This window comes from Peromyscus californicus, unplaced genomic scaffold, assembly GCF_007827085.1.
Source record: "Peromyscus californicus insignis strain IS unplaced genomic scaffold, ASM782708v3 Scaffold_22__1_contigs__length_63687245, whole genome shotgun sequence".
Classification (NCBI taxonomy): Eukaryota; Metazoa; Chordata; class Mammalia; order Rodentia; family Cricetidae; genus Peromyscus; species Peromyscus californicus.
In genome coordinates, this window is record NW_026294525.1 from 36,538,184 (window position 1) to 36,682,362 (window position 144,179).

Consider the following 144,179-nt stretch of genomic DNA (forward strand, 5'->3'; position numbering starts at 1 on the left):
GAAATGCTATATAGGGTACCCGAGATGAGTTTCATTTGAATTCCTTTGAATTATCCATTAGTGATAAGGATATAGGGAAGAGTAGGGTTAGAAATTTAAATGTTAGAGAATCTTTATTAAATGTGGTTAATATCTTACAGATGGACAAGAGTTTTTCCTATGGCAGATAAAGGAGGAGAATCAAGACTGAGTGATACCATGGAAACCATGCAAGAAAAGGCCATTAAGAAAGGGAAGGCAAGCATCTCAAGCAATCAGAGGGCACGTAAGGTAAGGACTGAAATATGCCTGTTGATTTCAGTAACCAGAAACATCTGCAAGGTGGGACTTGTTGTGACAGAGATAATGAAACACAGATTGGGGATTGGGGAGTCTCAGGAAATGGGGAGGTAGATGTGAGTGCATAGTACTCTAAGGAAACAACAATAACAAAAGTGGGATATGGTAAATGAGAAATTAAAAAAAAACTTGAAATATACCTGATTTAACTATGGTGCCTAAAGAAATAGAAGGATGTGGTCCAAACAGCACATAGACACCTGATACACGGGGCAGATATTTTGCAGTGTGTATTGTGGGGAGGATCTGGAAGTGGAAAATGTTCTTACAAAAGTGTCTGCATTTTCTCTCTGATGTAGAGTTCATTTGCTAAGAATGATGGAGAACATCAAAGTGGTAAAGGTTCAAAATATTATTGTGGGCTATGAAAGAGGAAACGGACAATGAGTAGTTAGAAATTCTACTGTGTAGTGCTAATAGCTCCACTGATGTGGGAGACTGTGTTTGCGGTGGCATCAGTCCATGCCACCACGGAATTTTTTTTTCTCAGTGGGGTTTGGAAGCCACATATGTAATGGGAAAGGGAGGGACTGGTTGATGTGGGTTTAGATCTGGGGTTTAAGGAAGGACAGAGGAGGACAACTTAAGTCTCAGAAAGAGTTTTAAAAGCAACAAATCACAAGATTTATATGTATGGCATGGATAATATGGATCATTCAATGTCCCCTCTTAGCAAGAAGCAATGATGATTTGCATGACTGATCTCTGTTTGTATCATCAGATATATGAGGCGGATATTACTATGCCTGTTTATAAGTGAGGAAAGTGACCTCAGATGACTAATTGAATGAACCAAGTATGCAGATGAGAAATTATGATAAATTTGACACAGAGAATATTACTAGATGACCAAAAGGTAGAGACAGCAGAACATTGAGGAGATTTTTGAGAAAATAGGATATTCTAGAAATGATAATCACAGAGCTGGTCACAGTCCGAGTTGGTATCCTCTGGGGTATTCATGAACGTACCAAGGTGGGAGTGTGGGGTGACTATCCATACAAAAGTGCAAACATCAAGATAGAAAGTAGAAGAGGTTAAAAGATGATAATGGGATTGGCATTGTGTTTCGGAGGAGCACATGGGAAGTTGGGGGTGGGGAGACAGAAGTAGAAGTGGTATGGAAGAGAAAGGTGTGAGTTTGCCAAATGTGAAGGCTTAAAAAAAAGCAGCAGCCACCTCATCCCTCAGATTTGCTCCTTCTCCAAATCTGTGCAGCTTCCTGTCTGATTTGTCGACACTTCGCTTCTGTTTCCCTCGCAGTTTCCCACTTGGACTGCAGCATGTGTCTTCTAGGTTGAGAAGCCCATGACCCTCCCAAGGATGCACCAAACTCACTGGAATCCTGGTTCTTGATAAAGCTCAGATGTGACCTTGAGGTGTCAGGTAGTGGTTTGAGGACACAACTGAGCCATTGCTTTTAAAAATGCCCAGTGAATTCATAAGGACACTTTTATGGTGTCTCCGAAGAAATTCTAGCTCAGGAATGCTGTTTAGGTTAGATAGTTCCCAGGACCTGATGTTGAGATAGAAATATCAGTGCCCATACCCAAGATAGCAAGCGACCCACTGCCCAAGGCTTTGTCAGCTCCTTTAGATATCATGTCAGCTTTTTTCTCTTCTTTTAAACTTGGGCTCAGTTAAAACCTCCACAGAAAATCTTTGTCCATGACAATTACTCTTAATCCCTTTTTTATGTGTAGTTTTTTTCTTAATGGAGGGCCACAATTTTCTTATTTATCCCCAATCTATCATTCTAGTCCCTGTGATTCTTTTATTATTTTGCTTTTTCTCATCCCATATATTAATTCCTTTTGCATTGCCTTATTGTTTCAAATTGAAGGAACTGTCCATTATTTTGGCTCTATCTAGGTTACTGAGATGAAAGGAATGGGCAGGTTGAAGGACACAGACGACTCTTGCATACAGTTATGCAGCTTGCAATTGACAGTGATGATTTTTTACTAGCGTCCCTTACAATGCCAGCTCTTCAGAGCTGATTCTCTCAGTATTATTAATAAAGATATCTTGAAGAACTCTGCCAGGCCTTTTGATAAATATAACTCCATGAAGATTTCTTAATATATGATTGTAACAGCCTTAAGCAGCAACAAGAGCCACACAGCAGGAAAGTACCACGAGAAAGCAGAGCCCGAGGTGTGGACACTGCTGTGAGTCAGGCATCCTGTGCTACCCCCACTCGTGGCTAAGTCTGGGTTTCCTGCTTCTATATCCAATGCTTCACATTATTTTTAGAATGTTGTCATATATCCACAGGCAACTTCTCAGTTGAAGAATTTCCACTTGTTCTGCAGGGGATGGCTCCTTACTTAGGATAAAGAGAATATGTTTGGAAAACAAAGCAATTTTAAAGACAGTTTCTTTTGAGTATGTGTGTGTGTGTGTGTGTGTGTGTGTGTGTGTGTGTGTGTGTGTGTGCTGAAATGTATTCAAGTTTCTTTTTTTTTTTCTCAAAGGTTGCACAGGCACAGGAAAATGACTTTTCTGACCTTGTGTCTGATTTCACACATTAGTATCTAACTAGAAAGAAACCATTTTTTCTACCACTAACTCAGAAGAAACTTGAAGATGTGCGTTTTAATCCAGCTTGAATTTCCATTGGGCAGAAAACTAGAATTCTATATTTATCACTGGATCTGTACTATAAACATTACATTAGGCTTCTATTTTTAGCTGTTAAATAAGAAGTTAATGGAGAAAGAGTTTAGCTGCATTTCTGCTGAATATGAAAAGCACAAGATGCTTTGTGTCAGCAGCTGAGCACATTAATAAAACATCCCGTTTTTAATTGAATAGCTGAAATCACGCCAATGTATAAAAGAGTTGTAAGCTGCTACAAAATATAACAAGGTGAATTAAACAGGATTGCATACAGTGGGCTGCTACTGGATGTATTTGAAAAAGCAGAAAATATAGAGCAGAGATTTATAATTAAAGTGTTTAAAGTTTTAGTAAAATATTTTACTGGGCAATGACTTCAACGCAAAGTTTTCCTTCTTGTTGATGATTTGAACTCCTAATGCAAATTCTAGTTTGTAACTTGATGGAGTGAGAAATGGCATCCTTAGATTGATATTAATGTCATCATAATATTACATTTTATAGCATATCATATTTAAAATACTCTCTTTTAACTTTATTTACAATTCATTTATAAGGTAACATGCAATGAGTAGAAATTGATATGGTTATATAAGTTTTTTTAATTAATTTTGTTGTAGGATAATTTCATACATGTATACAATTCACACTGGTTACTCCCACCCTTGATTGATCTTAACTCCCACCCACCCATCAATCATCCACTCCTCTCTACAAGTCATTTTCCCATGTTCATGTCTTTTTGGTTTGTTTTGTGATTCACTGAGTTTAAACAGAGTCATCAGAGTGACCATGGGAATGGAACTGTAATATGGAACCTTCTACTCGACAGTGGGTACACTGAAGATAATGACTCCCCCTCTCCCAGAATCCATCAGTCAATAGTTCAGCAGATAAGAGTACAGTCCCATGACCTTCTCCACCATCCATGGCTAGCTATTTGACAGGTCAAGTCTTGGGCAAACAGTGCAGGTAACCATAGCAGCTGTGAGTTCATGATGGCAGTGGATATTAAGGCTAACAGCATTTGCTTATGGGTACAATCATAGATGTTTAGAAGGCAGTTTGATGCCATGACCACATACCTAAGCAACAATAGGAGTTCTCCTCTCCTCAAATATTTCTACCTTCTGCTTTTTCCCCTATTTTAATGTTACTTATGTTCTACTAACTCTTGTTTCTTAAGGCATCCTCCATCCCAAATACCAAATTACCTTTTTCTGTTTCCTGGCTTTTACAGGCACTCCAAGTTAAACACTGGATATAAAGAATCCCAGATAGGGACTGTAGTATTTCTAAGTTTCTGGCTATGAGTTGAGTATGAGGTATTGCCTAAAAGTTGAAAATTTTGGCCTAAGTGCTAAGGAGCGTGATATTGTACTTGGAAAACAGTTAAAGTGAAATAGCATTTTCAGTTGCATGTTTAGAAAATGAGACAGTCAAGTAAAAGAAAGAACAGGAGTCTTCTTACTGGAATTGTTAAGTGTTACAGAGAATGTAAACAGAGGGTTGGAAAGATGTGTTGGAGCAAGTCAGATGGAAATACTGTTGAAACTGATATTTGTCCATCACAATTCATAGCTTTAGTTGTACTTTTAGTCTTGTCACAGGTTAGGGTAGTTCTAACAATTGTCTACTTACTTAAACATACTAAAAGAAAAGGAGGCTATTGACTTCAGAAGGAGGGGGCATGGGAGGAGTTCAAGGCAGGAAAACTAGAAGGGACTGGAGGAAGGAAAAAGGAGGGAGAAGTGATGTAATTCTACTTCAATTAAAGCAACTTTAAAAAGAAAGAAAGTTACTCCTTTCTTCCCTTTGCCTAATAGGCTAACATGTTCTGGTCAAGTTTCTTTCTTTATAATGCAGGCCCATTTGAAAACATTGAGAAAGGTTTTTTTTCCCACTTGTTGTGAGATGTCTGTACACTGTGAAAATGTATTGCTGTGATTGGTGTAATAAAAGGCTGAACAGTCAATAGCTAGGCAGGAGACATTGGATTATGGAAACTGCTAAATTAAACCAACCTATATATTTTAAGAATGTCTTAACTTCAAAATGAAAATGAAAAAATATATTGCATTGGGGGAGAGGTTATGCCTTTGTTTCCACAGGAAACAAAATTTATGGTTCTCTTCAAAATAATGAAGATCAGATTTGATTGGGGGGAGACCTCCTGAAAATCTTGGCTACAGACATAAAGATGGAAACCAAGAAAGACTACAGAACAGGTGATGCATATGGTGATCCCTCTACTGTGGGAACAGCTCTGAGACTTGATGAGATTTGATAAATCTTGTTGGTTACAAAGTCCTCATGACTTATTATTACATGTCAAACTTTCATGTGGTATGGATAGAGGTTTGGTTATACAGTCCAAACAAACTTATAAAGTTAACAGATGCCTTTTACCTGCTCAAACATAAAACAAAAAATCATCTTTAGCTGATTTGTGCATATAACACATTCCATACTTGTGTTAATGCACATACACACACACACACACACACACACACACACACACACACACACACACACACATGTTACCTTTAAAAGTTTATGTGTTTTCAGAACAAAAGAACCAGGCACCAATGAAGACAAGTAGCTTAGGTGATCCAGTCTTTCAGAATGCCTCTGCTCAGTTTCCTCAATATTCTGCATCTAAAATTCTTTCAAAGCTTCTAGCTGAGATGGCCCAGCCTTATAGACTACTCCAGCTAAGACTTCAAATAAACTCTGAATTTTCCCATCACACAGAGACTAAACAAAGAAAGTTAATACAACCAACTCTCTTAGGACTTGACCATTACCCCAATTTTCTCAGGGTTCCCCAAAGATGCTGTCATCCCCAGATAATAGGAAGCAGTCTAGAGAATATGATACCCACATTCCTAAGAGATGGAGTGGGGGTGGTTTGGGGTCATTCAATGAGTTATGGATGCTTGTCATCATTTAGGCGTTTTGATTATATTACAAGCTGTTATTGATCATGGTCAGGGAACAAGTTGAGCAAAGGAGATTAGATTCAGAGATCTCTTTCTAAAGAGAAAAGGGGGGACATAGTATAGAAATGATTGGATATAAGGGTAGATTGTTGAGTCCTCTTTTGAACTAAAAAACAACTACTGGTCTCAATTATTTTATATTGGTATAGATTTTTTATATATTGATACAAATTTAAGGTTACTTTTGTTATACTGCATATAGGTTTCTACTCTTGTCTATGGTATTGTACCTACATAGCTCATTTAACAATGTAATCTAAATTCCTAGTCCTAGAAAGCTATTTAGGATAATCAAGAAATATAGATTAGTAGTTAGCCATCTATAACAATCAAACTTATAGTCATGTTAGGGATGTTTTCAAAGTCAAACAGATATATTTTAAATAGATAGATGGTCTTCAAACACTTCAGAGACCTAAAGAATGTGGCATTTAAAATGTGTTAATAACATTAAGCTTTTTTTGTGACAGTGAGACATGTCTGCTCCTGGCAGCACCAATTCATTTTAAAAGAGGATGATGGCAGTGAAGAACCTCCATATGGAGTTTGCTTTCATTTCTGGCAAAGTTACCACTGGACAAAGAAATTTCCCTTGCCTTGACTGCTGACAGAATGTTGTACAAATTGGACAAGCATGACAAAAAAGAAGGAGATTGCCAAACTTTGCCAAGACAAGGTAGGGCAGTCCTTCAAAATTCCTGCTTCACAGAGAAGTCTTCAGATATTATAGTCCCATAGGCCAAAGATGGATGTCCCAACATTGCAGGGGAACCTTATGTTGACTCTCCAGGCAGCCAAATGTCTCTGTTATTTCTTATTTTTGGAAGTTGCTTGTTCTGCACTTCCTGTGTAATCAGATATTATTATATCCTTCTCACGTCTCTGATGGGCTTGAAGATTAGACAGTTATAGTTACAATTTTCTGTAGTTTTGATAGAAAGTAAATCAGGTACAAAACTTTGGACTCACTAAGCTAAGATAGATAATGGAGTATTTTCTCTGAATTTGCCAAATACTAATGGACTGTACATTGTGAATGTATTTCTTACTTGATAATTGTTCTTATTATGTACAGTTTTACTGTGTTAGAGTTAAAACCTTCCCTTTTTATTTAGACAAAAGGGGGAAATGTTGTGGGATATTTGTACACTGTGAAGATCTATTGCTGTGATTGGTATAATAAAAAACTGAACAGCCAATAGCTAGACAGGAGAGATAGGTGGGACTTCCAAGCAGAGAGAACACTGGGAAGAAAAAGGCAGGTCACCAACCAGACATTGAGGAAGCAGGATGGACAATTCAGAATAAAGGTAACTGAGCCATGTAAAAGAACATAGATTAAAAAGATATGGGTTAATTTAAGTTTTAAGAGCTAGTTAAGAACAAGCCTAAGCTATAGGCCAAGCTTTCATAATTAATAAGAAGTCTCTGTATCATTATTTGTAAGCTGGTGGCCCAAAGAAAAATCTGATTACACCCACTGTGTGTTGTAATTCTAAATGTATCATTTGTTGCTGAATAAATGTACTTGTAACACCCCCCAAAATAACTATCAACACCACAACCACCATCAAAAGTAGAGCAGATCTAAGTAAATCATACCGGAATGCAGCCTTGCTTTGAGTCTCCTTTCTTACCCACTAACTGCAGAGCTTCTCTCTGGAGTTGCCTTCATTCCACATCTGCAATTTCTTATGTTTGATTCCTTTCTCAGCATAAAATGACCCTGATTCTAGCCTTCTGATTTCACTGAAACAATTCATGAAAGTTTATCATCTTGACAAATCCAGGTAGACATTTAAATCTTAAATAGATTGATTTTATTGTGATATTTGATTTACTGATATTCTTAATGTTTCTGTATCATCATTTGCTTGGTTTTTGACCTATTTACTTTTAATAGTTAATTTTACTTGGCCTTTGTTTTTTCTTTTTCAAACACAGGATTCATTTTGCTTGCCTGCTTCCTCTTACTGGATGTCATGTGTCATGGCCAGTACGTTTCACTGGTTCCTAATGTCTATCCCTTCCTTCATGTTTTTCTATATTGACTCAATCTCCATTTATTGTGGATTTGACTATTATTTTATACTTCACTGTCTAAAACTGTGGCTCATCAGTCTTGACTCATTCTTAGCAAAATCCACTTGTTCATCTCCACTAAACAATACTTTGAAAAAGAAAAGAAACCATGCCATTGTCTTTTCATAAATGTTTAAAAAAAATCCCTCATCACTGTTTTCAAGAACTTTCTCATATATATAAGGCTGTTTGTCATTGGTTTCCTGCCTACACACCTCCTAAATTTCTTACCAGAGTCTTTAATTCTTCCAAGAGCAAATTCCCTTTTTTAAAATGTCTTCTCATGGCCTGTGCCACCCAGTCCATTGTTTCTCTACTTTGCTTCACTATCAAAGAAAATTCAGTCAAATTTGAGGAGCAGGTTCAGGGCCCATACAGTCATCCTTGACTTCTCTTTCATCCACAGCTGGGTGAAGGTCTCTTTCTTCTTGACCACCACACCATTTTGCACATCAGTAAAAACACATTAATAGCACATGGATATAAATGTGTGCTCCTTCATCTAGGAAGATGACAAATGGTCTTATGCGCTTACATCAGGAATATCATCAAGCATGTTGCCTGGCAATCAGTAGATGTGAAAGGAATACAGATGTGTGTTTGTAATGTATGTATGTGTCCATATGTATATATTTGTGTAAGTGTTTCTATTTTAGATTGACTTGAAAATTCTGTTTTAAACAATGTTCATAGCAAACCTAACACGCAGCAGTTCACTGAGGACCTATCTTGTGTTTCACATGCCACATACTTTATTTTGTTATCCCATGCAGTAACTCTATGCTGTCTGTAGTAACTTGTTCCTTTTGTGTGCAGAGATACCGAGAATCAGAGCTTAAACCATTTCTCCAATGTTGCGGGGTCAACCGTAGAGAGATTTAAATTGCATGTCTCCTTGTTCTCAAAGCCTGTGCTTTTCCCACTAACTAACCCAACAGCCCCTCACCCCAACTAGTGTTCTGTATTCTCCAACGATTCCATCTGACAGTTCATCTTGGCAGCTTCTCTAGAAGTGCATCTGGCTGTCCCTGGAGGCAGTCAGATGAGGCAGGCCAACTGGGAGAGAAAGAGGAACAGATGAGCAAATTCTCTGCAGGGGGTGGATGGAGGACCCTGTGAAGAGACACACACAAAGGACTGGTGGTGTCCCCACTCGCTACTCTCCGTCCTCTCTGCCCCTCTGTCCTTTCCCTTCCTTTCTGTTGAATTATGGAATATTTATTTTTGGCTGGTTATGTTTTTCTGTGTTACCCTGAGAAGCATGTGCAAAATGAAAACACTCCTCTCAAAATTCACAGTATGAATCCATCTTTGCTTTTGTTTAAATGATTAATCATGAAAATTCAGGATGATCCTTTTAAATTTATTGCAACTAATTAATTACTTGGGTACATCTGTGGAAGGGGAATCTGGAATTTAGGACAGCCTGTATGCAGTCCACCTACAAATAGTAATTAGGTCAATTTCATCAAAGGTAGGGAGTGCTGGATGAAGTGATTGTTATCTTTAAAAGAAAAAAATGTTAAAGTAAAACTCATTGTGCTGATTTGGTTTGGAACATCTGAGAAATACATAACTATATGTCACTAGGAACAGACTGTGAGCAAATGAGCAGATGAAAGCACATCTCAGGCTCAGCTAAATGATCTTTCTCTGCCAAATGCTACTCTGTGGAAAGAGAGACACATGCACTTTAAAAACACTTCTACAAAAATCAAATATTGCTATGTATTTATTGAATACTTCAGAAACATTTACCTTTTCCTTGGTAACAAGTTTATGTATATATATATGTATATATAATATATATATATTAATATTGAGATTTGTGAGTGGGAATGAGAAATAAATGAGGTAATATAAATTGGGAGTGGTTACACTTTTATTTATTTTCTTTCAGATTGGAGTTTTTTATGTATATGAGTGTTTTGCTTGCATGAGTATCAGGATATGCCTGGTGCCCATGGAGGTCAGAACAGGGTGTCAGAACCCCAGAAACTGTACTTGATGGACAGTTAGTGGTGAGTTGCTGTTTGGTGTTTGGAATTGAACACAGGAGGTCCTCTGCCAAAACAAGAAGTGCTCTTATCCACTGAGCCATCACTCTAGATGTTCATTTTAATTTTTATTGGTTGTTATAAATAAGATGTAATGATTTTTGAGGAGGTATTATAATTTACTCACTCATTATATCAATTTCTAGTGCTTTTGCTTCTTTGATAGCAGAGATATAATGCCTAATGGACCATGTACAAAGATCTTATTTAGAGCATTACATAAAGTAAATGAAATGGTTTGAGGTACAAGGGTCTATATATTTATTAAACTTACCTGGAGTGATTGGAGTCGTCTATGTAGTTATTTTGCCTAGGAAAGGAGGTTGGTTATCTATCATGTCTCTTTATAAACATGAGTTGAATGGGGGAACTACACACAGGTGAATGCGTGCAGGAAGTCCATGAAGCTTGCTCCTTTTGCTTACTGTGATGAGAAGGGGTAAATGCCATAATCACAATAATATCCTCTTACAATGAACGTGCTGTGCCTTGATAACACATTATACTTGAGACTTTGTGATTTTTTTTTACCAAAAAAGAAAAAGAAGACATAGTTTTCCTTTATGCTAAGTACAGGAATAAGTAAAACTAAATACAAACCATTTTCCTATCTAAATGAACGGACTTAGTAAAGGGATGCCTGTTATACTGGTTACAAATAATAGAAAACAAGAGAATTAACATGTATTACCATATTAATCTAACTTGTGAGAAGATAGTTTAAGATTTTAAAGTAAAACCAATTCACTCTTTGGTTGGCTTTGGTTAATAGTGGAAAACATTCCTCAAATTAAAAAAAAAGAAAGAAATCCATTCTCTATTAGCAGTACTAAGAAACGTCAGCTCCTCTCTCACCCCACTGCGTGCAAAGCCTTTCTTCCAGATGTTATTTCGTATTTATTTTGCAATGTTTATTATGACAGTCCAAGATGTTCATGTTTTAGAGATACATCGGGGAGTTTATTTATAGAGAGACAGCTTCGTGAAGTGAAGACAATTTACTTTGGGTGTGGGCTAAGCTACACAGAACCAGAGAAACGGCATGTCTGGCTTCCTCCAGCGTGTTCCTCTTACCCCTCATTTCCTTTCGTTATGAGAAGTCTGTTTGGTCCGTTTTTGGTTTGTGTTTTTCACAGTGGAAGTTTTGTACAGTTCACCCTGTGAGAAATGAGCTCAAGGAGCTGTTACCTGGCATGGGAAATGGGAGAAATCCGTGGTGGGGTGGATGATAGATTAGACACATTTGCTTATGAGTCTGGCTGCCCTCAGAGGTGAGACTGGAGTAGATGGAGTTTCTCAAGGCATATGGATAGAGAGCAGTTGACTGTATGTCGCCCGGAACACTGATGTTTCTCAAAGGACACTTAGGTCAAGAGATCATAGAAGCAACAAATGTCTCTAGTTGTCAATCAAATTGGGTGGAGACACCGGTAGAGGGAAGACTCTCCCTTCTGTGTGGGGCAAACTAGAAGAGTGTTAAACTATGATGGCAGAAGACGAAGGTCAGCCAAGTTTTCATTTCTCTCCTTTGACTACCTCAGGGCCACTTTGGCAGTTCATGTTGAATAGCATTTATTTCAACAATTCTTTTATACTATAAAGCAACGCTAATTCGTTTTTCCTCACTCACCTTGTTCTGTCCCTCACAGTGTGCTTGGTTTTCCTCCAAAGAAACCCAGCTAAGGGGCCCAGGGCACCAGGAATCTGAGATCCAGGGAAGGCTGAGGAAGTGCTGGGGACTTTCCCTAGGGTTTCATTGATGTCTGTAGACATCAATGGGGGAACTACACACAGGTGAATGCGTGCAGGAAGTCCATGAAGCTTGCTCCTTTTGCTTACTGTGATGAGAAGGGGTAAATGCCATAATCACAATGATATCCTCTTACAATGGACGTGCTGTGCCTTGATAACACATTATACTTGAGACTTTGTGATTTTTTTTTACCAAAAAAGAATAGAGACCTTTGGCCAATAGAGACCTTTGCAGGAGGCTGAATCTGTGGGGAGCTCCACTTCTCACAACCCTCTTCAGCACACTACTTCCTCCCTTCAAGAGGAAGCTGGGGAAGAGAAGTTTTCTGAAGTATTCTTATATTTAACATATTTTTTTGTTGCTTGTATTTCTAGCTGACAAAAGAAAAAGCATATCTACCTGGTACCTTTTCTCTGAGGAACTGAAATGGTCTCACTCCCAGAATGAGTCCCCTTGACCCACACACAGCCTGTGGCTAGCCATTATAACTGGGGACTTTATGGCTGAATGCTCCTCAAGATGGAGTTTAGTTTAGTTTCTGGTCATTTGAAACACTGCTGCATGGTGACCTGGATTTTTCCGCCCAGTCCAGGAACTTATTCCTGACGGTTACAGACAAAAGCTTTCTTTCAAGTTGATCATTAAATCACTCTTAATTTATGTGAATTTGTACTTAGTTAACTGTGTATATTTTCCTTTTCTGGTATTTTTTGGGGGAGGGGAGTTAGGTACTAATACTTTATTTTTTAGAAAAAGAAAAGAAATAATCAACCTGAAAAATAGCAGTATATTTTCATTTTATTTGTACTAAATAGAAAGCATTAGTATTTATTATGAATGTGATATATGAGGTATTACAAAATAATACAAGCCTTTAAGCCCCACTGAGAGACTTGATAATACTTTTAGAATATTCAAATCTAGTCTGATAGCTTTACTGGGATGTCACAACACTGTCGGTAATTTGCTATACATTCAGGATGACAGAATCTATCTAGCCACCAGCTTGGCTTACTTATTTACATGGTGCCTTTCTGATGAATGGAAAGTGCATCTATTCGCTTGTTTTATATTCATGTCTCAAAGTAACTACTCTAAACATGGAATAAATGATTCCTGTTACAGCAATTTTACTTTATAACTTATTGATTCCTAATTATACCTTGTTAGTTTAGTCTTTATCTGTTTTCCACTTGGCTGATTTCTTGGGGAGCGATGTTGGGAAAGGTATAGGCATGGAAGCAAATTTTCAAGGCTTTCAAGAATGCTTGTGAGTAAATGATCTGTTCTAATGATCATGGATCTGATTACATAAATTTGGACTATCTACAGATCCTAGACAAGCATGCTCTAAAAAGATTTCTTCCTTTCTCTAAATAACACCATTTTGGAGTCTATTAGACGTTCTGTATACACAGCTTAGAAGTGTTTTCTTAACTCTTTTATGTGGCCATAGCAGGCTGTTCTCTCAACATTCCACAGTCAACAAGTGCAACTGTTACTTTGCTGTTGTAGTTTGCTGTCCTATCCTCAGAGTAAAACTCCAGCATTGAAAGGAAACCGGCAATCAAGAACACAGAGTTCCCAGCTTGAAACTGACTCACTTCCCTAAAGTGACCCTACCTGTTTGTATCTCCTTTAGGATCATACGCTACACCCATTGCTGCTTTGGATAAACCTAAAACATGCTTTGCTGAAGCATTTGAAATCTGTCTTCTTTAGAGACTTTCTTCCTCAGAGGTCAGATGGTGGGCAGCTTGGGGGCCAAGCAGGTCTGGGAAGACCACATCTGGTAGTACTCACTGACTCAGAAATGACTCCGGTTCAAGATGCAAGATTTAGTGGAGTTTGTTTTATTATTTTTGGGTGTCACAATATTTGCAGTTGTTCTTCTTGTGACACTCTTAATGCAACTCCAATGCCAGTAGCTTCAGAAAGCAAACTGAAGGATTGGCTGAGTTCTCAAAGGAGTGCTCACCTCAGGCACTAGCACTTCCATTAACTCCTTTTGGGGAAGGATCTGAGTAATTTCCTCCAAGAATAAAATCCCCAGTGTGGTAGCAGTGTGAGGAATGGAGTAGGAAAGCAATCTGCTCAACATTGAAAGTTAAAACCTTTCCTGATATTTGCCAGTTCTCCATCTTTACAAATAAAAGTTTATTATGTGTCTTGGGTGTATTTTTTGGGGGGTGGGAGGCACAGAGTTGGGAGGGTGGACCTGAGAGGAAAGAGAGTCTGGTGTGATCAGGATGCATTGTTTAAAATTCCCAAATAATCAGTAAAATTACTATGTTGAAAAAAAAAAAAGAAAACGAAATAAAGAATAAAAACGTTTAATCTCTTTTCATTGATTGATTGATTGATTTTTGTGTGTGTGCGTGTGCGCGTGTGCGCGTTGGGAGTAGAGATGCCATTAAGCACACATGGGAGTTGGAGAACAACTTTCAAGGTCCGTCCTGTCCTTGCACTCTGCGGGTTCAGGGTGGGTCAAGCTTAGGTTGTCAGGCCTGAGGCTAAGCACCTTTATCTGCCAAGCCGTCTTACTTTCTCTCATTTTGAGTAATTTTCACTTCTTACAACTACAAATACTGAAGTTGGTTATATGCTAGATTATTTTATGGTCCTGTAATTCTGACTGCTGAAATGCTGATGCCATTGATTTCCTAGAGAATGGGATCATTGCACTACTTAAGGATCTCTTATCCCTGTGTCTTCATGGCTAGGAATAAAAGTCATTGCTGTCGTGGAGTTCCTCTTTCACTCCTTTCTGACTTTCCTCCCTGTCTTCACTGACCCTCATTTCTTTCTTTGTTACATGTAATAGATGAACTGGCAAGGATTCGTGAACATTAGAACATGTGTATTTGGTGTCTGAAAGACAACCAGGAATCCTTTGCGTTTGCTTCGCTGTTTCAACAGTGAAGACCCATTTCTGCGTTTCTACATATCTGCGTAAGAACTAAGAGAAAGGTGACAGTGATGGTTAGCACTGTATGAACAAACAGAGAACAACTGAGTTGAGATCTGCTCCAGAGGCATAAAGGGCTGCAAAAGCTGGAGGCCTTCCAAGGATTCCAATCTGCTCATCTCCTTTGGCCTGATCTTTGTTTTTCCCCTGATGGCACATGATGTTCATTTCTCCTTTTTAGTCTTCTTGCCTCTCATTGCATTCACTTATTACCCCACCACATGGGGAACCATATATTGGGGTCTGGTTCAGGGGTAAGTTTTATCCTGGGTCATTCCTGTAATAGAATTTCTCAGTCTTCTTCATGAGGTAGATTCTAGATCATGACATATTATAGTCAATCTTGGAACTAAAACTAAATGACTTCAAAGACTATAATGAATGGAGGTTAGAGTTGGCCTGAGATGGGAATGACTTCCAGACTTATCATCATGTGATTTTGACATAGTTCTCTGTGCCTCAAGTCTCTTGTTTGTGAAATGTGGACACTACTGACTTCTTTAGAGGCATTTGGGCATAATTGCATAATATATCTTACTGAGAACATTATTGGCTACCATAGAGGAGATCTGGCTGTTTCTTTTTTCTAAAAAACAAACAAAACAACAATAAAAACATTGGAATATATAACTACTCTCTTAAGTTAGTGAGATAGGTTATAATTGATTAAAATGGAAAAATATTCTGAGTGACTATTGAAGGCTCAGTGATACATGGGGCATTTATATCATCCCCTTTGAAGCTCATGGCATATCATGGAAGAAAGGTGGACAGAATATAAGAGTGGAAGGAAGGGGTGGAGTTGTGGAGCACCAGCTTCTAGGCACTCCAAAACTCCCAGCAGTTGTGATTTTCTGTGCCCATCTGCATGCGATTGGGTTCATTGACAGCATGTCACTGGGGAAGGAGAGATCATGGGGTCCCACCCTTATCTTTGGATTTATAACCTGTTAAAGGAGGCAGAACGAGGCATTTTTCTTTAGTGCTACAGCTACTGGCAAGGTGCCTATGTACCCCACAAAATAAAACAAACCAACCGGAAGGACATAAAAGTAGAAGTGGACTTACTTATGAAGATGAAAGGTCCAGCCAGAGTAGGAGGTGGACAAGAGCAGGTGATGGAGGGTGAATGTGATCACAATACATTATGCAGGCTTGTGAAAAATGTATGGGCATGCAATGAAACCCATTATGATGTACAGTGAATATATGCCAGGAAAATTAACATGGGAATTCTCAATTGATCTGACCAACAAATTTAATTAGCCTTTGTGTGGAAGATGAATTCCACACATACTCCCGTAGCATGTGAGAAGTTATACCCCAAAATGAATTTGCCTGAGAATGAATTCTTTCCTCCTTAATTTGTCTAAAGGCAGTTGCAATACTACTGAGAAAGAATTTAGCCAATCATTTTGCTATTGAAATACAACTATAGGAGAGATGGACTGTCTCTACTTATGCCTACTTATAAAATGTGCACGTTCTTTAGAATAATCATTTTTTGCTTTAAAGATTGAAGGCAAATTGTAAATTTGTATTCATTCTTGAGTTACTACTGCTGTTTCCACAACTCTTGTACTTATATTTATTTCTGGAAATCATTACACATGTATACTTTCTGGAATTCCATATATTAATCAAGCAATAAAATTTATTTACCTGTTTGACTTGTAGACATTAGTTTTTTTGTGTGTATTGAAATTTACTTGTCTACAAAATATTTATTGTTCTATTGAGTCATGAGTCTTTTTATTCTCATTATATTCTTGCCAGAAAGAATGGAGACTGTCATAGGCTGCACAGCTGGTCCAGGGTTACAGAATTATAACCCAATAAACAGCAGAATTCAGGCATTAACATTGGCTATCTACATGCAAATATGACACACACTCTCCACTTTTTTTCCCCTTCATTTTGTGAGGACCAGCCTCTATTCTTGGCAGTAGCCATTTAATACACCTTTTCTTTCCTCTGTTATTTATTTTAGTATTTGAACAATACTAGCATTAGTCAGTTATATTTCCATAACACTGGAGCAGTGAAGTTCAGTCTACCCCATAGTATATATTTCCACTTTTGTGAAAAGCAGAGTTAGGTTCATTTCCAAAGAACATTCTTACTAGTGAAGATTCACTAGGAGCGTTGTCATGAAGTGGAAGAAATGTTAAATGTTCCCTGGCCCAGATCCCCCTCTCTCGTTGCAATAAAAAATGGAGACCCCAAGTGTTAATACCAATGGCTGTAGACCTAGGATTATAACCTAAATCTTCTGGCAATAGAATAGTTATAAAGCTAGACTTTGGAATTTGATGGGTAGACTTTGGAAACAAGGGCAAGGGTATGAGCAGGGTATTGACAGATTTGTGATGTTCTACTCTTTGAATTCTATTTCTAGATCAAGAATTTCCTGGATATTTGTTACTATCAACAATGCTTTTTAAGGTGCAAGAAGTTTTCCATCAGTCAGTGGGGAGACTTTGCTCAAAGAGAGCTGCTTATTTGAGTATTACATGATTTCTTATGCTTAAGGATCTACCAGAGTAGATTGAAATATTAATAGAAGTTATCATATATCTTCATGTATATTCTATGCAATGTATGATTAATATTAATTATAACTTGTTTTCTCTTGTACTTTTATTTAAGTGTTGCATCAAAGATATAAATGTTTTGTGGTATAAAGGGCCATATGGGAAGACATGACAATAATTTGCCTCTGTTTGCTCCATCTTTGATGGATTGTATCCTTTTCCTAGACCTTGGGAAGTGTTGTTGGAAGAGCAAAGATATTGATAAAGAGAAATATATGTAAAAATATTGAGTGTGACTCACAATCAATAAGATAACACCGAAACATTTTACGATGTTTGATACATCCAAAAGTTCTTAACTGGGGACATAGTTCCACTTCACATAATTCTGGAGCATGGCGTCCCTTGAGTAACATGAATTTTATATGAAGACTGAATGCAAACTCTCCTAAATAGAGGGTATAGATCCAGTTGCTTGGTAAGTGTATGCCATGCAAACGAGAAAAGAAACACCCAAGTAAGAAACAGTAATAAACTATTTAAAACTTTTATATCTTACAGGAGGAAAAGAGAAGTGGGAAACCATTGATGCCAAGCAGCCAACACGAGCAACAGAGTTGGTGAAGAAAGGGTGCACGGAGACAGACAGGAAGGAGGCCGACTCATTGCGGTTTCTTCAGAAGGAAGTGACCTTGAGAGGGCTGGAAGCATAGTACACAGAGCGGGGCTGCACATCCTCCTGTTGCCGCAGAAGGCTAAAGTGGGTCATGAGAGTCTGTGCTGCACACTCAGAGATCCCTCCTTCTGTTCCAGACTGGCTGGGTCCTCTGGGCAAACATGGCTGAGACCTTCTGCTAGGGTGACTCCAGTTCCCCAAAGAGATCCACAGACTGAGAAAATATGGAGAAGAAAAGCTAAATGTTGAAGATGTAGGAGGGATCAACACACAAGGTGCTCATCTCTAAGAAATGAAGGAGAGGGGGCAGTGGGATCATTTATGTAGGCTCATGTGCCCATAATACACTTTTTTTTATTAAAGTAAGAAAAAAATTAATAAATATCTGCTAGCATCCCATAAGTAAGTTTCCATTGGCTCAGGTAATGGTGTATTCAAAGAGGAAACACTGAGAATCTCATTTTCTCAATTATTTCAGACACAGGTCATCCATAGAGCAAAATTCTTCTTGAGTCTCTAACTCTTACCCAATAAAACAAAGTGAACCAAGCTTTAAAAACTATTAACAAATATATTTATTGTGGTGGCTTTCTCCCCTACTAGATACACCTTGTTAGAAAGTAGTAACCCTTTAGTTTCAGGTGGACCCTTAAGCAGGTAATAAAATTGTTTTTCCTTCCTTAAGAAAGAAAATACACACTTTTGCAAACATGTCACATTCTCCTCACTCTAGTTTTGTTTTCTATAAAGTCAGAATTTTCTTCTAATACGTATGGTTTTGCTTTTGGAAGAAAGTTACAGGTACATGTTTACAGACTTATAGAAACCGAGGTGTAGCAGATGATCAACCACACAGTGCTAACATAGATTGGAGACCTGTTCCAGGTGATCACAACCCTTCACAGTTCTGGAAAGCACAGATAATCTCCACCTCTATGATTTCTTCCACAGTTTGCCTTACTCCCATCCCACACAGTCTATTTAACTCTGTTATGCACACTTAGTTTTTTGCAAAAGTACAGGACGAGGGCAACAGAAATAATCTTAAAAACACTTGCTTCTTGGATGATAAACTCTAGGATTCCAAATGCCAGGCCTTAATTCTGAGCATTCACTAGATCTGGACAAATCCACCCTGTGCTTGGAGTGATGTTTCTCTCCCCTGACCTTTGTTTGGAGGGACACTGCCTCTCTGAAGTTGCAGAATCATCTTTTGCTTCTTAAAGACAATTACTTGAAGAATAATTCTTACAGGGAAAAGATGTTTCTTCTCTGGGTATCATCATTACATTGAGGATAGCTTATTGCTTATTGATAATTATGTACAAATTTTCTCATCTTTGAAAAATACACAGAAGCATGTAAGATAACCATCTGAGAGTATCCCTTCTTTGAACGCTTGGCTCTTTGCCGTTAACTACGCTTGCATGAAGAATATAGCAACTATTCGGAATGTTGTTTAGACAGAGCGGTAGCTGATGTGTTGTCCATTTGTGGTCCTAATGGCTAGAACACCTGTCCTGGGCATCTGGTTGAGATAGCAGCATCATGAGTCTACAGTAACCTCACGGGACCCTCTAGTGTACAGTGCTGACTGATACCGATTTCTGTGGTTTCTCTTGGGCTTTTCTCTTCGGCTGCTGTCTGTCTCTGTTTTCCCGCGGCTCGGGGCTCTCTCTGCTGGACTCCAAGCCTTTGCTGTCAGAGCTTGTATCCTTTCTCTCTTCTTTGTTGAGTTTTTTCCGTTTTCTCTCCCTTCCTTTTTTTCCTGAAATAAAAGGACATTCATTCACTTAATAAATTTTATTCAGTTACATTCTCTTTGGTTATTCTAACTTATTAAAAGTATCAGTTTTTTCTCAAGTATATTATACTCATAGATAACAAATATATACTCTTTAAGCCCGCTTTTGTCAAACCAATAGAATTTTTATGTCTAATAGAATTAAGGGATTTATTTTATATGATAGTCACTTTTGCATATTGAATGAAAACTTACATTATTTTTACCACCTGAAAGCTCTATTAATATGTACATTTATCTGGTTTATATTTAAGGCACTATTTTATATTCACATTTACAAATAGCAGTTATGTATTTGCAAGCTGTGGTGTCAATCGCATGCTACCTAAGAGAAGGGAATTGATTTGTATAACAAATATGGAAATAAAAGTTCATAATGCATACCAAGATAATTATGTTTTATTTTAGTACAAACTGAAATTCATTTGTATCACAATTTCTCTGTGTGCAGGGTGTGGTGAATACAATTTATCAATACTGCTATGGTGTAAGTTACATTTTGGACAGGAACATTTTGTTTTTAATCAGTCAAGCAGTTATTTCTCAGATGTATGCTGAATTCCACGGAGGCTCTTGACCTTGAAGTGGGTTTGTAGTATAGATTTAGTTCACACTCATATCATGAGGTAGTTTTTCAAGTGAAATCAACATGCTTGTAAAGGTGTTGGTATGAGTAGGCATATTGTACCCTGTGTGGAGCCAGCATAAACAGTAAATTTTATTCAACTGTATTTGATAACCACAAAAAGTTTTGGTGAATATTTTGCCAAGACACCAAATTGGATACAATTTTTTCCTATTTCCTTAAGAATAGGGGATTAACTTTTGTCAGGTGAATTTTTTTACATAAAATTTGTAATTTTTAAGGGCATGGTTTTGGTAAGATGCATTAACACATATGTACCAGTAAGAAGTTATGTATACCCAAATGAATTCATAGTAAATGAAAACTTGGAAACAATTAATCTTTGATGTGAGACAGATCTTGAACATTTACTCCACATTCAGAGCCATGCAAACTTGAAATCAGTCTGCCTACAATGAGGCACTATGGATGAAAGTATTTTGGAAAAATTATTTGTGTGAGAGAACCAAAATATTTTCACGTCCTGAAACAGGCTGCAAATATTGAATTCAGTGGTTTGGCTCCTTTTTTCTCATGCTCAGGTTACAGAATTCCAGGGAGTGGTGTTATTAATACTTCCTATGTATACTAGGCCACTGTAGTGCCTTTGGATGAATAATTTTATACCGTAAATAGCTTTGTCACGAGACCATATCTACAAAACCTTCCAATCACTTCATGAAGACTTGCCCTGTTGATTTTGACAAAATACATGTCCAATTTTCAAATGCTAGTAGAACTTTTAATGAAAATGAGAGTCCAGAGGAGAGTAAAGTAACTATCAAGTTATTTGAGGCATATAGAATGGAACAAAACCAGTCAACTATTACTTCTAAGCCAAACTCCTTATCCACTGATATGCCAGCTTCATTTTTCTTTTCACTTTAAGGAATACTGTGGTATTGGTAAGATCTCTACAGACAGAGCCCAGGCCTTTTTGTTGGTTTCAATGGCCACACTACGTATTTGCAGAGCTGACTTAAGTGAGGTAACTAAACAACAACAACAAAAACTGAATAGAAAACTTCCCTGACTATGTAGCCTAATTTAAGTTCCATAAAGCTTCCCAGGCAGAGAGAATGCCAGTTTTCACGAACTGGAGTTTCTCCTCAGGAGGTGCTTGCTAGCAAGCGTTGAATGAAATAGTATTTTTAGATTGAGGGGTACCTCGAGGGTGTTAGAGTTCAATTCTTAAAAAAAAATAGTCAACAAAAATCATTCCCAAGTTCCACAGGAATTACTGACCTTAAACAAAATGTTATTTTTGTGGAAATTACCCAGAAGTCCAGTGTTTGACATTGTTCTCTTGATGATGGTCCAACATAGTACAGCTGTGATCCCAGTCATAATGTTTTAGAAACATAAGAAATGTATTGTTTCTTCCTCTGTCATGGCTTGATTTATATGTTTCTTTGGCTACTTATGACAACAAATTCAACTTCCAAAGTATTTCTGCTTATTAGCAAACTGATTAGGATCATTTCTTAAGACAGGCAGAAACATTTTTGGAAGCATCTTGAAGCTCAGTATTATGGCTTTATTATCCAAGAAATAGCTATTTGCTCTGGGCAGTGAGTGAAAAAGGGAGACTCTGCTACAGAGACAGGAAACTAGCACATCGTACATGGTTGCTGCCCAATGGAGGCTTATTGCGCAAGAGGAAACAAAATGGCATTATTCTTTTCTTCATAGGCCATGTGTTAGTAGTTGGAAATATTCACTATTTTTCTGCATAAATAATATATTTTACTCTTGTCCAAGAAATAAAATAGAAATACCCAGAGTGGCTGCAGTCCATTAAAAATCACGTGCAATTTGGGATAATTTTGTAAGGTTTTCATTAAAGGGACTTCTCTTTCTATTGTAGTGACTTGCTGAGTTTTCATTGATGTGGTTAATAGTTATTTTGTGACTCTTTGCAGTTTTGCAAACTAAGCATTCCAATTAAAACAATCTGGGGTGTGTGTGTGTGTGTGTGTGTGTGTGTGTGTTGCCCTTCACTGGATATGTGTGTGTATGGTACTCATGGCCACGTGTAGGTATGCCTGAACTGTATCGTGAAGTAGTCTAATGATGAAAAAAACATTCATTTCCCCACAGTGTTTTAGCTATAAGGAGGAGGTTGTGGTAGAAATCATCAAAGAGAAATTGCTATTAGTAGTTGAGTACAATCAGCCTGCTAGGGTTTGAATGCCCTCCCTTTAAAACTCATGGTAAAATTTAATTGCCATGGTAACCATAGTTTTAAAGGGACCTTGAAAGGGTGGCTGCATTGTGAGAACTCTGCCCTCATAAATAGATGAGTGTTGCTCTCATGGCAATGGGTTATTGTGGGAATGTGGGATTACTGATAACAAGAATGAGTTTAGTCCCATTTCCTCTCCCTGCCTCACATAAACCGACTGGCCTTTCTGTCATTTCCTATGCAACCACAGATTCCTCATGAGACACCAGTGCAGCATTCTTAGACTTCTGGCCTCCAGATCCATGTGATAAGTGAGCTTCTATTGTTTAAAACATAACCTGTGAGAGTCTTTTAGAAAAACAGAAAATAGGCCAAGATGTTCCTTGTAGAGAGGCACTGGCTGTGAAGTTTTAGAATACCATCCTTAGGGGTGGAAATCCCTGCTCAGATTCTAAGTCTACTTCAAGTAGTTGCATAACCTCTTGCAAGTTTCCGGTAAGCCTTGGGATTAACTGATACTTCAAATAGAAACAACCCTTTTTCTTTGCTAAACATTTCAAGGTTAAATAAGATGCTTGTAGAGCACTTACCATGGTACCTGACATGTTAGTCATGTGACAAACAAAAGCTAATAATGGTAATTGTATAGCATGGACATGATGTAAGTCTCCATTCCATGTCAAAGGTATGCCTTTGCCTGAGCATATGGAGAATGGCATGATAACTGTGGCCACACGCCTATACTGAGATGGAGGCAACCACAAGATCTTATAGGAAACACACAGGAAGCGTTGGACTCAGCTAATAGAGACTTAATGCCATTCTTCAGATGATGTTCAAGTTAAACCTAAAAGAATGACAGAGTTTGTCAGGCTGATGAGGAAGAGGGCAGGGTAGGTAGTGATATGTCAACATGTGATGGCATGCAAGGACACGGTGACCCGAGACATTGAAAGTGTACTTCCTTAGTTCGGTCAGAGTCTATATATAGGAAGTTACTGAGAAGCACTGGATTCAATTGCCATGTTCAGAATTTGTCCTGAAGCATCAGTGGTAATGCAAACTCTGGAACGGCTACTATCAGAATCCTAGAACATAGCAGAGCTTTGCTGTTTGGGTAACAAGTTAAAAAAAAAACCTATATGTTTTAATATGTGACATTTCATTTTCCAGAAACTTGTTATACATAATAAATTCCATAAAGGGAGTGCAGCTGGTATTTATAATTCAGTTTACAGTTTTATACTCTTAATTTAATTTTTGACAGCTTCATACACCTATACAAACGTATTTTAGACATACTCATCTCCTGATGTCCTCCTTAGGAGATTAGCTTTTCAAAAGAGTAACTAAAATCTCTACGCAGATAATGAAGCTACACATGATTTAAGGACTTCATACAAATTAGTATCACACGTGTGAATATATAATAGATAGTGTTGAGATTGTGAAATTATTTTCTACTGATGAAAAAACATAATCCTTTGCATAAGCACTGTCCAGAACCTTCTGTAGACAAGGTTTCAAACACAGAAGACTTTTGAAAATGCAAGACCCTACACCCTATGTTGGAGACTATGACACAGTAGTTTTTATGAAGATTCTAAGTACCTGTAGCTAGCAAAATTCAGCTTTACTTTATTTTTTTCTTTTCCTTTCCTTGTCTTTTTTTAGTATTTTCTTTTATTCCCAGTGATTTAACCTGAAACAAAATTACATCTCTTCCCCACTTCCTCTGCTCCCTCCAGCCCCTCCCAGCTACCACACCTCAAATCCCTTCCATGTCCTTCTACCACTCAAGTTGATAGCATCTTTCCTTTATTATTTCCTTTATACATATATATAAAATTATGTGTGTATGCACAAATACATATAAATGCAACCTCCTGAGTATATCTTGATATCTGACACATCTAAGAACTCTATTTGTAGAGAAATAGAGTGCCCGATTTCCTTAAATATATACAATCAACATTTAGTTCAAAATCACATGGTTACTAGTGATTAATTTTTCATAACGGATGTAAAATTGGTGTCGACTTACTAATCCTAGTAATTTGTGAGGACATTTTTTAAAATTTGGTATATTTAGAAGAGGAACTGAGGTGGGAAATAAAAGTTATTTGCAAATAATCTTTGAAAAACATGTAAAAATACAACTATGACTAATAAAGGATAAACTTTTAAGACTGAGACAGAAAATATCTTGAATTATTTTCTTTTTTTACATTCTATATTATACGTTATATATTAGACATTGCATTTCCATGTGGAAACATAAGCCTTAGAGAACATTCAATATTCTTTTAAAACACAGTGGGAATATGATTGAGAGGTATTTTTTTCTGGAATCATGAGTGACAATTACTTAGATTATAAATAATGTGTGTTTTTTTTTCTTTTTTTTGTACACAGAAATGTTTAAGGGGTTTGTTTGTGAAGTTCTCAAAATTGCCAGTAGGGGGAGCAAAGGAGCTTTAAGTAGTTTCTTGTTTTAAGAAAAACTAGACTTAAAAATTTAACAAAAATCTAAAAGTGTACTCCCCGTTCTAGACTGAGAAATAAACATCACCAATTCTATGACCCAACCACCTAGTGAAATATCCCTCCAAAAGGATAAGATTTACCCGTAGGCCTTGCGTTATAAAATGAACTTCAATCCGAAGTGTGTTAAAAGGAGTCCATCTGATTTGTAAATCTAAAGTTGGTCGTGGTTTTATGTACAAAGGATAAAAATGACAACTTTTGTTGGTTTTAGCTAATAAGTCAGTGGAGAACAGTTGCACGGGAGGGGGCTGCTGCAGTACAAGTATTTTTATGCAGCAATTATGATCTGTTGTGTAGATACATACTTAAAAGGCCTTTGACCTGTGGGCTGTATAAACACAGGACAGCTTGACCCGGTGGTGAAGTACACAGCTGAAAACCATCAAGGCCAAATGTCCTTCTCGGCTATATTATTACCCAGTAGAGCCGACTTGAGAAACATATTCAAACCTTTTGCCCCCTTTTCTCTTGTTTGTTTTTACTAAAATAGATACACTTACTGCCTCTGCTGTAATTTCAAGAAATACAGTAAAAACAGTCGGAGACTAGACATCTTTTATAGACACCCAGGCAGACATCCGATGGCTTCAACTTGAAACTTAAAGCTGTCCAAGTTACGGGTTTTGTCAGTTCACAGACAAATCGGTCCTGTGGCTTGTCTGCTTGACTCCGAGGGCACTTTTGATGAATTAGCCACAGAGAGTTAATGTGACGTATCATGACGTGCTCTACCGCATACCGTTAACTAGGGATAGTCTCCTGCAGCCACTTTGGCAGTGACAGCTCTAATCCCGGGGGCCTGTGAGCACTCAGACTGCGCTTTTGTTCACACCTGGAAAAGCTAATTTCAAGAGGCGCTGTCTGTTCTCACCGTGTTCTTTTCAGAATGAAGAGAAGGCTTGAGGTAAGACACTACATGTTCATTTTTTGAGGTGGAAGAAGATAATCGCAAGCTCCCTAATGGAGCCCCCGGGGTCCTTGTCCTCTGTGACTTGGTCCTTCTTGCACCCTCACCGACTTGGCTGGCCTCACACTTCTCTTCCTGCTCATCTCTGTATCCCCACCCCCGCACCCCCTAATTTCTTCTGATTCCATTTCTAGAATCCCTTGCTTTACCTCAGACTCATGTTTAATTCTCTGGCCTCTTGATCTCTTCAGGGCATCTTCCTTGATTTTCTGAATATTCCCTAAGCTTGGCTAGTTTACTTATGGTATTTCTGTAGATGCTCTGAGCTCCCGGTAAAGATCCCCGCGGCAATCAAGACGCCCAGGCTTGCAGCAGCTCTGGTGGTGCAAACCTGCAATGCCACTTACTCAGGGGGCTGAGGAAGGAGGATCTCAAGTTCAAGGTCAGCCTGGGCAACTTAGGAGCTCAGGTCCTTTGCAAGAATAAGTGCTCTTAACCGCTGAGCATCTCTCCAACACAATTAAGAAAGTCTTTTAAGAGATTTACCCCACTTTTCGCTTGGTCAGGCTCATTATCCACTGAGGAGTCAGAATCTGAAATTTGAATTTTGGTTCATGTCCTGACAACATATGTTTCTACGACCCTAAACACAGAGTTAAATCAATCCCACCTCATGAACTCCGATGCCTTGAACCCTAGGCTGTACTCCTTGTTTGCATATGCCCTAAATAAACTCTTCATGGCGCTGGGTATTACCTAGTAGGGCATCTTCTTGTTATAAAGCATCAGTATTAAATGAATTAAAAGTGAAAACTGGACAAAGTATCCACAGATTTTTTAAAAAACAGAACTATTTGTAATATTTAAAATGTACTCGTTTTAAAAGTAAAGTGAACCTTACTGTATGATAGATTAAAACAGAGTAGGAAATGAAATTTTATATTAGATATTTTAAATTTAATGTTATTTAACTTTGTGGGCTTATTTCTCTTGAACCAACTATCGTTTGGCTAAATATTCAGTTAAAGTTAGCGATTTCAGTATTTTCTGTGTAAGAATTCTTAATTTTGAAATACTTTCCACCACATTAGGTCAGATTACAAAACTCTTGGACAGTGAATCAAACACATTAATTTACATGTTGAAATGTTCTTAACTGGCACATGTTTGAATAGCACATTTTGAGTTGGATGCTGAGTCTTAGACAGTCTTATCCACTGGATAAGCATATAAATTAATTCTGATGATCACTCGATGTTAAAATTATGTTCAAATTCATTCTAATTTAGTTCATTAAATTTTATACATTCATGTCTTTAGTCATAAAACTCATGGCTACCTTATGAATTGTATATTACAGCTTGCCAAAAAGTTATTCTGTATAGAATATTTTGGTTATTTTATATACCAGCTGTAAATTTTTATAGATTGTTTATAAACTAAAATAAAAGTACTCATAATCCAGGAATTTGGGGCAACTTTTATTGCTTGAAAATGTATTTTGATCAAGTATGCTTTCAATTCTCTCCCTATCAATGCTCCTCCTAGTACTTTAGCACTTCCCAGTTTTATTTATTTATTTATTATTTATTTTTCATTCATTCTTAAAAAAAGCCTATTTAGTCCACTTAGTGCTTCTAGTATGTGCATGGGTGTAGGGTCGTCTATTGGAGCATTGGTAGCCTCTCAAGGGCCGAATTCTTGAAAACACACACACACACACACACACACACACACACACACACACAAAACAAAACAAAACAAAACACTGACTCTCCCTGTCCCAGAAGCCATCAATTGCTAATAGCTCCTCAGTGTGGGGTGGAATTTTGGGACTTCTTTTCTCCTCCATGATGGGGTTTTGTCTGACTTGATCTTGTGCACGCACATCTTACACATGCTGTCACAGTCACTGTGAGTCATCTGTGCAACTGCCCTCATATGCCCAGGAAACACTTCCTCTGTAGTCATGTACTGTCTCTGACTCTTACATTCTTTCTCCCACTCCTTTATGTGATGATCCCTGAGCCTTGGGAGGAGGGTATGTGATACAGATGTCCCTAGTAGGGCTGAATACTCTGTGAAGTCCCTTATTCTCTATGCCTTGACCAGTTGTGCTAATTGTTGCTGTGTTAATCAACCTCTACCTCAAAAAAAAAGCTTCTCTGATGAGGGTTGAGAGATGCACTAATCTATGGGTATAGCAATAAACCATCAGTTGATTTAATGCTACCTTCATTTAGCAGAACAATAGTAGTAAGTTCTCCCCTAGGACCCATGACCCACCTAACCATGAGTTGTTGGCTTTATTTGTGGTGTCAGGCATTAGTTCCATCTTGTTAAGCAGGCCTTAAATTCAATAAAAAAAGTTGCTGATTACTCTTATAACATTCATGTTCATGTAACTGTTGCACCAATGGGCAGTAGCTGAGCTCTAATATTTCAAGGACCATAAAATTGTACTTGGCAATATTGTCATGTCCTACTAAGAAATTTCAATTTGGACCTAATCTTCTCAAAACATTAATGAATATCTCCCAAATGAATTGATGTGCTTATGTCTTTTACGTGTGTGTGTGTGTGTGTGTGTGTGTGTGTGTGTGTGTGTGTGTATGTGTGTGTGAGAAGATAGGAAAAGGACATTAGGTATTCTGTCATATCATTCTCCACCTTATTTCTCTTGGCAGGATCGCTCCCTGAACCTAGAGTTAGACTGACAGCCAGCAAGTCCTAGAAATCCCTGTCTCTGCCCATGGTAGTTCTGGAATTAAAAGTTGGTATAGGGCCACACCCAACTTTTTAATGTGAGTTCTGAGGATTTGAAATCAGATTTTCATGACTGTGCAGCAAGTATTCTTAACAACTGATACGTCTTTCCAAACCATCATCTTTTAATTTTTGTAATATATCATTCTATGCAGTCTTCCTTCTTACTACCTCCCCTATTTTGTATCCTTGCTCATTTAAAATATGGCTGGAGAATATCTGTAAATTGATGTAATGTTTGTGTCAAATATAGTTACCCTTAGTATAAGGGAAGGATGGGTGACAGGACCCTAATGGATTGGAAACTCCAATCTCTTACATAAAATGATGTAGAATTTACATATAACCTATAAAATCTTCTCAGATACTTCAAATCATCTTGACACTATTGATTATATCTAATACAATATCCATGGCATGTAACTAAGTTAGTATGCTTACTTGTTTAAAGAATAATAATAGCAATAAAAACCTTCACATGCAATCCATTTTGATCTGAAGTTAGTTGAATTCTCAAAGGCAGAACTGTGGTTTGGAGAGATGATGTAATTTTGTTAAATAACTTCAGCAAGTTTTCTCAGGAATTTAAACATTAAAAAGACTCTTAGAAGCCTCTGTCACACAGACTCTGAATTTAAAGCCCATAAATCATATCAATTGTAATTTTTCCTATAAAAATGTTTATGATCAGCATATATAATTATCTGTCAGAACATCTATCCAGCAACTCCATTAAGTTTGGAAAAATCCATTCTTTAGTTCCTGACCATAATTAGTTCCTTTAAATAAGTTTTCCAGTTCTTCCTCATGAATTAGTTGGCTTAATTTTGTGCCAATTTAAAATGATCATATCACTAATCAGTAGGAAGGCTGACAGTCCTGTCTATAGTGCAGATTGCTCTGAAAGCTTACATTGTCAAAAGAAACGTTCTTTGTGAATCTTCATTTTGTTGCTCCAAATCTCAGGTTGAGTTGAGTCATGTTTTCCCAGCTCCAGCTGAGGGACTAGATGCTACACAAATAAATACCTGATGGGCACACACGTAAGGAGGTGGGGGCATAGGCAAGTAGAAAAAGACGGCGTACTTCTGTCTTCTGCACCCAGGACAGAAGCTTGAGTAGGCTTGTCTTCCCTTCTGATGGGCCCCTTTCTGGCTGACCTGTTGAGACAGGCCCTGGACATTCGCTGCAAGCTGGTCAGCCCACTCTTCACTTTCTAAGCTGACCAATCCAAAATGAGGGGAGGGGCATCAGCCCACCAAACCCCTTTACTCCTCCAGCCCTTCAGGGGAAAAGTGGATATCAGAAACTGAAGTGTCTCTCCATTTCAGAAGGAACTTTCTTTCTGCCTGCCTGTCTCTGCGTGCACATTTCTTCGCTCTCGATAAAATTTGTTACTAGTTATTGCCTCCTGTGTCTGAGATATTCCTTGCCTTTCACTTCTTTAACTGGTGGAGTCAGTGAACCTGATTAAGACCCCTACATGATAACACAGTAAAAAATGCTTATATTTATTGCCTTATCTAATCCATTTTTTTTAAGAAAATGGGAGCCCATCATTTTATTAATTTTGTTTTGCCCGTGTATATGTAGTATGTGTGCATGCATGCTCACATGTGTGGGTACATTAATTTGTGTGAGTGTATGAGAGTGTGTGTGTATGTACACGTGGATTGCCTACAGTTTTCCTCTGTTGATCTCCATTTTATTTTGTTGAGGCAGGGTCTCTAGCGGGAGGGATTACAAGCAGCTGCCAATCCTGTCTGGCCTGTCTTGGGGATTTAAACTCTGGTCCTCATATTTACGTGGCAAGTGCTTTATCCAGTGAGCGGTCTCCCCATCCCTGTGTCAGTATTTGATTCTAAGTATTTATGCTTTGATATAAGGTAGTAGAAACATAGTATTTTTGTAGAGTTCTAGATAAAAATGCATTTGGGTTTCCCTGTTTTTCTTCAACTACACACGTAGGTTCATAATATATTCCTCCACATGTGGAAGAGATGTTCTCACATCTCTTCATGGTAACTACGCAGCTGAACCTTTTGTAGTTATTGTTTGAAAAGAGAATCTCTAAGCCAAGAGCATTGTCTTCATCTTTGGTGAAATATAGCTTTCTAATTAGCAGGAAAGGCCTTTGTTTCCAAAGGCTGAACAGAATGCTACTTGGAAAATTTACTCCAGCTGAGTAAATTGAAGAACTGAAAGAATTCCAAAGAAAGAATATTCTCTGGGCATTTATCATTTGATTTTCATTTGGATAAATTTCTACTTGCTCCAAGAATTTGTCTCAGAATTGTGTTCCTCTGAGACCAAGAAGGAAGTGTTGATAACCATGTTTGACTCCCCTCCCCTTCCTCCCTCACCCGAGCTGTCTGCTCCCCTGGATTGACAGCACTGGATGCTTCACCCTTGCTGACAGGCTTGCATGATTGATTAGACAAGAAATCGTGATACTGTTCTCTTTTGCACTCATTCACTTTGCTGTCTAATTCTAATTCTACTATAGCCCATTCTGTCTTGTCTTTGAAGTTTTTTTCTGTCCTGTGTGGTGGGGGAAGTAGCTCTAATTTAGAACCCCTTCACAGGGGAAAAAAAAAAATCAACTTCTAAGTGTGTACTTTGTGACATTTTTGTTAAACACATTATAGTCTTCTATGGCTATCAATTAATATTTCCAGCTACTTATTGACTACATAAAGCTAATTTTAAAATGTAACCTTGAGTATTCTTAAGTCCTTTTTTTTTTTTTTGCTTAGATTCACTGTTTTTTTGTTTGTTTTTTTTTTGTCCTTTGTCTTTGCTGCATGCCATTTTAAACTCTTTTCATAACTGGTTTGAAGAACAAAGAGGAGCTGAGGTTGTATTGCTGCAGTAGGGGGCATGTTTGACATACACTAGGTCCTGAGTTCAGTTCCTAAAACCACGAAAGCATACAAGCAAACATGCTCATACGAGCTTTACTCAGTGATCTAGCTTCATTCTTATTACTGTGATAAAACACCTCATCAATGAATAAAAACTTAGATGAGAAAGGTTTATTTGGCTCAAAACTACTGAGTTCAGCCATCACCGCAGGGAGTCACAGGAGAAGATGAGTGAGGTAGTTGGTCAGGTCGTATCCACAGCCAAGAACAGAGAGAAATAACAGCATGCATGCTCGCTTGTGCTCTTGTGTTCAGCTTGGTGTCTGCTTTCTTAGATAGTTCAGATACTCTACTCCTCACCTGCCCTGCCCCCTATCCAATCTGGCTGAGGGACTAGAACTGAAAACAGTGGGCTGTGTCTTACGATGTCACTTAAGTGCTAGACAATTCCTAACAGACATGCCATGGGCTAGCCCAAAGGCTGACAATCCCTCATTGAGTCTCCTTCCCAATCTAGGATGTATCAAGTTGACAATAAATGCTAATCATCACACTCAACACTTCTTATATTAAACCTGGTGATTAATTGATTGTACTCATAATGTAAATCAGAACCAGAAGAGCAGAGTTCACCTATAGCAAAAAGTATGAATCGTTGTAACAATTGTTTCTCCCATTCTGAGTAATGACAAACTGAAAAAGCTTTTCACATGCATTGCCCTAACCAGCAAGACAGCTCTTTGTAATTGTTTCAATAGTGGCTACATAGTGACTTAATTTCCTTGAAATATTTTAGCACTTGGATATGCTCAGTGATGGAGAAATATTAGTAAGATTTTACTCTCTCTTATTTATAGCTTTTCACCATTCTTGGTCTATCACTGTATTATGTGTGTTGGGGTGGGTGGGGGCTGGAAGAGTGGACACATGTGCATCAAATGTGCTTGATGGTTTGTGTGTGTATATATGCATATATTTATTTATAGGTCCTTTCCAACCGCAGATGGAAAAGTTCTAATTTTTTTTGGTGGATTTAAAAATATAAATTCCAAGACAGCTGGCTTTTCATTTTAATCTTTGATAATTCTAAATGGAAATGTTTCCTTTGAAAGACTGTTTCAAAAATTCAAATCTTCAGGAGATTTCTGTTTTATAATATCTTTTCCTTTTTTTCTTTCTTTTCCAGAGATAGAGTTTCTAGCCTAGCTGGATTCTAACTCCCTATATAGCTATGACAGTGAATTTCTGATCTTCCTGCCTCTACCTCCAGAGCAAGGATTATAGGTGTATGCTTCTAAACTCAGGTTATGTAGTACATGGTAGGCAAGAACTCTATCAACTAGACCACATCCCAGACTTTAACTTTTTATTAACAGCCATATGTTCTATATATTCAATTAACATGTAGCTTGCCTTGTTTTTTTATTCATAAAACATTGTTGGAAAATGGAATGTGGTTTTGTAATAAACACCCGATTAAAGCAAAATAAGTCAAAGAATTGCTTTCATATTGTGGGAACTCAAACTTCTCTATATGCTTTATCTTGTAATATTAACACTGTCAATAATAAAAAAAAATTTCTGTGCTATTAGTTTGTTCCTAGATAGTGTGTTTTCTTCAATTAGTTTGATTTGCTATGTATAATGGAATATATAATTAATTACAGCTGTATTGCTTTTGCAATGTATCTGTGATACTGAATTTTGTTTCTATTTTTATAATGTTAATTAGAATAGTATGGAAAGACAAATTATGATGAACTTACCCTCTAGAAATTCTATCTTAATTTTGATTCACCAGTATTTTAACATGAAATAACGTGGCTAGGGCAGATTATATGATGGCAGGTTGAGGTGGTGATAGTGTTGTGAGGTTTCTAGGAGTGTGTTTCTGACCCATTTGCATGATTTTGTGCATAAATAGAAGCAGGTGTAATATGTATTCCTGTTTTCTTGATGAGCATTAACTCATTGCTTTGAAACCAGGTGGCAGGTAAACTTTTCTTGTTGTTAAGAGTCATGCAATGGCTACTCTATAGATGTATATTGAATAAATTCAATGAACAATAACCTTCTTTTTCTTAACTTCATGGCCATCATGTGATGAAGAAGATGCCTTTACTATTGCGTTCTCTTGAGTTTGAAACTCTGTTTCAGACGAATTGTCTCAATAAGCCCTATCGATTCTATGGTGGTTACAGGTTCAAGTGGTTACAGCCCACTAAGAGTCATCATGGTCCCAGGAAAATCATTCCAGCTTGTCATGCTCTAATAGGTTCTTTGTGGGACCAAGCCAATGACTGAATAACTATGAATAACTAGGGAATCCCTGGCGAGAAGAGACTCTAGGAGGCCAAATTTTCAGAGAGGTGAGAAGGAATTATACTCCATCTTATTCTGAAATTTTAAATTCTGGAGGATTCTTAGAGACTTAAGAGCTCCCACGTTTCCACGAAGTTGGGCATGTCCCAGCTCCAATCTTGACAGCAGTCTAACAAAAACTTTCTGAGCTTGGAGAAGAAGAGGTGGCCCTAGAGAGCAACAGAAAACAGAAACAGAGGTGGGAAGAAAGGGAATTTTGATTGTGAAAAGTTAAAAGATTCTAAACCAACTTTCCCTTAAATTATCTTTTATGGCAGGCATACATGATGCCTTGGTGGAGTTGGGAATGCAGTCTTATTTTAAAGTCATGAAATATGATCCTGGCTCATCTTGCCTCAATCTTGGGGCTTTTATCCTCTTTTGAAGTGGTACTACATAGTTTCAGAAGCCTGAGTTGCCCTTGAGTTTTGAATGACTGTGGCTTTTGTTGTAATCCATTGAATCTTGCTTTCTGTGAGATGCCACCCAAATGAAGGACTGTTGGATAGTACAACGAAACTTCCACTTTTAGAGGGTGTAGTAAGGGCAGCAGGCAGCATGAATAGTGCAACTAATGGGGGGAGAAAGTCCTGGGAAAGACTTAAGTACATGATCTGAAAGTGAAAGAAAATGTGGCAAACTCTGAAGGAATAAAGCAGCTTGCTGTCTTGCTCAACATTTGGGAAAGTATTTGTTATTAAGTGAGGTATGTAAAAATCAAATAAGATGACCCTGGAAATAAGAAGACCTGATGAAATAGAAATGATTGAATTTGTGCATGTGCGTGCGTGCGTGCGTGCGTGCGTGCGTGTGTGTGTGTGTGTGTGTGTGTGTGTGTGTGCGTGCGCGTGCGTGTGATGTCTATGGATACTTGTGCTTTGAGAGGCCAGAAGATCTCCTCCATTCTCTGCCTTGTGCCTTTGGGACAGGATCTCTCACATAATTAGGTGAGTGACAGGTAGCAAGCCCCAGAGATCTTACTTTTATCCCCCGTAGCTCTGGGCACAGGCATGCATGTAGCCACGTGCAGCTTTTTACATGTGTGCTGGAATCCGAACTTATGTCCTCATGCCCACAAACAGAACACTCATACCCACTGAACCATGTCTCCAGCACCAGTAATAAAGGTATTAAAAGCATAAATAGCTTTAGATAATCTACGAATTGGGTTTTAGTCCCTGAGCAAAATGAACCACCTCCTTGTGCACCTGAAGACCATCTTAGTGTAGAAAGATGATTGTTGATAGTTGTATAAAAACCCTCCCAATTACTAGAGAATTTTTAGGGGGGAAATGTAATGATCCAGAGATAATTCAGCAGATTAACGATTAAATCATTAGAGAAAGCAGAAGTAAGATATGTAGGCTTATTACTTGCTGTGCTGGGATTTGGGGGGAAAGTAGGGAGAATCATATTGTCTCCATTAGATCTTGATGGCCCTTCATAAAGCATAGTGTGGAACTCCACACACTTGGAGGTTTTTAAGCTATGGGGGACTTGAGCTAAGAATGTAATATTTTCTGGGTAGGCTTTACTATATCTCAACAGGTTGGGACATGACTCGGGAATCTGCCCTACCAAATAAAAACTTACCGCATGACTTCTGAGAACAGCAAACATTTCTAACATTAATGACTGGTCTCAGCCAACTTGCATTCCTGCTCCTAACAGCTGATAACATTCTTACTTAATACATGGAATACTATATTAATGTATTTTACTATACTTGTTGAGTATTTGAAATTAGCTTTCTCTATACACTTTCCAAGGTACATTTCCAAGGTTATTTTTCATGAAACTCCAAGTGGTCATTCCCTAGCAGGTGAGGAGAAGTTCATCAGGAAGAGTTGCTATGACTTTTGACTTTGAAGTCACAATGATCGGAGATTGAATTTCTTCCAAGCCATGTAGTCAGTGTCTATCTTTGAGAGGTGACACGTAAACGCTCAAGGCTCTATCCACTAAAATATGTGCTTAAAAAAAAAGAGTATGACATAAAACGTAAAAAATGTGAAGTAGGTATCAAGAGATATGCACTTTGCACTTGGCTGTCTTATTTATCAGCAATGTGACTGTAAGCCAAGCACTTTTGTGTTTTACTTGTTGTATTTGTGAAAAACAAAAATCAATTACTGTTTGCAATAGGTGTGAAGAAGAAGTAATATGTAAACACTAGAAAATAGAACAATACTAAATTGAAAATCTCTAAACTAATGCTTCATTATGATGAATTCTATGAAACCGCAAAAGAGCTGTGTAGACCAAGTCACTTTAGGGAATTGATTAGTCTTGATCTGGCTCAAGAAAAATCTCAGCAACACTTAATTCATTTAAGGTTTTGGGGGTAGTTCTTAACCTTTTCAAGTCTACGTGCAGTAGCAAAATTATGAAAGTTTTTACCACCTGCATGTCTCTTAAATGTGTCACTCATTCGTCATCTATAGATAAGTGTCTACCACCTCTAAAGTCTTTTCTTAAATTAAAAATATCTAATTTATTATAATTATGTGTGTATTTACAAATGAACACACTTGCCATGGTGTGTGTGTGTGTGTGTGTGTGTGTGTGTGTGTGTGTGTGTAAGTAAAAGGACACCTTTCCTGGCTCAGTGCTCTTTTTTCACCATGGGTTCCTGGGATCAGGTTTGTGCATCAAGTGCTTTCAACCTGCTAGAGTGTCTTTTGGTAAAACTGTTTAAGGGTGTGTGTGTGTGTGTGTGTGTGTGTGTGTGTGTGTGTGTGTGTGTGTGTGTGTATGTGTGGACACACATAGCCATGTAAGTGCTTCCATGTACCTCCTACCTTGCTGTCAGGCTGTCTCCTTACAGCACAGATGGCTTTCCTTTTATTTTTGTTGGTACCTCTATTTTATATGCCTCTAGAGTTGTCCACCTTGTTTTCTCAAGGTACAAAAGACCCTTTGTAGCCAACGGTAGCCTGTTTTCTCTTTTCATTTTTGTTTTTGAGGACCACCTTTTTCTCTCATTTTGCTCTTGCTTCACCCAAATTCTTTCTCTCCCTATTACTTGGTTATCTGGCTTTTGCACTTTAGTAAATGCTACTCCATGGGAAGTTCCTTTGCCTTCTCACAGGAGAAAAAATTCTCCCTGGTCTTCGGGAGTCTTGACAGCTTATCCCCTAAACCTCAGAGAACAGTCATCTGCTCTGCTTTTGTTCCTTTATAACCAAATCTCCTAGAAAATTATGGGCATCTAAAACAGTCTTGTACATATTTGTAACTCCTTACTGCTGTATTTATTTCTAGTCTCTAGTACAGGTACAGGAATAGAGGTTAATATATGTCTGACATGCAGCAGTTACAAGTAGTACATGAAAATCAAATGAAAAAAAAAATCAGCAGACAAAATGTTCAGCACCAGAATCATGGACAATAAAATGGGTGGTGACATTACAAGCTGAAATAACAGTTGTTCTTAAACAACACAGTTTGATTACAATTCTATTCATAGACAAATTTCTTTGTAGTTCAGATCATTTCATTGGTCTTTCCTTTTCCTTCATTATTTTCCTTTGTCACAATCTTTGCCCTACTTACGGTATAGGAGACTTTGATATTGATGATAAAATTACCCAGGAGATAAAATTAAGGCATGAAATTGTTGATCACTCCATCTGGGAGAAAGATGTATGCAAGGGTTACCTAGAGTTACATCATATCCAGCTTCCAGTTGGATTTCTGATTAGTATGAACAACATGATCATGTAGGAGTTACTTAGGGATAGCAGATTTATTTACATTTTTCCAAACAATGTTTTTGGGAAGAAATAGCTTTTTGGAATTAGTGGAAATAGGAAAAAGAGACAGTAATGAAAAAAAAAAAAACTGGAGAGACTTAGCTGAATTTGCCAACAGTGATTTTGGAGGAAATCACCATCATGGCTGTCCTCTTCATCAAAATGAGTAATGTCAGTTAATGTCTGTCCTTGGCTAGTAGACCATTCATCCCAGCACCACTATGAAAGTATTTTGCAAATTAAATTCCTTCACATTTTAAAGAGGCATGAACTGATTTTATGAAACAATCCTATAGTAGGTAGACAAATACCCACCCCTCTCAAAGAGGAGGACACAGGCACATCCTAATCCTGGGAGCCTGTGAACATGTTAATTTAAATGCCAAAGGAAAGCTGAGATTGAAGATGAAATTAAAGTTGCTCACTGTCTGAACTTGAGATGAGAAGAATACCCAGGGTTCTTCTGACTGATCTGCTTGTCTACACAAGTCTTTGAAAGAGAAGAATAGGCAAAAGAGAAGGCTGAGAGATGCATATGAAAAAGACTCAACTCAAAATTTGTGCATGTGAAGATGGAGGCAAGCGCCACCAGCCAGAAAATGAAAATCACTTCCAAAATCTAAAAGAGACAAGCGAAAAGCTTCTTCCCAGAGACTTCCAGGATGGAACACTATCTTGCTGGCATCTTGATTTTAGCCTAGTAAAAACTTTCTGACCCATGTAACTATACCATGATAAATTTTTGTTGCTCAAGTTACTCATTCTTGATAATTTCTGGTTGCAATGTAAAATGAATACAAGACCTTGTAATGTTTTTCTAGTATTTCAACACACACACACACACACACACACACACACACACACACACACACACACACACGTGTAATCGTTTTAAAGACTACTACCCCATTCTTCAGTGCTGGAGGGTATACACAATGATCACTTCTGGTTTATGAGCATCACATAACTTACCTGTACAGAATGTTGGAACAGGAGAGCCTTAATTTCCTTTTTGCAAATGTTGTTCCAACAAATGTAGCAAAAATGAATTTATCAATGACCAAAAGTAAAATGATAAAAGAGGCTGAATATCAGAAAAAAAAACCTTTTCCCAATTCTATTTTGAGTTCACACTTTTACTCTAAATCCAATTCTCAAGAGTAGCAAAAATTGCCTTTCCTAAAAATGATCCTATTAGATATTTATTAAATCATGAACAAGGCTTAACACACTTTGTGGTTCAGTGCCACACACAGTCTATATGTTTTTGGGTCAATTTCTGAAAAAAAGATTCCTATTAAGCAATAATTCATCTGGACTATATTCATCTTCAAGATCAAGACACATGAAAGAATGCAAAACAGTAAAATTCTTTAAGGATGAAATTTTATGCTTTACTCTATCACCTACATAATGAATTTACAGAACTTGGGGGAGTTTCCCCAGTTTTCACTGCTCTTGACCTTTTCCGAGACTTTTTCTCAGATGGTAAAGGGTCCTGAGCTAATCAGAAATCAACACAGGAGGCTGCATTACATCAGAACTACATGTTTAGTCTTCCTCCCTAGAAACAATCAAGAAAAATCACTTATGAGAAGACATATAACCAGAGATATTTATATGTAGCACAAAGAACTTCTCTGTTTGTTAGAATTGCAATTACTTATAATTTTGGTTGTGAGCCTAGCCTTTAATTGCTGAACCATCTCTGCAGCCCAGAATTGCAATTACTTAATGAAAATGTTTGAAGAGGAACCTAAAACTATTTTGTCCAAAAGTTAATTGTTTTATGAATATTTGCCCTTTATTCAGTGGTTGTAAAAAAATAGAACTCAAGATAAATTTAATGTATGACATGTGTAGCTTAGTGTTTCCCCATAAAATGCAATGTCTAATAAACCATTATACTGGGAGATGTAATAGTTAACACCCCTGTATTTTAATTTATGATACCATTTCCTCAAAGGATTCCCAGTCCAAGACTTGAAGCTACGTGTATACCTATTAACATCTAGAAGACAGTGGATTCGTTTCGTATTTCTGAAATACATATGAATCAAAGCAAGACTGCATCCCACAGATTATGTCTGGATGCTAAATGATAAAAGCTGGTTCACTGTCACTGTCTTGAAAAACAACACAATCCCAATACTAACACAAAACCTTAAGTCGACTATTGGGCTCTGACTGAGTTCCTTTTCTGGACAGCATTTACAGTTGAGTTCTTGAGGACAAACAAGCACATATGTTAAAAAACAAGTTTGGCTTCTTATGGGTTCTCTCTTCCTTTGTCATTTAGCTATTTTACTCAGGTGTTAAAAAGAGATAAAGTGAACACATATCCTGCAGATTGATCTTTTTTCAACTTCAATTCTTGTTCCACTGTTTTCATTCTTCATTCTGCTCTGACTATTCAACCCTGTGGTTTGTGACGTACTGTGCTCATATGTTGTTACTGATTGATACAAAGCAGCATAAGCTCCTGTGATCAGCCCTTGTTACTAGTGAGGAATATCTGGGGCCACTTTACAATCTATTTCAGATTATATCTGCATCTGAGCTGTGTTTCTGATGGAGGTTTACCAAGCCTGTTGTCTCACGGTGATCAATAGGTCTCACATGGTCAATAGGTCTCTTTCGTATAGAATTGCCATTAGTGAGCATCTGGTATGAGTTGGTCACTCAAAAGACTGGGAATTCACATTGGCGACACTGAAGCAGATTTTAGTGTTATTGGCTTGTTTTCAAGAATTGGGTAACATGTTATAGTTTTTGATGATTTGTTGGTTACTTGTTATTCTTTGAAATTCCCAAGGAATGAGCAAAATACCCAGTGGGAACATTGATGTCAGCAATGGACTCGGCAGTCACTTTCATGGGACATCAGCCTTGGCACATCACATGAAACCCCCAGAAGCAGGCCTTTCTTGGGTCAGAGTTCTTAGCTAGAATTTGTGCTACTGCTAAGGAAGAACCAACTTTGGGAGAGTTCTTGGCTTAAAATGTTAAGATGTATGACTCGTAGTGTGGGTAGGAAAACAGGTAGAGATGGCTGGAATAAAACCTGACTGCCACAGAGAATCTCTAGGGCAAGAGAGAGACAACTTGCAACCATCAGAAATGTCACCTGAACATTTTCCTCAATATTTAGAGCAACTATCACCTGAGACAAATGTAAAAGAACTTTGGCCTCTAATAAAATTAAATAAATACAGAAACTCTGGAGCCTAGTATTTTTTTCTTAAATCATACTTTGAGCTTTACTGTGTTCACAGTTATCCTAAATTCATCCTAAGCTCTTTTCTAGACACCTAGATGAAGCATGTTTTCTTTCCAGATGCTAGAAAACCATTGAGCTCTTTTATGGCTATATTTTTTTTGTATTTGTTTAAGCACATTAAAATAGTAATAAAAATAGCCGAGTTAAACATGTGGGATGTTAGGATCCCCAAAACCAACAATAAGGAATATTTTAGGTTTATTCAGGGGAAAAAAAAGGAAATAGCTCCTTGATACTGGAGGCCAGCCCCTCTTGTTACAGGCCTGCACTCTGGCTTCCTTTTCTGCTTAGTCATTGCCCGAACTCCCACTCTAAGATTAATTGCATGACCCCTGCAGAGGAATGATCCTCCACTTAATTTTAGCCAGTGCAATCTGGATAACCTCAGGTTGGTTTGGTGAGGCTCCTCTTGGGTGGTTTTCATTAGTTTTAAGAATTAAGGTATCTCATAAATCTATATTTATTATATTGGTGAATAGTATTCTGTAATTAAATGTGAAATGCCAAAGACAATGTTAAGGTAAAAGTGGGGTCACTCTTTTTTGGTAGTTTCAGGAATGCAAAAACACTCTGGAGTTTGCTTTTGTCTGTAAGTATGGATATGTTTAAGATAACATAATATCCATGGTGCATCCTTTCTGACAAGGACTTTGTGAGTGCTTTAAAAAACAAACAAACAAACAAAAAAACCCAGTGACTTCTAAATGACAAATATATAACATTTATAAGAAAATAAAATTAATCTTACAGGGAATTTGACTAGCAATTTTCTTATTTAGTATGATGTGTTTCTTTTTAAACATAGCAGAAATTTGTTAAAACCATCTTAAAGAATTTACTGGATTTACTATTTCTAGCTTCATGTCTTCCCTGCTATGAAGGCCGATGTCTTCAAACTATGAGCTGAATCTTTCCTTCCTTCAATGGCTTTTTCTAGGTACTTTGTTACATCCAAGAGAAAAGTAGCCAACACACCAAAAACCCCATCCCAATTAAACTCCAAACCCCCCAAATAAATAATGACTTTGGGCTTTGATCTTCTATAAGGAATCTCTATTTTCAAGTAAAGAAAATGAACAGGACTAAGCTGATGGACAAAGCAAATGCAATACAGACAAAATGGCAGACATAGGAAGGTTGTGAAATGAATAAACAAACTCTTCAACATTAGAGAGTGATGAGCACTTCAGTACGCTGATGAGTATGTTTCCCGTTCTGTGACTGCATGCACATTACTTACAATTATCTTGTTTCAAGTGTCAGGAACAGAGTAAAACTCATTTCCCATTCTGTAGCCTGCTGCTTCGTCTGAAAGACAGTGTCCTTTGCCATACAGAAGCTTTTTAGTTTCATGAGGTCCCATTTATTGATTGTTGGTCTTAGTGTCTGTGCTATCAGTATCCTGCTCAGAAAGTCTTTTCCTGTGCCAGTCAGTTCAAGACTAATCCCAATTTTCTCTTCAATCAGATTTAAAGTGCCTGGACTTACGTTGAAGTTCTTGATCTATTTGGAGTTGAGTTTTGTGTGGAGTAATAAATATGGCTCTCTTTGTATTGTTTTACATGCAACCATCCTCTTTGGCCAGCACCATTTGTTGAAGATGCTGTCTTTTCCCAGTGTGTATTTCTGGCTTTTTTGTAAAAATCAGGAATCCACAGGTGTGTGGACTTAACTTCTGGGACTTCAGTTTGATTCCATTGATCAATGTGTTTGTTTTATGCCAATACCATGCTGTTATTTTATCACTACACTTCTGTACTACACTTTCTGTACTACAATTTCACTGCTTGAAATTGAAGTCTGTGATATCTCTAGCAGTTCTTTTATTATTCAGGATTGTTTTATCTTTTCTGTTGGGGTGTGTGTGTGTGTGTCTGTGTGCTTCCATACGAAGCTGATAATTGTCCTTCCAATTTCTGTGAAGAACTATGTATGATTTTTGATGGAGACTGAATTGAATTTGCAGATTGCTTTTAGTAGGATGAATGTTTTCACTGTATTAATCCCATTGATCCATGAGCATGGGAGATCTTTCCATCTTCTGATATCTTAATATTTTTCTTGAATGTCTTAAAGTTTTTGTTATTTAAGTCTTTCACTTGCTTCGTTAGAATTATCCCAAGATATATTTTTGAAGTTATTGTGAAAGATATTATTTCCCTAATTACCTTCTCAGTTCGTGTTGTCATCTGTAAATAGGAAGGCTACTGATTTTTGTGCGTGAATTTGTATCCTGATACTTTGCTGAAAGTATCTGTTATCTATAAAAGTTTTCTTAATGTTTCTAGTGAGGTCAATGGGAAATGCTGACTTTTTCCAACTGGACAATGCCAACAAAATAAAATCTAGTATAGAAGCAGTTTCCGCATGTGTCCACGACTCTGATATTCTAAAAATAACCTATGTTTCTTTTGCTCTCTTCGCACCTTCGACCTTCTTGTGAAAGCATAGGTGCTATTCAAAGGCTGGCTGCTGCTATTCATAGACTAACTGATGTGCTCATAAAATTACACAGACAGAAACCCATGAGGCCAACCTTGAATCTGCAAATGTCTCACTGTGTTTCAAATAGTTTATAAGGCTTTATAGACAACTGGTAGGGTTTTGATGACATCTTACTTCTAAAAGATCTATATATACTTTATAGGCAACATATCCATTTTTTAATTAAATAATTTTAAGATTATAATATAATTATATCTTTGCCAGCTAGCTTTATATCAATTTGGCACAAGCTGGAGGAAACCTCAGTTGAGAAAACGCCTCCATAAAGATCAGGCTGTAGGCAAACACAGAGTATTTTGTTGACTAATGATTGATGGAGGAGGGCCCTGTCCATTGTAGGTAGGGATACTCCTGGGTCAGTGGTCCTGGGTTCCATTAGAAAGCAGGCTGAGTAAGCCATGGAGTGCCAGTAAGCACAGCCTCTCCATGGCCTCTGCACCAGCTCCTGCCTCCCATTTCCTACCCTATTTGAGTTCCTGTCTTGATTTCCTTCCATGATGAATTGTGACATGGAAGCACAAGCTGAATAAATCCTGTCCTCCATGAGTTACTTTGATCATATGTTTCATCATATCAATAGAATCTCTAACTAAGATAAACCATTTCCCCATTACCTTTCCTCCCTCCAACCTTCAAATGGTACCCCCTTGTTACCCTTCAGATTCATGGCCTCATTTGTTGTTGTTACGTGTGTGTGTGTGTGTGTGTGTGTGTGTGTGTGTGTGTGTGTGTGTATGTGTGTGTGTGTGTGTGTGTGTGTGTGTGTGTGTGTGTATACATAAACACAACCTGCTTAGTCTATATAATTTTCCTTGTGTGTATTTGTTTCCAGGGATGACCATTTAATATTAAATAACCAGTTGGTGTGCTCTTCTCTGGAGAAGATCAAGGAAACTTCTCTTTGCAACAGATGGAGACCATTACAGAAAACCACAACTGATAAAAGCAGAGTTGCATCCATGTGTTTTGACTAATTTGAAACTAAACCTATTTTATGAGCTCAATTTCATGTCTAAAGCATATTTAAAGGCTTCTTTAATACTTTATGCCTTCAATGATGAAAGGAACAATAACTAGGCATGCCATTTGAAATGGGAGAGTCTTTGATAACTTGAGGTAAATGCTGGAAATAGGTATCATAAAATATTAGTAGAAAAAACAATGATTTTTTTTAACAAATAATTCACTTAATGCCCACCATTTGCACCTGCAAGTAAGCATCCTGTAAAGTGATCATGTTAGAGCAATAGCCTTACTCTGTTGCTCCCCAGTTTTTCTTGTTTCCAGTGTTGAGACACAACATCTTAGGAGAACATTTGCAGCATCCTCACATGCCTTCAGCAGATGTCTACAGCTACTAGAGCAGCATGTGACTTTTTTCCACATCCTCGTGAGCTTCAGAGAACAACCCCACAAGCCATGCTGCATCTGCTCAATCACACATGCAGATGGTGTTCTTTCTTGGAGCTCTACCCACTTGCAGCTTGTTTCACACTGAGAGGCCTCCTGGGGTGGGTACTCCACTCTGTGAGTCCAGCACATCCACACGTTCACATAATGCGGTGGAGTTCCGTATAGGCTTTACAAATTGAGCAGAAAATCCAATTTCTTGAAATACCTCCTTCAGTCAATTTTACTTTATGTCATTAGCGTTACTTAATAGTAATTGGGTGTGGCACGAACATTTATACCCTTTGGAAAAAAAACTAAATGAAGTTTCTTTTTAAGATTCACAGTTAAACATAGCACCGTGAAAAGTGCATAAGTCACGTAGTGCCTGAAGTTTTGTTTGAAAGCCTGATACTGTGAACATAGCCGTTTATAGCATTTCAATAATGATGTTAACAGTTTTTCCAAAACCATGTGTTTTAAACATTGTGTGATTAAGCAAAAAGGAAATCATTGGGCAACTTGTTAAGTTCAGGTTTGCTCTTTGAATGGTGGAATAGTTATAAACAAAAGAGCAAGCAAGGTTGGTGGAAGAAATGGAGTGTTTTCAATTGGATCAGCAACATCAACAAGGATATCAGGAAAACAATGAATGTTACTAACTCTTATGCATAGTGGAGTAAGTAGAGGTGGGGAGACAAAAAAAAATATGCCTTCATCCTGAATATGTGGCAACAGTGTTGCAGTAGAAAGGATGAAGCTTATTGTCTAAAAGATTCTGATCCAACTATTAGCTGGTGAAGGTAGTAGTTTGATATATAAATCTTTCTGCCTAAAATACTTGAAATTACACTGGTATTGGGTTCAGGACTTGACTTTAGTACTGTACTCATCAATTACTTAATATTGCTCAGTCAACTACTTGCCCAATATCTCACTTTTCTCTTCTTTAAGATAGAGGTTTTAATAATGATGCATACATGACTAGAATACTACATAAGATGACTATATAAAAAGGTCAAACACACAAGAAATAGTATTATTATTCAATCACAGCCCAACTGGGAAGAATCTGTGTTAATGGATTAAATATAGTGAATGGATTCAATTTAATAAAGACATAAATTAAGCAAGTTATTTTTCCTCTCTGTTTTATTTGTAAGATGTTTTTGATTCTTCATGTAATTCTCCTGGAAAACTCTTTTATTTCACCTGTAGTAGCTGGAGGATTCATTCCTATCTTAAGTTTCTCACTTTGCTCCGAGATTTACACAAAGTAACTGAATTACCATGTCTTAACTCTTTAGTATTCAGAAGTGAATAAGTGGAGAAACCTTGGTCAGCGGTCTTATTATTTAGTAGAACTCTACAGAACTATACAGATTTAAACTGACTTAGCATTTGGATACTGGTTTTTATTTTTTATTATCTTAAAACCTGTGCACGTTAAACAATTTAGTTCCAGACTTTAAGATCAACAGTTAAGTATATTATGCTTATGTATTTGTGTAAATGAGTATCTGTGGTTTAAAGTCTATTTTCCTAAGAAATGTAGGCTTATGAAACTGGTTTAAGACTAATGAAGTAGGGTTTCATGTAATCTATTGTTTAATATAATGAAAGAAAAACTTACATGTTTCCTATTCACATTAACGTGCTTGCAGTTAGAAAAATTTGGATTACATGTAGGCAGTTTTATTCTTTTTGATACTTGAGCACATGTGTTTAAATCCTTTAACATTGAACTATCTTTTGAAAACTTAGTATTGCATACACACTGTTCAGTTAGGCAATAAACATCTGTCATCTGCCATTTATTAATATTAATTATAACTGGTCAGTGGCTTGTGGAATCCAAGTTCAGCAGCTGAGAGTTTTCTAAATTTGACCTCCTTAGAGTTTACATAAAAAGTGTTCGGAATAGTTCTCCTGAGGTTCCAGCCAATTTAAGGCCAGTTTGCAACCTAATGTTTTACATTATGTATTTAGCAATCACCAAAGAAGGAACAAATGGCAAAAACCCCGAAGAAGAAAACATTAGACCAAGAGATTAATAGCACGAGATGTTCAGCATGATATAAAACTGTATATTAAAATGTTACCTCAAGGTAATGTCATGTTTTCAATAGATGTGTGAGGCCCTGTTACAAATTTTATCTCTCTGTTCCCTAGTTTTACTACATTGCAGGGTAAATGGAAGGGCTATGTTCTTAAGTTTTTGTAAGGGAATACAGGCATGAGGGAGAAACCAAGAAACAAATAAACGCCAAGCCCAGGACAGCATATCTTAAGGAAGCTACTTGTCACAGCTGCTTTTTCTTGTTGCTTTACCTTTAACTCACTACAGCTATAGTCGGGAAGATGCTAGGGTACCATCTGGAATAAACTGTGTGGCCCCACCGGAAACACACCGACATCTTTTTCTCTTCTGAGATTTAAGAGATTTTCCCAAGGTGGGGGGAATCATTACCCTTTTCTATAGCCAAGAGTCAAGAGAAATGTCAAATTCAGATTTGACCATGGCGGTAAGTGAGAAACATCAAAGAGGTTCAGAAAAGAGGTTGTTCAATGGTTTTCAAATACAGCAGTCTAACCCATGGATACTGGTTGATTAGAATGCATTCTTTATTGAAGGACTATCTTAACATTAATTTTTTCATTATTATGGTGTATGTGTGTGTACATGATGTATATGTGTGTGTATGGGGGTGCACATATCATGGCACATTAGTGGAGATTAGAGGTGTGTGGAATCAGTTCGACCTTCTACCTTTAGTGGGTTCCAGGTATAGAGCTCAAGTTACCAGGGTTGCTTGGAAAGCCATCTTTCCAGCACTTTATTTTCTTAAATTGAGATAAACTATACATAACCATCCTAATGATCCAAGCACACAGTTCAGTGGCACTAAGAACATTGACATTGTGAAGCCATCACAAATGTCAGTTCTAAGGACTCTTCATTGAACAGGATTGAACTCTATTTCAATGTCCTTTTCCTTTTCCCCAGTCCCTAGCATCTACCTGATTTCTATCTCTGTAGTTTTGCTACTCTTGGTAGCTCATATAAGCAAAGTGAATGGACGTTTGTGTTGTTATTGTGACTGACTGCTTTCATTTAGTGTAGTATCTCTGAGGTTTATCCACGATGCAGCATGCACCAGAATTTCCTTCTTTTCTCAGACAGTGATGTACCATCATATGTATTTTCTACACTTTGTTTCCAGTCTTCCATCAATGGTCACAAATTGCTTATAACCTTTGACTATTGTAAGTAATACTTTCATGAACATGAGTGTATGAATGTCTCCTTGAGATTCTACTTTCCATTCTTTTAGTATATACTCAGAATTGGAATCACTGGGTCATATGGTCATTCCAGTTTGGATTTCAGTGAAACTGCCATACAGCTTCTATTCTCTTGCATCCCTACGGACACTGCATACAAGTTTCAATTTCTCTCTTTTCTTGATAACAACATGTTTCTACTGTCAGTCTATTTTTATGTACTGGGCTCTGCGTAGTATTTCAATAGAGTAAGATGTTTTGTTACTAAAAATTAATTTGAGAAGCTACAGTTCTGAACACAAGACCCTAGTTCAGCCCCTAGCATTTCCAAAACAAACAAACAAAACCTGAATCTTGCTTTTATAATGCAATCACCTCATTGTGGAAGCATCTGCAAATAGCCAAGGAGACAATTACCAGTGGTTGATATACAAAGTGTCATCAAGACACCAACTGTCTCATTGATTCGATATTTTTGTCTTCCTTTTTCCTCTATTTTTTGTTTCTCCTTTTCAACTACCTTTCCAACTCTCTTAGCTTAATCTTTACATAACAGTCAGTTCCATTTCCCTCTAGCCTCTGAACACAGTTGCTAGAAGAACACATTTGCTTGAGGGGAGACTGGTTTAGCAGTGGAAGGTAGCTCAAGTAGTTGTGCAGAAATAGGAATGAAGGTACATGTATTAGATGACCCAACTATACTCAGTAAATATGAACAATGACTTTGGGTTTATTAAAATAGCTATTTTTAAAGGGCTGAAAAGACCCATCAAGAGAGCTCAGTGGTAAAGGCTCTTGCTGGCAAGGGTCATTTTTTACTTTAATTCTGACTTTTCATAAGTTGCTATTACCATATGTATATACATATATGTATCTCATTTATATATATAAACATAATTGCACTAGTGTGTCTAATACTGTCTGGCTCACAATTGTTACTCAATAAATGTTTATTGAATGCATTTATGGTATCTAACAGTTAAAAAATAGCATTGTAGAAATAAGTGTAGTTATTTAAGAGATATGAAAAAAACTATAGTATACCTTGAAATAAATAATAGGAATACTTGCTATATACACGACCTAGTCACTATTCCTACTCTACAAAGAATTCTCACACCTACTCTATAGAAACATCAAGACAATGGATAAATTATAAATAGGCATCTGTGGAACCCTGAGTAGCTAAAAATATTAGTTATCATATATGAAACATAGTAGTTGTAAATGTACTATGTATATTAGTTGTCTTAACAGTCAGGAAATGTAGGGATAGCTGTCTGTGCTTCACCCCTGAAGCACTGCCCCTAGTAGGCCGCAGGTAACTGCTAGGTACCTGGCCCCACCTGGGGCCTGGCCAAGACGGGGACCCCTTAAGACCTGAGATGCGTATGTGCTAGCTCTCTCTTGGGCAGCTCGTGAACCTGGAAGCTGGATGCTGACTGCAGACAAGTCAGAGTTCTCCTGAGAACTACGTTGGATTGTGCCTCACCTCTCCTGGATCCTGTAACCGCCCCCTTTGCTTGCTTTAAGTTTACCCAGAACAAACCTCTTTTGAATATCAGATAAACTATGTGATATTGCCTCATTAATTTCCATTATAAGGAAATATTAATAGTAAAGAAATAAGATATCACTTGTTAATCTGTCAGGTTGGCAAGAGATCATAGGATCGACAACATTAGCTCTGGTTACTAACCACTAAAACATCTTTTCAAAAATAGATCTTCAGCACATCTTAGTATCTTTATTTTATAATATTTCTTTTATTCTTGATATTATAATATAAACAGATCATTTCCCCTTTCCCTTTCCTGCCTTCAAACGCTCCCATGTATATATCCTTGCTCTCTTTCAACTCCATGGCCTTTTTTCTTTAATTTTTATTACATACATATATGTGTATACATACATATAGATTAATATTAAAACATCAATATCTTTTGCTTTATTCAGCCAATGTTTGGTATTTATTGCACGGTTATTACATGCCAGACACAAGTATAAATTTTATACATACTCGCAACTCTTTATTTAATGTTCTGAGTATTACTGTTAGTGTAATCTAACAGATGAAGAAAATAAGGTCTACAAAGTTATCCTAATTTGCTTAAATGCCATAGAGCTAGTTAAAAGTACACATGAAATTTAAAAACAGGTATATCATCCTTTCTACCTCTGATAGAAATTAAATATATTACTATCATCAAAAGAATGAACTGAAAGAATGATAAAATAATTTCATATAACTTTTCTCAGGGGATGGAACTGCACTGAAGGGGAGGGATATTATTAATTTTCAATTTATGTATCTTCAAATTTTTTGTGCTTTTATAGCAGCACATATATGTATATATGTATATATAGGTAATAAAATGCTTTAGTAAAAATTAAACTATGAGGCAAATAACACTCGTGACAAACTTGTGATTGAACTGAGACAGTTCTGATTGCAAATATTTCTGTACTTTACTAAGGTGACAATGGAAACACTAGACATCATCTTTATACGATTCTGAATATGAGAATATACAGTAAATTTAAAATTGAGGAAGACTCTTACTTGGATCCTGGCTGTTAAGACAATGATAACTGAGCTATAATCCGTAGAACCACAGAGGTTAGGTATAGAGCAAGAGGCTGGGGGGAACAGATAAATCTCACTAGGAAAGGGCAAGATAGTTATGGATGGATGGGAGGTGGTTGGAATGGGAGGGTCAAATGGGGAGGGGAAAAGAAGGAGGGATGAGGGAGGGTATATGGGGTGAGACAGCTAAAATTAAGGGCCTTTTGAAGGGTCGTATGAAAACCTAATACGGTAGAAGTTTTCTAAAATATATACGTGTATAAATGTGGTCTAAATGAAATAGCCAAGTCAGGTAATTGGTGGTGCGCGCCTTTAATCCTAGCACTCAGGAGGCGGAGGCAGGCAGATCTCTGTGAGTTTGAGGCCAGCCTGGTCTACAGAATGAGTCCCAGGGCAGTAAGAAGTACACAGAGAAACCCTGTCTCCAAAAACCAAGCCTCCAGTACCCAGTATTAGGACTGAGTTACATCTAATTGAGTTGTTGGCCAAAGGGGCCCCATGGGAACCCCCAAACAACTCAGCGGTTGCTCTCCACAACCTGACGACAAAGCCTTGTTGCTGAAGACAACGCCTGCATAACTCATTGAACATGGAGAAGTCAAGCTGGTGCCTACGTAGAGCTTTCACCACTGCAAGCAGCTTTGATACAGGAAGGTACTCTGTATGCCACCAAAGAAGAAATGTAAACACCAACCAAGCCACAAACCACTTGATCCACAATGCTGTCCTGCCTGCAAGATTTGCTAGGGCAATGGTGGCACAAAACTTGTGGGACTAAGCAACAAATGTCTGCTTTGACTTAAGGCACTCTCCATGACATGGAACCCACACCACACACGGCTTGGGTGACCTAAGATTAGATAGCCTAGGGACCTAGGGTAAAACCAAATACTGCTGTGCTACTAAAAGAATGTAGCAATAAAATGACTCCTAATTACATTCTACTGTATTCATAAATCAGTGGCTGGTTAGATATCATCAGAAAACCTTCCTCCCATAGAAGATGGGAACAAATACAGAGACCCAAAGCCAGACAATATGAAAGACAGACCTTGGAACACTCAGCCTTAAACAGGAGCCTCCATCATATCCCACCCCCCAGAGCTCAGGGAACTCTGTGGGAGAGGAGGTTGAAAGAGTCTAAGAACAAAAGGGGATGGAGGACACCAAGGAAACAAGGCCCTCTAAGGAAGGGACACAGGAAGGGACAGAGACTGAGGCACCATGCACAGGGCCTGCACAGGTCTGCAACATTTGGAGTTCTGGAGTTGAAAGGAGAATTGGACACACAGTCCATCTCTAAGCCAGAAGCAATTTCCAACTGATAACCACTTACAAATGAAAAGTTAGTTTCCTCCAAAGAAGTCTCACACTGGGAGAAACAAACTACTCTCAGGAGTAGGCCGCATGCCCAGCAGTAGAGGGTCAACAGAAAATGAACTCAATGGCATCGTGGAAGGTTCCTTATTTTACTTTACATTTTAATTTTAGTTTAATTTTATTTATATATTTTTCTCCATTTTTAACCCTACAGGTTATTTGCTTATATGTTATGGCTTCCAGTTTTGCGTTTTTATGGGATTCCTGAGCGTGCAAGTGGGTCTGTGTCTATATCTGTTTCTTGTGCCTTTTCCTGGGCTCTTTGACCTCTGTTTGTTTATTCTGTCCTACTCCAAACTGTTGTTTTTTGTTATATTATATTATATTATATTATATTATATTATATTATATTATATTATATTATATTATATTATATTATATTATATTTAGAAGTTTCTTTGTTTTCTGATGAGAGACAGAAAGGGTGTAGATCTGGATGGGAAGGAAGGTGGGTGAGGAGCTGGGAGAAGCAGAGGGAGGGGAAACTTTAATCAGGATGCATTATGTGAGAACAAAATCTATTTTTAATAAAAGGGAAAAAATAAAATGGAGGCAGCGGGATGTCGTGGTGCACACTGTAACCCAGCTTGTGGGAGAACAAGAGAAAGAGATTGTGAGTTCAAGATCATGCTGGTATTGAACTGAGTCACTTACACACAAATGTGGTGAGGTCCTGTCTCAGCATATCTGTAGATATTAGTTAATTAATTAATTAAGAAAATGTGCATGGGTGGGAAAATAAAACAAGAGGAGAAGCGTTTTTTTAAAGGCTGCCACAGGTTGGAAGTGGCAGGAAAAAGGACAGGAAAGGTCAATAAAAGACTCTCTGGCCTGGTGAGATGTCGCAGGCTAAAGTGTTTCCATGGCAACCTGACAGACTCAGTTGACCCCTAGAACTTATTGGAAGTAGAGAGCTGACTACTAAAAGTGGTCCTCTGAAAATCACATGTGTATTCACACACACATACTACACACACGTATACCCACTAAATAAAACATTTTAAATGCATGTGAACTCCCTTCTCCTACAAATTTCAAAAGAGAACTTGAGGAACTGGGCAAACGGGAATCTATTATGGCTTTGTTCATGAAATACTTTGATAAACTGAATTGTAATTGCTAGGAAAAGAAATTAAAGCATAAGCCCTGTAGCATGTGGTATAAATCAAAGAACTGTTAGGCTGCATATTTGACACTTACAATGTATATTCCTTTTTCTTAGAGATAGTTCACTATTGTATTGTGTTTTTATAAAAATAGTTATCTACTCAGCATACTAATTACATTATGGAAAACTAGATTATTTTTAGTGTTAATTAGGGTAATGCTTTTGTTCATGAGTTTCAATTAGTTAGACAAAGATTTCTAATTTTAATTATGCACATTTTCTTTATAATTGTTTCTCATTACATTTTATTTACTCATTTATTTAGAGTGAATGTGTGTGTGAAGTGTCTATGTGTGTGTGCATGTGAATGTACGTGTGTGAGTGTGTGTGTCTGTATATGTATCTGTGTGTACATGTATGGGGGATGTGAATGTGTATATGTGTGTGTGCATATGTGTGGATATGTGTGTGTGTAAGTGTGTGAATGTGTGTGTGTGTGCTTGTGTATGTGTGTGGAGAAGTCAAAGGACAGTCTATAGGGGTTGGTTCTTTCCCTTTCCTGTGTGGGTCTCAGAATCCAGCTGAGAATGTCCAGCTTGGAGGCTATATCACTGGCCTGTCTGCACACTTCCTATATGCTGTTTTAGTTCTGAAATTAACAATTATACATATGTCTCAAGTGTGAGTTTAGGGTATTTTTTCCTTGCCTGAGTTTAGATACTATGCCTAAGTGAAAAATAAATGTGCTTCCAAATATCCTATTGCTTGTGATGTAAAAGTAAAGTGACACCTCATGAATCCATGTACACATCTGTCCTGACTCATGAAAAATAATTGCTCATTGTTGAGCAACTCTTCTGTTTATCTGATTCTTTGAAAAAAACAGAAAAAAGCCAGGCTCCTCTCTCAGAAACAACAAATAAACAAAACAACTCCTCAGAAGACATATTTTCCTGCTACAGCAGCCTGGCCTCACAGAAGCTAGAGTTATGACCCAGTGGTGTATGCATAACGTAAACACAAGAGTTCAGTAATTAGGTCTGAGTTAATCTTACAGTTCCAGTGGCATGGTGAATAATTAAGCAAAAGGTCATTACCCACACTGATGTGTCTCACATGAACACTGAGCAGCTAGAAGTGGAAATGAGTACGCCTTGACTGGAATTTCCAAATCAGTCCCAGAAACCATTCAAGGAGTAGTGGGTTCAGTTAAAGTCATTTTAATCCCATAAAAATGTTTCTAAACCCCAGAAACTGTAGAAATTGATTAAATGAAAATATTAACATTATGCTAGACCTGCACATCTGGTCAAAACTGGAAAAAAAAAAAACTTGCTTAGACTTCATCAGTTAAATTGCTTTTCCATAGATATTGGCCAGAAAGTATCTTGTGAAAGAGTATGTTTCTATATTTGCATATGCATGTGCTGTGGGATGGTCTGTATGTCAAATGTGTTGCTGATTGGTCAATGAATAAATCACTGATTGGCAGTGGCCAGGCAGGAAGTATAGGCGGGACTAACAGAGAGGAAAATTGAGAGAACAGGAAGCTGGGTGGGGGAGACACTGCCAGCCGCCATCAGGACAAGGAAGATGTAAAGTCCCGGTAAGCCCCAAGCCACGTGGCAAGGTATAGATTAATAGAAATGGATTAATTTAAGCTGTAAGAACAGTTAGCAAGAAGCCTGCCACGGCCATACAGTTTGTAACCAATATAAGTCTCTGTGTTTATTTGATCGGGTTTGAGCGGCTTGGGACTGGCGGGTGAGAGAGATTTGTCCTGACTGTGGGCCAGGCAGGAAAACTCCATCAACATGCATGTATTGAACCGGGTCATTTACATATCCATCCTATTTGTAGGTCAAGCCACCATGTACACTGGTCCACTTGTACCCAGCTTTAATTGTAGGCACGTGACTCATTGAACATCAGACCAATCAAAATATGGTCAATGCCCATTCATTGCAGTGATTGGTTCAAGGAGTGGACACATGGTTCCAGCTGAGCAACTAGAATCCTGCATAAGATAGGACAAGTGCGGAGGGAAATAAAGGTAACTGTCCTTTGAAATTGAGACTTTGACATGTGGACGGGGGCTGCTTGGAGCCAGATTTCTTCTAAATTTCAGAAAGACTCACAGCAGTGGATAACAAACTAATGAGCAGGGAAAGGGAGGGAGAGATGAGTTGAAATGGGAAAAAGAGAGAAAACAGATGGTTGAATGGCCTTGGGCATTTACAAAATCCTGTGCTTAAAACCTATTGTTTTCTTTTGCTTAAGGTAATTCCACGTCTGTCATTTTCAACTCAAATGTCCTGACAAATACTGGTACATGATTTTCGATACCGGCAACCAGTTCATATAGGTAATGAATACTTTTTAGAGATGCTGTAATCAGAAAGAAAAATTATTGAGGAATACTTTTAATTTAGATCAGAAAGAATGACAATGATTTGAAAAAAGTGTTGAAAGGGATTGAATTGAAAAAAAATGAAAGTACTTGAGGAAGCAAATGAGAGGAGAGTAGATTAAGGGGTTCAGAGAAGTTTCCTTTCGTATCCATTTGCCATGTTAATATAGTAGCTCACTGGCGCAAGCTGCTGTGCTGGGAATGCCATGCTTGAATTTGTTCCTCAGTAAAATACACACCTTGTTCTGAGAGTTTGGTTTCGCAGTCATACAGGACTAAATCCCTGAAGCTTGAGTGAGGCATTCTCATTTGCAGTGCCCCAAGTATAGAGTTTTTAAATCCAGAAACTCTGTTTGATATTTCCATAACCCAGTTTCCACAGTTATGGTTTGGCTTTAGACAAAGCATCTTAATGACATAGTAAACAGACAATTTTCAATGTAACCAAGACAGCATTTCTGTCCAACAATGCCCCAGAGATCAACGGCAACCCAGTTGAATCTGCTCCCTCATAACTCTTGGGAGGCCTAAGAAGGTGGGCAGTCCATCCTGTCAGACGCTAACGCACACCAAGTTTGTCTGTAAAGGCTTCTGTGAAGTTGATGCAGCAAATAAAGAGAGAATAGGATAATGATCTCTGGGAAGAAGAATCCTTCTGTGTCTGCGAATGTGGGCTTGTGTCGCCTAGGCCAAAGGGGCTTCAGCAACAGCAGCAGTGTTCAGGAGTGGCATGGTTGTGGGGAGCTGGACAGGACCATGAAAAGAGGAAGTGTCTTTTTGCCGAGAAATGTTTACTTTGTAATTAGCAAAGGACAAGAAAACCCTTTTGCAAGCTACATTTAGGGGCCCAGAATTTAAATTTATGCTGATGCTCTTGGAGTCTCTCTCTAGGGAACCCTACTAATTGGCAGGAATCTCAGTTGGCCAGAGCAGGCTATGAATGAAGCCAAAGGTCTTGGGGTCATTTCTCCAAAGGCCCTATTAACTCAAGCTCTGTCCTACAGACACAAGCTGTACCTTTAACCCTACACAGCCATTTGAAAAACACACATTAGTCCATCACCATAGGGGTCACAGGAAAATCCATATATTTGCCTCGAGACTAAAACAAAATATAGGCAGATCTATTTGATTTTTGCCAGCATAAACAAATGCCTCTGTAAAGGTGTTAGATAACTCTAATGAAAACCGCAGATACTAGTGCTCTTATTGTGAAAATGAAAACCTTCAACACAGGTTTTTGCTCCAAGAGAGTTGAACAGGGTGATCACAGCTGTATGGAACATTAAGCATCATATTAATGCCTACAATATGAAAATCACAGTGAAAGGGGGAGAGTCTTTAATTCTTTAAATTTCTCACTGCTGCATTCACCGCATTTTAGAACACCTAGCACAACGTGGTCCTTAAGTCGATATTTATCCAGTATATGAGTGTATCTTGGCCTGACTTTCAAAAATTATTTACTTTATGACTTTATGTATGAGTGTTTTGCCTGCATGTGTGTGTGTACCACATGTGTGCCTGGTGCCTTCAGAGGTCAGAAGAGAGCATCAGATCCCTTGGGATTGGAGTGATGGATATTTGTGATCCACCAGGTGGGTGCTGGGAATCAAACCTGGATCCTCTGAAAGAGAATCAAGGGCTCTTAATGGCCAAGGCACCTCTCCAAATCTTGGCCTGCCTTTTACATTTTTCTTCTAAGTCTTCTTGTGATGGTTAACTCTAATTGTCAACTTCATGCGATTTAGAATCACTGTGGAAATTAAGCTCTAGGCATATCTTTGCTGAGGTTTCTCTATTAGGTTAGTTGACACAAGAAGAGCCACACTAAATGTGGGTGGCACCATTCCATGGGTTGGGGTCCTGGATTGAATAAAAAGGAGAAAGGGAGCTGAGCACTAGCGTTCATCTCACTCGATGCTTCTGAACAGGGTGATCACAGCTGTATGGAACATTAAGCATCATATTAATGATGTAAAGCAGCGATGTAAGGAGTTGCCTCAAGCTCCTGTTGCCAGGGCTTTTGGGGTGATGGACTACGATCTCAAACTGTGAGCCAAAAGAAATGTTTCTTTTTTCTTTTCTTTTTTTTTTTTTTTTGGTTTTTTGAGACAGGGTTTCTCTGTGTAGCTTTGCGCCTTTCCTGGAACTCACTTGGTAGCCCAGGCTGGCCTCGAACTCACAGAGATCCGCCTGGCTCTGCCTCCTGAGTGCTGGGATTAAAGGCGTGAGCCACCACCGCCCGGCTCTTTTTTCTTTTTTAAGCATGTTTTTTATTTTATTTTATTTTATTTGGTGGCAGGTATTTTGTGTCATCCATGGGAAGACTAAAACACATCACTCTACACATAGGAAGGGAAAATAGAGATGACCTCCTGAGCACCTATACCATATGTTATAAAGAAATACATGTCACTCTATACATAGGAAGGCACAATAGAGATGACACCCTGCACATCTATACCATGTATTATGAAGAAATACATGTCACAATATACATAGGAAGGCACAATAGAGATGACCTCCTGAGCACCTATACCATATGTTATAAAGAAATACATCTCACTCTATATATAAGAAGGCACAATAGAGATGACACCCTACACATCTATACCGTGTGTTATAAGGGAAGAGACAGCATCGTAGTAAGAGGTTGGTAACGACTAAGTGACCTTATTCATTGAACTGAGAACAAGAAAAAGATCTCTGGGTGGCAGAAAGGCTCACCTTCCTCCCCTCCTGCCCACGCTTGCAAGGCAACTTGTGAAGTAATGTCATTGTTGCCCCAGGCAACAGGTGCAACTTATGTCCCCACCTTGTGAGTCAGGAAGGGACTTCTGACTAGCACAAGATAACAGAGAGTTGTTAAAATATAAGGTAGCCAGTGCTGAGTATATTTTCAAGAATAACTACTTCACTTTTATCCCTTGGACCTGTTGTACCTTTCTTGAGATTGAACATGGCCCAATTTTGTCCATGTTCAGCCACCCAGCCACATGAAGGAGCAAGCACAGCTAAGATCAGAATTGGCAGGAGGATCTCTGCCTAAACTGCCCAGTGATAGATTTTTAAATGGATGGTTGTTGTTTTAAGCATCTGTGTTCCAAGGTTTCTTGTTAAGCCCTGTAAGTCTATGGAAACAGCTCTCTAAGATAGTATCTAAACAAAGGTAAAAGCATTGTTTGGTTAAGGGCTGAAGAATGCTATTTGTAGTAAGTTAGTACTCTCTCAAGTAACAAAATAGTGTGTTATTTTAAACACATTAAAGACGGAGTTAAAGAGATGTACCAGTTAATTAGGTCCCTGCCACATGAGCATCAGACCTGAGTTCAGATCCCTAGAAGTGATGTCAAAGCAAAGCACAAGAGCATGAGTTGTAGCATCAGGCCTGGGTTGAGAAGGAGAGACAGAGTCCAGTAGCTCATTGCTAAGCCATTTTAACCAATCACTGAGCTCCAGGTTGAATGAGAAGCCTTGTCTATAATAAGGAGACCCATCAAGAAAGGCACCCAACATCGACTTCTGGACTCAGCACCCACACACACACAAGAGAGAGAGAGAGAGAGAGAGAGAGAGAGAGAGAGAGAGAGAGAGAGAGAGAGAGAGCAATAGACAGAGATTGACAGAGAGAGACATTAAAAGATAGAAACCATTAGATATTTAAATGTGTCACTCCCCAAAAGAGTAACCTCAAAGAACATAGGCATTTGCAAAACTCACTTGGGTAGATTACAGTTATAATAGCAATGACGAGGTCTCTGCCAACACAGAAGTCAACACAAATATTTTCGTAACCTTAGAAAGGACAGGCCCATATGAATAATATTAACACAAGTATTTATACTATAAATCTGACCATGATTAATAATATTCCCTCTTAGGGAGTTAACAAAATGCAAATGATATAAACTTGGTTTTAATTATAAACAGGCATTAACAACTACAAGTTGACATAAAAAGGTAATATAAACCAAAGAACACAAACCAGGAAATAAAAGCCTCCCTATTTTCTGCAAAACCTTTCTTTTGACATTAAGAAGTTTGTGAGTGCTGGGGGAAGAGGTTCACGATTTTGATCTCAGCACTTGGGAGGCAGAACAGAGTTCTGTGAGTTTGAGGCCATCCTGGTCTGCATAGTGAGTTCCAGGACAGTAAGGGCTATTTAGAGAGAATGTCTCAAAAATCAAGGAGGAGGAGGAGGAGGAGGAGGAGGAGGAGGAGGAGGAGGAGGAGGAGGAGGAGGAGGAGTTCTTTGTGAGCATAAGTGAAATTGTAAACGTATAAAAGGCAAGAAATCTAGCAACTGCCATTCACTTTTTTCTATATCCATTCAAATGCTGGCTGGGTCCTTCCACTTCCTTATGGTACCACTTATAAAAATAAGAGATTTTTTTGGATTAGTTTCAGACCCACAAATGTGGGCAGCAGAGAACCCTCAGCAAGATTTGGCCGTTAAAGTTCAAGTTAAAAGGTATTTCTGACTTTCTCTAGCAAAGTAGAATAACAATTGTTTCAAAAAATCTATGATATATTAGTGCATAACTATAAAAGAAGAGCATAAAATTCCTAACACATAAAGATTATTAGCATTAAAAGATGCAAGTGTTTATAAAATTTACTTGAACATTTCACATGGAATTATATATTAAATTATCATAATGAATACCATGAAGATGGATAAATACATTTCAACCAAAATGATTGTTGAACTTTATTCTGTCTAATATAGAATATTTCAAAATAAGAGGTAACAGGAGTTATTGTAACTAAATTTGGTTAAAAAAAAGAAGCTAAATAGTCACTGGACACTGACAGGCTGCCTTACTAATGACATGTAGTGAAATAATGGGGTAAGCCCTTTAAGAGAAAATAAATATATTTACACTAAGGAATTATTGCCCTGTGTATGATGTCTACATAACACTAGAATATCTTTTTAAAAGTTAAATTTGTGTGTGTGTGTGTGTGTGTGTGTGTGTGTGTGTGTGTGTGTGTGTTGCCATATATGTGCAGGTGCTCTCAGAAGCCAGAAGACAGTGTTAGGTCTTCTGCAACTGGAGTTATAGGAAGTTACGAGCAGTCCAATGTGGGGGCTGTCAGAATAGCAAGTGTTCTTAATCACTGATCTATCTCTCCAGATCCCCAGATATTTTTATTAAAATTCAAATTTCTATATTCTTTTTCTGCAAAATTGCCTAGTGCCTTTATCCCAAAGGTTGAGTATCCCCTTAGAGCCACTATTTTGTCCTTTCCACAATGTACAGCCAGTGGTGGCAAGAGGTCCTCCCCAGAATCTGAACAAACAGTCCATTGTGTAGGACTGCCTATGTCCAAGAAAGGTAACAAGGGGATTATTAAATTATATTGCAACATTTTATCCATATATTATTATATATGGTATTAGTGTCCCATCAGAAACAAGATAATTCCTATCTCTTCAGACTCTTTGAAGAGGTTAGTCTACACACAGCAATAACCAAAGAACTGAAAGATCTCATCCTGAAATGCAAGGGGAAGTGTCCCTAGTTAGCCGGCCTTCTGAGAGATGAAAATGGGGAAAAGGTACAGTCTTTGTCTCTAACAATAAAAAACACATCTATTTGTCCCCGATAACAAGAGATTCATCTATTTGCTTTATGAAGAATCATTCTGGAAATCTCAGTTGTTTTGAAATATGATTTAATATAAATCCTTCCTGTAACCCATCTGTAAGTCAACAGAATAGCTATTAATGTACAGATGTTTAAGAAGTTGATGAAACTGAGTGTGGTGATTCACATCACAACTTTAGTTACAGCACTCAAGAGGCAGAGACTGGAAGATCTCTGGGAGGTCCAGTCTAGCATGGTCTACATATCAAGTTCCAGGCCAAGACAGACCTATAGAGTGAGACTCTACATGTAAAACAAAAAAAACCAAAACAAACAAACAAACAAACAAAACAAAACAAAAACAATCAAAAAAAGGAGAAAAAAGAAAAAGAAAAGAAAATCAAGGAAGCAAAGCAAACAAAACCCCAAACCAATAAGACAAAGAAGTTGGCAACCTAAAACTTTAGAACATATCGCCATTTTTGTTAAATTTTATAAAAAAGGGTCTTGCTGTGTTGTAAAAGTAGTATTCATAATAAACATGATGCATGTTTATAATGTTAGTAGTAGTGTAACGCCCATTTAGAAGTTAACATGTAACATATCTTCTTTCATGTAGTTTACATATAGTGCTTTACGTCTTTTTAAATGACTGAGAAGACACAGGCCATCTACAGTTTTTTCAGCTAAGATGATGGTATGATAATTCTACACCGTTTTTTTTCCCTAGAGGGCCTCCAGATATTTTGTTCTGTTTAAAAAGTTCCTTTTTGTTTCTCAGATGGAGTGGGTGCTCATTCATCTCTAGAGAAGATACACCCCTGCTCCAGTTTGTCCATGTCTTCTCTCTTCTATCCCATGATCACATGACACCTCTGATTAGTAAAAATCCTTTTCACAAGTTAAACAAAGAATTGTCTTCATTTTTTGTTAACTTCCCTAAACACTATCTTTACAATAAATTGATGGAATGTACAGATGAATAAGAAACACATCGATCCTCCTCCCAACACACACACACACACACACACACACACACACACACACACACACACACACACTGCTTTACATCAAATGCAGGCACATATGCATACTGTTTCATTTCTCTTGAGAAGGTTATACTAAGCATATCAAAAAGTCAATAATTGTGGACTGACTGCCACTGAAAGTGCATGATTTCTTTGTTTACTATTTCAATATATAGTTTTAATATCTATATGCTACAAGTCTATACGATTGCCTACATAACCTTTTAGAATGAATCCTGTCTTTTTTAACACTTCAAATATGTAATTAAGTTGATAAACATTTAAGAGAGAGAAACATTCTAATAGTAATAGTTTTAAAAGTACTTTATGGATAATTCAAAGCTGATTAGAAAAGAAGAGCATGCCGGGCGGTGGTGGCGCACGCCTTTAATCCCAGCACTCGGGAGGCAGAGCCAGGCGAATCTCTGTGAGTTCGAGGCCAGCCTGGACTACCAAGTGAGTTCCAGGAGAGGCGCAAAGCTACACAGAGAAACCCTGTCTCGAAAAACCAAAAAAGAAAAAGAAAAGAAGAGCATGACAGATTAAAGGAAGATAATCCCAAATTGTAAACAAATAGTATACTTGGTTATAATTAGGAATTGGGACTACAAAAATACATCCTTAGCCTCATTTCCCATAGAGCACAAGAAAAATGGGAGTAAGCAAATACGTGTGTAAAATATTTTGTATATTTTCAAAACACAATCCATTCTGTATCTATAAACTATTTCCTTCTATTTAACTTTTTTGAATGCTTCTTGGAGAGCCATTTCTGGATCTTACCATTCTTCCCTGGAGTTTCTGCCTTTGGTAATTAGAACACAGTCGAAAAAAAAAAAACAAACCTGAAAACAAGTTCTGCACCTGTTCCAAATAAGAGTGATCTACCTCTGTCCATGGTTTCTCTCTCGGGCAGATCACAGACACAAGTGTCAAATCAAGACTTGAGGATGCACTTTATAACAGAGACCTGGCCTTTTGCTTCACTGTCTTTCAGTGCCGCAGCTATACAATTAAAAAAACCCTATTTTTATGGCTCTCTAAACTCCGAAATCAGAGCAATTAAGCAGTAGATAGCTATGCTACAGGGTAGATCCTGTCCTTATCATTTTACAGTGCTTATCTCTTAACTGCCTGAAGGTTTCTTTTATTTACTTTTCTAAGATAAAAAACCGATCGGCTCATACAGAAACATTAAGTCACATATCTTCTAGTCAACTTAGCCTGCTGGAATCCTTCCTTTTAAAGTGTTTATGCTTACTATTTATATTTAAAAATGCTTCCTGGTGTACCACTCATATTTCATAAATGTGTATCTAAGCCTAAGTGAGTACTTGGGTAAGATTCCCGTGTCCTACATAGCTGATGGAGGGTATGTATACACAGATCACAGCTACCTGTTTTCTTGACTTCTTACTGTTGACAAGATATTAGATAAGTAGATATTAAAAGAAGTTAAGGAAAGTGTCATGGAGGTAATGAATTAAGAGTGTAGTTTTATTCCTTCCTTACATTTTCAACCCACCTTAAGAAATGAAACCAGCACACTGAAATACAAATGAAGAGTAAGAAAAAGTGAAATGACACTAGAAATCCCATTACAGGGGATCCACAATCAAATCTGAAACATAATAAAACATTTATATTGGTCTAATTGTATAACATTTTCTGTTTTTAAGTGTAAAGAGTTTCTGTATCCTCAGAAGGGTGGGACAAAGATCAAGATCAAAATTTTAAGTGAACTCAAGTTACAGGTTGCTGCTCAAACATCTTTATAGCATAACTTCTCTTTTAGTTGCTAGCTTTAAGGAGTGACATTTATGACATCAATGTTTATGACAGGTGCAAGAAAAGGTATCTTAGAAGAACATATTCTCATATAAAAGAGGAAAGATAATATAACTTAACTTTTATAAGGTAAGTGTTCCTTCATTTGTATTTTTAAAGGAAAATGTACAAAATACTGATTAATACTGTGGACTTTATAGAAGGAATACAGTTAAAGGCCACATGTAGCTCATTAAATTTCAAGACCATTTAGTAAACAGAAGTAGCCATGCGGCAGTGGGTGCATACCAACAGAGTGCTCCAACAGTTGACTTCCAAAGCCAACTTTTAAAATCTAAGATGTTTTGAATTAATTGGTAACAAATGCTAAAAAGACCTTTTTCCCTAGCCAATGTTCATTCCTGAAACTAAATTTTAATCAAACCTCTTACAAATTCACAAAAGTTTGATGTTCTCTTTAACATAACCCATATCTTCAAAAATTTTAGTACTCTTATGTATTGAGTTACAATGGTACTGGAAGTCTCCAAACATTCTCATGGTAGCCAACTAATTCTCCTGATACAATAGAAAGTATTTTGCAAAGCTCAGGTGACCCAAGTTCTTTTTCGTATAAACAATGTTCATGTTTGTAGTGTCCTCCTTGATGTCCCCAAGAAACTTCTTTACTATATGATACTGTGATCATCTGCCTAAACATCTTAGCTTCCCACTGGACTTAGAAACTCCTTTACTATATGATACTGTGATCATCTGCCTAAATGTCTTAGCTTCCCACTGGACTTTGAGTTTAACTTCAGAGTACTCTTCGAGAGGATCCTAGTTAGCTGTGACTCTCTGGGGATTAGCATAATGTGTGGCCACAGAAGTAAGAGGTTTTTTTTTTGTTTGTTTGTTTTTTTGTTTTTTTTTTTTTTTGTTTTTCGAGACAGGGTTTCTCTGTGTAGCTTTGCGCCTTTCCTGGAACTCACTTGGTAGTCCAGGCTGGCCTCGAACTCACAGAGATCCGCCTGGCTCTGCCTCCCGAGTGCTGGGATTAAAGGCGTGCGCCACCACCGCCCGGCCGAAGTAAGAGTTTTTTATTAAAAGCATGTTGAATGAATAAGTGAGGAAATGACTGAAATAAGCTAAGGAAGTTCAGCTGCACAGGTATCCAGCTCCTGTCAATTAGCTAATCGAGAGGGTCATTTGCAGGCTTATCAGAAGATTACCTATAATTACTTAAAGATACACAACATATTTGTAGGCAGTGGCACTGGGAGTGTGATTGAGAAATATGAGAAAATGATAATTTAAAAATCAGCAACTGCAGTTCTTCTAAATGAAGTTTATTTCTACTCATGCCCTACATGCAAGGTAAATTTCTCCTTGGTACTTACAAGATTTTAACACATTCTGACACAATCATACCGAGCTAAAAGGTTCTGCAACCTTGTATGAAGTATATAAAAGCAACTTGGGACAGAATGTCCCCAGTTGTCTTGGTCCTTTGCTTCAAATATGAAACTTAGAATCTTTGGCACCAATTTAATTTGTAAGCAATTGTGAAGGGAATGTGTGGGTAGGGGGGTGTCCCTTTGTTCTGGTCTTACATCAGGTGATGTTCACCTGGTGTTTATGAAACTCTCCAAAAGTTCCTAGGCATTAGCAAGACAGATCACAGGGGAAAAAAAATCAAGTCCAAATGCTTTTATAGTAGTCTCTTAAAATGAGGTTCATTTATCATACTCTGAAGTTCCAAGATCAGGTTCCATACTAAAAAAACATATCATATCTATAATCTGTAACTCGGAGCCATAATGTTCTTACTCTACACATTTTAGAGCGATGGACACGAGGAATACTGCCAAATATCCCATATAAAGCTATAAAGTGAAATACGGATCAAGCTGTGAGGGCTCAGAGAAGTTAGTGTGTCGGTACCTCGCTCTCCCTTTGAGCACTTCTTTCTTTGTACTATACACGTCCTTGTCTCGCTGGTTGGGGGACACAGGTTACCCTTGGCGGAAGGATGCTGCAGTATTTCTCGGACCCGTGTTTCGGTCCCTCTTTTGAAGCCACATGTTTTTCCTTTCTTCATGCATGGACTCCAGGGCCCCCACTCACTGGCCTCACAGTGCACTGAAACCAAACAGACACAGTCTCAGCTGGCTCGCAGGCTCACAGGCACAGGCAGGATTGTTAGTGAAACAAACAAGTAGACAACAACAACAACAAAAAAACCCAAAACAAAACAAAACAAAAAAAACAAACGAAAAAAACATATATCCTCAATACATCTAAGTTTCTAGGAGAAATTCTGCATATCAAAGTTGGACAAGATAATACGAATAAGGGGCAGAAGTAGGATGTTTCTAGTACACATGATGTTGGGTCCATCCCTTCTTACATTGAATTGGCTTTCTGCAGTGGACCTGGCTAACCCAGGCACTAACATAACTACTCACAATGGATTAATGCTCTGTCAGTTTCATAGCACTGCTACAATTTTTGTGTGATACTTAATAGAGCTTGGGGTATATTGGGATTATCGACTAGAGAATTAAACTTCAGCAGATTTCAGAATTATCTGAAAGCACAATAAAGCACAGGATGCTGGACCCTACCCTAGAACTCCTGATGAAGTTATTTTGTTTGCTTGGTTTGGTTTTCCAAGACAGGATTTCTCTCTGTACCAGCTCTGGCTGTCCTAGAACTTGCTGTATATACCAGGCTGGCCTTGAACTCATAGAAATCCACCAGCCTCTGCCTCCCTGGTACTGAGATTAAAGGCGTGTGCCACCACTGCCAAGCTCTGATGAAGTTTTCAGGATGTAGCAGATGTGCCTTCTTCACAATGGAAGAGATGCTAGGTGCAGACAGGAATGCCATTTGATGTGGGAACATCTGTGCTAGACAGAGAATGGCAAGCAGAAGAGGCCTATACTCAGTTCCTTTCCTATTTCCCATGCTAAATATACCTAAATATTATTTAGAACTCAGTGAATGGGCAGCAGCCTGTCTCACTTCTGAACTTCTGGCCAGTGATGGCTGATAACTTGCATCTGGACTGAATGTCCTTGCGTGGTTCTTAAAGGGCAGAATGTGCCCATCTGAGGTTCATGGAAGAATTGTTTCCTTTGTGTGAGTAGAGTTTCTCTGCTTCTCATTAATAGTTTTCCCAGTAGTAGTAGATGTTTGCACTTATAATGAAAAGGAACACTCCAACGTGCCCTTTTCCTTCCTTCTTTTCTTCCCTTCCTTCCTTCCTCCCTCCCTCCCTCCCTCCTTTCCTTCTTTTCTTCCTCTCTTCTGAGTCTCTATATGCAGCCCAATCTAGCCTCAAACTTATGATCCCCATGCCTCTGCCTCCTGATTACCAATATTATAGGTGTATGCTACCCTGGCTGGATTAAAAGTGCTGTTCCTGTTTTTATGACCACGAAACCTCCTAACTTACAACAGAAATGGCTTCCAATTGTAAACCTTTCAGATAGTACAAACTTGTCTTCATAAGAGTAACTTTTCCAGTAACCGCTTCCATTGTCTTCTGACTTAATGGGTTGTTATTTTGCAAGAATGCCATCTCCTATGACAACCTTAAAAACAATAACCTAAGTGTTCCAGAGATTTAAAATCTAATCTCTAGATATAAGTAATTTTTTAATTAAAATTTTATTTTAAATCTACAGATTTAAAAAATCTTCATTTTTAATAGCTATTTTAGTCACTTGTAGGTACCTGAACACAGCAAAGAGCCTTGTAAACGAATTCGTTTCTGTAAATTTCAATGGAACTTCACATTCCATTACACCTTTGTGATTCTGAGTAGAGAATGAAGCAGCTACAGTATTTAATAGTATAATCTTCTGCCAGTTATGAACTTTATCCCCTAGCATCCTTGTTCTACGTTAATAATCAATGAGTAATAATAATAATAATCTAATCTAATACAGATTAGAAAGTCTCCAGGAAGGCAACGAGAAGAAGAAAGTGAGTTTGTAAGTTAACTTTGTATATGTGTTTAACACTAGAATTAAGAGGATAAATTAGAAAAACATTATTTAATGTGGAAGCCAGAACATTTCAGGCCTTTCATGACAAGCATGAAAAGTCAAATACATGCTTTGACTTTATGAACCTGGATTTGAAAAATTACAACATAGGTAATTACTGATCTAAAATCAGAAGATGAATGGTTATAAAGGTGAAATTCTGATGTAAATCTTAGATAATTCCATTGGGGAAGAAAATATAACTAATGTGATTAGATAGTAAAAACCTTTAGATCAGCTTGGCATGAAGGGAAGAGATCTTTCTCCTTCAGAAATACTCTAGAAAAGCCAATCATGTAGCAAATAATATGTTTTTGTAAAAAATGGAAACTTGAGACAAATGATAGATGAAGCATAAAAGGGTGATTTATGCTAAATTTAGCTTAAATGGACAATGTAGAACGGAGACATAACATTGTGAAAAGATACTTGAGAATGACCTTAACATAGGAAGATATCCACCAATGAAATATTTCAGAAGAAGTAATGTAATGAGCCCCCAGGCCCTAAAAAGGGTCATACTGTGGTTGGTTGTCACTGTGAGATGCAGGGAAAATGTTGGCAAGATTGGGAGGAAGGTGGAACTTGGCTGACTTGGGTTTGGTCACAAACTGCATGTCCCACAGGAGACACAGCTAGGGCATGAGCCCTGCCTCTCAGTGTTTAGATTGGGCCACGCCCCCTCTATGGCTGTTTGCTTCCTGAAGAGGAACAGCAAGGAAGATAGGATGGCAGTGCAGTGCAGACAGAAAGCAAATATCTGGAGTCCCAAGTGGAAAGAAGATGCCCAGTTGCAAAGGTGGAAGCTGACTCTTAATTTGACTTGGGGACCACAAGAACTGGATACATTGTGATGCTGATCTTTCACACCATTCTTATACGCAGCAATATTTTCTGTTTCAAACCCTTCCAGTCAGTTTAACTTCTTTTTAAAAAGGAACAAAAGCTAAGCTACAGCTCTAAGCAGGGGAAAATAGTATCCAGTAAGCTGTGAAGAGCTCAAGCTAAGGTGCTAATCGAAACACTGAAACTTGTGATGTGTTTGGCAGCCCACATTTCAGCTCTACGGGTCCTAATCGACCATACTTGTTACAGGGCCAACTTTGATAATCCTTTGGGTAGTGAAGCCCTCTATCATTTTCTTGGATAATCTGGGGCAAGTCTGTGCGTGCTGTGTCTGTGGACCCAACAGCAAATGACAGGAGTCTTCCCTCAGGGAACAGGCTACAGGAGCCAGTCCTGAGCAGAAGTTGCTGATCTTAAATACAACTGTGTCCTAGGTCACTTATTCAGTAAGTGGCAACCTGGCTGCTAGTGCCTATTTTAAAATGTAGAATCATCTTCTAAAACTTATAGTAAGAAAGAAACGTGGTAACATTGGAGGTATAAAACCAATTTTCTTTGAAAGCTAATCCCAGAGTGCCACATGTTAAATATCCTCCCTGATAGGAAAACATTAGTGAATGCTTTAATTCATTAATTTAAATTTATTAATGAGCATTAATGACTGAGTGCTGCACCTTCAACAACTAACAAAACTTAAATATCTGTCTTTTGTTCTGGGTAAACAAATCCCACAAACTTCCATTAATTCATCTTCAATATGTGTTTTTGACTATTTCACAAAGTGTTTCCCATTTTTTTCCACTGCTTGGAACTTACTACCTCTAATCATTAACTCTTAGGATGAATAGGCTAGAAGAACTCTTATGGACCATTTATCCTTTCTTAAGTTGTTTTTTCTGTGTTTTTATTGACTGGAGAAAAGACCTAAACAAACAAAAAAAGATACAGGCTGATTTGAGATTGCTGTTTTCCAGTGCTTCTGACGTTAACTTTAAAATATCATATATTTGTTTTCTTCTGACAAAAAAAAAAAGAGTGTACAGAAATAAAAGTTGTCCTGAGGCGGTTAAGCCACCAACTTTTAATTATTTCTCCAACACTTTAGATTCTGACAGAAGCGTCCTGGGGCGAGCCTGGGGGCACTCCTGGAGACTATCTCATACTGAATCAGGAGGCTCTGTGTACACATGCCAGCGTTGGGGCAGCATCAAAGGTTCCTGCAGCCACTGCCCAAGGGACTTTGGAGTTTTCCTTTGCTGTTTTCTCGTTCAGTTTAGCATCTGTTCCCCAAGTGTGCATCCAACTCATAGCTCTAGTAGCTGTGTGACACTTAAGAGAGAAAACATACTCTGACGGTGATCTGTTACTGAGACAGACAACTTGTGAGAGGGACCTCCCCTCCGGAAAACCAGGCCTGCAATTAATCAAACGTGGAACTGTCTCATTCTGTCATTTTGAGTGGGTCCAAATATTTTTCCTCTCTCTCTCTCTCTTTTTGTTCTTAACAACTGTACAAGAAGGCCACTATAGCATTAATGGCTATTTTCACAAGAAATCAACTTTGATTATGGGTTGGTATTAAATTTAGGGATTTTGTAAAACTCAAGGTCGAAAGTGGAAATTAGTTGAGTTCTCCCCCCTCTTCATTTGTCTCTCTGAAAGATAATAAATCTTTGATTATCAGAATAGTTTGAAACAATTGCAAGTAGTCCTTAAGAAACAGCAGAGTAAGCCGGGCGGTGGTGGCGCACGCCTTTAATCCCAGCACTCGGGAGGCAGAGGCAGGCGGATCTCTGTGAGTTCGAGGCCAGCCTGGTCTACAAAGCGAGTTCCAAGAAAGGCGCAAAGCTACACAGAGAAACCCTGTCTCGAAAAACCAAAAAAAAAAAAAAGGAAACAGCAGAGCACTCTTAAGTAACCCATGATGCATGTTGGATATGGCTCCTTGAACATAGATTTAGGATGGCCTCTTTGTAAGCAAAAATGAACAGGGCACTAGAGATAGCCTCTCAGGTTCTTGTAGAATTGGACTTTGAGAAGAAATTTCTCAAAAGAAGACTGCCATTGTCATCTGAGGTGTTTCTCATCCATTCTAAAGGTTAGAGGCCTTCCTCACCAATACTGACGCATTCCATAGTATGGTTGTTGGCTTCTAACCCTTCTGGGCAACTGTCAAGGCACTTTCCAAGGTGTAAGTAAAATCCACTTTTACACTTTGTGCAGAAATTTTTGTTGAAACAAGTATCACAGTCGGCTTTGCATTCTGAAAGAGAAACACAGAAAAAGAATTGTGACTCTGCTATCTTCTCCAAACTATTGCTGGATCATCTTCCCACATACATGCAATTCTTGCATTAAAGTTGAGGTTCAATGTTATTTTACCAGACTGAATTGAGGACTCTCCCAAAGACATTGAGTCGATAAACATCCATTGCTGCTTTCCAAATTGTGGTACAGAGTGTCTCATGAAAATACCTTGATAGTATACACTGGACACCCTTATTTCCAGCATCGAAAATACAGATTACTCTAAAATCTGAAACATTTTGATCACTGACATCATGTTATAAAAATGTTATAGATTTTGGATGTTCAGATTAGGAATATTCAGCCAGTAAATTCTATACAAGTATTCTCAAATCCCCAAACCTCCAAAACCAAACCTGGTTCCAGACAGTTCATATAAGAGTTATTCAACCTGTCCACATGGCCAAATAGCTCTTTGCATTAAATGATAGTAATGTTTCATTATAATTTGAGTTAAATATACAGAGATACTATATTCATACTGTTCTCAAGGGCTATTTGTCCATTCGACATATATGTAACTGTTCACTATATGTCAAAAGTTATAGATCCTGGTTCAGTTCATGGGGATAATGTCCAGCGTTCACAAAGCATGCCTTCTAGAAGGAGACACAGTGAGCACTATCATCAATGGACTCTTAAGTAATGATTACCATACTCTATGACTATTATGAGTATTTTGCAATATTGTTACCTAAACCTTAGCATAAACCAATACATTAGTCACTATAATAACTTTCATTTACAACCCAGATAACAGAGGATCAAGTCTAGCGAAGAACTACAGATGCAGGCGACCAAAATCTGGTTCCAGAGTGGTAAATGTTCGAGAAAATGGCAATCACAATAGCAACAGATAAATGTGAGGAAAACAGACAGGTGACTGACAAATGGAAGAGACCTATCCTTCTGGAAGAGAGGACCTTGGAGCATCCCACTGAGGTGATGCCCTTAGAATCTTGAATGAGGGAAGAAATAGCTTCCAAAATGCCAAATAGCTTCCAAAACGCCAAAGAAGCCAGTGAAGAACAAAAATTGCAAAGGCAAATCTTGACCTGGGAAGCTCTTAGGAGGGTGATAGTAAGGCTGGCACCACATGGAAGGGAGTTACAGGCTCGGGAGCCTGGGCATGGTGACCCGCGGCATTCTCTGGTTTACACCTCTCAGGGTTACTTGGTTTCCATTGCTGAGACTGGACTTTTGGGGTCAAGAACACTGTGCTCATAGACTTTATTTCCAACTGACAAAAGAATATTTCAGTGCTATACTGGGAATTTATAGGAGCCAAAATAACTGACATAGTTCTTCCAGTTATTGAATACTTAGATTTTATAATAGTAATGGGAATTCAGCTGGTTCTGATACCTATTGTAATTTTCGAGTGAGTGATAATCATGTTCTTGGCTTTAGGTTTTGTACACAAACAAACAACAAACAACAAACAACAAACCAAAAAACAAAAACAAAACTGAATGGATTTTTTTTTTTAAGTTGGTCATGAAAGTTTTCTGCCCTGAGGGCTAAGTCTCTGGATCTGTCACCCTAAATACTACGTAAATATTACTTGTTTTTTTTGACTCTTTTAGGTTTATTAGAAGCTCTTTTAATCATGAGAAATCCCCGAGGATGAGATAAAAATATAAAGTGATATGGGCACTTACTTGTACACTTATTTATATCTGGATATCGAGTTCCATAATATCCACTTGGACATGAAGAGAGACACACTCCTATCTGCTTCATGCCAATTCTTTCCAGAACAAAAAATAGTCTGGGCTTACATGACAAACATCCATTGTAATCTGAACACGTCGCACAGCCTCCTTGGCAGCCTTGGCTGACGTTAGGATGCACTGGAGAGACAAAACAGGAGAACAGAAGGAGAGGTTAGACCGTGGATATAAAATTAAATGACATGTTGGTCTGTGATCATGTTATTTTAGTTAGCTTTTAATTTGATGATAGTGGGTGAATGAGATAAGGTGTTCCCTACCTTTTGTTTCAACCTGGATTTCTTTAACCATATATATTATTTTTAATGTTTAATCTCATACATTTGTGAATTTGTAAATTCATAATATCTTTGATTGAAATTATTCATCAAAAAAAAACCTCAGTAAAATATATTTACTGATGTAGTATCAAGGAAAACGAGGGATTTGGGCATTTTGGGTTTTGTTTTTGTTTTTGTTTTTAATACAATGAAATAGGTAAAATTGATTTGATTTTGTGTGTGTCACAGATGAAAAGCACGCATCTCCGATTTCCTCAGCAAGTGTGATGCCATGCACTTGAGTGAGGAGGCTGGGTAAGGACGTTAGGTCTGGAACATCTATTTTCAACTCTGCCCTAAGAGCACAGTTTTCTCTTTGATCCGACTCAAACTGATTCAGAAACTACATTAGCATCTTGTCACTGCCCAGTGCATTTCTGAAATATTTCTCCTTACCATTCAAATTGATATAATGTAAAAACTTGGCGTTTAAATCTTATTAGTAAGTCTATATAGATCAAATGCCAGTGCTTATCATAATTTATGTGTACTATTTTGTCCTTTGGGAGAGAAGTCTTGGAGTTTTTGTGACCCCATTTAAATCTACTCATTCAAGTAAAAGACACATTTGTGGAGGATGCTAGCCCAATAGAAGGATCACTGTCAACACACTTTCCAAGATTTCTAACACTCATACATGGTCACTGGCAAATCTGAACAAACACAAAGAAATATCAGAGTCATCATTTACTTGAGTTCCTCTCACTCACCTTGATTATAGGCATTAATTATATGTCATCTGATAGGATTAAATAAGGAGCACGCTTCATGTAGCCAGTGTTCTTTCCAACAGTGTTCAATGCTACCTTCTTTCCAAATGGATTCTCTGTACAAATACAATGCTAAATTCTTTATAGGCCTTTCTAGATGCCAGGAGGAAAATTGATCCTTCGAGAAGCAGAAGTTGATACACAGGTGTCTATAGGCATCTTAGCAAATTTCTGACTTCTTTTATTGATAGAGGAAAGTATAAACATCAATAGACATGGCCACTATTAATCTGTCTTTGCAGTGATGTTGTATTATTAAACTCTTTATTGAAGAAACAAAGCTCTCCAGTCTTACGGTGCCACACCAGGAAGCAGAGCAGGAGGGGACCTGGGGTCTGGGCAATAAACTTCAAAGCTCCCCCGTTAATAATCTTTCTCCACCAGCTAGGCTCTGCCTAAAGGCTCCCCCCATCCCCACCCCAGATATTATCACTTACTAGCTGGGCAACAAGTCTGCAAAACATGAGCCTGTGAGGAATGCTTCAGATTTCAAATATAGTAGTAAGGGAAGGTGTGAGCTCTGATGGAACTGTAAATTATTAGTCCATCTTCACAGTGATATTTGGTTATTGAGTTCTTCATTGCAAAAACAAAGTCCTCTAGGCATAGTTAGAAATGGTACCCATAAAACCAAATAGCCTTCTCATTGGGGTATATGGGTTAGCTACACAGAGGTCATTCGGTTGACCAGCTTCCCCTGGCCTGCAGGAAACCATCCCCGAATCAGCCACAGGAACCACAAGCAGCTCATTCTCATTCCAAGATGTTTCATAAATAAACTGAGGAAATGTGTGGGGGAAGGGAGGTCTGCTTTTCCTGTACATGCTCTTCTGTCGGGTGGGGAGGTTCTATAAAGTGGACGAGGAGGTTTTGCCATTATGGGACCTGAGGGACTTGTACGGGAAACTCCTTTCCAAGTATCAGGGTCATTTTTCATGCCAGGGGCTCAGCACTGGGGACTTGGAGAAAATGAGAACCTGTTCTTAAGCAAGGATACACCCTCAAAACAAAAGGTGCAGGAGACCCCCTAAGTGTTCAGAATCAATCAGAGCCAAAGGCAAAATCTAGAGGTATAAGTGCAACTTGGAAAGATTTTAACAAAACCTGTCTGTGGAAATATCATACTTGAAAAAAAAAAAACCTGCTTCCTGTTTAGTTAGGCAGTCATTTCGGGTTCAATGAAGATGGGTACAATTGGTCTTCACCAATATGTCGATACCTCTGAAATGTGGCTTCTTAAGAAAAATGTGATTTTGAAATCTTATGTACCCTAAAGCCTTTATGAATTATGAAACAACTTTAAATAGATCAGTTATTAATATTCATGTGATTTACACTTTCAGGGCCTCAAATACTAATATTCCTTAAGATGTTTCATTTAAAGTATTGGGTTTGGATGTTCATAAAATTCTCAGAGACAGTTCTGAGTGGGTCTAACGATTGGTAACCATTTCCTGTGACATGGGAACATATGCCAAGACCTTGCTCAATTCCCTGCTACTCTAAAACTTTTCCCAGTGAAATGATGCAAGTTAACATCGTGATATAACAAATTTTTCTGTATTTTTCATTAGGAACAAAGTTTTGAAAATGCGAGGGGAGCACACTGGTCCGAGCTTGTGGTGGGGATTTGCTTCTTTGTAATCAGAGAATGTATGATATAGGTGGTGATGTTTGAGTACAAAATGACAAAAATAAATGTTTTTTTGGGAAAGTTTATATGGTGGCTATGGGAAATGACCAAAGTTAAGACTGTGAAGTTCAGAGTCTGGGATCCTGTTTTTATGGGTGAATACTGTAGTGATTGCTTTCATGAATGCTGTATAAGGATCACTGAAATTATAGTCAGTGTTACACAACTAGATACAAATTTCCCAAACTTCATCTTAAGACAAGAGCTTTTTACTTTTTATATGGAAACCACAGAAAACTTTGGATTGCCTGTAAGAACTCTTTCAGCCATAAAATCTTGTGATTCTAAGACAAAAAAAAAATAGAATTTTAGTTTGTCATGCTTCTTTCATTTTGGCCCATTCTATTGACTTTATTTTTTCCTTATACATTATTATATTTGTCAAACAATATCTTTCTATGTTGCTATATATGAACATTGGAAGTAGTGGCAGTGGAGACATAAGGGATGCTTTGTAGAAGTTTCCACTCTGTCTTAGAAAATAATTGGAGTTACCAGCACATACATGTCTATGGCATGCTAGAGCAGGAAACACCATCATTGCCCCAATTGAAAAGTAGACTGGCATGAGTTTGATGTGAGGGTATATAAGTTGCAGGTAAAGGAAGAATCAGGACTCTCCAGAAGACTGGAGGCATTAGGGTGTGTTTCCATTATGGAATCCTTTGTGGAACATGGAGTAGCAATCATTCTGTTTCTATCTGGTGAGTGACGTGTTGTGATTTCTATTAAAACAGTTTTTCCCTGACGGCTCGGCAGACATGGAGATCATAAGGTACTTAATGTGATGTTCTAGGTAAAAGCCTGACAATAATTTCCAATAAGCTAAGCAGAATGATATGGTAAGGATTGGATGCATGTTCCAACAGAACCAAGGTGGTGTAATCAAGCAAATATAACCAACACACATGACCTGGACAAGAAAGAAGTTTGAGAAGTTGGGTTTTTGAGTTATCGGGAGAGAAGGTGCTACTTAGGCTGAGAAAGCCTGCAGGTGGAGAGTTAGAAAAAGGTTGAGGGGAAAGGAAAGTCTGATTATAAAAATGTGGCATAATATGACATGATCAAGCAGGAACAGAACTTACTTTGGAATGTTTATTGGGGGTGGACATGGGATTCTCTGGTAGCTACTTAGGGTGTTGAGAAAGCCCTGATGGATTAAAGAAAAAGGAAACGTAGCACAAAATAAAGACTGTTTTGTAGGAGAAAAAGGATGAATTACAATCAAATTTCAACGGCACCTTGTATCTTTCTACAACTTTGTATGTGTCATAAAGTAGCAAAATTTAACATGTCAACAGTTCTGTGAGCTGTGAAAGAGGAAGTCCTGAGGATGATCCACTTTTGAGACTTCAAGCTGGGTCTGAAGAACACTGAAAATTACTAAACAAGGAACAACTGAAATGAAAGATTGAACCAGACGTCTTTGGTGTCTAATAACTCCCTCTGAGTATAGGTAAATGTTAATGTAAAGGGGACAGATATGAATGAGAAAATGAGTAAAATTCACAGGAATTCAAAATTCTTCAAATGATCTAGCTGCTAAGCGTCAAGTTGTGATTTGTAGTATTAATGCTGAGACAAACCAATTGCAGTATCAAATTTCATGTAACAATTCAAAACAAGCTTTATGGGTCTGCCTTTCTTTACTCCATTTCTAAAGTTCAACTGGAAGTGTAGGAATCCATTGTTTTGTGTTGCCGATTATTATCCATGCTTCTCATTTACTTGTGGCTAGAGTAACTTTCAGAAATGCAAATTTAATAGGCTTTAGGTTCATAAGACAAGCTTGATTGGATTCAATGTAAGTGCTGATCACATAAGAGCAATTTTGCAATTTTATAATTTATATAATTGAAATGTAATGCATTCACAATTTTGATAAATGTTATTTTAACCAAAAAATAAGGAAGCAAGCAAACAAACAAAAACACTCACCCAGACCCTACCAGGGGCCTTGAGAGACAGAAGAGGGAGAAGAGACCTCATATTCACTGTGGTCTTCTTGTTCAGGCTCTCTCCTCTTATGTACGTGTTCACACTGAGTGTCTCGAGTTAAAGAGTTCATTTGGTTTGATAATTTCTTGATAGTCTTTTTGATAGTTCCCAGCTTATATACACTATACAGAGTGACTATTTATTACATTGATTTTTAATAATGAGTATGATTGAAGGATTTAGCCAGTAATATAAAAAGCTATATTATTGTGCTTTTTAAAGACAAGTGTTAAACTGATAACTATTTAACAGAAAGTTAAACAATAAAAGATTTTTCTAGATGTGTTTTACTTTAGTAACCCATTTACTTACAGAAAATGTGAATTTTTGTGTTTTTGTTTTTATTTTGTTATTTTGACTAAGTTAGGGAACGTACACAATCAAGTCTCTCCAATGCTGATTGCAACAGCATTGTTTCACTGTATTATTATAGAGTGATATTACAGTAACTGAAAATTTAGGGATGATTCATGGCTCTTTTAATGCCTAGTAAGGTCAATTTTAAGAAAGATGAAATGTTAAAAATTAAAATTACTTGATAATCTCGTGCAGATTTTTGGTGACTATAACAAGGAAATATTGAGAATTTTTTTGTTCATTCATAAATTAAACCTTAAATTTGACCATGGCTGAGCCTCCACAGCCTTTTAACCAATTTGGAGGAGTTAGGTATAGGTATCAAAGTAGAGACAAAAGCTTATTTGAATGTGTATAATTATTTAATGGCATATAACACTGTTTTTTCTTTTTCTACATATGTGTGGGTACATATAGAGTATTGAGGCTGCCATTGGGAACCATCGTCAATCACTCACCTTATTCAAGGAGATAGGATCGCTCATTCAAATTTTGAGTTCCCAAATATGTTTAGTCTCACTGGCCAGCTTGCTTTATGGACCCCTTGTCTATGCAGTCAGAGAGTCTAAGTCAGTGGTTCTCAACCTTCCCAATGCTACAAGCTTTTAATACAGTTCCTCATGTCGTGATGACCCTCTCAAGCATAAAATTATTTTTGTTGCTACTTCATAAATGAAATTTTGCTACTGTTATGAATTAAAACATAAATCTGTGTTTTCCAATGGTCTTAGGCAACCCTTGTAAAAGGGTCGTTTGACACCCCCCCAACACACACACACAAGGGTTGTGACCCACGGGTTGAGAACCACAGATCTGATTACAGGTAGGTTCAACATCCACTCAGCATTTTTAGGGACTCTGGGGCTCTGAACTCTGGTCCTCATGCTTTCCTGGAAAACTCTCAACCACAAGATCATCTTTCTAACCCTAACACTATTTTAGTGTTATCCCAACACTGTGATAACTGGGTAAAAAGTTTATTCACAGCCCTCTACTGTTTTTATTGTTTAATATTAAATTGTTGAAACAGCTATGTTTATGGATGTAAAGACATGGAAATATTGCTATTTTTAAATGTTATTTACCTATTGAATTTGACGTTTAATATTAGTATATTAAACAATTTAAAATTTAACTGTTATTTAAATATACATATGTATTCAGGCATGTTCATATGTATGCATATATATATATATATATATATATATATATATGCAAACACATATATACACATATGCTTTAATGCACATACACATCTACCATACTTCACTTGGTGTTTTACCTGTACATAGTCCAGGCATTAAATTTAGTTTCCTCCAGGGGAATCTCACTGGGGAGACAAACCACTCTTAAGGGTAGGCTGTATGCCCAGCAGTAGATGGCCAACAGAAAATAAACTCAATGGCATCTTTTGAGTTTCCTTGTCTCATAAAGTCATGTCAGAGCTTTTTTTTAAAATTAAAATTATATATACATATATATGTATATACAAATTCATTCTTTTTACTCTATAGGTCTTTGTGTATATTATGGCTTCCAATTTAGTGTTTTTATGAGATTCCTGAGTTTGTAAATGAGTGGGTCGCGTTTCTTGTGCCTTTTCTTGGGATCTTTTCCATGTGTTTGTTTTGTCCAATTCTTATGTATTAGTTTTTTTTTTTTAAATCTTATCTCATTGTATTGTATCCCTTAGAAGCCTGTTTGTTTTCTAATGAGAGACAGAAAGTGGATAGCTCTGGTTGGGAGGGAGGAGGGGAGGAAGTGAGAGGAGGAGAGGGAGGGAACACGTAATTGGAATACAGGTCAGCTGGTGATCCACGATTATTAAAATGCAAGGAAACACTGTTCTTCATGGAAATAATTTCTCTGGGGACTTGGTAAGCCTTTTTTTTTCACTTCCTAAATAATAATTCCCTATAGTAAGTCTAATATTTTTATTCCGTAAATATTTTAAAACAAATCTATAGCTACATAAACTGAGGCTAACATTAAATACTGATTGGCTGTTTTTTTTTCCCCACGAAAACCAAGTCAGCTCAAAATGCTAAGAAAATCATAGTAGCTGTATAATTTCTGGCATCTACTGTATGTGGAACACTTGATAGTTAGATGTAAGCTTGGTTAGCAAGGGCCAAATTTATCATAACTCAGTGCTATGAGGTCATGACCATGAATCAAAGATGGCTGAAAATGGGCTTCATTGTGTATGGATGTAACAGAGAGGCTATAAATTAAGGTTTTAAGTTAAAAAAAAACCTTATGTTTTATATGTGTTATATGATACAGAGAATATGTGGGTTCTTGATGTCATGTTGTTAACTAGTTGATAAATACATAAATGGAGAATTAAATAAATATCTCAGATCTCAGGTGAATATGGCACAGAATCATTCAGAGATGTTAACTATAAACACGGTGGTGAGGTGAGGCATTTTGACATTATTCTTTGTTTGAGGCCTGGATGTTGGAGAGAAACCTTGGCAGTCATCTTTGAGCACCTAAAGCAGAGTCTACCTTGTGGAAGATCAGCAAGTGCAAGGTTGACAGCAGTGAGGAAGGACTAGCCATGAGGAATAGCATGAAGGTCACCTGTGAAGTTCTAGCACTTGAGTGACAGGTAATGAGATTAGAGGAAGGTAGAATCCAAGCCCCCAAACCCTTCTTACATGAAGTCCACAGGTCAAGTGGGTGTGGACTCTGTACTTCTAAATATCAGAAGCAAAGGAGAGAAAATATTTGGTCTGATAGTGCTGTTTGCTTTATTTTTTCTTAATCTTACAGGTCTGGGAAAAGAGCAAGCATCGAATATTTCACAAAAAAAAATGTTCTCTTATTAATTTTTTATATTAGAGGAAGTGTTCTAATGAGGCACAAACTTGGGAATTTGCATTCAGATTCCAACCCTTGAAGAGTCTGTGTGTCCGTCTCCATGTTCTTTTATGTGAGAACATTCCATTTCCCCTCTGTTCCCTCCTATCTCCCACCGGCAATAATTTCAGTTTGCTTGGGGGTTTTAAATTTTCATTCCCTTTTTAATGCAATATATTTGGGTGTTGGGGTAAGCAAAGAGAAACGGGAAAGTTATGAAACATACGAGAGGTCATAAAAGAATAAAATCTCTCAAAATATTACAGTCTTGCATATAGTCTTTTCTTGTATTTTTCTAAATCTATTAGTAATGTAAATTGAAATGACTAGTAATTCAGAACACTAACACTTTGGCTTTCAATTCTAATAAAAGTTATATAAGAGTCTCCACATTATGTTACTTTATTCATTAAAAGAATAATAATCCATGGATAGATTTCAAAGTTGACTCTTATAATAGGGAAAAATTATATTAATTTCCTTGTGATGAGCTAGTCTGATCTGCTGGTTCAGTCTGATCCTGAGACTGTATCAAAGGCATCTGAAGGATCAAAAGCAAAGAATCTGTTCCTTAACCACAAATAGAAACTCCATCCTAAAGTGAGTACATTCTGCTCTGGGTTGAAATGTAAGGTACTGAGTCAGCATCCCCAGCTGTTTCTAAGGGAGGGGAAACTTCCCTTTCTCCAAGTGGCCATGTTCCCAAGTGGAGGTGAACAGAGGACAAGAGGGGTTGGGGAGGGATGAGGATCCAGATCCTGCAGAGAGCCAGGACTGTTGATGAGTTTGTGGGTGGTAAATAACAGCGTTTTTCAGGAGACAGGTCCAACAGTGTTCATCCAACAGTGGGAATCATTATGTGTTCTGGCCTGGCTAACAGAACCATTCACCCCCCCCCCCTTTTTAATGGGAGAAATAATTAGTCAACATAAACAGAAAATGTGATAGTTTAATGGTACTGACTCTGCATGGGTGTGAAGCCATAACTACCAACTCACATTCTTGAGCGAAACAAACTTCGGTCTGTGCGGAAAAAACAAACTCTACTTTGTTATATTATGAATAAACTTGGATCTTCATGCCGCATAGCATGCTAAAGTAGCATATCTGATGGCCGAAGCCTTAGCATAAGCAAACAGCAGGCAAAGATTTGTGGTGTTTTAATAGGCACAAGAAGATGTGCAAATAGCAGGCGTACCATTAAAAAAAAATACCTGGCTTTATGCATCGCATTTAAAGTTCAGAGCAGAGAAAAATAAGTAACTCTTTCTCCTAGATTCATGAAATTACGAATGAAACAGAAGAATAAAGATGCACCTTCCTGAGCGAGATGCTTTTGGGAACTTTGGTGCTCACTCCTTGCATTGGTGCCTCATTTGGAAATGAGCCCTGCATACTTCCCGGAGGAGGTCAAACAGAGTGGTGAGTATGGGCTCTCAGCTCACAGTCTGGTTTGGAATTCCAGCTCTATTTTTCTAGCTAAATTACTAACATTTATCTCTTAATCCAAGTATTCATTTGAAAATTAAGTTATTAAACACTTTCACCCTGCTAGCTAGCAAACATACAAAGATGAATAACACAAATTACCTGTGTCAAGAGAGTTGGAATCTGGTTGTTTATTTTGGCATGATTTTCTTAGCCTTTTGAATCTAGGGTTGTCTATCTGCAGTACAGGACCATCCACTTGATAAATACTGAGACGTATTTACAAAGACATTGTGCAAAGTATCTAACATTCTTATAGACACTCATTAAAAATCCATTAAGTACCACGACCTTCTAGCTCCCATTCCTGGAAGACCCACACCATCCCATTGTTCCTTATTAGTATTTTGACCTCCATGAATATTCTTAATGAAGCACAAGTATCTGAAATTCAAATATAAGATCCACAAATGATAGAAAAATATGATGTTTGTCTTTCAGGATCTGGGCTCAGAATTATTGTTTCCAGCTTCATCCATTTACCTGTTAATTTCATAATTTTATTTTTCTTAATAGCTGAGTAGTATTCCACAGGGTAAATACATCATATTTTCATTATTTATTCATCATATTCATCAATTGATGAACATTTAGGCTGTTTCTATTTACTGGCTATTGCAAATAGAACAGTGGAAAAACATGGGTGAAGAGGTATCTCTAGTGTAGGCTAGAGAGTCCTTTGGATATATGCCCAGGAGTTGTGTAGCTAGATCATTTGGTAGATCTGTTTTCAGCTTTTTAAGGACCCTCCACACTGTCCATGGTGGCTACATCAATTTGCACTACCAGCAGTAGTGAATAAGTGTTCCTCTTTCCCTACATCCTTGTGTTCATTCAAGGGATAGGAGAAAGAGGATTAATGGAACAGGAGGGGTGAAAATGGGATTGGGGTGAGACAACAGGACAGAGAAAGGAGAAATAAGAGAGGGCAGGACAAATAACACTAAGATCTTTTGAGAAAGTCATGTGGAAACCTACCTACTACTATAGGAGCTTACACGTTCACACACACACACACACACACACACACACACACACACACACACACACACAGAGTTAAAGTGAAGTCACTCTATAACAGGATGATAATGCCCTATGAGAAATCACTAGCTAACAAAAGAAAAAAAAAAAAACAGTGCCAGGAATGAGTTGTACCTCTTTTGCAATTGTTAGCCAGTGAGGTGTTATATAGCTAATACCATTGATTACCCTCCAGAACTTTAAAGTAAGAACCTATTGCTGAAGACACCATGTTTTTGAATCACAGAACATGAAAAATCAAGCTGTTAATCAGTTGGGAGCTTGATCCTTACAGGATAGTTTCCATAGTACTTGAAGGTGCTATATGCATGCTACTACAATCAAATGTAATCATCAATCTTACCAAGGTGTGATTCTTCTGAAATCTAATGGTGACTGGTTTGAAAAGTCATGCCCACTGATGCAATAGTGACATGAACATCCTAGGAGTAACCCATCACTTTCCTGGTGAATTTAAGTTCTGCTCTACAAGGTAAAACCACTACTTAACAATATTGTCAGGCCAAGAACCTGTGACTAGTTAGATCATAGGCCTGAGGGGAGAACTTACTATTATTATTCTGCTAAATGGACATAGTATTCAACCAGCTCCTAATGACTTCCTGTTATAGATTAATGCTTCTCTCGTTAAAGAAGCTTCTATTAGCAGTATGGAGTGATGGGCATAGAAACCCACAACTGTCCAAGGTATCCAGAATGGGACATCTACATCACATTTCCTTCTACTGAGGCCTAGGGGTCATTGTGGAAAAGGGCAGAGAGAGTTTAAGAGCCAGAGGTTGAAGATAAATACAAGGAAACAGTGTCCTCTAAATGCAGAAAAACAGCTGCCCATATTAACTCACAACAGTTACAGCAGCACGCCCAAGCCCCAAGCAAGCTCAAGCCAGAGCAAATACCAGCATGAATTTGAATATGGGAGGTGGACACAAAGTCCCACCTTAGCTGAGGAGGTGTGATAGCTGCTGGGAGAGGGAGAGGGAATTTTCTCTGAGAGTGGAGGCCCTGGTAAGTTGACCATGTTCCAGTGGAAGGCCAAGACAGCACAAATTGGAAGTGGTGTGTGGGAGAAAAATAGAGGAGACAAAGTTTGGAGACAAAGCTGGGACAGAGTGAAGGATCTGGGAGGTGTGGGGAAGGGCGACTATGAGTAAAACACATTTTTGTGAAATTCTCAGGGAACTAACCAAAGGACAAAAAAGTAAATCCTAAGCATAGCCGGGTGTGGTAGTGAACGTTTTTTTATTTAAAAGTTTTTTTTTTTCATTTTACATATCAACCACAATTCCTCTTCCCTCCCCTCCTCCTGTTTCTCCCCAACTCCCCCCAAATCCCAACCTTCATCCACTCCTCAGAGAGGGTAAGGCCTCCCATGGAGCTTCAACAAAGTCTTGACATCAAGTTGAGGCAGGACCAAGCCCCTCCCCACTGGATCACAGTCGAGTAAGGTATCTCTCCACAGGGATTGGGCTCCAAAAAGCCAGTTCATACACTAGGGATAAATCCTAGTCCTGCTGCCAGGGGCCCCACAACTGCCCAAGGCACACAACTGTCACCCACATTCAAAGGGCCTAGTTCAGTGCCATGCAGGTGGTGAACACTTTCAATCTTAGTACTTGGAAGGCAGAGGCAGGCAGACCTCTGTGAGTTTGAGCCCAGCGTGGTCTGCACACCAAATCCATGGCAACCTGGCTATACAGTGAGACCCTGTCTCAAAAGGGCAATTCATAAATAGAAGACAATTTGTTGTATTGCACAGTTGTCTCTTTCTGTATGCGTTTGAGATAGCTGTTAGGTTTATCCAATAATAAAGGATGAAAAGAGGATATGTGTACATACACTGATCCTTTTTTTGTAATATAAGAAATTTGGCAACATGGGAGGCAGAAACTCACCAAGAGTCAAAGAGAGAAGCTGCCTTGTAAGGACCACAGACACAGACTTAGTATGTATTACTGATGACCCACTAACCACGTTTCAGGCAGGAATGCCCATGGGGCTGACAACTCACCCAAGAAAGGATCTTAAACAAACTAAGACAGAGAAAATGAATTATAAGAACATTAACACTGAGGCTGGAGAGATGACCTAGTGGTTAAAAGCAGGTACTGCTCTTTCAATGGACCTGAGTTCCCAACATTATTGTCAGGCCACATCAAATTGCCTCTAACCCCAGTTCCAAGAGAATCTGAAACTGTCTTTAGGCCTTCAAGCACCCCTGCACTCCTGTGCACATACAAACACATATACATAGTCTGTACTCGTGTTTCCATGGCCTGGGGATGTGTTTAAAATTCAAATGGATGGGTTCTGCTTCTAAAGATTTTGATTTTGATGGAGAAGGTAGACTTCAGTATCTGCATTAGTCAGACAGGTGACTCTGTCACTAGTGGCATAATAACCACATTTTTTTGAGTATCACATCTTTGCCATCTGAAGAATTTCAGCTATTACCAGAAGCAGTCTCCCAGGGACTGACAGATAACATTGTGATAAAACATGGTCTCTCACTCAAGAAGTGTACAGTGGTTTAGGAAATTCATGTGTTTTTGCAGAGAAAATATCACACATACATACGCTAGAAGCTTTTTGCAACAGAAATATCAGCCATAAGGAATTACCATTAGTTGAGTTGTTTACACGGCATATTCAGCAGCTAGGAGGAAAAGAACTCTGACAAGTGGAAAGATGGAAAGTGAGAAAAATTACTAGGTACATATGAATAAAGAAGATTCAGGAGGACGCTATTATCATGGAACTTAATAGGACCATGGAAATCTTGCTCATCTCTATAAATTTTCAGATGAGAACATCAAGATCTACATAGCTGATTAACTTTCAACTTATAGAATCAAGAATGTCTAAACCAAGAAATGTCCTGATACTTATTAATTCTACATATGAATTATATGTATGATTATTTTATATACATACTTACTTTTAAAAATCTTTCTAAATAGAACCTCTGCCACAGAGAGCAATCCATTCTTCTTTTTCCTTTGGGTGGTTTGTCAAATAAGGCTTGGTGTTTTTGCCTAGAGCTTTCTTTCTTCCCATGATGGGAATTCAATTAAACAGGATCTTAAAGATCTGGCAGTAAAAGTCTTGTTAGCAGGTAAAAATCTCACATGTAACAAAGACTTCCCTTGATATTTTTAGGATGATAATACACGTTAAGACAGATTTAGGCATAAAACTTTGGAATAAGATAGGATAGATAATACAGTACTTTCTCTGCATTTGCCAAATACAAATGGACTGGATATTGTAAATGTAATTCTTTCCTGATAATTGCTCATATTGTATATAGTTTTACTGTGTTAGAGTTAAAACCTTTCCTTTTTATTTACACAAAAAGGGGGAAATATTGTGCAATAATCTCTTTGTACACTGTAAAGATGTGCTTTGCCAAAGTGTCTTATGATTGGCTTAATAAAGAACTGAATGGCCAACAGCTAGCCAGGAAGACGTTAGGCAGGACTTCCAGGCAAAGGAAGGAACAGAAAATGAATCTAGGCATAGAAGAGACTCCAGAGAACATGGAGAGGAAACAGGAGGTGCAAGATGGAAGAGAGGTAAAAAGCCATGAGGCAAAACATAGATTAATATAAATGGGTTAATTGAAGTTGTAAGAGCTAGTGGAACAAGCCTAAGCTATAGGCCGAGCTTTCATAATTAATAATAAGTTTTCATATCATTTATTTGTGAGCTGGTGGAACAGAGAAAGACTCTCAACACCTACATGCTGTTGAAGCCAAATCCAAAGAAATTATGAAAATATTAGTTATTTCAGCAGAAATATTAGGGGACTTATGAGTATAGGAAATCTCTCAGATTTATATTGGGGGAAAAAAAAGCAAATACCCTCCTTTCATACTATTTTTTTTTTTTTTTTGCTGCTTACTGGGACTGTAAGAAAATGCTATGCAAAGGGTATCTCAGAATTTTGTTACATGACTATGGGTAAACGTGTTCTGTTCATTTTAAAAGGATGTTGAACAAATTCAATAATGACGAGACAGTGTCTACATACCATTCAAACCAGTGAAATGAGTTGCTGTTAATAATACCACAGTGATACTTTACCAGCATAGGAACTGTTAGAGGCTTCTTCATCCTCAAGAATAGAATAAGAACACCCTTGGTGGGAAACTGATAACTTGATGAGAAGTTTGATACTTTGGCAGGAATGATTTGCTTTCTATGTGGTGCTTCATCATAAATGATAGACCATTAGGACTTTGAGTGGCATGTCCTTCAGTAAGGAAATGAAGAGCATGTGAAATAAAACTTTAGTCTAAGAACAGGCAGTTCTCTTTGAAAAGACAAATTTGTAAGATGGCACCATTTAGTTCCTAAAGTCAGAAATCCAGGAGCCTTCTTCATCCCCATCTCCAATCACCCTTTCCCACACATTGTACTGCTGTGATGAATAGAGTTTAGATCTTTCATTTCCCACCAATACTACTGATGTTGATTAGCGACCAGAATAACCATTTAGAAACACCTGTTCTGATCACATTGATCTACTATAAAACAGTTTAATGTCCTTTTCTACTTCCCAGTAACCACTCTCAATTATTCTGGTTTATTCCTTGTCTCAGAATGACATTTTGTCTAATGAAGTAATAATATTCCCATCTCCACTGTAGAGGAATGTTCTCCTCTAACCTTGGCTGCCCCCTGGGTATCCTCTTTAATAGGCCTAATGAAAAGCAGAGTGTCATAGTGAAGGCTGTTACATTAGTTTTTGGATCTATCAAATCTGTATCATTTTGACATACTTCTTAAATGTTTTCCATTTAGGTTTCTTAATTATAAGATGGTTATCAATGTATTATGCACTTGTTGCATGTGGTAACACAAAATAACACATGTAAAAAGTGGCTGATAGTTGCCTTTCTTAACTTAAAACCCTTCATGAGTTAATTATAACTTTAAAAAAGGATCTGAATCAAATTATTTTCATGTCTTTGAATTTCAGGAATGAAACTTTTCAAAGTTATCAACATTTGATCACCAACAGACTTACAGCAGAAATCCAAATAATGTGTTGACATACATTTGCCAAGTTAGGGCTTGAAGTAGATCTGGTTGTATGTTCCACGTAGTGATCAAGGGCCTGGTTACCATAAAAGGTTTGAGAAATTCCTTGGATAGATGAACAAAAAATGCACTCTTTTTAAACAGAAAATATTTCAGTGTTTGTTTGGTAAAAGTAATTCCAGTTATGAAGCAGTGTGAAAACTCAGCTATAGAAATTAATCAATGCACCCAAAATGGAAATTTGCTCAGCCAAACTACGCCAGTCCATTACAAGCTTCACCTAACAATGCCAACTATGTTTACAGTACGCATAGCATATTTCCTGTGATTGTCAAAAAGGTCACACTAAGTGATGACTCCTAGTCACTGGCCATAAATTTTAAGACAAGAAAATGCTGGGAGGCCTAGTAAATTCCAGTGTTGTAGGCTGTTTCCTTCCATCTTTGTGCTTCATCTCCACAATACTGTTCTCCAGATAAATATTTGGATACGGCTTGGACTCACTCATTGCAAATAATATAATTTCCATTTCTATTCAAACACATCTGAAAAAAGAGTGTGTCACAGCTTAGAAATGATATCTTGCCATTCTACCTTTAGCCATATTGTCTGTCTGTCTGTCTATCTATCTATCTATCTATCTATCTATCTATCTATCTATCTATCTATCTATCTATGTATCTATCTATCTATCTAAATTCTGGTTTCTTAACCCAATATTTTAACTACTGAAAAATGAAACAAGAGTAGTTTTCAGGTGTGTTTTAGTCACTTTGGTAACTATAATACATGATAAATGTTCAGTAAGTATCTATTCAATGAAATATATGATAATTTAACTAGGGCAAAGTTGAATTTCTTTTTTTGCACTGTATTTTCCTCTAATAGACTAGTTTCTGCTTATCTTTTAAAAACATACATACATAAAAGTATATGAACATACAAAGAAACACTTACACTTTTAAATGTAAGTCCTAACTCCATATCCACGGAACTTTGACAGATAACTTTGTATGGTTAGAGTGTATGGCAAGAAGGCAAGAAAAACTTCATTGCTGTTACTATTGAAAGAACTTAAGGTCCGTAACCTATGGAAAATGGAGTACAGAGCTGCTTTACAGTGGCCACAACCTAATCACAGACTAAATGGTTTGGGAAAACTATACCACAGTCTATCAATTATAAATCAAACTTCTTTGCCTTCTACCTCCAAGTCATTTCTCACTGTAGTCAAAATAAAAAAAATAGCCAGGTGGTGGCGGCGTACGCCTTTAATCCCAGCACTCAGGAGGCAGAGCCCGCTGGATCTCTGTGAGTTCGAGGCCAGCCTGGTCTACAGAGAGAGATCCAGGACAGGCACCAAAGCTACACAGAGAAACCCTGTCTTGAAAAACAAACAAACAAAAAAACCCAAACAAACAAAGTAAAAAGATTATGCCAGTTTTGAGAAGGTGAGTCAAAAGTTACAATTCTCTTACAATGAAGTTTATAACGTTTCCATTTGTATCCCATAGATCCCTCTTTATTATTTTCTTTACCAAATCCTTATACATAACCAAGAAGATTCAAATGTAAACCAGTTTGAAATTCAGTAAATACTGTATGTTTGACATCAAAGCACAGGAATAAAATCTCATTGGAGACATTGAGACACAGTTCTTAGGTTGATCTTGAAAATCACCTGCCATAGTTTCCTGAGCTCTGGGATTACATGTGTGCTGTAGTTGGAGATTTCTCCAATCCCGCTCAGACCCGCAACCACTCAGAATCAAATAAACACCCGGAGACTTACATTACTTATAAACTGTATGGCCGTGGCAGGCTTCTTGTTATCTAGTTCTTATATCTTAAATTAACCCATTTCTATTAATCTGTAAGTTGCCACATGGCTTGTGGCTTACCCGTACTTTACGTCTTGCTTCTCATGGTGGTGGTCGCTGGCAGTGTCTCCTGACTCAGCCTTCTACTTCCCAGCATTCTCCTCTCTGCTTATCCTGCCTATACTATACTTCCTGCCTGGCTACTGACCAATCAGCAATTTATTTATCAACCAATCAGAGCAACACAATTACAGCATACAGAAAGACATCCCCAGCAGTGCGCACCTTCACATCTAAGTTCTATAATAAATTTTCATTGGAAAAATATTAATGTATTTTTTTAAAACCCTACTTTATAAAGAAAAAAGTCATAGACTAACAAGAACTCTTAGATTGTGAATTTTCAATGATCAAGCTGAATGCAAAAGTACAGATTTTTGTATTTCTGTGTCATCCTCAAGGGAAGGAGAAACAAGTTGGCTAAGGTCTGTGCTTATTTTCCAGCCCACATCATAAGATCACTGATATTGTAACACTAATCTGAATTTCAGCCAGCGATGTTCTTTATACATTAAGTTGCCTAACTGTGCCACTCCTAACTTACTTAGCTCTCTGCGTCTGTGAGTCTACAATGTCAACCAAGGACTCAAAATAATTTTTCAAAAAATTGTGTCTGTACTACTAAACTTGCCTACTTTTTCTTTGTTATTTTTCCCCTAAAAATACTGTATTTATAAGTACTAAGTGCTGTAAGCCCTCGGAAGATGACTTAAATATGCCAGAAGATGTGCATGAGTCATATCTTCAACTCTGCTGTGTTGATTATATAAGAGAGTTGAGCACCTGAGCACTGCACTCAGTGACCAGTTCACTCTGGGTCCTGAGGGAAGCCTGTGTGTACTCATTATTGGAGAATTTTGTGTGGACAGGAAACACAGAGAGAGGATAGGGGTGAGCTTACTCCTTGAGGCTGGGGTTGGCACTCCATTCTCACAAGTAGTATTGGATATAAGCATTAGAGTTCAGCCCACATCCCCTTTAATACTAATTCCCAAGAAATAATAGAGAAACCAGAGCTTATGTCAGATCATATCTCACACGTGTTGCTTCACTCTGATGAGCATTTGGTGAAATAGCAAGGGCCTGTTTACGTGATGAGGAGATGTGTAATTACCCCCTACTCTTTTGATCAATTTAAACACTGGTAACTCATTTTTTTATATTTTCAACTGAAATGAATTCATTTTTCTATACATTATGTGCATTTTTTTTTTTTTTTTTTGGTTTTTCGAGACAGGGTTTCTCTGTGTAGCTTTGCGCCTTTCCTGGAACTCGCTTTGGAGACCAGGCTGGCCTCGAACTCACAGAGATCCACCTGGCTCTGCCTCCCGAGTGCTGGGATTAAAGGCGTGCGCCACCACCGCCCGGCCATTATGTGCATTTTTAAAGCATAAGCTTGGTAGGGGTAAATGATAAGTAATATTTTGCAGTTCAAATTATGTACAGCACATTTTAATTCCTGTCTTGGCTCTTTTTCCTTTGGTCTTTACTGAGGGTATTGGCATCTATGCATCAGATTAAAGTAAGGTCTGCTCTTGCAAACATGAATAAAGACCTATCATTTCTGAACAGTTACTTATACTTTGTTTAATCTCTAATGGAAAGGATTTCTCTAAATATTTACACTAGAACAGTTGTCAGAATGAATTGTGAAAAATTGCTAGCATACTCCCAGAAGGAGAGGGCTGGTAGCCGGGGAGAAAGGGGATTTCTGGCCATAGAATTTTAAGCAGCCCTAGAATTTTAGGGAGCTTCCTGCTAGAACATGAAGAGTTTATATTAACAAAAGGTACTTCAGCATGAAAAGAAAGTCAGGTAAGCTATTTCAAAAATCACTTTAGTTTATTGCTCTTGTAAAAATAACTTCACCATTGGTTCCCAGTTTAAAGAAGAGAAGACACATAGTTTTCAGAGACTGAATAAATTGTCCACAAAGAGAAACTTGTACAAGAAGTGTATTGCAACATCAAACTTATTCTGAGCTATGGTTCTAGGGGCAGTTTCTAAGTAGAATCAGCAGGCAGGCTTTATCCATTGGGAGAGAACTATCATCCACCGAGACAAATACCAACGTAAATGCAGCACGTTTGTGCTGAATTGTATTGCTTTTCCCCCAATAGCCTATAAATTAAATAGTTTGTCCAAAAACTATTTCATACAGATTTTCAGAACTATGAACATTTCTTTTAAATGACAAACAGCGTATTAAAAGTCATTGACAAATAGTTTTCATTGGTTGTCTGGATGCTGGAGGTGGCTGTGGCAGTGGGAGACTTTCAAAGCACTTCTACAGCTCAACTGGGAAGGAAAACTGGATTTTTCTATTCCTAGACTACCGTCAGATTCCAAACCAATGCAATGGCATCTGTGGCTCTCCTACAGTGGCCACAATGAGAAGCAGCTCATTACTTCTCATTATATACATGAGGACAAAAATGTATCTGCCAAGATACCTGGAGATGGCCAGTTGCTAAAGCAATCTGATCAGCAGATGAATTCATCTGTATAATTTAAAATAGTGGGGTTTGCTTCCATATGTGTAAACAAAGATCTAGTAGCCTAAGATCAAAGTAATAGAGGAATAGACTGAAGTCATTCTAGATTAGGAAGGAATACGTAACTTTAAGGACAGTGAGCCCTGGGAGCTTTATGGGTTTGTTCAATTGAAGATCCATCCCATGAGGTGATAAAACACCCTGAGTATGCCAGGCAACTGCAATGATTCCAAAACAAACTTTCCCCTGGATTATCCAGCCAGGTCCCTCTGTGCTACTTGAATGGAAAGATTGAACAGTCTTTTTGTTTCTTGTACTGAAACTTTCAAATGATAGCCTCACTTCTTTGCTGATAACTTCTACTTATCTGATACTAGGTTTCTGAAAGGGGTTATTTTATGTACAAGGAATCCTAAGTTTGCTCTTGGCCTTTTTTCTAACTGCAGATTTTAGCACTCCTGTCCTGCTGTAATGCAATACCATTTTCTTATCGTTAAATGTCCTTTCCCTAATATTATGTCTAAATTGACCTGAGGATGTTTACGAGGACTTTTTTTTCTCTTTCCTTTCTTTTCCCCTCTGATAATTCTTTTACAAAGACTGAATTCCTGGGGCTCTTTTTATCTACGCAGGAAGGGAGGAGGCGGACTTGCCATAATGATAGCAGGCCTTCTCTGTGTGGGTTTTGCACTCTTGCAGACAGACAGGTGGTTTATGAGGATTGTGACGTGCACTGCGCTGCCACCGCCGGCGGTGCTGGTGGCATATTTCCATCTTGTGCATGCTCAGGGTGAATAACTTATTGAGAAGAAAGTCAGTGGAAAAGCATTGTTTTTAGGGGTGGGTTTCCTGCTTTCTGTAGCTCATGATTGCTCCCAATCCTTAGGGACGAGTAACTAGGTCTGACCACGGAGCAATGTCTCAAGCATGCTATGATGACCCTCCTCCCAAGGAGCCTGGCTTTCTTCAGTCTGATTACTTCTGGCAATTGTGGTTATTGGGATTTGGCCTAGTGACTCATTGCAACCCAAATTTTCCCAAAGAGCCCCCTTAACAAGCACAATGAAATCTGACAGGAAGCCCAGACTTCCACCTCGTTTTTACATAGAGCTTTCCCTAGTTTATGGCAAGGTTTGAAAACTCTGCACTGACTAAAAAAGAAAAATAAACAAGAGTTAATGAAGACAACTTCTCAGAGAAGAACAGGTTAGGAGTGAAATTCAAGCGTCTGTGAATTAATGGTCTACCCCAAATTTAATCTATTCCAAAGAGTCTAGCTTCCCCCACCCAGCTATTTATAGTAGTCTTACCGATTACCAGTAGTCAATCTAAACTAGTCAGGAATTGTAGAGACTATAAAAGAAAGAAATGTTCTTCTTGTTAGGCAGTTGCCTTCCCATTAAAGTTTTCCTGACAACAAGGAGGATACTTGGAAACATTACCAATCATCTGGTAGGACATAAAAAAAAAAATCCAGTTGTTTATTATTAAGTAGCTTTGGGGAAAAGTTTGAGTGTGGCTTATACCCCATTTTATTTCTACAGTTGCACTGTTTACTCCCTCGCCCACCACAGCAGGGCAATCCCCTTTCCCTGAAGGCTATGCTGCAGGGATCTAGCATCTGGTAAGGTCACTGTCATGTCTTCCTGTGTACACCTTGCTCTCTGTTTTCGAATGAAGTGATTGATTCTCTTTCGGATAGCTCCGCTTGCACAAGTCAATGCCTTGAGTTTATCCATTTCCTATTGAGAAATAATACCATGCTGTGAGAGGGCTTTCGGCTGTTCAGGTGATACATATCTCATCCCTTATCACACTTCACGTAGGTTTATTTTGTCTGTCGAACCCTCATAAAAGCGGCATAGTTTTCAACAGTTGCTCAGCTGTAACGGCTATGCTTGCATTAAGGGTCTGACAACATATCGGTTTCACCTCTGTCTTCGAAGCCCCAGGACTAGTTTTAAAACTGAGACAGTCTAGGCCCTATATCTCCAGCGACCGCGTCATTTGGTCAAGTTGTTTTTATTTTTAAAGATCTCCAGGTGATTCTAATACGAACTCAGCATCAGCAATTCCTGCACGAGGGCTCATAAAGCAGAGATTCAGAGTGGAGGTTATTATTAATGCTCTTGATGAAAGTAATATAAATAACAGATTTTTATGAAGCGTCATAAAGATAGCTTTCTGGATAACAAAAAAACTAGCCAGGGGAAATGTCAATTGTGATTGTAAATTATATACAAGGGGTTCTGACATTTAACTACGGAATTACATCTTTGCCCACATCTTCATACCTAAGTAAATCTTGTCTTGGATATTACTTGGGAAGAAGGATGTTACAATAGTCCAATAAATTGTGTGATTTTATTGCTTGTGTTATAAAAAATGACCAGCAACTTAGTTTAGAAACTGTCTATAGGGAGAGAGGGGACAAAGGAGAGTGATGAGTTGGAGACTACATAGAAGTGAGAAAGTATGGGCAAAGAAAGAAAGAAAGAAAGAGAAAGGTGAAGTGGGGTTTGAGAATGTAATAATGACTCATGTACCAAGCTCAAGAGTGAATAGAGGGTGAATCTTGAAATACCTGGACTTTGAAGTTAAACTTAAACTGCAGTATAGGAACTAAATATCCTCTCTGCGATAAAGGAATAAGTAATAAATGATAATAAATAGATAAAACGAAACTCCACATTCCTTCTAGGACAGGTGGGCTAAATGAGGTCATTTTGGGGAACATACTAAGTAAAGGGTGTCGACTGAGAGGTGAGAAGGTACTTAAGGAACTTGTTATGACCACAATATTCACTTTCAAAGACAAACGCAATTGTGTAAAATACATAGCCTGCTGCAGTGGCCCTGAGGGCTGTGAAGCTGGACTTGGCTGTGAGGCATTTAACACACTTGGACATATCATTTTATTGCCTCTGTTGAAATGACACTTGTTCTGTGTATGTGACAGCCTTTGTCAAGGTGACTATACCCATATCTGAAAGGTTCCTTTGTAGCTGTGAGAAGTAGTCATCCTTCTCTTACTTGACCGAATATATGTCCAAAGGGTGGTATTCTAAAGTAAGTAGCTAGTAGATTGTTATTTTACAGTGTGTGGAGGTGGTTTTTATTATATAGTAATAAAACGGGGACTGTTTTACCACTCATTTTCAGGAATGTGCTTCCTATTGGGACATAATTACAGATATGCCTCTGAGCATGTTTCTAGAAACAATTTTGGGGAGTGAATATACAGCCTGCATTACTGCACATTAATTTTAGATAGGTGCTCAAAGGTAAGCTAAATCTAACTCATACTTCTGCCAAGTCCTTAAAATACTGGGGAAAATAAACTCCATTTGCTATGAAACCTCAAAATGAGTAGATGGAACCAGTGAGAAACCTTGGACCTGACTATCATGATATCTGGTGAAATACTGATTGGGGATGTTGCACAATGTAGATACATTAACTAGATGCCTTCAGTTTTATCCTATCCTGAGATGAGCATACTTTCATTGAGAAATCTACTTGAAAGTGACAATGCCACTATGAGATGCTAGGTCCAAATACACTGGTTCAACACCTCATAGGAATGTACCTTCCATTGCTAGAAAGTTTTGAACTCTCCTTATGATCAGTGGCAACGTAACACATTCTGTAGGTAGTAGAACTTCTAAGTCTAATCATCAACTACTACATTTGGCAATTTAGAACGATCATGATGCCAGCAACCATTCTCTTACATAACAGAAAGTACTATAAAAAAAAAGAAACCATGGGTGAAAATAATACGTTAAAGTATTTAACATCAACAAAGTGATTTAATGTTATCTTGCTGACACTGCCTGAAGCAGCCTCAATGCCAGCAACGCAAACATTTTTGATAAAGGAAGGAATCCCTGGATTTTTATCTCATGTGTCCAGCTACCCCCCACCCTTTATGAGTGACACTGCCATCCTTGACTTCAGTCCTTGATAATCTCTGAAGTTGGAGCTCAAGTCCTGTTTCTTCCTAGCTCCTCAAACACAAGATAGTTCAAAAGTAAAATAAATTTCATACCAAACCTACTTGTCTCATTGTTGTCTTTGTTTATGCTTATTTTTCTCTTTACCAACATCTGAACCCTTATGCTCCTAAATTGATGCCAAATATGGTCTTGCTTCCTTTTTTTCTTCCTACTCAGTTAAGTGCCAAGGGCTATTGAATTCATCCAAATGAGTCATCTGCATTATTGTCCTGCTTAATCATTCAGTGTCACAGTGTAGGACTTTTGTCCCTAAATGTGGATTATCAGATTTGACTTTTTCTTGCCTTCACAGGCCACCTTTAAACTTTACTATGACAGGGAAACTCTGAAGCATTCCTGTACTTGGCATTCTGAACCAGCACCAGGAATTCTATGCCTAAGAACAAGATGAGCCTGCCCGAGTGTTCCTATTTCAGCCTTGGCTGTAGTTTTCAGACAATACCTGAAGGCCACAGAAAGTCATATGTAACCCAGTCTCCAGTTTGAGAAGTCACTTCGTTAATCTCTGTAGTATGTCTTCTGGGATAAATTTGCTTATTACAAATGAATAACTTTATTTGTTTGCTTTTCTAACCCTTACCTAATAATCCCAGTTAAGTAAGATGAGTACATTTGGAAGAACTATTAAGCTCCCTGCTAACGAATTTTATTTCACACAAAAAGATTAATAGTTGTTAAGACTATTAGATGGTGTAGATCTAAGGATATTTTAAAATGACTCAACTCTCTCATCTAGTCATGGAGAAAATACTGTCAAGCATGGTAGAAGGGGCTTGTCTGGGTCATCTAAACACTAGTGACCATGCTGAATCATGAATTGAGATCTTTAGCTCTACTCTTCCTAACTCCCACTGGGAATTCTCTCTTTCCAGGTCTCAGTCTCTATCACAAATGTATGAAACTTGTTCTTTATCAAATCATTAAAGGTCAGATGCAGCCCTATATAAGACAGTGCCTTGAAGAGTTAGGTTATATTTTGCATAAAATACAGACAGTCACAATTATCCATGTATATGACTGAGTGAACATATTCTTTGGTACCACTGTTTTTTCATTTTTTTTTAATTCTCAAAGAATTTTAGTGGTGATAAATGGTTAACTTCATCTCTTGCCGACCTTATAACTAAGGAAGAGATGGTCTTATAAGACAAGAGACACTGCTATTGGATGTTTTGTAAATGAGCACTGCTCACATATGAAATGATTTCAGATGCTTTATTTAAGTGTCATGTTGTTGAGATTTTTCAGGTGGAAAACGGGAGTCTTAGCATGCAGTGATACCCAGACATTTAGCTTTTCTTGATAAACTATAACCCTTAATAATGGAACATTCCATTGTTTTTTAGCACTTCTTGATAAATGGCATCATTAGAATGCTAGTGATGCCTCTGAATGAAAAGAAATGATTGGGTATATTACACAAACAAAAAAAATCACCAGTATCTTCCACAAATTCCTATTTATACTTCATGTATATTATTATGGCTTATTTGCAAAGCATTTCAAATCTACTAGGTAACTCAACAGATGGTAATTTGTAAGGTGATGTACTCATTGCAATCTTTCAAAAAGTACAATGAAGTAATCTGTATTTTCCAACAAAATTAAAAGCAAGACAAAAATCACCATAACTTACGACCCAAGATTTTTAAATTATTGTTTTGGAAATAACACCAGTGTACAATATCCTATAAGAAGGGACCTAAGTCACTAAGTCAAACACAATTCCAGCACATTATCATAACTGCCTCTTGCTATATTCTCAAAACTTATAGATGCTTTCCTAATGGCAACCAAAGTTAATTCTTACATTTCATGAAACACAATATCCATTGTGATGGCATTTCAGAAATTCACTGAAAGTTGGGAATGGTGGGTGGAAATAAGTGTATGAATGAATAGCAAGGAAGTGGGAAGACAGATCAGGGAAATACTTAAGTTGAGTGTTTTAAAAAGAGGTAAAGAGAAAAAGTATTAAATTAGAATATCTGTAATAATTGTACTTCAAAAGCTCATTTTTGTAATTTCAGAGTAATATTTCAGTACTACTTTATGTAAGGTTCTGAAATGCTTTGTTATGAAGGATTAAAAACACTACTACATACTTAAAATGATTAGACATTAAACTAGAAAATATTTTAGACATTTAGTGGCAACCTAGAGATCCCTACCCAGATTCAAATAATCTAAAAGGATCAAATGTCTAATAAAGTCGTTTTGTAGTAATGTACCAAGGGTTTCCCTATAACAACTTGAAAATCAAATTTTACTGCATGTTGTAATTTCAATTCATTGCTTTCTGGAGACCTAATTTGTAGAACATTAAAAACCAGGGAACTCTTTCATGGAGACATGGCTTAGTAAAGCCCATGCACTTACAAGTTAAAATACTGCTCATACTGCATGTTCAAAGTAATATTGAAATGTTCGTGATAAGCCCCTTTCACTTGTGCCTCAATGAGTGACATGGGCTAAGATGACAGTGTTTTAAATCACCATTTTTCAGGTGCTGAGTAAAATCTTTTTGCTGAAGCTGTGAACACAGGCTTAAAATAGAGTAGGAACAAATTAGTGTGGGAAACAACTTCCTAGCTCAAAGATGATTTAGTTGGAACTCAGAAAGGTAAACGCATTTTTGTTTCTGTTTATTTCATCCAATATCCTGCCACTACTTCCTAGAAAGCTGAACTTATCTTTGATTTGCACTCACACCACATGATAGGCCACAGAAGACACTTTTCTCCAGCCAATTTTGCTCATATCTCTGTCAAACTATTTTTTTTTCTCAAAACTAAGGCATACAGGTGACAAGCGTAAGCAAGTGAGGGAAAAAAAAATGTGTTGTTCTCAATTTCCAAATGCAACATTCAAATTAGTATCTCAGTGTTTTCTTCTTTTGTGCATTAGCTTGTTCTCCAGGACCAAAAGTAAAATCAAGAGTACCTCAGAACCTTACAGCCATAAGTCAACATCTCCTACACTGTCATAAGTGGTGATCAATATACTCCAGTAAGTGTGTTATCAGTGTAATTATTTTTCTTGCATTCGTGATTCTTTTTCATATTTCTCTACAGATTGTAGTAGCTCTGCTTAATTGTTGGGCATATAATGAATTTCTAAAGCATGCATGGTCTATAATCAGAAACACTAAGATGACATAATAGATGGCCACAATTGAAGACCAGGGTGCCTGATATCCTGCTTCTGACAATAACCCTCTGGGGCAGTATCATCCTATAGAGCCTTTTAGATAATTGAATAATGTTAAGCAAAGTGCTCTGATCCTGTTAGGTATGTAATTGTTTGACATTTGTCCATGTTGTATTAATACTTATCAAGATTATGCTATTAAAGCAGAATGGCCTATTCTCTAAACATATTGGGGAAAAGACAATCTGGAGATTACCAAGATAATTATTTTAATAGCTTGATATCCTCCCTATGGCAGGGTCAATGCATTGTATAAATTATAAAGGGCAGGGAGATTCATGGGAGAAGACAAGTTTCATTCTCTGGCTCTCTGGCAGGTTACTTGGGCCCTGTTTCTTAAATTCATTCTCTATAGAAGGGTGATCAATGCTAGCCAAATGACAGTTTCTGGTCCCATAAAAACAATGCAGGTGAAATGTGATGCATTAGGAAGGAATTATGATTAGGAAGGGTGTTGTGATAAGATGATGTTTAAATTGTATTAATATACAACCCCAAATTTGAAGGTTGGCTTTACGGAGTTTCAAAGGGAAAAGCTAACAAAGCTGGAGATGAGTTTAAAGACGGAGTTTAGGCTTTGCAAATTAGCACCCAGGACCCACATCTAGGGCTTGCTGCTAAACAATCTTGCTGGATGGTGGCTTCTTTTGAGTAAAGACTTTACTTTGTATCCTGGGCACTGTATATCAATCAAAATTAGTAAATTTTTGTTTTGTTTATTCACCATAATTACATATATATATTTTAAAAGTACAAGACTTCTGTTTTAAAGAACTGTGCATTTTTTCCCTAGAGACTATAGTAGTGTGTAATAATTAGGGTCGATGGTTTGTTGCCAAGTAGAGATCAATAGAATACTAATTATTGCAGAGAAACAATATTTGTGTAACTCTGTTGGCTATATCTGATGACAAACTATGGTTGTTAAGATCTGAACACATTTAACTCTGTAAGTACCTTTGGTACTGAAACATTCAAGAGACCACTTTAAAAAAAAAACGTTACGAAATATTTTTAGCCTAATTTTCTACTTCTGTTATTAGTGATGCTTCTAAAAGTTTAAGAAGATGAAGCTATTTGTTGCAAAGCAAAAGTGATACTCTTAGCTGCTCACTTAAGTTGCTTTATCGTGGGAAAAAAAATAGGGATGTCTGACCAGTTTTAAAGTAATTGGACCACTACCTTACTATTCATTATAAAAAATAATCCCAGTTACTATTAAGGACCTTTTTATTCAGATATTTCAAAAAACCATGATCCAGGTGAATTTATGAACGTGCAGCGTTAGTTTCAAGTCTCTGGACATTGAACAAGGACATTTAACCTTCTGATCCTTGCTCCAAAACAGCCATGCGGCGCCTGCCCAATAATTCTTCTGTCTGCTCAGAGGACGCAAGGGGTCGCCCCTCTCCCAGTATTGCAGAAACAAGCAAGCCGCAAACGCAGACTGGAGCGCGCAGCAGCAGTGGCAGCAGCAGCAGCAGCAGCAGCAGCAGCAGCAGCAGCAGCAGCAGCAGCAGCAGCGTAGCCTGCAAGACCTCCTTTTCAGATCCACTCCCATAGAATCACCGGAATTTTAGCTCCATTCCACTGATTTCCTCTTTCATCCCCTCAGCAAAACCAGAGGGCGCCTTTGACTTGGCCTTGGGATGATCCAGACAGAGAGAAAAGCTGTCTCCTTTAGGCTTCACACATCACCCTTCTAGTCCCACCCTGGATGTGCGCACCCAGAGTTTTCCCCGCTCTAGACCTCACTGGAAGAGATGAGAAGGAACACATAACAAACTTCCTTTTGTTTCCTTCAGAAACAGAAGCCACCCAGCCAGAAACCCAGGTACCAGTGACACTGAGGCACAGGATCCTGCCCCATCTGGGCAAATATGTAGCTCCCGGGCGTGGGTGGGGGACACTACTGGGTTGGAGTGGACTGTGATACGCAGTTTGATGTGAGCTATGCGGGGCAAGAAGCTGAGTTTCTCCTGACTTTGGTTCCCCCACTGGCCCTGAAACTCAGTACCCAGTGGATCTAGCTTGCCTGGGGTGGCGATGAAGACCTCTGAGCCCCAGGCCGCTGCTTCCGTGCGGCAGCCGCAGGGCCTGAGCGATAGACTGGGTGGCAGGGTTGCAGAGAATACAAACCACCCAGAGGCCAAGAATAATAAATCGGATGCCCTGACATGTTTAGTTTAGGCCCTCCTGCGCTGAGACGCGATCCTAGAGGCAGTGGGGCCAACTCGGACTCCAAGCCTCTGGCGCTCCCTCCCAGCCACGATTTTTTAAGGCAATTTTCAGGTGAATCAAACTTTGTCTGGCCTGGGCTTAGCGGTACAAAGGGAGCTTTCAGGGGGACCCTCACGTCCAGGGCCAGGGCAGAGACAAACAGTGGCGAGAGGCGATTACTAAATTTCCACCCCACACAAGTGCTGTTGTGTCCCGAGAGCTGAAGGCGTTGCTGCCCCAAGGGTTTTGCGGGCTGGACACTTGGGAAGAGATCTCATTGGGAGACCGGACAAGGTCCTGGGCTGACCAGCCGGAATAGCTTTACTGGGTGATGTCAGTTAGTCCCCCTTACTAGCTAGCCCTCGGTTCCTGAGCCCTCCGTCAAGCCAGAGTCATCCTTAACTCTGCGAAAGGACTCCCCTCGCGGGTACCCACAGCAGAGCTGCACGCCGGGCTCGCATCTCTTCCAGAAACTCTGAAAGATGCCCGCTTGCCTCAGACCAGCTTTGGTGGAGGCTGCCTGGACGGCCCCGTTTGATTCCGGCGAGAGCACCGTTTCACCCAGCCGCGACAGAACCCCATTCTCACTATGTGCCTGTCTCAGGGGACCCACTTGAAAGAGTCTGAGAAGGCCAAAGCGCTCACGTGGGGGCAGGCAAGGCAAGACCATAACTGGAGTTCCAAACCTCCGGACTTCCTCTGCATTCAGACCCCCGGAGCGTGGGACTTGGGGCAACTCCGCAGACAGTCGTGGAAGCCCCCCGCGCCTGTCTATTCCACTCGTGTGCGCGTCGTGGGAAGCGGCAGCGCAGGGTCTTGCTCAGCTGCCCCCCACCCCCGCTCCAGTCCCGCCCCGGAATGCTTGCCTCGACTACCATAAAGCAGCCAGCCTGGGGGCTCAGCCAAAGTTCCCCTGAGCCAGGCGGCGACTTGCGGAGTGCCGGGTGCGCCAGTATCAAGCAACCCCAAGGCAGGGACAGGCATCCCAGCTAGCTGCCTGGGGCTCTAGGCCTCCGTCGGAGCCTCCAAAGGAAAGCACAAATCCCTAGAGCGAATCTAAGCAAGAAAGGAACATTTCCAGACCCCGAATTACAAGGAGGCGGGAGCCAGGCCAGCGCCCGGTGCATAGACTCCAGCAGTGGCTTGAGAAGGAGAGCCGGTGCCCCAACTGTTATCTCCTATGGGACGCATAGGATGTAGGCTGGAAGGACTGTTTTCTCTGGCAGCTGACTCCGGGCAGGCAAGGCGACCCCGACAGGTGAATGCGGTGGAAGGGAGCAAATGCTTAACACAAGCCAAAAACAACAACAACAACAAAATAAAATAACATAAAATAAATAAAACCCCAAACCAAAAAAGCAAACCCTGCACTTACTTCTTCGCTGGCGCCTTCCCCGGGAGGCGTTTTGGCTGCCGATGTATTCCATAAAGTTCAAAATGATAAAAAACCAAGAAATCAGTCGCAAGTGCATAGTAACCCAGTAATGTTTCCCTTCTTTCTCTCCTTTTTTCTTTTGACTGTTAGTTATAGTTAATTTTTTTTTTTAAATATGTACGTAGGTTTTAGGCGTGTCTATATGGAGCGGTGAAGAACCAGAGCAGCGGGACTTCTCCACTGAGATCCAACAGGCGTGCTGTGATGGCAAGCGAAACGGGGCGGGTGGGCAGGGAAACCAACAATTGCATTCTCAAATTGTCCGAACCCAGCCGGCTGCTCTGAGGTGGCTGTCATCGCCGCGAGCGAAGGTTGCAGGAGCCTCCTGGCTGGCTGGCTGGCTGGGCTGGCTGGCTGGCTGGCTGGTTGGCTGGTTGGCTGGCTGGCGGCAGGTTAGCCTGGGCTGCGCTGCGGCGGCGGCCGCGGGCGGGATCCCGGCGAGCAGTGGCCCCTGGGGCTCAGAGGCTGCGGTGGCTGCGGCAGTGCCGGGGACCCCGGGAGCGCAGAGGAGCGGACGCCGTGGGTACCGCGGCCATGGCCAAGGGGCGCTGGAGAGACCCGAGCTGCTTCTGGCGTTCCCGAGCAGAAGCCGCTCCAGTGTTGGGCAGGGCTGGGAGCACCCCATTCGGGAGGAGGGAGGTGGGGGGGGGGGGAGAGAGGGGGATGGCTGCGGGGGGCGGGGGGAGCTCGGGGGCGGGGAAGGAAACTGCCGGAGCAACAACCCCGAGCGACCTCAATAACTTTCAATTTCAAGAGAGAAAGAGGGAGCTGGAAAAGTACAGGCGTTGCGATTTGGCAGAGGGACGGGAAGAGGCGCCTAAGGGGTCCCGGGTCTGTGCCGGAGCATCTCTGGACACTGCAGAGACTGCGGGAGAATGGGAGCAGGGTTGGGGGAGGCCCTCGGAGGGATAATTTGGACCCGGTGAGGTGGGAGAACTGGCGACTGGGTGCGCTGAGGCTTCTGATCCAGCTGTCCCAAGTACCCCAGGCCCCAATGTTTCGGTTGTCCTCGGCCTCTGGCAGGTCACACTAGTAGTAGTGATCTCGTCCCTTGGCTTTTCAGAGACCTCGCCTCACTCCAGCAGCGAGTCCCGGGCAACCCGCCCCTCTTCCTCGTGTCCCTTGTTTCCTGGGATTTCTGGCTTACAGATTCCTTCTAAAGCTCTCCTTAGCCTCTCTAGGTTTTTCTCTACTGCTGTCTCCTTCGCGCGCCCCCCCCCCGCCCCCTTTTTCAATGAAAGTAGCTGTGGTTAGATGCTGGTCGGGTGGTCCCAGGGGTGATTAGGTGGGTTTTACCCTTCATCTTCAAGGTGCTTTACCTGATCTCAAGGGAAGGACCCAGAGGTGTGTGGTTTGGGGGCCTTCACGATGGAAAAGCTATTGTGCTGAGGCTTTCTTCCAAACCCAGCCTTTTCTGTGGCTCTGGAAGATTCCTCCTCCCCTCAGGCACTTCCCCCTGTATTCAATTCGCCTGTTAGGCGCTCTCTCTTGTCTCCTAATGTTCTTGAGAGGATCTGTTGTACATTTTGGCTTCTCATCTGGGAGACTGGGAATACTATGTGGAAAGACTGTCCCCATTTTGGGGGAGTTCAAAAAGGTCCATTTCTTGCTTCTGTTTCCAGAGCAAGTCGGGTGGGGGTGGAGGGCTCATGGGAGTAGTAAGGAAAAACCAGGTTCCCAGGCCAAAACACCACCTGGGGACCTGAGGTGCTTATCCATTGTTGGGCCTCCTACATCTTCCCTGGTAGCACAGACCCGTGAACTCTCCTGTAGTTACTGAAGTATTGGGTTGAAGGTTACAAACCTTGAGGCATTTTAAATGTAAACCTGCCCTAAGACTCCTTCCTAACATTCAGAAGGGTTCTTCTGCAGTGCCAAAGCTTTATGCAACACTGGATGGCAAGCAGACCACTTTGAAAACAAGCAAGGTTTGCAGCAGCGTTGCCCTTCAGTGTAGCTGTCCACAAAGTAGAGGAGAAGCAAAGGTCACGGCCCCTCCCTGTCCCTTTTGGTAATCTTTCAAAGAACTCCTGGTTACAGATCTCTGGAGTCTTTTACCTGTGTGTTTGTTATATGCCCCCAAATGGGGATTCAGGGGACAAATGGCCTGGATTCAAAAGTCAGGAAACTTCAAACAGGCATTCTTTGCAAAACTTTAAAACACAGAAGCTGGGAGGCTGGCCTTGTTTTTCTGCTAAGCCTTTATTAAGGGTCTATTATTTTGCCTACTTGTATTGGAAAGCAGGCATAGTATCCTGTAAGTTTGATATATGAGAAAAGCAGTAATCCTGTCAAGAGTACGATTTTTTTAACTTGTTTTTAAGAATTCCCATTTACCACACAGTTCCTTTTTCTGTGGTAAAACTGTTTTCTGGACATCCCACAAGTAGCAGGAGCTGCACAAGATACACACACACACACACACACACACACACACACACACACACACTCACACACATGTACGCACGCACATATACACATACATATACAGAGAGAGAGAGAGAGAGAGAGAGAGAGAGAGAGAGAGAGAGAGAGAGAGAGAGAGAGAGAACAAGCAGGTACTCTCCATCTGTTGTATAATGTCTACTGATAAATGACAGACTTTATCAGTCTGAACTAGAAAAGTTACAGATGCCCACGTGATTCCAATACTGATTATCCAGTAAAGAAGCCACTGTATTCGTCTGTGTCTGTCCCCGTCAGCTTTTGTTCTTTCTTGCTTACTACCCCAGATACAAATATCAGCGTCATAAAATGTGGGGGATTTAAAAGCTATGGGAGGCTCCCTTTGAAAAGACTCCAGAGGCAGCCTTTCTAATCCAGGATACTTGAGCAGGATGGGATGAGATTGCAAAAGGCATATAAAAAAGCAATTTGGTGAAAAAGTTCAGGGAAATGAGCATGCAGGAAGACACTCACTTCTCACACCGTGTGCTGTGCAGACATATGTTCCTTAGGATGAGAACAGGAATAGCAGTGTAAGTAAATAAACAAACCCAGTGCGCAGCTAAGGTTCTTGAGCCATCCCAGAAGAGAAGTGTTAGACGCAGTAGGCAGGAAAAGCTTGTCAAGGAACAAGCACCATTCAGAGGAAACATAAGGAAAACATTAAATAAATGGAGAGAGCATTCTTTCTTTCTTGATGCTCTGCTTTAGAATAACTTACCTTTTTTTTTTTTCCTTTAAGGTCCATTTTACCTTAGTATTAAATGTGTGTTTACTTGCCTGGCTGAGTCTTACATTCCCTCAACTGTCCCAGAAGCTTACAGAAGGCATGCCATGGACTATTTTGTGCAATAAAGTACCTATTTTTCCAATTCAGTAAAGAAAACAATGCTTGTAGAAGCTGGCAGTATCTCCCGGAGCTCCAGACTAAATGCGTGCAGCACAGAGTTTGAAATTGTCTTCCGATTTTGCCATTTGTCAGATCAAACTGGGATTAGGAGCTGGAGACTCCGGGCGAGAGAATAGTATGGGTTTGGATAAACATGGGGAGACAAACGTATCCAGAGTCAGACTGTAATTTCTCATCTTTCCTTACTGCCTCCTCCAACCAGGCACTGACAACAGTAATAAGTTATTTTTATCCACGGCAGCAGTGGCACTTTAAGGAACAAAAATGATTGCCATATTGTTGAATCCATACAGCAAATATGAGAAAGGGAGCTTGCTCCGGAAAGAGAGAGCAAACCTAAGAGTCTGGAATGGGATACAGCTTGTAGTGATGAGAGATGTTTGGCAAAGTTGGAATTGACATCAGCCATTATAGCACAGAACTAATATGCAGATTCGGAAAACCCTCTGCTCTCCTGTTGCCCAGATCTGGATGCCTGTGAGTGAGTTAATCAAACAGGGTACTTCTGGCAGGGTCTGTTGTAGCTAATTTAGCCAGAAGCCACCTCAAAAACATGCAGCAGATAGATTATATAAAAAGCTATTGAATTAGTAGATGAAGTCCAACCACTATTTTAGACAGTGATAGAATTATTAGGCCAATTTAAGAAGGGATTCAGTGGTTTATAGCATTAAGAAAATGAGAAAAGGAAGGCATAGAGTAGATAGTGGACTGTCTATCAACAGTTAGGAATGTTATCAACACCTCAAAAAATGTTGCTTGATTAAAGAGTTTTACTGTCCAGAAATTGTGTGTTGTAATAGGAAAGCACAGGTTTAGCCATCTGGTAGCACTGTGAGTCCTGGCTCTGCATTTTTATTGTGTCCCAGGTTTCTTCATTTGAAGAATGAAGAAATTCAACCAAGTGACTTCTAAAGACTCCGAATGCACTGCAAGTAAGGACAATACCGTCAAAACAGAGAGACAGGCTTGTAATTCCAAATGTGGAAGCTATTTCTAGCTGTATGACATCACAGTTAGCGCTTACAGAGTTGTGTTTAATTGAATAGGTCCAGATTTAGAAATCTGCTTTTGAATGCATCCCTTTGCTGGAAATGCCTAGCCCTTTACAAGAATCCTAAATGACTCCCGTCTAGCAAAGATAAATCCAGGGCTGGTTTAATCTGTCTCTGTCTCTGTAGACTTTGGGATCTCAAGCAAATGTACACCTTAAACTCTAAATTCTAGGCATTCTCCTAGGGAACTTAGAGAAAGGGATTCCTGCATCTAGTGGAGACATGGATCCACTTCAGTTTGATTTTGTGAGTCCTACAGGAGAGAAAACATAGGCTCTACTGAGTAGGGGTTTTTCTTTAAATATCACGTCACGTTACTTTTTCAGAGAAAAGACAGAATAAAACTCGTTCTCTTTTCCCCACTTCTGTCTCTCCTTTTATAAGGATGTATATCTGTGTTTCCTTTGTTCCTGGAGACTCTTCAGAAGGCTCACAGTAAAGCCTGAGTGATTGTCATCCCACCTTCAGGCTGACAAATTGCTACTGAAGACATGAACGTATTGGGGCACATGGAAGACTATAGAAAGAGGGATGTTAATGAGAAAATTTGGCATTATGCTGTCATCCCACCCCACAACAGATCTCCAAGCACATAGTTTCCGGGATTGTTTTCCTCTCTCCCTGCTTTGGTGTCATTCTGAAAGTAGGCATACCCCATTAGGGGAGGTCCAGCTTTGAGAAGTAGTGCCTTTCCCATAACTCCAGCTAGTTCTCAACCAGATTTTAACACCATACCATTATATCCCCTCCCTAATCTTTGAGCCTAGCTGTAGAAATAGGTTTTTTCTGTTTTCCTAATCTCTGTGTAACTCACCATTTTCCATTGATTCCTTTTGCCTTGTTTATGTTATTTAAAATTTTATTTACAGTAACATTTTCTGGAGATCCCTCTTGAGTCCCTAAGTGACACAAAGTTGTCAAAGCTGGGACTTGAAACTAGGTTGTCTGACTGAAATCACTGGCACCCCTACCATCTCATCCTGCCTCTCCAGAGAAACACATGCGTATTAAAACTGATTTAGGCTGGGCGGTGGTGGCGCACGCCTTTAATCCCAGCACTTGGGAGGCAGAGGCAGGCGGATCTCTGTGAGTTCAAGGCCAGCCTGGTCTCCAAAGCGAGTTCTAGGAAAAGCGCAAAGCTACACAGAGAAACCCTGTCTCGAAAAAACCAAAAAATAAAAATAAATAAAAAAATAAAAAAAAAAACAAAACTGATTTAGCTGGGCACGGTGGCACACACATTAACTTCAGCACAGCAGAGGCAAAAGCTGGTAGAGCTCTGTGAATTTGAGTCTAGCCTGGTCTACAGGGTGAGTTCCAGGGTTAGGGCAGGTGGGAAATTCTTTAAGGTAACAAAATGGTCAGTCCACAGACGCCAGAGCGATGATGTCATGGGTTCAATCAGTGCGAGTTTAGCAGAATCACAATAGCAATAGCAAAGCAAAGTTCATGTTCGAAATTATAGTCAGGCAATGGGAAACAAGGGGACAAACAGGAAAAGAAAGAGCAAAGTAGCCAGGAAACAGCCGCAGTAAAAGTGAAAGCTGACGATGGTTTCCAGGCATGTTTTCACTAAGGCACTCTTTAATGATTTTTTTCCTTCTAGGCTAACAACATCTCCACAAGTGGGTACTTTATGTAGAAGGACTGACAGCTGTCAATCAGTCACCTACTCCTGTCACACACAGCTGTCGGCTGACTCCAGTGTTTAGGCAAGAGTATTGAGGGGCTGACCTTATGAGGGTTCTGTGTCTCTGACTAAAAGCCATGTCGGAGTTTATGATGAAAATTCAACAGCACACAGAGGACACAAAGATGTGCTCAGCAAAATTTAGGAAGCATATCTTTAGAGTAGAGTTGACCTTTAATGGCGGACCAACAGTCTCTCCACCTACATTTATCCTTCACTTATTCCTTTGTAACAGCCACACATGTGCATAGCTACTTTCGGTCAACTGGCTATTTTTCTTTCTACATCGACTAAACATGTGGTGAATACCATCTAGGTCTTAAAGACACACAACAGAAAAGAATAGGACCCTGTCCTTGTTGAAATTGCCCTCAGTGAGGGAGGCAGACAGATAAATGATTAAACCTTCTATGTGATAAGTGCTAGGTGATTAGAGCTGTGCTATGGGAAGAAAAAAAAAAGTGGCTGGCAATGTCTGTGGGTGATGCAGTGTTCGGTCCACGAATGATGAAACCTACTGTAGATAAGGACCAGTTCCTTCCTCTGCTTTAGACTAACCGAGTGGTGGAGAGAAAGCGCTTCTTTCCCCTTGTTTTATGGAGGTCAGCAGCTGTGGTTGGCTGCCTCCTTGCTAGGGAGGCAGCCATACTCCACTGGTGTCATGGGTCATGGGCCCTCCTCCAGTAATTCATTGTGTTGTGTTGACTGTGTGGGAGGACTGTTAATGGCTGATGCCTGGTGCCGGGGTCTATGTAGGTTAATGATTTGACCAGTTTACTGTAGCTGTGGGCAGGGTCTTATCATGTGAGAAAAATGACATTTTATCCCTCTCATTTCCTAGAAATGTTTGAAGGAATTTAGAGTAATTGCAGAGAAATGGATGTTGGCCTTCCCAACCTAACTGCTCCTATTCGCTTTTTCTACTCCCCTACACAGCTTCTCTTGTTACTTGTGACATGGTCTTCCCAGACACGGCTTTGTTCATCCGTTATCAAAAGTCTGGTCTGCTGAGTCTCATCCATTTGGTTTTTCAGCCTTGTTCTCTCCAGAAGTTGCAGACTTTGCAGTTCCATCCTTGCTCTCGTTGGTGATAAGGGTTGTCCAACCCTTCTTTTCATCCATATGATCTTTTCTCTCGAGGAGAACATTCTGATTCCTCATTGGTCGGTGAGAAGTGTTCATTATGGAGACCAAAGATGGTGTTTCATTGGCTGGCACTCTTAATGTTAGTCCACCTGTCCCTTCCCCGTATTTGGTGGGTAGTGTGTGGTGATATTTTATTTGTGCTGAAATGTGGTGATATTTTATTTGTATGTTAATAAATAAAGTTTGCCTGGAGATCAGAGGAAATAGCAAGCCATTAACACAAAAGTCAGACAGTGATAGCACACACCCTTAATCCCATCATTTGGCAGGCAGGGTCTCTGTGTGTTCAAGGTCATACTAGGGAACAGAGACAAGTGTGGTGACACACACCTTTAATCCCAGTACCAACCATAGAGAGGCAGTGACAAGAAAGTGAGGAAGCTGGGCTAAGAGCCAATGAGAGGGCAGAAAAGCAAGATAATAAAGGCACAAGTTAGACAGGAAGTAGCTTGCATTTTGGAAGCTACAGATCTGATGAGGTAAGGTTGGTGGCTCTCACTATTTCCCTGACTGATCTCTAAAGCTCTCACCCCTATATTTGGCTCCATGTTATTTATTTAATAAGACTGATTAGAAATTCATCTATAGTAGTGTTCTACATTTATCAGCAGAATTGACTCAATTTATAGTATTTGGCAAGAAGAGAGAGGGAGCAAAGACTTTTCTTCCCAGGGAGCTTGTGTCAGTCATACATTGTTGTACAACAAATTATATCCAAGCTAAATGACCTAAAATGCCAGCTATTTATGGTTTCCCACAACCTTGTAGGTGAACTAGTCACCCACTGACCTCCCATGGACTCCGCATGTGCAGCATCAGCTTACATGTTACTGGAAAAGAGAAGAGTCCAGGCCTCTTTTACCAGATGCTTCTTCATTTTCAGAGTACAAGGCTCTTTAGGTTCTGGAACTGGGAGTAGAGATGTTTCAAGGGATGTCCTCTAATGTCTCTTCTATTATATTTTTGGTTTTGGTCCAAGAAAGTTATGGGACCAGCCCAAATTCCAAAGTTTACCCAGTAGACCCCCACCTTTGATAGGATGAGCTGCAAAGAATTATTGGCTGTCTTTAATACAGAGCTAATGAACATGCTAATCTCTGCATAAGGTCAAGTTTTCAAATATTTTGACCAATCAGAGAAATTGACATTGAGTAACCTGAGGTTTACTACATACTCTATCTGACCACCTACAGAATTCTTTCCTAGTCTAGACTAGTTCATACTCGATTGAGTGTTAGTTCTAGTCTTAAGACTTAGAATACAGTAATGCAGAGTCTAACTTTGCCCTTTTGTATTTTAGGTTCCCAAGCAAAAGAAAATATGGTTTGGAACTCAGAAGGAAATATCTTTGGAGCAGTCTCATCTTGGGCAAAGTTATGAAGGTTTCCTCTGTAGAATTTTAGCATGTGATTTCCTTCCTCTCCTATTTTCTTGAGAGCTGGGTTGGTAAATGTGACAGACAAAGCTCCTTGTGGAAAGGGACCCTGTATAAAAACCTTGCCAGACAGATTTCCTTTTGTTTAATAAGAGTCAATGTCAGAACTTAACACTGCCCTGCATAGAAATATTCAGATTACTTTTCCTAACTTTGAGATTTAGTCAAATAAGGAAAGGTCATTTCTCACTATAATATAGATTTACCTTGAGGGTTTAAGAATGAGACAAGGGAAGCAATAGCTTTACTCCCTCAGTACTACTTGATACTTTGACTTACTTGAGAGTCACATGTTGCTTTTGGATGAATGTATGGTGAAGTTCATTACTGTGGTATCAATATTCAGTGCTTGTATTGTTTACTGCTATAAAGGCAGTGAAACATGGGAGAATGGAGCCTAAAAATGAAGCACACTAAAGTCTCAAGTAATAGCCATTTTTATTCAGAGCATCAGACAATTTATATTCTGAGAGTTAAGAAAGGTCACCTGAGTGTGTGTATGTGTGTATATATATTCATAAGGACATGCTACACATGGAAAAAAGGATTTTTCCATAGAGGTCTACAAACAAATAATAATAACGTTGTAATGAATAACCTGAAGTAAACTCACTCATAACTACCACAGCTGAGAGGGGCATGAAAGCACATTTCAAGAACAATTCCATGTTTTTGATGAAACTGAAATCACAAGACTATTGTATGGTTTTCTTGGAGATTTCTCACAAGTACTCAGAATTCCCCTTACACGACTTCATTCTTGGACCATGTTCCAGCTTTGCACAATGCAGTTTTCTCCACCTTTTAAAAGGATACATAGTTTTATTGTTTGAATATGGCTTACCATCCAAAATTCATGTATATGACACTCATATAGTAGATACTCATTGTAGTAATGTTGAAAGACAGTGGGACTTCAAGAGATAATTAGGTCTTGGGGGAATCCGAGCATATGAAAGACTTAATGTGGTTCTTATAAGACTGGGTAAATTATTGTGGGAAATAGTTGTTAAAAGGTAGCATCTCCCCTTGGTGTGTCTCATACATGGGTTACTTCTGCTCATGCCTGCTTCCCCTTTTGGCTTTTCTGTCACAATATGATACAACGCAAAGGCCTTACCATAAGTCAAAAAGATGACAGAACTATGCTTACACACCTCTATAACCATGAGCTAAAATAAATATTTTTCTCTTTCCTGAGAAAGACCTCTCAGCGTTCCTTAGTTACCTATAGTTCTTTGTCTAGGGTTGTAGACTCATGAGTTTTTCCCTTCCATGTTAACATGACTACTGATGTTGTCCTTGTCCAAGTCTTGTTTGGGTAGCCATGTTGATGAGACTTCATGGGTGCAGCTTTTCTGACATTTTAGGAGATGATATCTCCAAAATCTCACAGAAAACTTCTGGTTCTTCTGGATCTTACAATTTTCTATCCTTTTTTTTTTTTTAATGATCACTGAACCATAAGAGCAGGAACTGTGTTACAGACATGTCAGTTTTGGCTGGGCATCACATCATTCCTTGTTCTCTGTGTTGTGATCAGTTGTGATTTTCTGTAATAGTTTCTGGCTTGGGAAAGGATGGAGGGAGGAAAAGAAAGGGAAGACAATGTAATTATGTTTTAATTTTAAAAAATACCTAAAATACTTTCTGTTTAGAAATTTCCCAGTTTCAAGTATTTTGCTATAGAAATAGAAAATAGACTAAGACACATAGTTCTATGGCCTGAATGTGCTCTTTCCCATTAGAGTATTGAAACTTAATTCCAAATAACAATAATAAATGTGGGTTCTCTTTTGGGACACAATAAAATCATGAGAATGCTACCTTTATAATTTGGGTTAGTGCCTTTTTTTAAAAAAGAAAGTCTAGATAGCTTCTTTGGCCCTTTAATAATGTGAGGACTGAGCCATCCTCATTGTGGAAACTGAGGGAAAACCATCAGCACAGGCCAACTATGCTGACTCCCTGATTTTGGACATCTCATCCTCTGTAACTGCATGCAACAACTTCCTGTTGTCTATATGTTACTAATCCTTGGTGGTTAGTCCAGAAAATAACAACTGATCAAAATGGCAAGAATAAGTGTCAGTGGAACACTCAGCACAAGTGGAAAACTGCTGTCACCATCCTTCCTACCATGGCTCAGGGACCTTGAGGGAGAGGAGGTAGCAAGACTAAGAGACAGGAGGATAGGGTGATGGCAGCAGAGTAGTGTCTTCTTGACACAACAAGACCACTACACTCATGAAGTGTAGCATCTGCAGCTGCCTGTAGAAGACCAATACAAAATCAAGGCAGTCAATATTCTAGCCCAGAAGAGAGAAAGGCTCAAGAGCCCTCCCTCCTAGCTGAGGAGTTATTGACTTCTAGATGAGGAATAGTCAATTTCCTATAAGGATATGCCTCCTAGAAACTTAACCATGCTCTAGTGGACAGCCCAAAACTCATGAGTATGTAGGCAGTACAAACAGACTCTGGATTATTTACAAAAGAAGAAGAAGAAGAAGAAGAAGAAGAAGAAGAAGAAGAAGAAGAAGAAGAAAAGTTGAGAGGGGATAGTTAGGTAGAGTGTGAATCTGGGAGGAATTAGGTGGTGTGGAACAATCTTTGTACACTGTAAATATGTACCACTCTTGTTAGTTAATAGAGCTGACTGATCTATAGCTAGGCAGAAAGAGATTGGGTGGAAGAGCCAGAGTAGGGGAACACTGGGAAGAAGAAAGGCAGAATCTCAAGAAGGAGGAGATAAATATGCTATACTGAGATAAGGTACTGAACCATGTGGTATAACACAGTTAGAAATATGGATTAATTAAAGTTGTAAGAGATAGTTAGTAACAAGCCTAGGCTATCAGCTGAGCATTTATAATTAATAATAAGTCTCTGTGTGGTTATTTGGGAGTGGGCTGGAAAGACAGAGCTGACTGATGGTCCTGACAAAAAACTCTGCCTACAATTAAGTGAGGAAAAGGGAAGTGAATAGGATTTTTTAAAAAGCACTGTATGAAATCCTCAAATAATTAAAAAGTATACTAAAAATAGATTAACCATCCTGAAGTTATAGCAGAAAGAAGACATAGTATACTCATATACAAGACCAGACTAGCTTCTAATTAATAAGTCTTTGAAGATTTTTCTTCCAAATAATTATAAGAATAATTTACATTTCTTTTCTTTCTTTGTGAGTGGATGGATGTTTGTATTTCATTTCTAGAATTACCTATAGTTGTCACATATGTCATTTGAAATTAACACAAACAAAATTTGTGTCAAAAACAAAAAGTCCTAAGAAACTTAAGGGCATGGGCAATATTAATACATTGTTTTCTTCTGAAAAGATCTTTGACATTTGGTTGGGGAGGAGGGGGCCTAACTTATGTAGAGCATTATCATATGTATTTAAGAGATATGTCCAATATGGAACTCAAATAACTTCTAGTGTGGGGAAAAGTAAGACTACAAACAGAAATTCTTCAAGAAAAAGTGTGGGTGTAACTTACTGGGAAAGCACTGGCCCGGTACATATGAGGCCCTTGGTTTGGTTATTAGTTTCTTTTCTCCTTTTATAAAAAATAAATTTGTCAAGAAGCAACTTAGAGAAGGAAGGGAGGATTTACTGTGGCTTACAGTTGAGGAGATACTGTTCTTCATGGAGGAGAAGGCATGGTAGAAGGGGAGAGAGCCGGCATTAGCAGTTAGGAAGTAGAGAACTGGACAGGAAGTAGTATCAAGTCATAAAAAATTAACTCTTGCCCCTAGCGACCCATTTCCTTCAGTGAGGCCCTACCTTCTAAAAGTTCTACAATCTTTCCGAAATAGAGGCAATGTTAAATGTATGAGCCAAGCCGACAGGGTGGGTGGTAGGGGTTGGATAGAGGGGTAGGGTGGGACAGAGGGGGGAGCATTTCATTTATGCAGCAGGAGATGGGAATATTTCAAGTGTGAACTGTGGTTTTTAGAGATGACTCTGTGTGAAGCATTAATAAAAAAGAAAACACCCTTGGAATTTTAGTGAACTCTCATAACCACAGGTAAAGAACAGCAAACAAATCACTCAGTAAGCTATTCTAAAGATAATTAAAAATCCTCTGACAAAGATCCACCTGACAGTTGGTGTATCTCAGGAGATTGGAAAGGACCCTTAAGTGTGTGAAGACTGGAAGGAGTGCACACCCCTCAACAGTAGGATGTAAAACTAAGAGCATCGTGGCATTTTTGTACCTTAACCATTTCTTTCTAAAATTACCAAAATTGCTACTGAGATTCATGTTTGTTAGTAAGGATTACATAAAATTACTTTTATCTGCTATGGCCAATTTCTAAATGGTTTTGAGAGGGAACCCTCAGTGTGGACATGGTTATGCTTGCCTGAATACTAAATTCTATATTACGTTCTAATTTGAGGATGCCCCCGGCTACTGAAAAAGATTTCACCTTATGCTCTTGAAACAGATGTACTTGCATTTCCTGAAAATAATATTGTCCTGTAATTACTCTTCCTGCTGAGTCCAAACCATTGACCCTTTGAGAGGAGGGCAAGTGTCACCTAGACTAAGGTGTCATTGTTTTGGTTTGAGTTTCAAAGCTACCTTTTGTGGACTTGTAGTAATAATAGTCTCATCATGGATTTGTTTAGTGATTTCTACAGTCACATTTTATATATACATATACATTCATATATACACATATACATTCATATATATATATATATATATATATATATATATATATATATGGGTAGATAGTTACAAACTAAGTTCTCTAAATATGCAATTTCACTGAAAAGCACAAGGCAGTGAGGAATCAGGAATTCAGACGTATCATTGTCAGAGGAGAGTAGAAGGAGAGAACCTTTTCAAGTCTGGAGGGAGATGGCAGAGTGTAGAAAAAAGAAGGCAGATCCCAGTCTCTTGACATCTGATCCTCCCTGTTTACTTTCAACAGTCAGGAATTGCTATGTCCGTGAGGAACTCGGAATCCCAGGCCAGAAGACGGACTGATACTGATTCCTGTGCTGGTGGGAATTGATAGATTTTTCAACCACAGGTGTCCTGGAGGCCAGAGGCATCTTGTTCAGCACGAAAGTGTGAGCAGACACGGCAGAGGAGGTCTCCCTGTAACTCTGGCCTGAGAGTGTTCTAGGACTCTACAGAGCCTGTGAGCAGTGAGCACAACGCTGCCTCTGGCATGCTGTTTTCTGGACAGGTAGAATTCGTATTTCCCACCACTTCCTTAGACATGGGACATATATTGAGAAGAAATGAGAACAAAACTGATGTTAATTGCTTAAAGAAACACGTGTGAGGAGCCAGGATTGAATCCACTACATTTTCTCTTTGGTGCTGCTGTCGTCATGGCAACATATAGCAAGCCTTCATCAGATGAAGTCCCAGATTGGGCAGAGCATGGGTGAGAAACATAGTTAGGTGGTTTTTGAGCTGCTGATATTTCCATGTTAGGTTTGGAGTTCCTCTTTCAGAATATCCACCACATATAAATCAAGACGTGTGCAGAATGCAAGTAAATACAACTTTAAAAATAAGGAAACGATAATTTAAAGAATAAATTCCAATTGACAAATGGGAAAGAATGACTGAAAAGTAGAGCAGTTGAGTTCTTTGAAATAAAATAGATTCACTGTTGCTAAATTACCAGGCATTAAGATTTCAATGATCTATTTTCTTTTATATCTAGTATGCTTTTTTGTTTGGCTATTGTTTTTGATTGTTGCTATTCTTGCTATGCTTTAAGACAGCATTGCCTATAACCAAGGCTAGTCATGAAATCCCCTATAGCCAAGGCTAGCCATGAACTCCTGATTCTCCTGCCACATTTTCATTCTCACTAAACTCCAAGAGTATAGATTTGTGCTGCCACAGCTAGCCTGTCTATCATTAAATAATTATTTTATGTAGTCTTGCTGTTTTCATCACTATAATAAAATACTAGAAACAGGCTAACTTTGTAAAAGACCAGAAGTTTATACAGCTCACAGCATCAGCTTGACACATGGCTGGAGCATGCCAAAGGGACAGGGATTCTTGCTGTGAGAAGGACTCAGGGACTAGGTTTGGTCTTCTAACAACTTCCTGTTACTGTTTAGAGAGCTTAGAGTTCCCCAAGGACAGCTCCCAGTGATCTAAGGATCTCCCAGTAGGTGCCACCTCTTAAAGTCTGTGTGATCCCAGGGAACAAAGCAAGGGACAAATTAAGTTGAGATGCATGTGCTTCAGAGAATATGAAGAGTCCTGGAGAGAGAAATTAGTATAGTCTTTCCCACTTGGCAAGTATTTCAGTCTGGTTGGTGTACATCCCCTTCCTTTGGATCAGTGTTTCTCAATCCGTAAAGCATAAGCCCTTTGAGGGATGAACAACCCTTTCACAGGGGTCACATAAGACCATCGGACAACACAGATATTTACATTATGATTCATAACAGTAGCAAAATTAAAGTTATGAAGTAGATATGAAAATAATTTTATGGTTGGGTGTCACCATAACACAAGGAACTGTATTAAAGGGTCACAGGCAGCATTAGAAAGATTGGGAACCATTGCTTTGAATGCTATGTTGCTGATACAATCTCAGGATTCTTTATTACCAAGTCTGCAGAGCTTTCTAACCTTTTATATGGGTGCTCTGTGTGGGACTCCTGCTAATTCATAAGAACTGGAGTTCAACAGGAAACACGCTTGCAGTCTGAACCAGAGGGAACACTTGAGAGACCAAAGTGCATGGTGCTTTTAATGAGTTTGTGGTGAGAGAATTTTGATTCTTCTTTAAAAAGTTTCCAAAATAAAACAAAGTTGATTTCCCCTGAATGGCAAATCATGCCAGCACAAGGCTTCTCTGGTGAGCTGAAATTTCAAAAGGAGCCAGGTGTGGTGGTGAATCAGCACTTGGAGTCTATGAGTTTGAGGTCAGCCTGGTCTACATAGCAAGTTCCAGGACAGTTGGGGTTGCATAGTGAGAGCGTTGAGAACTGAAAGTATTGGAGGAGACTATGTAGTCATCTAACAGCTATCATATTATTTTGAATATGGGCACTGATCCCTGAAAGATTAGGTGATTCTCTTGACACACTCCTGGCAAGGTTAAGTCTCTGTAGCTAGAAAGCTGCTCATCACACCGGGGCTGTGCATGCTGCTCCTTTAGACATCCGGTGTGTCTCTGCTCTTCTGCTTTGGAAGTTTACATCCTTCTACTGTATCTCTGGGGTCTGAGAGTTCACTCCTCAAGCAACTCATCTGTCCACTTCCATTACTCTGACCTTTCTATGCTACAGGGCTATTTTGACATTTCCCTTGGTTCCCATTATCCTTTCAAAATAAGATCTCTCCATATACTCTAAAACATTTAGGACTTCGTCAGTTTTCTTGAGGCCAACACTTTAATTGTAGTTCTCTTTAATAATTTTTTTTTTTTTACTGGCTTTCATACTCTCTTGATTTGTAAAGACTCTGATCAGGTGACTTCTGGATATAATTGAGAGAAGACAGTATTTTTTGCATGCAGCTTAGTAACTAAAGGCTGTGTTTGTTTTTATAACTAAGAAAATCCATATGAATTTGCTTTACAAACAGATTCTGTCTTTATTTTTCAGCTGAACTTAATGAAAAAAATAACCTCCTCGAAAAAAATAAGGCATTGTGTTTATGTATTATTTATTTTTGTATTGCTAAATTTATTCATTTATTTTTAAATTACTGTGTTGAATAAAACTTGGATTCTACTTCTATACTGCCCACCAGTGAGCAAGCTGAGAGCTTACTAAGCTGAGAGTAATCATACAATATTAGTACTGAGAATGACACCAAAGAAAGAAAGAACATAGGTTTCTGGGAGCTTATAACTTACTTATGAAGAAGGCTTTAGAAATGTTTTAATAAATACATTTTTCTATATCAATTCTTTCAGGACTAAAAAAAAGGTGCTCTTCAACTTATAGAAAAATGAACAGAATTAAGTCAATGTAATTAAGGATTAAGGTGCCCATCTTGGAAGTCTTGAATATTAAATGATTATGAACCAAATGAAGTCTAAATCTGATGGCCATTTTGGAAAAGAGCAGTTCAGATGTTGAATGTACTACTTTTCAAGAGAAGACTTACACAGCAATCCTTCCTGTCTCCTCCAAAATCAACTGAAGAGCCGCCACGCTCTGTATCAGATCCTTAAGAAAGTTCTTCAGTTTTGGAGAGCACCTATTCCAGGCCATGCGTGAGGACCTACGGCATGTCATTGTAATTACATTCGTTTACCTACTTGGTAGATTTGTCAGTTGTTTTTTTTATCTTCTCTTCTGTGTTGAGCATCTTAGTGTGTGTGTGTGTGTGTGTGTGTGTGTGTGTGTGTGTGTGTGTGTGTGTGTGTGTGTGTAGAAAGGATGGAGGGTGAAGGAGATAGTACCTTGAGTTCTGGCTCAATTCTCAAGCACTCTATTCAGTAGGTTTTATAGGTAGTCCAAAGACCAGCAGGACCAATAACAACTGGAAACTTGTTAGAACCATGGACTCTCAGGCTCTACTTTGGCCCTACTAAATCATAATCTAATCAGCCACTTCAACCCTTTCCCCAGGGTTTGTAGGAGACTTATTAAAGAATCAGCGTCCTGACACATAACCACCCAAGAGCATGGAAAAGCACCAAGAATGAGCTCTATTTCAATACAATTGAATCAGAGCTGGGGAATGATGAATAGGTGTCTGTATGATTTAAACACTCCTCTGGAGATTGTAGTGTGTCCCAGCTTTAGGACTCACTGCTCTACTCATGTTCAAATGAACCAAAAGGCAAGAGTCACTTAAACCCTTTGTTAAATGAAAAAAAAAATCTGTCTATGTTGCTGGAACCACTGAATCCTTAGTCTGAATTTGCACAGAAAGCTGATGTCTGTATGTTTAGCCTGCATCTCAGATTGTTTGGATATGGTGACCTTGAAGAGGGGCATGTCCTCACAACCTTCATCAGAAGACAAAAGGTGAAGAGGGAAATATGCAAAGTAGAGAATGTGAGATGAGATAAAGATTCTAAAATATCTGATAAGCAGCGGCATCTGAAGGGGTGGGGCTCCAATCAGCTAAGTCACCAGCTCATTATCAAGAACCCCTGAGCTACCCAGGGAAGCTAAGAATCCTAGGGGGCTCTACTTGTTTGGAAAAAAGTTGCTGGAAGAGTGCCTTTCAAACATGATAACAGGCCATTGGATAGAATAGTCTTAACAGAATGGTTACCTAAGTCTTGTGATTCCATATGAAGGGAGAGAGAAGCAATTCTTCAGACCATGGAATGCTCACCTCTAGATTTATTTCATTTTTATGTGATTGTCAGAACAAGAACTAGCCACTCCGAGAACATAGTTTCTTTACATGGCACAAAGGCAACACATTTCTAAGAGTACTAGGGAATATAATTACTGTGTTTGTTCAATATAGCTACCCCCTGTCACAGAAGACCCCGTTAGTTTTATGGCTCATTCTTGGTAAAATTTTGTTTTCACTCAGGAATTTGTTCAAGACCAAACATGGATGAATAGAATTATTTTTATGATGATTTCATTGCAGGAGAAAAACCACATATCTCAAGTATCTCCATGCAAAAGTATGTGGACCACATGGCAAGGTGTTACAGATAGAGGACACCACAGAGTGGATCCTCTGGCGGGTTTATTTACTGATTTATTTTCTGTGAAGAGGAGGTCAGGGCTTGCATGTGCAACCAGTAAACAGAAAGTGAGGGCACAGATCAAGTGTCAATTGAAAGGCCTGAGCAGGGACTGCTGAGGGGGTCTTGAGTACTTCAATTGCCTATGGATGGTCTCTGAGCTCCCCTTGACCACCTTGCCTGTGGGAAGGAGGGCCTCTTTTCTGTTTCATCCCCAATTCTTAGGTATAGCTTTGATGGCCATTTAACTCCTTCCAGGAAAAACAACAACAGTGCTCCCTGGATTCCCCTGGTGCTTAACTTAAAGGAACTCTCAAGTTCCAATGAATGAGCTTATCTAGCTTGACTATCTAGAGAAACTACAAGACTTTAAGATAATTAGCCTTTGTAAGAAGCAGCCAAACTGAGCATTTGGCTGATAACTCTTGTTCTGCTTTCTCATTCTAGCAAGGGCTTGTGATTTCCCAACAAAGGCAGTTGAGTTGCAAAACAGCAGGACTTCGCTACAGTTAGTAATTAATGAGGTGCTAAAAGTGCCAGAGCAGAGGCTCCCAGACTCAAGTGTGTGACTCAAAGGGATAAGAAGCACCCAGGCTTTCAAACAAGTGTCAGTTAAATAAACAGAGAGTCAAGTGAGTCCACTCTGTGGAATGGGAGCTGGTCTATTGCTATCAGGAGACATCACAAGACTGTGTAATACAATATTACAAAGATTAGTCACTACATTTTGCAAGTTGTGAGAAACCGGATTTTTTTTTCTTCTCCCCCAGTTCTTTCGAAGGTGCGTAGTTATCTGTCTTCAGTATTCAGGGGAGTCAAAGTGAACTCGTAATCCACCCCAGTGTCCAAACAAATAGCCAGTCTGTTACAGTTTCCCACCAGCATGACTTTATTCCATTCTTTTAATGGATATTAATCAATCAGGTTAATTATTAATATTAGTAGACAAGTCAAAGTACTTTACTTATCAACTAATAGCTGAGGAACCCAAAGACTACTGGAGCTTCCTTTGCTGGAAGAACATTACTGTGGAAGAATGACATAAGGTGTAATTTTTGCCAAAAGTAAAATGTGTTTTTTTTTAAAGAGCAAAAGAATTCTTGAATAAATTCAGATGGCTGTTATTATTCACACTAGATTTTATGGTTTCTTGTCTCTTATTATTTACAAATTTCTTTATGTAAATGAATTTTTCGGTTGTCTGCACTTGTCTGTAGTTGTAATAAGGTCTACTATTGTATATTAATAAGTTTCTTCAAAATGACTCACTATACACACACACACGCACACACACATATATATAAATAATATTGTTCATAGTACATGCATATTTATTTATTTATTTATAGGCTCCCTAATGTGATGGGAAAGCAAAAATAATTTGATAAACTTGACTAACTATCCTTGGAGTCCTGTTAGGGATTTTAAAACACAAATGATGTATAGTACATGTAATTCAGGGTCACTGAAAAAATTTTCACATTTGACAAATATACTGAGATTTAACGTGCAAAGCACATGAAAGAACTCTTTTAAACGCATTCCAGTGTTAAAAGTTTGTGAGAATTGAGCACATCCCTGTTGTATTCTTTTACAATATAGAACTAATACATGAATACTTGCCATAAAGAAATACTTGACATTTATACACTTTCAAGTGAATATGTGTGCCTTCCAGATACGAGAAGCTTAATCTCATAGAACTGGGTTAGTGCATTTCAAATTGGAGAAATAAATCCTTCTTGATGATAGGTTTATCTGATTTGAGAGAATTTATTAAATATCAGCTGATAACAGAAACTAGCAGTCTCATGCTAAAGCTATTATTGTGAATTTGGAATTTTAAGACTTTAAATCACACAGGCAGTCATTAATGACCTGACTCCAGAGATCTCTGGTGCTGGCACCAGTATGTGAATGAGACAATGATTTAAATCACTTGAGCGCTATCCATTAAGAAAGACTGAGTTACTTGGTCTTTGCTTCTATTGAAATTATTTTTGTTTGGAGGAGGGTTTGTTTTAGTACTTGAACTTTCCATGCTTAATATGTGTATTGAGAAAAGATTTTACTGGAGAAGTCTTTTCCTTCAACATACTCTAGAGGGAGTCAAATCTAAGAAAGTAATGTTTGAGGCATTTCGAGTACTGTTGGCTCTTCTCATAAATTCCTTTCCTTGACGACAATCTGCTTTGACTCTCAGTTAATAAAGACTGAGGCCAGGACTTGCTCAGAGTCTGGAGCTGATGAGGCCAAGGGAGAGGCAAATTCCTGTGTGAATCAATTATCATCTCACAGAGAATGTACACTGTCCCCCGTCTCAGACTGCTGGGATCATCTTGTGGGCCAGTATATACTTTGGCCTGAATGACCAAAGAGTGATGGACAGGTTGCAGATTAAGAGAGCGCACACCGGAGAGGGAAAAACTCAGTCCTCCCAAACTGGGATGATGAATTTGGAAAAACTCTTAACCTTGTTGAAATTCACGTCTTCCATTCTGATAAATGGAAGGCTGAATTAGGTCTCTGGCCTCAATTTTATGATATAATTTCTAGAGAAGAAGATTTCAACATTTGTTCTTTTTATTGCATTATTAATTTTGCTTGGTATGGCATCAGCTCCTGTGCACAGCTGTAGAAATCATGTGTAGCCCTCAAGGCCCAGCTCAGACATATTATTCCATGAACATAATAAATCTTGTCCCTCCTCTATGCTACAGGAATAATTTCTGCTTCCTGAAGTTTCACCTGAAGTCTGCGCTTTTTACCTCTTGTCATTATCACACCCTGCCTGTATCACAACTAAGGAAACAACTTAGAAGTTTTACACTCCAACAGAATGTTCAAGCTCCTTAGGTATAGGGACAAAGTGGTCTGAACTTTACACTGGACATGCTATACAACATAGATTGGCCATAGTAGATATTGAACAAAGATTTACTGAGAAACAGGAAAAAGAATGCTTCTGACATAACACTGATTTTTCAAAATGGATTCAATTATAAATGAAGTTTATTTTAGTGAACTCACAGACTGCAGTTGCTCAAGCTTCAGTGAAATCTTTATGAGGACATTGTTTCAGTAAATTTCCTCTTTAGAAACTGAGGGAGAAAATACCATCATTTGGTATTTTTCCAACCTTATTCTTTAAGAACTAACGTAGATTAAATGTTCTGTGTTGATCATCGGCTGATGTCTACTCAAAGCTGATTTTGAGTGAATGCTTTTGGAGATTTCTATAGCATGCTCATTTAGCCAGTCTTCTGTAGCCCTTGGAGGTAAGGGGTAACCAATATTGTTTTTATTTAACCAGTGCCATCTTACTTCCATATCACAAAGTGGCCAAGTTCTCAACAAGGGGTCCAGTTTCAGCTGAAGAGCTATTGGTAAGTGGCAGTTTCTGGGGGAGGAGGGTCATTTTCTTTTGGGTCTTGGCTTCTGGTAGGTTGTCCATGCTGTGTGGATGGATAGTCCCACACCCATGCAAATGCAGGGCAACACTTACAGAAATCAGTGGGTAATAAAACAAAAACAAACGCTGCTGAAACAGAAGATGAGGAGGAAAAGGAAGACATGGAAGTGTAAGTAGGAAGAATTGGTTGGGTCTGGGTAGAGTGGAAGGGGATATTTGGGCTAGATATGATCAAGACACCTTCTATATATGTATGATATTATCAAAGAATAAATAAAATCTAAAAATATTATTTGCTCTTTAACTTTTTTTTCTAGCTCCAAGTATCCATCTTCTATTTTAGCTCTTTGCCCTCCTTTATGTGCAAAGAATCCATTTCATTTCTCATACTTTGGGAAACCTTCACTTGGTGACTACCACAGTTGAATCCATGACAATAAGTGCCAAATTGCACAATTGACCCTTTGGATGGGGAATCTTGTGTGTCTTCATATCCTTTGTAGAACCATGCCATGGACACATGTGGTTTCACCAGTGGGTGAGTAGTTAGGGTTTCTGTTGATGTGATAAAGAGCACGTACAAAAGCAACATGGGGAGTAAAGGCTTTATTTCTATCTTCTCCTAGTTTACACTCCATCACTGAGGGAAGTTAGGACAGAAACTCAAGGCAGGATCCTGGAGGCAGGAACTGAAGTAGAGGGCATGGAGAAGTGATGCTTCTAGTCTGCTTCTTCTGGGTTGTTCAGTTTCCTTTCTTACACACCCTGGGACCACCTGCCCAGCGATGACACAACTCAGAGTTGGATAGGCCATTCTGATCCATCAGAAAAATTCTTCGAAGGCTTTTTTTTTTTTTTTTTTTTTTTTTTGCTTTTTTCGAGGCAAGGTTTCTTTACGTAGCTTTCTTACCTGGAACTCACTCTGGCCCAGGCTGGCCTTGAACTCACAGAAATCTGTCTGCCTCTGCCTCCCGAGTGCTGGGATTGAAGGCATGCACCACCACCGCCCGGCCCTCGAAGGCTTTTCTACAGAATAATCTTATGGGGGATGCTCCCTCAATTGAGATCTCTTCTTCCTAGATATGTCTAGATTTGTATTAAGCTGACAACAACCAAATCATAGGAGATCTCTTCCAAATTTCCATTCTTTTTTCATAGTAGTCATATGTTTTAAATTACCTTATCCTGTTTATCTCCTAAACTGCTGAATCACCGGGGAAGAAGACTTATTGCCATGCCTGAAAATCTAGAGTTGTCCATTGGAGAGTGTGAAGTATCAAAAAGATTGATCTAATATTAAAGGGCAGATAGAAATATGGGATAGAAAGGGATAAAGGCCACTTGCCAGCAAGAGCTTTGGTTGGGAGATTAGGCTGTTATTCTTGTCCATCCCTTGGACATACAAAGCTACGTTCAAGGCTCCCTTCATCTCCCTTCACCACCTCTCCTGCTCACTCTGTCTCTTCCTCTCTGGCATTTTGTTGAACTGAGTGGTGTGTAAGTAACAGCATCTCACTAGAGATTTTGTGTGGACCAGGAGGCCATGTTAATTCATCAGTCTTTGTTGTAGAATGAAGATGCTGTCGCATAAAATCAAATTATTGAGGTGACAGAAAACAAAACATTTTGCATCTTACATTATGTAGTTGCTGGGGAAAGAAGGTTATGTTTGGCTAATTGGCATCCCCTGTGACTTTACAGCCACTGTTTCTTCACTGTGTCTGAGACCCCTTCCACAGTGTGAGGGGTGCCTGTAGATGACAGAAACGGAAGGTGGAGTGACCTGAGAAGCCCTTACTTAGTGCAGGCTGCTCTTTTCTATTCTTTGACTATGGTGTGTATAGATTTCTACTCTTGGCTGTAAAGTTGACCTGAACCATGGGCTGATTCCTTTTGCTATGAAAGATGTTTTAAGTGTGGTACTTTTAGCTTTTTTTTTTCTTTTTGGCTGTGATCTAGTGCAAATGTTGTAAGGTATAATACAGATATGCTAAAAACCAAAATAAAAACCCCACCTCTCCCACCTTTCCTCCTCCATTCCTTCCTTTATCTTTCATTTTCTTCTTGTCCTTTTTCTTTTAATTTCTGTGAATTAACTAGGCAGTGGGCAAGTCCTGGTGGTGGTCTCTTAACGGATAATAATACTAGTGCATGAGTAACTTCAAATAGCAACAGTAATGTCATAACATTATTTTCTAAGCTTAGAATTGAACACATCACAGCTATTGCAAACATGTAAGATATGTTCTCAAATCATTACCTGGAAAAAAGTTGTGCCATATGGTTCATAGTGATCCATGGACCACCTCGAGCCATGTGAAATTGCTTTACTGTCTTTATTCCACCTGTATGATATTTGCTATCCATATTTTAAGTGTTCTCTGGCACAGTTCTTATCAAGGGTACATATAAGTAAGCAAAAAAGTAAGTAACCATCTTCAATTTTACTGCAAAATATCCAAGGGTGTGAACATCAGAGGTGCTAAGGCAGGCATGCATTTCTACAATGTGAGGAGGTTGGCCAATGCAGTAGTCAATCAGGAGAGAGTTTGGCCTGGATACTAGAGTGCATATGATCTTCTAGGCTTGCTCCCAAAAGACCTTCTTCTATTGGCTAGGCCATATGTCCCCAAAATTCTCCCAAACTGTCTAAGTAAAATCTCCATTTTGAGATAAAATTTTCACACATGAGGCCGTGGGGGACAATTCACATTCATACTGAGGCATTCCATCATGGGCCTCCATAGGCTCATAACATGAAAATCATTGGTTCAGCTTTAAGAGTTTTTCACAGCTTTAATTTTCCAACATTATTCTGAAGTCCAAAGTTTACAATCTTTTCTGAGACTCAAGGCAATCCTTTTAACTATGAGCCCCTATTAAAACAACAACAGCAACAGCAGCAAATTAGATTCTTCCAATGTACAATGGCCTAGAGTAGACATTCCCATCCAAGAAACAAGAAACAGGAGTATAGCATTTAAAAAATGGGCAAGGCAAAATGTAAACCAGGAAACATATCTGGATGGAGATGTCTGGCATCTAGGGCATGTGGTCATGTCATCTGCACGCTGGTGGCTCTACCACTATGGCCCTGTTTTATGAAGCACATGGCTTTTCTCTTACGCCCACTCCACCTATTAGTATTTTTAACACTCTGAGATTTCCATTGCAGTTTAGTCTTTAGCTGCACACCTTCATACATCACTCACTTCAGGTGCTACATACCAGGTACCCAACCCTACAACATATTGCCATACCTAATATGCTTTTCTCTGAAATCTTGGTGTAAACCTTGATGGTTTGATCATTTGTGAATTTTCTATAGTATAAAAATAGCCCTACATGGGTGATGCCAAGATCTGCTGCTGGTTTAAATGTGCCTGTCCTACTCAGATCATGGTAGCAGCAATCTCTGAGTGATGTGGGGTAAATCCGAGAAAGCCTTTCCTTAGGACAAGGTTACCAGCAGGGAGCACTTATTTTTCAAATGAAAGTAACTCACACTTCTGTAGGTGTTGTCTTGACTCAAGTTACCTTCCCTATAATCCCAGTGCAGTGTTTCACAACACTAATCTACTTAACAATTATAATTCACACACTGAACTTGTCTAAAACCTGAAGTGCACTTGTGCTTGCAAACTAATTGTTTTCCTCTCTTTCTGTATGTCTTTTCCTCCCTCTCACCACAAATCGGCTAAGGTCATTAAGCATCACCCATGCCATTAACTGGTTCTATGCTGACTTAGAATTTCCTCTCCTAAATGAATCAGTTTTGAGCCCAGTCTCTCAAACCTTCAGAGCATTGGCAGGACATTGCTAGACTGTCCATTAGATTGTTAGAACAAATTGTATCCAGCCCATTTCCTGATCAAACACTAGTTTCCTACTGAAAACTCATGAGCCAGACCCTAACTGTCTGTGTTTTTATCAACATTCTGGTTTTTGAAACTCCTACCAGAGTGGCCCATTAAGTTCTCCTTACAGACTTTGAGATCTTCTTTGGTGTACAGTTGTAAACTCTTCCACATTCCTCCCGTAAACCAGTCACAAGGCTCAAGGACCACTAGAGCAAGCTGCTGCAGCCCCCTCCTCTCAGTACCAATCTTCATTATTAATTACTTCTCTAGTCACTGTGACCAAACACTTTACAGAAACAACCTAATGTAAGACACCTTTGTTTTGGCTTGTGTTTTCATATGATTTCACTGTCATGGAGAGGAAGGCATGGAGCAGAAATGACTCTGCCCATATTGATAGGACCATGACATAAATGGCTATAGAGTAGCAGCCAATCAGGAATCACAGTAGCTTGCCTTCGTTGCAATGCAAAATTTTAAGTATTTAATTGAGCGGTTGCTGGTAGATTTATCTTGTTTATGGTGTATTTCTTTTCAATTTTGTGTTAAGACAAATGAGACACACACACACACAAACACACACACAGAGAAGAGAGAGAGAGAGAGAGAGAGAGAGAGAGAGAGAGAGAGAGAGAGAGAGAAAACTTTTAAGGGATAATCTTCATAAGTGTTAGCGTTCTTCCTCCATTTTCCATCTAGTCACACCATGAAAAAAAATGCAGTCTCTGTCATTTAGCAAATGTCTATTTTTTTCCTGTCATGCTAGAAAATAAGAAAGTAGGATCATTTTTCTATTATTATGGGTAATATGAATGTTGTTATAAATAATTTCTTGAAGCATGTACATTCAGATTTCTTAATTTTTTAACTCTGGTCATTGTATTTTATGCTAGGCTCATTAATGTATACATTTCAGGCTCTTAATTGAGAGTCAGAGATGCTTTGTGTCAGACAAAGGTGGTATCTGTGCCCTGAGATATCTAAGGACCCATGAGGGGTGTTTTGATAATATATATTTGAGCATTTAAAAAATTTAATACAACATGTCCTTGTCTCCTGATAGGGTGTCAACATCTGCTGTAATCTTTATTTTTGTTACTTTGTTTTATGCTTTCTAATTTTTATGTTTTATGTTTCTTTCTAATCTCCCATGTTTTTATAAACTACATGTTTGTTTTTAATTGTGCAACAGTTTGGCAGTTATTTCATTTTCAGTTTTATAGTGATAAACTTTATGTGATAAAAATTTATACTTTTCGTTTATTATTAAAGGCTATTTTTAGTAACAAGCTTGTTTAATTATTTACATTAATTTTTCACTAACTGTATTTATATAGTTTTGTAAGCATACTCTTGAATTATGCATTTTATATACTTTCTGATTCATTGGGCCCCACCTACTCCCAAGGTATCAGCCTTGTGCACAGTGGGAGTTCTGGCTCTATCATCATCTGTTCCCTGCATGCCACATATCACTTTATGCCTCAGATTCCCTTCCCAAGAATTTAGGCTTCACTGTACCTGATGAGGGGAGAATTGCAGCAGCATATAAATTGGGCCTACGTCAACTAAATGTCTCTTAGCTCTTTCTTTCTTTCCAGTGCCACTGCATTTGGGTGAATACTGAGCACTTAGCATGAAGCCTATCTTCCGCAGTGTCCATTCAGACACAATTGTGGAATTAATTTGTCTTAGGGAGACCTGGGCAAACATCTATCTGTTTGCCCTAGGTAGGAAACCAATGAGAGACTGTATCAGTCACTTTTCTGATAGCAGTCCATTATGGCAGGGAAGCAGGGCAGTAATCAGTGGGCATAGAGGCTAGAGCAGGAAGCAAGAGCGCACATTTCAAAGGAAGGCACGAAGAAAAGAGAGAGAGAGAGAGAGAGAGAGAGAGAGAGAGAGAGAGAGAGAGAGAGAGAGAGAGAGAGCCAGTGGACGTGGCCTGAGGTAATAAACTCCCAAAGCCCATCTCCAGTGGTATGCTTCCTCCAGCAATGCCACACCTCCTCAACTTCCCCAAACAGTGTCACCAAATGTTCACATTTCAGAGCCTAGAGGGAACAGTTCACATTCAAGCCACTACTGAGGCCAGTGTAAGAATTCCACCAAAGTCCAATTGGTAAATGAGTAAATTTATTGTATTTCCAGAAGCATGGGGGATTGGCTATTTACAGGAACATGAGTAATCCTAAAACATCTGCATTGCCCCGAAGTCTAACATCTTCATGAATGAGGACTATATGGATGCTGAATCATGGAGTTTCACAGTTAAAAGTCTACTTCCTATATTCACAGTATCTCCTGAGATTATTGTGGGTGATAGGGACAGGAAACAGTAGGGTTGGAATCCCTGGCTAGGGTCTGGCGAACCCGGCCATGCACTCTTCTACCAAGAATTGTCAGTAGCTTTATTACTACAAGCGCAGACCACTGCTTTATGTTGTTGCCATGGCTACGGACCTAGGCTATCTCTACACTAAGATGGTTGAGGGGTGATCATATCATTCTGTGAAGGAAATGCCACACTACAACAGAATGATAACTTAACCCAGAAGGAATAGAGGATGAGGGAGCTGGGTCTTCAGTTTGCTTCTTATCCCACTCCCGACTGCTCCAAGGTGCAGGCATTCCATATGGTCTGCCACATGTCCCTAGCTGCTGTCAAGTGAAGCTATGCCAGTTCTGTTTGATGCATGTTGTTTTGCTGTCCTTGGTGGTTTCCTATTTTCTTACTGTTGCTGCATTGGGCATCTACATTTTCTTCTCAGCCTTCCTCTTCCCACCCAAAGCATTAGGTTTCAAGCTTGGTTTTCACTTCTGTTATCTTTGGTTTGGACGGACATTGACTTATTATTTTGAAATGATTACCACTTAGAATTTTTAAAAAATGTAGGAATTTCTCAAAAATTTCTTCTCTCTCCATTTTGCCCCTAGACATTTAATATATCATCTTCTTATATTTACAACCAACCAATAATAATACTCTATCTTTGACTTAATGGACGGTTTCTCTACATGGAATTATTTGATATGGATTTTCCTAAAATTCAATTTATTCATAAAAATGTAGAGTGGAGCATGTCCAAGCTGCTAGCAGGGTTCTCAGTCTTAAAAACATGGTGTTCTGCACTGAAGAATCCCAAGATGGCTCTTTAAGTATGTTGTAGCTTATTTAAACGATTTGATCCCTTCCCTTGTTAAGTCACTCATACATATTTCTAATTTTTGCCCCTACAAGCAATACTATAATAAAGATTTTATAAATGATTCTCTGTGCCTCTGTTTAAATATTGATCTGGGACCAAGAACGTATTTATCTGAGACCAAGAGCGTATTGATCTGAGACCAAGAAATAGCACAAAGAAGAACATTAGAGAGGAATAATATGCGTGTCTGCTGCAGTTCTTTCATCATCTCTACAAAGTTTTGCAATCATCAACTTCACTTACACTCACAGGAGTTGCCTAAGGCCACTGAAAAACAGATATTTACATTACTAGCCATAACTGTAGCAATAATACAGTTATGAAGCAGCAATGGAAATAGTTTTATGATTGGGGGTCAGCACAACACGAGGAACTGTATTGAAGGATTGCACCATCAGGAGGGCTGAGAACCACTGCGATTGATGATGTAGCATGAGAAGACTTAGCTGAAACTTTCATCCTTGTATACATGTGTTATAAATAGTTCTCTGTATTTGCTAGGGTAGGCAGTGAAACTGAGGGGAAAAATAATAGCTCATGTTAAAGATCTTAACCAAAAAATAGAGAAACCTTAAACACTGATTAGAGATTGCAGAAAACAAGGTAGTCAAAAGAGATTTTATTGGTAAGTATGATAGCAACAGTTAGCAATTCTGTGATGCCAGCCTAAGAGTGAATGACAGAAGATGCCTACAATGACTAGCAGAGTCTAGTTTGAACTATTAATTCAATAACAGTGAAAGGGAGGAGTGGTTACCTAGCAGGGAACGAAATTTTCCATTTTCCATTTTAGACAAACTAGACATATGGAGTCTGGAGGGTGTACATTTGGAAATACTCAAGGGGGTAGTAGAACTATGGGCCTGACTTTAGAAGATCAGATGTAGACTTGAGAATTACCAGAGTATGGGATGGCACCAGGGAGAATGGTTACGCTGCACATGAAGGAATATATGTCAATAAAAGGTGAGACCACAGGTAGGAACAGCAACTAGAAAACAGCAATGAATCAGTGAGGATGTGTTTGCTGATGTCTCTAGGGTATGACACAGCATGTAGAGGAAACAGCACATTCAAGGAAAGTTACTGCTAACACAATTCAAGATCACTGCTGGGAAGTAGTTGATAAGAAGACTTGGCTCGGCCAGGGACAAAAGGACAGAACACTTGCCCATGTCACGGTGTGAAGATCCAGAATGGTTAATATAAGCAAACAGGACAGAGAGGCAGTGACAGGAAACAAAGTGGCTTTCTGAGAGGAGAAGCCATATGCTTGTGTAGACAACACTAATAAAGGATCTATCCCGCATTTCTCAGTTTAAAAAGCAAAAGATGTATTTTTTGTGTGTGTTTTGATTGAAACAAGATAAAAAAAATTTCTGTCAGGAAGTCCTTCAAAGACCAAGACCTGAGAATTGTCATAGACATTATTAAAATGCTGGAGTGCAGAAGTCTAGGGGGTGTAAAAGGCAAATACAGTAATACATTTGGGGTATTTAACATGTTAACAGCAAATATGAGTAAAAGAAGCAGAGGCCTTAATTTGGCTGAAGACTTGTGCAGGTGGAGTTTTCTTGGTCCTGCCTGGCCCACAGTCAGGACAAATCTCTCTTACCCACCAGTCCCGCAGCCGCTCAGACCCAACCAAGTAAACACACAGAGACTTATATTACTTACAAACTGTATGGTTGTGGCAGGCTTCTTGCTAACTGTTCTTATATCTTAAACTGACCCATTTCTATTCATCTATAAGTTGCCATGTGGCTCGTGGCTTACCGGTATCTTAACATCTGCTTCTCATCGTGGCGGCTGGTAGTGTCTCTCTGCCTCAGCCTTCCACTTCCCAGAATTCTCCTCTCTCCTTGTCCCACCTATACTTCCTGCCTGGCTACTGGCCAATCAGCACTTTATCAATCAATCATCCACAGCAGACTTGTGACTTAATGTTTATAAAATAAGTTTGGAGAAGGTAAGAGGGGCAACATGTGATGGACATTAGATGGTTATAGTTATTTTTCAATTTCTTATTACTCTCCCACCTTGAAGTGTTCCAGATACTGAACATACATCAGATATGAACAAGAACAAAGCGGCTTTTCTGTCTGAAATAAAGAATAATACACCCTAGAATTCGGTATTCTCCTTTCTCTGTATGATGGTCTATATGAGCTACTCGATATCTCTGTGTAATAACTATCCCATGTTCAACAAAGACAACACAAGGATGAATCCCCAGAATAAGTAAGTCAGAAGCAGGACATTTCTTCACTACCTATATTAGCATTTTATCCTGGTCATGATGTTGAAACTTTTTTGAAACCCCTTTAGTTAAAATACCTTAAAGAGGTTACAGTGAGACTGACTTAGCAAAACCTTCACCCAGGCAGAAACGAGTGACCAGGTCAAAGAAGTAAGGTCGAATGGGGACTGGTGACCACGTGGGTTACAGAAAAACACAGTTGTCACTACCATTAATTTTTATTGGTTTCTTTTTATTTGAGAGAGGGTCTTACTATGTAGCTCTGGCTGGTCCAGAACTCCCTTAGTAGACCAGACTGGCTTTGAACTCACAGAGATCCTCCTGTCTCTGCCTCCCGAGGGTGGGATTAAAGGCATGTGTCATAATTCCTGGCTATTACTAGTTTTTTTGTTCAAACGAGTGTTTGTATTTCTGGTAGCTCATAATTTAATAAAATTTCATGACATGAATCTTGCTTCACTCTCTCCTGTGAAAAACAAGAGAAATCATATATATTATACATCTATATACATGCAATACTTAGAAAATATCTTTTATTCTGATAGGTCAAATCATTAATAAATATGGCACATTAAACCAACTACCAACATAAATATTTTTGTTGGAGAGGCAGTGTGTGTTTGCTGCTGTGATGGTCTGTTTGCAGAGATGACTGACCACATTAAATTCCTTTAGGGCAGAGAATCTTGTACTCTTTCTATCTTTGAAGTCAGTACTTAATACAATGCTCTAAATATAGATGATGACCAATGGCTTTTCTTAAACATCCATCAGAATGAAAAAAAAAAAACATACCTTAAAAGGGAAATTACAGTTTGAAATGTTAGTAAAAATCCATTGGTAGAAATAAGAACCTTGCTGACCCAGGGTCCTGTTTTGAAGGTGTGAAGCATATTAACTAATCATGAGTTCCAGTGTGTGATCATTAATATGACATCTTTTCTTTCTTTCCTTTTTTCCTTTCAGCATTGAATCAAGTAAGCACACATAGCTGGGTGTGGCTGGTTTGGAGTGGTCAGAACGATGACTTACAGCAATGACTGATTGTCTTGGGCGACAATGCCATTTCCCTTCATCTCGGGAACTTCACTTTCATATTCTTCCCTTGACCAGTATTTTCTTAGTAATTCCCTTGCTTTTGAGTGGGAGGGCTTGTTAGACCACAAACTTCCAGACTCCATTTTTGTGTATCCTGATGATAATTCTCAAATTTCTAGACTGAATGTAAACATCTGTGTGCTCTGTTTAAACTGAAACTTACTGAGTGTTGGCAAAGATTTTATTTGTATTCATGGAGTTGCTTGCAACATTTAAGAGCTATAACAGAGTAATCTAAACTTGATATGTATTAACATGTCTGCGTTGGTCACCTGTATTTTTACTTCTGCCCCTGCCACTTCTATCTTTTCCATCACAGACTTCCCTGGAATGTATTGATTTCTTTTTTTCTGCCTGATATTTACCTTGTCTCTTCTCTCCTGTGTGCACAGTATGATTCATCATCATCTCCATCTGTGTCTACCTTGGTTCTATATTCTGGCGTTATTGCACATGTATACTACAGTGTTGGCAGCATGTTAACAAGACTCTGAGCAATCCCCACAAGAAGTAATACATAGACATGTTTCACATTTCCCTTTACTTATTAACAATAAGTTTGTAGTGCTTACTCTGACAAATATAGTAAGTGCTATCAGAGTGATGACAATATAATTCAGTTCTAAATGATTGCCTTGGTAACCTGCAGCTGAACTGAATATCTATTTGAGTATGTTAATAAAAACTAAATTGGAGATCAAGAACAATGAATACGAGCTTGAATCAAAGGGACAGTTCATGGGATTTCTAAAGACAAGTTCTACTACTTAAGGAAATCTGACTTGGAATAGAGATAATGTCCTCAGTGTACCTGTAGGTAAGGATGGGTTTATTTTTAGTAGGTTATGCATAGACTTTTGAAAGTAAAGTTGTAGAAGGCCAAAATTATGTTGTCTAAATTATAATTGGCAAACATCTCATGAAGGGCATGCCCACAACATAGACTTAGAAGAACATAAAACAATGGACTACTCAAAGTTTGTGTGTGCGTGCGTGTGTGTGTGTGTGTGTGTGTGTGTGTGTGTGTGTGTGCATGCCTGACCACACATTTTGAATTGTTCATTGCTTTAAGTTCTTCCAGGTCTGTGATAAATCCAAGCTATCACTTGCGCTCAAGGCAATAAACAGAAATGAATTTGTTAGGATTGCACTTTCACAGCCAAACTATTTTTAGCTGCTTTAGAATCCCAGCTGAGATTTTGCTCTACCTGGAAGCTAACAGGTTAGCTTGCCAGTTTCATGGCTGCTGGCAGAAGACACAAGGCTCCTATTGCAGACACAAAGGGCCTTATCATTAGCAGCTGTACTTTTCCATGACTCAGTTCTCAAAAGATAGTATAAATAAGATTCAGGTGATGTCAGCGACATGTTAAAGGCAAGGGGTCTGGGGTTTGGGGACCTCAGTCTTCTGTCATGGGAGTAACACTTTTTGCTTTGTACTCTGAAGATAGCCATTGTTTCTACTAAATTGATCAGTGTGCAGACTGCCTCTGCTTTCCACTGAAAATATCCTTAAGGCATAGACTGACTGCTGGGCATGGTGGTATAATTCTAAAATCCAAACATTTTGGAGGGTAAAGCAGAAGGATCGTAAGTCTGAGGCTAGCCTGGACTATATAGGAATGTTAAGGCCAGCACAAGATAAGTGGCAAGACCCAGTCTCAAAAGTCCAACCAAACGAATAAATAAAACCTCTCAAATCAAAAGCAAAGCAAAACAATCCCCCTAAACGCATGAACAACAAAAACCATACGGTCTAGAAAGGTTTTAAAAAGCGTCTCTACCCACATGTGAGGGAATGAAGCCATGGAAAATTATCTTCCAGTACCATTGCTCTCTCTTCTGTGTCACTCTGGCTTCCGCTGAATTGTCCCATGAGGAGGAAACTGGCTTGAGTACTCTGGCTAATACGACTCTAAAAACTAGGATGAAGTCTATGCACTGAGGCCCGTAGCACATTCAGCTAAATCTCCTATGAACAGAACTGTAGGTAGCAATGAGGCCAACCTGGGAATTCCACACAGTTCAGATTTGCCACCTCCTCTCACGTGAGACATGTTACTAGCATCCATGTGCTTTGTGGTTGCAGAAAACATGTGACATCTTCTTCCTGTATTTATGAATTATAAAAACACTTATGTGCCTTTCTGTAGCGGTGAGCTGTCAATATGGGTGACTTTTGTCGCTTAAGGAGGAATGATTTGTTTTAGTTGCAGTTAAAGGCATAGAGCCCATCACTGTGGAGAAAGCATGGAGGCAGGAGCATGGAGCAGCTGGTTGCATTGTATCAGCAGTCAGAAAGTAGAAGAGATAAATGTTGGTGCTCAATGTGCTTTCTCTTTTTAGTTCAGCCCAGTACAATAGTCCATGAACATTTCTCACTTATTCTTCCCACCTCAATTACCCTAATCTAAAAAATCCTTTACAGACATGTCTAGAGGCTTGTCTTCTAGGTAATTATAAATTCTGACAAGTTGATATCACTGTCAAATGTTTAGTCACTGGTGTTAAAAAATTAAAAACCTGACTCAAGAACAAACTTTCAGTATTTTCTAATTTAAGTGATATAATGCCCCTGGCATAGTTAATACCAAGCTAATGTGATGTTGTTGAACACGACATTGAGAAGAGATTCATTTAATGGATTATTGTCAACAAGTGTGATGGGGCTCAGCATACCACTGAGTACAGGAGCATAACACCAGGGCAAAGATGTCACCTAGAAATCCCCCTGCTCAAGTCATGTTTTGCTTTGGCTATTTATGTGGTCGGAGAAGGTCACTTCACATTTTAACAGAGCAGTGATAATAAGGTGGCTTCACAGGGATTCAGGACATTTTAAGACTGCTTGAAATGTTTCTTTTGATGTAAGTGTCTAGTTAAGTGTCTATACTTAAGCCGTGGTAGCAAATATCCAGGCTAGCATTCCTTTAACTTGACTTTCCTCACCGTTCAGAAAACTCAAAATGGTCCTGAGAGCCTTGCTTGCTTCCTTTGTTCGTAGCGACCCCAGCACACTATCATGAACAGTTCACAGCATGCCTCTGCGCACTCTAACTTCTGGCCTGCTCCCTATCTCTTCCTCCGCTGACCTTTGCCCTCCTTTCCTGTCTTCCCCTTTGTCTCTCCCATCCAATAGTAAGTACTCCTCTGCTCACAGCTGGTGATTACCGCCATTGGAAGTCATGCTTGCGCCCACTTTGCACCTGCTGTCCTGGCTCTGCAGGAAATAATCTGATCTTTCCAAGCTCCTGGGTTCTCTCCTGACTGCTAACTGGTCCATCCGGGTGGAAGTTCACGCTGTTTTCATTAGCTTTATGAAAATAAGCCAAACTCTGCTCAAACCATGGACATCTTCTATAAGCTCTCTGACCAAAAGGTTTTAGGTTTTCACCTTGTTGAGTAGCCCACCTACAAACACTGAATCCTGTCACACATTTGGAGTGTGGTTTGAAAACTATCTTAATAGACATCTAGACCTTCAATTTGAAATATATTGTCCATCAGATTAAATATATAGATAAAAATCTATGAATACTGTATTACTTTTATGAGGTATGGAGAACTGTTTAGTACCAAACTATGCAAGTAAAACTTGGATTCTATATGAAGGTGTGTGACAAATACTGTTTTTTTTCCTGAATGAAATAGATATTTTATAAGAGAAAACCATAAATATTTGAAAATATATGGCCATAAAACTAATGAATACAGTTTGATGCTTATAATATTAATGGGAAAAATATAGTTCAAAGACTGATATGAAAGTCAATGTTAACTAGACATGGCAGGGAAAAGAGGTGGGTGTATCTCTGTAAGTTAGAGTTCCAGGACAGCCATGTGTATGTATGGAGAGTCGGTCTTTAAAAAAAGAAAGTAACAAAACAAACAAACAAAAACAAACCAATAGCATCAAAAAGAGAAAAGTCAATGTTTAAAATCTTCTTCTTCTCTCTCTCTCTATATATAGTCCCTTTTTTCTACAAATTTTATTTTATTTATTATTTTATGGTCACTTATTTAAATTCTACAATTATGTATTTTTTTCTTGTAAGTTGGGTGAATTACAGAGAATTGTACAAACACATGACATCTTTTTTTGTTGTTGTTGTTTGCTAAATCACCTGGCTTAGACTATGTCACAGTAAACCATGGCCTTAGTGCACATTCCAGATGCTTTGACTCTGGTCAGAAGACAGCAAGCACGTGTTGTCGTTGGAATACAGTCTCAGTGTTCAGCAGCATGGGAATTCCTGGGGACTGTCTAGGAATCAGAAGTTGTTGAGTGGCAGAATGCATTAAATCCTTAGAGATTAAAAAAAAAATACATCTTTTAAGCAAAAGAAACTGTGCTCCTGGTGGGGCGAAAATAACATGATTAGTTTCATACAATTGGTTAACAATAATAGCAGAGCTGCAATTCACACTTCCCTGTATCAAATTTAACACTCCCCTCCCCCTATAACGGATGCTATTAGTTTAGCTTGATAGGGAAAATAAATCAGAATCACAGATTTTAAAAAGGAAAATCGATGTTCCTTAGGAAAAGACAAGATAACATCATGAGGGAATGTGGAGTTAATTCATCCTGAATTGTCTGAGGAAACCGAACCTCCAAGCATTGTGTAGAGACAGGTCATCAGGCTAAAATGTAAGCCACAGATTTTAAAAACTCAGAGTACTTTATGACCAACAGAATCAGAAATTACACAAATCAGATAAAGATAATCAAATCTCATACCACAGTGCATAAATGGATTGCCCCGGGGATCCGGCTCCTCCTTCTCTTTCTCCCTCCCTCCCTCTCCCTTATGAAGTAATTTCTTGGCCCTTAGAACTGTTTTCAGGATTGATTGAAAGTGCTGCTGCCAGAGTCCCATCCCATTTGGCACAAGGAAGGGAACAAAGCCCCCAACAGCTCCATTGCTTTTACAGGGACCCGACTCCCACTATCTCTTCCTTTCCTGGCCGTGGATCATGACAGATTGTAGTATCAGATGCTGCACAGAAGTCGTGCTAACAGCTTCAAAAGATGATCATTGCTTGCTCACTCCGTCAGATTTCTCTCTGCACTAGAAAGCTTACATCTATACTGCCAGGTCTGGATGGATGCTTCGAGCCCTATCCTCACAGGTGTCTAGTTGCCTCTGGCTGGAGCGCAGCTGTTGACCTCCCAGAAAATTGGGACTGCTGATTTCTGTAGAAGTACTAACTTGTTTCACAGGAGGCTGGACCACTTTAGTCCCTCCGAAACTTCCCTTTGCAATTCATTCATACTTGAGTGTGATCTGCAAACAAAAATCACTTTTTGAAAAATCTCGTAAATAATACATATGTAAGAAATCAAGCTCAGGGGAGGGTGCTTCTGTAGTAGGAAGACATACATATGTACTTGGCACAGGAATTTGGAGTTTGAGTGCTGGTTTAGTTCAGTGCTCCTCAGCCTGCTTTTACTCAGTGTCACCTCTCCTGTCGCCTCACCTATGTCACAGTCTGTGGATGTCAATATTTAAGTGAGAGTCTTTCTGACTCACACTACGTACTGCTGTGCAAATGGGAGTGTTTAGTTTTGCTACTCGAATAACAAGGGGAAACTAAAGAAGACTGGCATCACAAACAACAGACCGGAGAAAAAAAATACCAGTTTCAGTTTGCCTCTGAAAGATTCTGGATTCAATTGTCCTAGCTTGTACCACTGCTGTGTGGTGAAGATTTATAACTTTTCATTTTCAAGACTTATTCATCCTCATGGCCTGTGTTAAGGGGAGGTTTTTGGTGGTGTTTACTGAATTTCTAGTGTCAAAAAGAGTCTCCACTTTTTTTCATATCACGGTCTTGTTCACCGTTTTTAAGTTCACAGTATATGAATAAGTAGAGTATATGAATCTAGAGTGAGAGAATATTGAATCACAATGATGGAAACCTAGTTCTTGCACTGCCCCTGAAGAGTCATCAATAACAAGATTGATAATAACGGTGTTCTGGAAAATGATGACAGCAACAACAATAACAGTAATGGCAATAATAATTACTCTGGGTCAGACACCAATAGAGTGCTTTGCATGCATCAACACTTTAAACCTTCCCACCAACTTTGTGTTCCAAGTATCCTCATTTTTACAAATGAATGACAAGACGTTGGAAGAAATGCTATCAAGAACTGGGATTTAATCCTGTCAGACTCATTCCTAAGCAAATGTGTTTCCTGTGTTGCCTGAACACTTTTGTGCTTTGCTTATTTTATTTGTAAAAAAAAAAAAAAAGTGTTGGTGTAGATTCCTCCAAAGAGTTCTTCCAACCCTGTTTTCTTGTAGATTCAGTTCATTCTTGCACTGCTGTAGAATACAGAACTCAGAAGGCTTCTCTTTGGTGCTCCATGCTGCTTCGGTAGAAGAGTATGTCATCTTAAGAGAATTCCTCAACATATACCTAGCAATTGCTTTCTGGAACACTTCTTACTTAATGTCTATCCTTTGCTGATTCTATTCTCGGGGGAATACACAATTACTCAAAGAAAATACTTTTTCAAAATTAAACAAAATGTGTTTGGTAAATTAAAACTGCTCTTTTAAAATGTGGGTGATTGGGAGTTAGACAGATGGCTCAGATGTTAAAAGCAGATTCTGTTGTTGCAAAGAGTCCAGGTCCCAGCACCCATGTCCCATAGCTCACAAATGTCTGTAGCTCCAGCTCCGGGAAATCTAACATCTTTTTTGAACTCTGAGTGCACCTGTACTCACACGCACATATCCCCACACAGACACACATACACACATAATTAAAAATAAAAAAAGTAAAAACTCAATAAATCTAAAGTGTAGGCGGTAGTGTTCTTGACTTCAAGAATCAGAGGAAGGTGGGACAGCAGGTATTAGTGACAGTATAAAGAAGCCTTTGAAATGTTCTGCTTGCTTCACCAGCAATGAAAGAGGAAAGTAAGGGGCCTGAGAGGTGGCTCAGAGATTAAGAGCACTTATTTTTGTAGAGGACTCAGGTTCAATTCCCAGCATCTACGTGGTGGCTTCGAACCATCCATAGCTCTAGTACCAAGGATCTGATGCCCTCTTTGGAACTCTGGGAGTACTAGGCATGTAAGTGGTGCATATGTTCCATTCAGACAAAACATTCAGACACATTTTTTTTAAAGATGAGAAAAGTTGGTTGGCCAATGAAATAATCACACTCTGGACATGAAAGTAATAATAGGGTTGAGTCGAAGCTCAGTGAATACCTGTTCCTGTAGCATCAGTTTACAAGGAAAAAAATCATTCTAAAAACAGTGTACCAGGGAGAGATCATAGGCTTTCTTTAGATGTGCCCACGTGTAAATCTCTATGTCACTAAGTGTTAGCTATTTTTTTCTTTTGAAAAATTTATTATCATTAGCTTCTAGGAGGTACTTTCTAACATGAAAAGAATCTAGGCTGATTATTCCTTACTCAGAGTACTTGGGATGAAAATGGTTTAAACACAGAATGTTTTTATTTTATTTTTTCGAGACAGGATTCTCTGTGTAGTCCTGGCTGTCCCAGAACTTTCTAGGTAGACCAGGGTGGCCTTAAACTCACAGAGATCCTCCTGCCTTTGTCTCCCAAGTGCTGAGATTAGAGGAGTATGTCACCACACCCAGCACAGAATACTTTTTAAAAATTGGAATACTCTTGTACACACCATGATGTATTTTGGGAAGTGGGGCCTGAGTCTCACTGGGATCTTACTAAAAACTCCACGTTCCCCTACCTTCTGCACTCAGCAAGGTCTCTGTACTCACTGGAAATTCTGATATACTGTAAAGAGGATTTCAAGAACGTCCTGTCTGAGGTTCCTGCTCACAGGATCTTTTACCTCGGGGGTCCCACTGTGAAAACCTGTGAACATTATGTCCTGGGAGGGAGGGAAAGAACTAGGGAGCTTTTATAACCTCAAACAATAAAAGCAACAGCAAACCCCATTGCTTTTCGGGATTCTTTAATTCTCCATTTTCTGACTCATCCTCTGTGTTGGAAAACACAGGAAACAATGCCATCACCAT

The 144,179-nt window shown here is 38.8% G+C and overlaps 1 protein-coding gene across 2 annotated transcripts; it reads right to left on the minus strand.

Moving 5' to 3' along the window:
• Positions 1-17,888: 17,888 nt before the first annotated feature.
• Rspo3 (R-spondin 3) lies at positions 17,889-104,584 on the minus strand. 2 transcript variants are annotated; one of them, XM_052751278.1, is made up of 6 exons: positions 103,902-104,582; positions 73,050-73,241; positions 71,198-71,344; positions 66,125-66,322; positions 19,635-19,801; positions 17,889-18,247 (listed from the first exon to the last, which is right to left on the minus strand). In XM_052751278.1, the coding sequence occupies exons 1-6, from the start codon at positions 103,996-103,998 to the stop codon at positions 18,212-18,214; spliced, it is 837 nt and encodes a 278-aa protein (XP_052607238.1). In that variant the 5' UTR covers positions 103,999-104,582; the 3' UTR covers positions 17,889-18,211. The 2 variants fall into 2 exon arrangements, with proteins under 2 accessions (XP_052607238.1, XP_052607239.1); XM_052751279.1 differs by lacking the exon at positions 17,889-18,247 and having other exon boundaries at positions 18,591-19,801; positions 103,902-104,584.
• Between the last annotated feature and the right edge of the window lie 39,595 nt (positions 104,585-144,179).

Coding starts and splice junctions, on each gene's coding strand:
- Rspo3 (XM_052751278.1), bottom strand. CDS start 103,998: ATGCACTTGCGACTGATTTCTTGGTTTTTTATCATTTTGAACTTTATG. Junction 73,242..103,901: donor GGGAAGGCGCCAGCGAAGAA/GTAAGTGCAGGG, acceptor TTGTCTCTCCAG/TGCATCCTAACGTCAGCCAA. Junction 66,323..71,197: donor TATGGAATGCGTCAGTATTG/GTGAGGAAGGCC, acceptor GTTTGGTTTCAG/TGCACTGTGAGGCCAGTGAG.